This window comes from Enoplosus armatus, chromosome 17 (assembly GCF_043641665.1).
Source record: "Enoplosus armatus isolate fEnoArm2 chromosome 17, fEnoArm2.hap1, whole genome shotgun sequence".
NCBI classification, from domain to species: domain Eukaryota; kingdom Metazoa; phylum Chordata; class Actinopteri; order Centrarchiformes; family Enoplosidae; genus Enoplosus; species Enoplosus armatus.
Window position 1 is genome coordinate 1,095,768 of NC_092196.1, and position 143,209 is coordinate 1,238,976.

Consider the following 143,209-nt stretch of genomic DNA (forward strand, 5'->3'; position numbering starts at 1 on the left):
ACAGGCTCAGAGTTTTATTCTAAGTGTCTGGCAACATTATGGAAAGGACCCCAACAGACCCAATACACCTTTTTGTTAAAGACTTTAACCAGAAACCAAAGTCTCACTCTGAAATGTTGTTAAACTCTTACTTACTCTTAAGGCAATGTACGGGACCAATTCCAGACCTTTTGGTAACTATAACTCATTTAGACCTTGAAATTTGTAAAAATAGGGGGAGGCATACCTTATTTGATGGTTAAGAGCTGGGTAAAAAAAGTGTTTTCCCTAATAAAAATAAATGTTCAGAGCATGTAGAGGGGAAAATGAAGATGATATGGTACAAAAGGTTATGAGAGATGAGATTGTAAAGCATTTGTTTATGCCATGGCTTTTCTAGTTGCAGTGGTGAACACACTTCGGCTTGAGCTTGCTTGAGAATGCAGATTTTTTTTTTTTCTAAGGTGGAAATGTTTTTCCTTTCTTGCTGCAAATCATTTGTAATCTACTCCATGACTCTACTAATGAAAATGAAATCAGTTTACATTAGTAACCCTAACCCTTGCATTGTTTGAACTTGATTGCGTTACTGTAAATTTATTAAAAATGTTTCCATGTCTTTGTGATTGGGTTCTCACTGCACTGTTGACACCTTTTTGTTGACTTCCGCAGTGCCGAGTACTTTGCCATGAGACACAACTTGTTCTGAAGGTCCTTTCGCTCCATGCAACGTTATCCTCATCCCATTGCACCGATGGACCCTCAGGTGTGTCCGCCCCCTTTGAGCAGCAGCCAATCGATGGTCAGCGGCCTCGACAAATCCCCGGCCAGCACATTCAAACCCAGCCATTCGCGGAATAGCAGCACTGGCTCCTCCAAAAATTCCAAACAGGTAACAAGACCCATAGGTACATGATCTGACTGTCCTGTGTTGTTTTTAGTATGTGAAAAAAAAAATGCTGAACTTTACTTAATTGTTTTTTGTACCATTCTAGTTACTTACAGATGCACTGTTTTGACTCCAACAAAGTGGGGAGACTTTTATTTTGCAATTTGCCTTAGATGTAGCCTAAACAGAAAAACAAACAATATTTTATACGTTTGTTTTTATCAACGCCTATCTATATAAGTTGTTTATAGCCATTGACTCCTATGTTTTTGTAAGTAATTATCCGCCACAAAAAATGGGTTTGATACATAGAATGACAAAAATAAAATTACATCATCATGGTAAGTCAAAATTATTAGATAGTAAGTCGTAATTGTGACCTTGTAAATTTCACAGTTTTGGCTGTTTGTTTCTTTGCTTGGCAGAAATTGGCTTCCATATAGGCTTCCTTTCAGTCTGCCTGCAAAAGGTTAAATAATGTCCATTAAAGGCACACTATGCAGGGTCTGTCGGTTGCTGTTTTTAAACACACCATTCAAAGTTGGCCCCGGCTCAACGAGAGAGCAGCAGTGGTCGGGCAAGCTAGACAGTGGATGAAGAGAGGGAGCAGCGTTAGTGAGAACAAGGCAGTAAATCAGAGAAATTGAATGTTGTTTGGATGTCAAATTGTCATATTTTGGAAATAAAATCTACAACCACACCAAACGCTGTCTTTTTAGTAATCTGGTTTATTTTGTAATGAACAAAGTGCTCCTTCTGTCTCCATGTCAGTCTCGTCACTGGGAGGTGATGGACGACTTGCAGCATCTAGATATGTATTCAGTTCCTGGCTCCTCTCTGGACCTCAGTATCCCCGGTATCTGCGAGGGCTACCTGATGAAGAGGAGGAAGTACCCGCTCAAAGGCTGGCATAAGGTGGGCACAGATTAGACAGCATCGTATTGTCTTATGTTAATGTCTATTCAACTTGTAAATATTTTCTGGTTCATGTGATAGTTAACACTGAAGCAGAGCTGTTCTGACCTTCTAACCTGTCAGCATAATGCAGATCCAGTGTCCACTGGATCGTCTTTGTTTCTTTCTAAAACATGATTGGTCCTTTTGCAGAGATACTTCCTGTTGGAGAAAGGAATTCTCAAGTACTCAAAGACGCAGCAAGATGTAAGTCACGAACAAAAATGCAGCTGCCGACACCACACTGTCATGTAGAGCAGCGGTTTAAAAGAGTAAGTAGGTCATTTAAAAAAAACGTTTAAAACACGCTTTGTCGCTGTGTTTAGATTCAGAGAGGGAAGCTCCATGGCTCTCTGGACGTCAGCCTGGCCGTCATGTGCATCAACAAGAAGTCAAAACGCATAGACCTGGATGCTGGAGACAACCTCTACCACCTCCAGGTAACCTACACAACACAGGTCAGAGAGGTTTCAGGGCCCCTGAAGTGGTTGAAGAATGACGAACGACACAGACGACATGCTCCAGAGTAGCAGATCGCCATCTGCAAAGCTTAAATTCAGGAGAAGATAGTTTCTCATAGTTCCTTATCAGTAAAATCTAGAGTATCCAAATTAAGTTTACAAGCAAACCTCTGGATAGTGAACTTAACATTTATCGCCTTGTCCCTTTCTGTCTCTTTTTGTGTGTCCTCCTCTGTGTCCTTTTTTTTTTGTTGTTGTTGTTGTTGTTTCCTCCTCCGTTTCCCTCCCTGTTAGGCAAAGAGCCAAGATATCTTCTACATCTGGTTGACCAAGCTGTGTGCCCATCGCGTATTTAGGAAAAACGAGGCAATGAGTGTCCACCGTGGTGTCCTTCACGCTCTCTCCTTGGGCCCGAGCACCCTGCCAGCCATGGCCACTCTCGCCCAGAAAAACCGAGTGATGGTCAGTAGAGATTCCTGCTCAAGTTAATGTCACTTTTATCATAAAATTGTAAAAAAAATAGATAAATAATACACATTTGAATGCATTTGCTGACAACAGCTGTCACTGCCATGTATTGTTCTTTACCACCAATATATTGTATGCTTACTCATACCATATTTTTCCGAACTTGTCATCGTCCAGCCTTCGCACTATGCCAGCTCGGCATCAGTGTACCAACAAGAGATGGGAAGCCCCGCCCCCGCCGTTGCCTCTCACCCGGGGGTGACCAGCAAGGTGTCCGCCTGGCTGCAGCAGACCCACGACATCGACGCAACCTCCAACGGTGAGAATCATCTGTAATCTCCAGCCTTAAGAGTGAAGCCTGGTTTACAGCCACATTTCGTCATATTCAACAGTATATTGAGATGCAGAAAATAAACCTTTTTGTGTGTTCTGTGTCCTCTGGTTTGTCAGATTTGGCTCGCTGTCAGGCCGAGCTGACGGAACTAGCCCAGCTCATCCAGCGACTCCATTGGCTGGAAGGGGGCCTGCCAATCACAAACACAGACCTGGAGATGAGAATCAGCATGCAGGTGAGAACTCTGGCAACAACTGTGAATGTGTGTGATTCTTCAAATATATTCCAGTATTTCACTGGAAAAATAACCAGTAATAAATCTGATAATAATCCAAGCTAATTTGTTTTAAGAAAGCTTTTATGAATCAACTGACATACTTCAGTCTACAAATATTACACAGACATTTAGCGATGGAAAAATGTAATGTTATCTTTAGAGATGAGCTGTAAACCCTGTTGGTCTCTGTTTTAGAATCTCTCCCTGGAGAAACCCAAGAGGAAGGCGGGGAAAGGTTTTGGTCACTCCAGGACTTTGTCCCGTGTTGAAGCCATGGGGGGAATGGTAGAGCTGACTTTTTTTATATGTTGCCATTCACCTTAATTTTGTTATGGAAAAACCGTTCCATCCTCTGTTCAACAAATCGAATCTCTGTTTGACGTCACGCCATTCCTTTTCCTCTCCGTCTCGTCTTCCCCAGTTCACTTCCAGCCACCTGAGCACCAATGGCAGCTCAGGTTTGGGGGCGTCGGTTCAGTCCATCCCTGACTACGTCTACTCGCAGCTGTCCAACCCTCAGGTCACCTCCCCCGAGGCAAAGAAGCTCCACCAGGACATCTGCACCGTTTCTCAGAGGGGTACGGCCCTCCCACCTAACAGTTGTATATCTGTGAATAGATTTCATTTAGCGATACGTTTGCGATTAGTTTCAACGTATTTCATACGGGGGTAAATTCAAAGTAGTAAATTCACTGACAAAGCAGAGGGTTATGGTGTCACCTTGTGTAATGTTTACAAGGCAGATCATTGACATTAGGTCTGGCAATACGAGTAATTTAGTGCTGCTAAACCAAGTCCACACATGCAAAATGAAATTATGTTGGTGGGATGTCTAAGTTTGAATCTAATCCAAATCTTACCCTACCTGGACTGAATTGAGTTTGTGTGTTGTGTTGCAGTTCATACTTCTCTCAAGTCCATTCACGAGGTTTTGACCTTGGAGAGGGAGAGAGTGAGGCAGGCCTGGACCGGCCCGGACCTGAGGCAGAACACCTCGCAGCAGCTCGCTACACTCTGCAGCACGCTGTCTGAGGTAACGCATGCAGGAGCAGAACTACACACACACACACACACACACACACACACACACACACACACACACACACACACACACACAAAGCTCTTTGTTCACTTCTTTGCCACCGCTCCTGGACTCCCGGAATTAAACCACTGATTTTATTTGTACCGAATATTAGTAACGGCCTGCAATAAGACAATGGAGGCCAAGCCCTCACTGTTGTTAAGGTGCTGCGTGAAACTGTTGAGCAGGTTTGGGCTGTTTCTCAGCAGGACAGGCACAAGTTATCACAGGTGTGTTTTGAAGGAACACACCGCAAGTCTTTCTCACCCTGTATTCTGCTCACTCAAAGACACAAATAACAGGATCGTTGTCACACACCGAAACTGAGCAGTCCCGTCAGTCAAGGGGCTCGTTAATTCCTCTCAGTAACCCTTCTTGCCTGGTGTTGCATGAGGTTTCTTCTTAGCTTCCTGGTTGGTTTCTGTCCATGCTGCATGTGACTAGTCTGTTTTCAACCAATGGGACATCAGTTGCTGTGACTGCGGGCTTTATTTTTTTTATTTTTAAGAGCTGTTGACTACAACAAAGATGCGGTTTTGTCCTCTGGCTCCAGAGTCTGCACGACATTCTGATCATTTATTTTTGCTCCTCTTGTTTCCTCTTCATGTGTCTTGCATGGCTGGTCTGTTCATGTGCGTGTATGTGTGTGTGCATGTCCATGCATGTGTGTGTTTAGCTAGACATACAGTCACGTCTGACCAAAGTCCACTCGCTTTCCCTGTCCTCTGACTCTGATGAATCGTTCTGCACCGTCCGTCCTGACCAGGTGTGTACTGCGTTGTGCGTTGGTGTGTGAAAGACACCTTGTCTTTTTTGTGCATGTCCAATTTCATTATCTCCCTGTCACTCATTTGCATGCATTTCCATATTGTGTGTGAAATTAGTTAGAAATCTTGATATAATTCTACCAGCAGCAGAGCACATCTTGGACAAAAAAAATACAAATGAATGACAGGGTCGTGTGGTTGGTGTGGCTCAGTTTAGTCACTTCATGCTGCTCGGACAGTTGTAACCAAGAGCTGGACAGAACAATGTGTGGGTGGCTGTATGTGTTGTTAACTTGCCTGTGTGTCTGATCCTCCACATGCCTGTTGCCTAATGATTTGGCTACAACATTTGTACAAATCATTAGAAATGTTCATTAGAAAAAGAAAGTATAATAGAAAGTATAATTTGAACAACAAATCCTTTTCTGCGCTCCTGCCACAGAGGACACCATCTATGGGTCGTCAATGTCAACGTGCGCCCTCAGTGGCAGAATCCATGGCAGAGTATTTCGACGCCAGTGAGGTGATCGTGTGCGAGAGCTCATCAGAGGCGGAAGCTTCGGATGAGTCGGGCCTGAGTGACATCACCACCACCAGCAACTCAGAACCGGAAGAGGGACACGGTGAGTCCAGTAGCAGTCGGACTGCACTGCCCAATCACCACTCCAGCATTGTCTGACCGACAAAACTGATACCTTGAATGTCTTTGAATGTCTGACACTCTCTCTCCCCCTCAGCCACTGCTACCCTCAACTACCGGGCCAGTCTGAACAGTGCTCCCGACAAACCCAGCCCGGTGCCCGCTAATACTGGTAACACCACCTCATTTATGTTGTGAATGAGTGCAGTGACTACTGTGCACTGCTGAATTTTACAAGCAGTCAACTGTTGAGTTGTAGAAGCAAACTTATTTAGATCTTTAAGCTACCTTGTGTCGGGAAACTTTTTAAATACAAGGATGCACTTTTTTTCCCTTTTTTTTTTTTTTGACGTTCATGTTGCTTTCTTCACTGAATTCAAGATGAGTACTTCCGGTGTAGGTATCGCTGATACCAATACTTTTCATTTATAAGAGCTTCATAGGATTTTGAGTATCCCAACAGTATAATTTAGGAGTCCTCTAATATTTCAGGCTATGTATGGTTATAAACAATGTTATAGGCTAGGCACTTCATGTACAAAATCTGTTGCAAAAGTAAAAAAAATAATTTAAATGCTGAAACTGACAAAGGGGTGCCAAGAAGCTCTTTGAGATCTTTTAATTGTACTGATTTGTGTTGGCGTGATCCAGGTCGTCGCACTGCCCTCCCCGCCCCATCAACAGACAACAGCCACATCGGTATCATGAACATCTTGTACAACAACATAGGCAAGGACCTGTCCAGAATCTCCATGCCAGTCGCTCTCAACGAGCCGGTGTCTTTGCTGCAGAGGGTCAGTGAAGAGCTGGAGTACTCGGAGCTGCTGGACATCGCCAACCACATTGATGACCCATATGAGAGAATGGCGAGTTTTGGTTTACTTGGATTCCTAGCCAGCTGGAGCTGAGATGCAGTTGACTTCAGTGGCAAGTTCATTAATAACCCAAAAGAAAATGCATGTTCACAGGTTTACGTGGCAGTGTTCTCCATCTCTGGATATGCATGGGCGTCCTGGAGGAATCGCTACAAACCCTTCAACCCTGTTCTGGGAGAAACATATGAGAGTCACAGAGACGACAGAGGCTTCCACTACATCAGTGAGCAGGTAACCAGCAGAGAAGGATATAGACACGTGCTGATTAAACCGCAACATCTGGATTTACAACAAAACGCTGTAATGCTGTGTTCTATGTGTTGTCCTTTCAGGTCAGCCATCACCCGCCCGTCTCTGCCTGCTACGCAGAGTCTGAAAACTTCACTTTCTGGCAAGGTAAGGGCAGTGTGCTTAAAGATGAGTGTTGGATCCACCTGCACCGTATAAGTGGAGTCAAACCTAATGCTCTGTTTGTTTCTGTCTGCACTCAGATCAGAGATGGAAGAACAAGTTTTGGGGGAAGTCGATGGAGATCATCTCTTCTGGACTGGTCAATGTTAGCCTGCCCAAGTGAGCTTCATTTAACAACACCAGTCACACAGTGCAGCAGATAACAGCTAAACTACTAAGTTTAATTGGGTAGAGTCTGCGTAGTGGTGATCATGGACTGGAGCCTCGGTATCGAGGTCCCGCCCATACACACGCTCGACCCAATCGCGAGCACACCACAGTCAATCAGAGCTGTCAATGATGACGTTTCACCCCGTTTATATAGCATCAAATAACTAATTAAAACCAAACTTATAAGAAAAATGAACCTTTGAACAAACATCAGCGTGATAAGAACATGGAGGGGGGGGGGGGGGGTCAAGACGTTTTGGCGTCATGTCGTCCATCTTTTTAAATACAGTCTATGGTCCAAAGCAAAGTAACAATCACAGGAATAAGGTAGTTGAATTTGTAGTTTCCTTACTGCATGGTAAACCCAAGACGTCCATAACAAAGCTGGTGCAGACGGATTCAAGAAAACTGACAAATGATTTGGCCAATATTGTTGCGTTTTGCTGAAATCGGTCAACACTGAGGAGCAAAACAAGCCAATTTGCATCCTGCTGCAATCTAAAATGGGGCCACCATATTACTTTTGTGTACTTTTACTCTAGAGCCTTTTAATGAAATAGGTTGTAAAATCACACCCACGTGGGTTTTATTGACAGCTCGATGAATCCAGTGGTAAGTCTGCAGCATGAAAACACTCAGGGATTGCAGCCAATGAAACTGTGTGTGTGTATATATAAGCCTGTGTAGTACATGGGTCTTATAATTGATCCACCCTGTTTTAGTGGACAATGCAGACATTCCAAGTATTATGTACTAGGTTGGTATATTTTCATTGCTTTGGTTATGTATAGAGAGCTTTCAGAGACATTTTTGGGGAAAGGGGGTTTGGAATTCTAAATGCTTTAAAACCTAGAAAACAAGTCCGAAAATAGGCAAAAATGTCCAAAAGGATTAAGTGAGGTTAAATATTATGTCAATTGTGTGTGTGTGTGTGTGTGTGTGTGTGTGTGTGTGTAGGTACGGTGATCACTATGAATGGAACAAGGCAGTGACATGTATCCACAACGTGTTGAGTCAGCAGCGCTGGTTGGAGCACTATGGTGAGGTGGTCATCAGAAACACAAAGAGTGACGTCTGCACCTGCAAGATCACCTTTGTCAAGGTCAGGACACACACACACACACGGATACACACAGTCTCTTGTCCATCTGTTATGCACATAGACTGTTCTTGTCCTCTTCTCCTGTTTTAACCACCCTGACCCCTTTCCTCCTCCGTATTCCAGTCGCGCTACTGGAGTTCAGACAACAGTAAAAACGAGGTGCAGGGTGTGGTTCTGGACCGGGCTGGAGAGGTGGTTCATCGTTTCGGAGGCCTTTGGCACGAGGGCATGGTCTGTGACACCCTGCCTTCACCGAAGTGCATCTGGAAGCCCAGTGAGTAGCAAAGTCCTGAGTCTGAGACTGACTCTAAAAATCTTGTAGTGTTGTAGAAGATGAACAAATATAGGTGAATTTCAGTGACAAATACATGGTTCGCAAATGGGAAAAGTTGTTGACCACAAACCCTACCCTCAGATTTCTTACATTTTTCCACATTGTCTAATGTCCCCAGTCTTAATATGCATGATGTCATTTCCTGTTTAGACGTGCAGCCTGATGACCACTTCGAGTTCTACGGCTTCTCAGCTTACGCCAGAGAGCTCAATGAACTGACGCCTGAACTGAAGGCAGTCCTTCCGCCTACAGACACACGCTTCAGACCAGACCAGAGGTACAAACAGGAGTTCTGTTTATTTACAAACTGAAAAACGTTCTCCATTATTCACCATCTTCCATGCTGACGTGTTGTTTAACCCTCTTTTCTCCCCATCAGGCTCCTGGAGGAGGGGAAGGTAGCAGAGGCTGATAAAAAGAAGGACGAGGTAGAGGAGAAGCAGAGAGAGAGGAGGAAGGAGATGGCCAAGATAGGGGAGGAGCACATCCCCAGGTTCTTCAGGTGAGGAGCTCTGCTTTTTTTGCAAATTTAGCGTTACGCCGGTGATGGTGGGGGGGGACTCACAAGAGGCAGATAAAAAAAATAAATAAAAGCAGCAGAGGCTGAGATATCTTGACGTTTATTCCCTTGTATGATTTTATTTATTTATTTATTTTAGCTCCAAAAATGCTTGATACTACATTTCCCATAATGCAACCGATGGCATCTTTTCATTAGACCCTCCCTGCATCCTAAATGCCCATGTCTGTTAAACTCCATGCCTCAGTTTGTAACACGCGCTCTGTTGTAAATTTGTCATCTCCAAGCCCGGTCACCTCAGTGTTTGTCATTTACACAGTATACTATAGTAGCCACAAACAGGCTTACTGACTAATTTACAAACTGATAATAACAAACTTAATTCATATAGCACTTTTCTTAAAAAGATTACGAAGTGCTTTACAGGAAAAAAAAAACATTAGCTGAAAGCAAAAACAAATAAGCTGCACAGGGATCATAAAACACCAGTAATGTAAAAAAACAAACAAACTGTAAAATGGCAAGATGGAAGGTGATAAAACCCTACAACATAGTAGTGTTCATAAATGCTTTCCAAAAGACCGTTTTGAAGAGGACCTATTATGCTTTTCTATGTTACAATGTCTGATATTCATACTAAATGTTGCCAAAGTTTCCAAATACTGAGGTAAACGTATGTAAAAGTAATCCCTGTGAGCCAAAAGCTCCGGCTTCAGACTGCTCTGAACGCTCCGTTTCAGTTTTTTCAACCGCCGGGTCTATCTGATGTCAGACAGGCACGGATGTCCTTATATGGTATCTCTGCTCCAGGCATAGGCGAGCTGTTTATGTCAAAGTTGCTTAGTAACAGTAGGTTTACAGTTGGCCTTTGGAAATTCTTCCAAAGACTTCCAGAACTTGGCCAGCCAATCAGAAGACAGTGGGCTTTTAGGGAGGGGGGCCCTTAAAGAGACAGGAGCTCAAACGGCTTGTTTCAGACAGAGGGTGAACTAAGAGGCTGCATGAAGGGCCAGGAGGAGATAAATCAGGACTTTTTTGAAAAGCAAAGCTCCTCTAATGGAATCACAAAAATGAAAATGTAGAGCTTTTAAGAAAGGGATTTAAAAGATGCTAATGATGTAGCCTCTCTGAGTGTTCCACAGTCTGGTGGCTTTAACTGCAATGGCCCAGTCACCTTTGGTCACAAGTCGCATTTTACAATAGAGAAGGTTCTAATGGAGAGGAATGAATGTAGCAGATGTAGAGCAGTTCCCTTAAGATCAACCCAGGTTTCTAGAGAGGCTAGGACTGAGCACAAATGATAATTGTGACATTGGTCTGTAATTACTGAGTAATAGGGGATCCAGTTTAGGTTTTTCAGTAACTGTTATGTAAATTGGCAGAAGTCGGGGAAGGTTATTGTTGAAGGTGGGTAGGGTTCGTCGATCAGGTGACTTTTGAGCAGTGAATTTCTCTGTCCAATCATTACTAGGTTCAAGATCTGTACAGGGCGGTCCATTGAGAACAGATCTGATTACCTTTAAACACGTTTTTGTACAAGTTAAACAAATGAGATAAAACAAAATTAGAGGTGGCGGTAGGTGGATTTTGTTACCTCTGGACAGAGCCAGACTAGCTGTTTCTAATCTTTATGCTAAGCTAACTGGCGGTAGTGGTAGCTTCATATTGAACATACAGACATGAGTGTCATCAATCTCCTCAGCGAACTCCTGGCAAGAAAGCAAATAAGCATATTTTCCAAAATGCCGAACTGTTCTGTTAAATGTTTAATGATAAAATTATGTTAATAGAAACTTTAGACTTTAGAATTTTTCCAAGATGAGTGCTCGACAGCAACCTTTTTTTGCTGTTTGTTTCTCTCAGGAAAGCGCTGGACGAGGCCGGCAGAGAGGTGTGGCTGAGCAATGAAACCTACTGGAAGCTCCGCAAAGACCCAGGCTTCGCCAAGACTGAAAACCTGGACCTGTGGTAGAACACTGCGCACCCAGCTCCACGCTGGGTCTAAATGAAACTATCCAGGCGCTAAACACATGGTAATATGATGAAGAGGAATAATATGTGCGCCTCTATTAGTAAATATGATTGAATTGTACCGCCGTTGGTCCAGTAACCGATGCATGAATATACTCCAGTGACTCTTCAACAAAGATCCAGAGGTCTGCTGCTACCATTGCTGCAAGAATGTAGAGAGGGGGCGTTTGGAAGTACAAATGAACCTCTCATCGGGTGTTTTTTTTTTGTGCCACGTAGAGGTGAGGTGCCACTAATGGAACAAATGAAGACTGATTTAGACGAAGCCGGATGTCTTTCCAGCCTTTCGCCTACCCTCTAACCATAACGGAGACCTTTTTTTTTTTTTTTTTTAAATATAACCATTCATGATTCAAAAGTAAAATGTTAACCAAATCCAGTTTTTAAAGTCTTTATCGCTGCCCTTGAGAAAATTGTGGGTAAATATCTTCAAGTTTTACTGTAAGGATTGAAGGCTTTCTCTGTCTGCAAAGTGTCTTTTATCATATTTGTGGGTACCTTTTTTTTTTTTTTGTTAGCTTTTAGCATGTCAATATAAATATTATTAGTCTGTCTCCTTTTTTATGACATTTGTGATGAGGTTCAGAAACTAGCTTCCTACAGAGGGATCCAGAACACCTGGAGGGCTAATTCTGGTGCTTGTTGTGTGTGTGTGTGTGTGGGGGGGGGGGGCTTGTATTAGAGGTGAGCTGGTGCTGTCCTGCTTTCTTTCTCAGTGGGTCTTACTGTTTAAACTTGTGTGGATTTGTAAAGTCAGTGTTTAATCGTGACACATTGGTGATGCCGTGTTTTTTTTTTTTTTTTTTTTTTTTTCCCCCAAAAGTCGTCCTTCTGCTGGTTAAATCTAGCAGTCCTGTTAGCCTAGCCTTCTTCCTCTCACCTGTATGAATTGTTGTTGTCCAAAATGAGCCGACAGACGAGGATTGCGTCTCTTGGACCTTTTGATACTCCCCCGTTGATGCAATGAAGTACTTTTTATTGATGTTTCAACAATGCATTTTATTAAGGAAAAGAGACTATGTGACACTGTTTTGGTTTTTTTTTGTCTTTATGGCTTTGTTTCAAATAAAATGTTCCATAATCAACACTCTGCTTTGCTTTTGTTCGCTCAGTTTGACTTCTCTTATCTCAAGGCCTTCATCTGCGAAAGGGAGTTCATTAACTTGATGCGATAATTCGAGTGCAGCAACTCAATGGAGTCAAATGGAGCGAGGCCAAAAGAGAGCGCGCAACCCAAAAAGGTTGGAAAAGGGTTATAGCATTTTTTTTTCCTTGTCACTTTTCCCAACCAAATAACTTGCGTACAGTCCCTGGCTAGACCTGATGTCTCTTGTGGCATTCCCGTACACTGCTTACACTGCAAGACCACCTCAGTCATTGACCTCCAACACGTCGCACAAGTTAGTTTCGATTTAATCTCACCCTTTTTTTATTTATTCTTTCTCGTTACAGATCATTTACAACACAAGGCCCTGCCCACGGTTCTAACACATGATTTTTATTTTTCGAAGAAAAAAAAAAGAATTCACTCCGCTCTCTGACGGCTGATGTTGTAAACAGTGAGGTAACAGTGAGGTAATTCATGACTACAGTGAGTGGAACGGACAAAGAGCGTCCTCTGCTGGCTTGCGTTCAAAGCCTCCTTTCAAACAAAGCTAGGCTCCGATCACACTGCAGGCTTTCTTGATTGCCCCCAAGTTTCTCCTCAAACATGAGATCAGATTCCGAAAGAACTTTCACATCTGTGTTAGGCTGTAAGTGACAAATTCAAGGAGTTTTTATGCTATATAATACAGTTTCATTCATGTCATTCAGAGTCAGAGTGAGTGACTCCAACTCCTTTTTACCGAGGGCTGCTAAGAGAGCGGCGGCTACATAGCACCCAGAGTAACAGAGCCAACTACTACCTCTTAAACATTACCAAAAAAAACCCAACAATAAAATAAAGAAGATAAGCTTTCCACCCTCTTCACTCTCCAGGAGAGGTTAAAGTGATAGAGATTGAAACATTTCGGTGAAAAACGCATCAATAAAGAGTATCCTGAAATGATTCCTCATGTTATAGCCCTAACCTAGTATGTTTGCAATGTATGTACAATATAGCAGTTCAGTCGGCGTAATATTATGCGTACACGTTACTATGTACACCAGTGCGCGCAGTGAGTTAAATGGCAATTTTTACGATATCTGTCTCAGAGATTTCAAAACAATGGAGGTGAATGGAGAAAAAAAACGAAACAGAAACTTTTACACAGAAAAAAATACTGGCATTGATATCTGTACGCATTTTTGAAGTAAAGCTTTCACAGTATGTATCTGGCGTTCAGAATAATAGTGGCATTAACAGTACGGCAGGACTTGCACAGCATCCAATTCTCACACACAGCTCTGAGTCACGGTGAATTGCAATAACTTTGGGGGTCCTTTTTAGCATGCTAACGTGCTAAACTGAGACAACGGACATGGTAAACATGAAACCTGCTGAACTCCAGCATGTTAGCATTGTTGTAATAAGCATGCTAGCGTGCTGATGGTAGAATTTAAGCACTGTAGCCGCTGCTGCCCCCCCCCCCCGTCTGGTTTGAATGTCGTCTTTGGATGCTGTGAGAGCCACAAATGAAAGTCCATTCAACTCGATTTTATTATGAAGTGGAGGCGAAAATCCCAGAGACAGACATCTCAAAACAAATTCAATCAAACAAAAGAGCCGCTTGACAGCTTTTTCTGGAGCTTTTATCCGTATCGCGTGGTCTTCATCGGCATGTGATGTGGCCGAAAGCTCTGGCTTCTCTTATCAAGTGAAACCGATCTGCATGGCTCAATTTGTTTATAATTCGGAGAACCAACCCTTCGAGTCTCATGTGGGGCTTCTTGCAGGATCGGTCCCAGATTTTTTTAAATGTTTGGACCTTTTGTGGATGGGTAGCAGTTTGCGCTTCCGAAATGAAAGGGGGTTGAATTCCCACAGACGCTGATCTGGAGTCAACACCCTGATCTCCCACATGCCTTCTAATGGCTTCATGGAAGAAGAACTCTTGACTCTCCAACAGCCAGTGTGTGTGTGTGTGTGTGTGTGTGTGTGTGTGTGTGTGTGTGTCCTGCCACAGCCAAGTGTTCTGGGGGAAGTGTCCTTGAGCAAGGCAGTGAACCCTTGACCTGCCGCCCATCATACTGCCTGAACAAGAGCCAAACGCGTAACAAATCCCTGCTGTCCCAGGAACACTGTGTTAGTTTTAATGAAGATCTTTTTTTTTTTTTTGCTCAATAAGTTTGGCTTTCATCCTTGAAAGTATAACAGCAAAGAGTTAAAAAAAAAAAAAAAAGAATAAGAAAAATCAGTTTCAGTCGCTTCAAATATCAACATTTCTCTGGCATCACTGGCGTCTTTCCATTCCAGTACCATGGGAAACCTGTGGCGCTGCATTTCTCCCAAACGCAACAAAAAAAAAATGCATGAACTCATGAGAGTGGAATGTTTTATGTGTAAAATGTCACGCGCGTTAGCTTGTAATTTCTTGCAAATGTCTGTACGGAACCGTACAAGCTAGATGACCCATCTGGACGAAGTCATGAATATGAGAAACATTATGATCTCGTCTCATAACTACGAAAAACTAAGCCATCATTGTGAGATACTAAGTCATTATTATTATTACAGTCAAAAGTTCAAACGTTTCTGTCAAATAAATGATGGATTTGAAAATGATGAGCATCTCATAGTTATAAAAAAAAAAACACGTTCCCATAATAATCCTATCTAAGTCAACATTTCGTATAAGTAAAACTACTACCTCATAATTGTAAGTGAAACTGAGGTTTTTCATAATAATGTGATCATATATAACAATTAATAACTAAAGTAGTCCTGTTTTTTGTTTTTTTTGTTTTTTTTCATATATTCCGTTTGTTTTTTCATCGTCATAATTTACAACACAGTGTCTTTTATTTTAGCATTCTTTCATGTTAGATTGTCGGATAAGTAATACAATTTGAAATAGGAAAAAAAGAAGAATGAGCAGATGCGTCATTATGTGGTGCTCTGTTGAGAACTGCTATGACTCACAATGAAGTCACAATTATTAGGGAGAAAAAGCAACATAAAATACATACAAATCTGGACTAATAATAATAATAATAATAATTGTGAAATACTATAATTAGAGAAACTTGAGGATACATCTCCAAGATATCTCATTATGCGGCAATGCTCCCATGATTAAGAACAATTATAAGATAACAATCATGAAATGATCCGTGGATATCTGCCTTTTCAAAATAAAGGTCGCGGTGGAACCAAGGCACTCTCCCATCACCACACAAGCAGATGGCAGTAGGTGCTTTTTTTTTTTTTTTTTTGCATTCAATTACATTTTTTACCTTAGGAGCATTTCACGCTCTTGAGTTTGCTTCTGGTTTGTTGTTGGACCGCGGCGAGCCTGTAGACTGTCATCATTGTCTTTTGCCATTTATGCTATATCCTTCAACCATGAATCGCTCTACAGCCACGTCATATAATCGGAAAACCGGCTTGTTTGCCTTTTTAGACGAAAAACAGTGTTCATTTTGTCATCACAAGATTGTGTCGCTTCTAACTAAGTTACTTCTGCAGACAAGTTTTAAACCTCGGAATCATTTTACCTCACAATAGTTGATCCTCTTCAAACTTCAACATAGCATAAGCAGTGACATCCAGGTGGTTTGATGCGCGTTGGGACATTCGGGGCTTGTGTCCACCAGAGCTGAAAAACGCCCAGTTAGGAAGGTTTGAGAGCTGAGTCGCTTTGGTTGCTATGCTAGGGAATATCCGCGGAAGCATGTGTCGCAAGTAGTCTACCTATGACTTCGCAGATAGTTTGTGTTATCAACTAATACTGAATGTGAACGGTAGACATGGGAAGGCTGAAGCACGTAGGGAGTCTGTCTGGTTTCATGTGACTTTGTGGGCTGAGGAAACTTCTCAGTTGGTCTTTGTGGTATTTGCACCCCCCCCCCCCCCCCCAACTCCTCCACTGTGACTGGACGGCTGGGTAAAAAGTGACAGCGATAAAATTGGAACAGAAAACAAATCAAGATGGGCCTGGTGTCCATCTCAGATGAAAATGGAAAAGTCAGATCTTGCTGTTCTCCAAGTGGGAGTCGATGTGTTTGATGAGGGCGTCGTCGGGGTAACCAGTCGGGAAGGTCAGCTGGCACAGAGGGCAGCTGCGAACGGCGCTCTCTTCTGACTCCATCCATAACTACAGACAGAGGAAGACACAGGTGTCAAGTGACGGAACTCTGGAATCAACCACAAATCGAAACCCACCTACACTCCAAAAGAATGCTAATGTCGCTCTGTGTCTGGATATGTAAACAGGCTAACCGCTAACATGGTCGCTATAACAACATGATAAGATGATGTCAGCGCTGCGTGTGCGGATTGGTCTGGCCAAAAAGGTTCCATTAATGCAACGAATGATTTAGAGTCAGATATGGCAAGTGCCCCCCCCCCCCCCACAAGGACTACAGAGGTATCTATTAGTTTCTTATGTAAATCTCATCATTGTTTTCCTCATTCTCACATTAATGGAAGGCCATGACTGAGCGTGCTCAGTGTTCATGTAGGGAGGCAGACGGCAGGAGAGGGCGGCAGGGCCCTCGGGGGCCGAGACGGAGGGATGGTGGAGCTGTTTCCTAGGAGACGGGAACGAGGGGTGCAGGGGCTGCGTCCTAGGCGACGAGGTGCCAATCCCGATGGCGCCGAGCGTCCGAGGCGGGCTGGCAGCCGGCGACAGGTATGTACAAACATCCTGTAAATTCACACACACACACACACACGTCAAAAAAAAACAAAAAAAAACAATAACCCAAGCTTCAAAGCCACGAGAAGAGGCACACACTATCGTCGCCATCACCTCTTCATCATCAGAGGACTGCGGCGGTGTCACCAGTGGGGTGGGCTCAGGGGAGTTTTCAAGGCGACGGAAGTGATGTACCTGGGTGAGAGGAGGGGCGGGGATGAGCAGGGTGATTACGCCGAAAAAAGACGCTTTAAGTTTCAAGGGTGCCATGGTCTACTTTTTACCGCAGTTTGGTTTGGTAACCTGCTACATTGTGCTGTTATTGTTCAAAGTCCAAAGTCTGGGAGCAACAACCGATATCAACTATGAGAACATATCAGTTAAAGTCATTCTCTGCGAGCACTTAGAAACTATCGGGGCCTATACGATGAGGAAAGTCACTGACTCCATGAATGAAAGCTCTCAGTCTCACCTCAGCAGCCAGAGGGAAGCCCAGGTCCAGATCACAGCGATGAGGACTGCTGCTCAGGCTGCTGCCGCCGCCCCTCTCTCCTCCCCCTCCTCCTCCCCTCTCCCCTCCGGCCCCGTGAGCCGAGGCCGGTCGGACCAGGCCCACCAAGGAGGTGCGGAGCTGAGGTTTAGTTTGGCCGTAACCTTGCGTCTCCCCCAGGAGGGGCCTGGGCTTGGGGAGGGTGGAGACCGGATCCCTCATCAGACGAGCTGGGGGCCTGTGAATGGCTGAGGGGTCAGACACCTGGGGGGGGAAAGGTGAGGAGGTCAAAGGACTTCACTTCGCTTCACTGAAAAATGACCGGAACTTTTCCCGTCTCACCTCCGAGTAGCTGCGGCGACCCTGGAACTTTGCTCGTAGACAGCTGCTGGTTGGCTGATGGGAGTAGGAGGCGGGGCCGTCGCTTGGGGACAGAGGAGGAGAGGGGGAGGGGAGAAGCCTGTCAGGGGAGAGGGAGGGCCGCTGGGGGGAAGTGGGGGAGAGACGCTGAGGAGCTGGGGGTGAGCGAGAAACTGGAGGAGGAAGAGAGAAAGAAAGAGAACGGTGAAAGGACTTTGTCTCAACACTACAACCCCCCCCCCCCCCCCCCACTCACTAATGCATTAAAATATCTACTGATACCATGAAGTCCATAAAACCAAGAAGTCGGTCAGGTGACCTACCGGCGTCCTGGGAGACAAGTCGCAGAAGGTCACTCTGTTTCACCGCCAGATTGCAAACGCGGCCCAGTTCCTCTGTTAGCTCGGTGTAGGCTAATGCTAGGTTCACCCTGCAACACAAAGACAGCGGCTGAATAAATAAATAAATAAATGGCACTACAGGCTGGTTTAAAAAAAAATGTCCTCTTTGAAATATGACTCACTGTTCGTCCCCGGCTTTCTTTATCCATTCCACGTCACAGTGCTCACAGTGTGGGGACAACTCCTGTGACTGACAGATGGACAGATACGGAGCTGTGGTGAGGCATGTTGTGTTTATCTACTCAACAACAGGAGACGAAGACAAATTCATGTGGAACGGTTTGGCGCAGGGATACTCAACTTGCTTTGCTTTTGCAAGGTGACAGGAGACAAACATTAATAGGCCTCAGGCCTTTCTGCCAGAAAAGCCTATGTAACACGTGATTAATGTTGTGAAACGGTCACAGTTTGGTTATGTTTAGACTCAGGTTTAGGAAAAGATCATGGTTTGGGTTAAAACAAGTCAACGTTGACTTTAGGTTTCACACGGGACACGAACAGCAGTCTCCTGGTTGAAAGTCCTTCCTTCTTTCTGGCAGAAAGCCTTGAAGGCAAACCTCTCCCACGTGCCCAGAGCAGGTCAGTGTACATGACCTTTTTGAAACCAAGCTTCTGCACACTGCACAGATTGTTGAAAGGCTAATATGCAACTTCCCAAGTAACAGCCAAGGGACATTATTGAACATTTACTAATTTGTATAAACAAACAACAAAAATTCCCAGTGTGAATCAATTTATTTTCATTGTGAAATGGCCACCTGGCACCCTACCGCGGGCCAGATTTGGGCCACGGGCCACAAGTTGAGTATTACTGGTTTAGCATGTGAGTTAAATGTTCGCTACGTCACATTTTATTTGGCTAAGGCGTTTCCACGTTGCATTTAGCGCATCACCTCTTTTTTTTGCCAAGAAAAAAACACCTCAAGTGAGCGTAGGAGCTGTTTTGCGCAATTGAGGACGTTTAATCAAATTTTTGCTGTCTCCGTACGGCTTCTTCTAATGCGGTACTTCAAAATGCACATAAAAACATCTTTATGGCGACGCGGCTAATGTCTTGGTCCGTCTCTAAACTCTCACCACCAGTTTCCAGGTGCTAAAAAGAAAATAATCATACAAATACAAATGCTATTTTCAGAACTATTATAAAATAAACAGCAACAGAACAGCATCCCTCCTAGTAAACATGGTACAGCTATAGATATATTGTTGGGCTCTATTTTCAGCGGCGGATTAATCCACATTTGGTGCTCCAGTGAGTATTTGGGGCAGTAGGGCGGTGTGCGTGGGAAAATCAACTACAGTGGCGATGAAGGAACATGTCACCCGCTCAGTGACGTGTTGTTAATAGTTCTTGGACAGCAAGCACAGAAGAATACACACACACACACACACACACACACACGTTAGTAGGATACATTCATTGGTGGTTTGGCTCACAATTGCATTATCTAATCAAGGGATTGATTTGTTTTTTGTAATTCATTGGCCCAAATTCTACAATTTGCTATAGCTGTTGCCAAATTTCTAACCAATTCATGAATTAAAAATCATTTGTGTTTCAGTTTCATTGCATTTTGCTTTGTCATTTCATGTCCTACCCCATTACATGAATTACCAGTAAATAAAGAACCCATTTGCATATAGCCCTGGTGTGTTAAGTTAATGAATTCTAGTCCCGTCGTCTTTCTCATTTTAAGGATCAGGCCTACCCGTCTCTGCGCTTCCTGTAGCTGGGCTACCTCCTGCTGCAGCCTCTGAAGCTCAGCCCTCAGCTCCTTCTCCCTTTGGCAGGCTCCCTCGGCCTGGTGCCGCGCCTCCTCCAGCTCGGCCTCCAGTTGCTGCAGCTTCAGGTCGGACAGGGCGTCCAGGCTGCGGGAACTCTGCAATGTCAGCCCGCGGCCCTCTGACAAAAACCAGACACCCAACAGCTTTAGTGTGTGTTTCACGTTTTCATCCCTGGTTCTAGTTCTTCTTAGGTCTGAATCAAACAGCCAATCGGGGTCAGCTGGCACGTTACTGGCCAATCACGTCGACTCTGTGCGAAACACAGGGCTTCTACACAAGGTTCCACCTTCTGGATTCACAAGAACCCCCTGATTACCCTGATTGGTTGTTTGATTCAGACCTGGTCCAGTTTTTTAAAGGACTAAATACAAAGGGGGCGGGTGCCCACAGACACCCATTTTTTCAAAGGAGCCCTTCAATTAGATATTTAGTTAACAACAAATTATAATTATAATTCAATAATTTAGCCTACTGTGTACTGCACGTTCATGCACAGACCGACTTTCTCTTCGGCATGACAGCTAACCGTTAGCATACTGACAGCTTGCCTGTGATTCATAGCCTAGCAACATCTCCTTGACAACGACACATGGATTGACACACATACAGACAAATTTATGTATGTCGGGGTAGGTAATAACGAGTGGGACATGATGAATGTCCGTGTGAGCGCCGAAGCAGAGTATAATATTTTAATTATTATTTTAATTGTGGTGAAAACGGGGGCAATTTGGTATTGCGCGGGTATTTGTCGGGACTCGGGTCACCCAGCTGGAAACCGGGACGCCTGGTCACCGTATAACTGAGTCTGCTGCTGCTGCTGCTGATCCGGACAGAACCCACCTCTGGGTACGTCCAGGCTGGCGTGGAGTTGAGACTGGTGCGCGTCTTTGCTGCGGAGTTGAGCGCCGAGTTTCTGCAGGGAGGTTTCTCTCTGCCTGAGAGCCGACTCCAGACTGCAGATCCGCTCCACATGCTGCTCTGCTAGAGTCGTCTGAGACACACACACACACACACACACGCACACACACACACACACACACACGTGAAACTGAAACTCTGATTTCCGCTTAACTCCGGAAGCATAAAATATTAACACAAGGAAGCATTGGTGTGTGTGTGTACAGTTTCTGTGTTTACCATCTTGTCTAAGTCTCTCTGGGCATTGCTTTTCTCTAAGTGAACCTTCTCGTAAGCCTGGATGACTTCCTCCAGCCTCTGATCTCTCTCTTTGCTCTTCTGGAGCTGAGGCAGCGAGAGAGAGAGAGAGAAGACAACCGCACACTTGTCATTTCAAGTTGTCCCACGAATGAATAACAGAAGCCAGGTGAGATTTGGGACACTTTCATTTACCTCATAAATGTGTCTTTTGTTGAGGCGTCCGGGACAAACCTTTGTCAACACGTTTCCAAACTGAACCAACTGCACCAAATCACCATTGTCACTGACTGGGTCGGTAGCTTTTAGCAGCGGAGCTGTGAGTCACATTCACGCGTTACCTACTTCGTTGAAAGCTTATTAAAAGACGGCAAAAGCCGCCGAAACAGTCAGAATCTGCGTTCGGATGCAATTACACCTTCACAACATCTGGCCTCTCATACCACCGTATGCAGTCAGTTTTGCGATTCACCTCTGATGCTTCCTGGATCGCATTTACACTTCTGATACTATCTGATCCACAGAGGATACATGAAGTGTAAATGGGGCCATAAAGTATTACTAGTAGTGGTGGTAGCAGTGACTTGGGAGAGGAAATGAAGGTGAACAGTGTACAGTTTACAGACCCACTTCCTGATTCAACCGTGACCTGTCTCGTCTATCAGCGACCCTACGTTTTCACCTCGAGAAAAGTGCTTCCAGCAATCTGGCTACGACTGAGTACGACCGAGTGCAAGTGCAACACTGACGATATTGCGGTACCTCCTGAGTGAGAGAGTTGATCCTCTGTTGTAGGTTGGTGGTCTCTGATTGGATCACACTGGTATCCTTGATGATAGGCTCACAGGAACAGCACAGTATCCTCTCCTCTCCAAATTCACTGATCACAGGAAACTGGAGGACAGAAGAGGAGAGGAGATTGACTTGCCAGGAAATAATGCATTCAAGCCTGACTAAAGTATTCTGTTTTGTGTGTGTGTGTGTGTGTGTGTGCCTGCTGCTCTCCACCTTGACCTCGTAGTGTTTGAGCTTCCTCTTGATGCTGCTGTTCTCCCTCTCCAGGCTGGCCAGCCGGGTCTTGATGTCATGATAGGCAGCGGCAAGGGCCAATCCCGACGCCGGGTACATGTCCTCTGGCAGCCGGTTGGCCGACCAGCTGATCCCGGAAATGCCCACATCGTCTCTCAACCCCTCTCCTCCTCCGAGCAGCCCCAGCTCTCCTCGGCGGAACAGATCCATCAGCAGTTAGCTGCAGGAGGTGGAAAGAAAGAGTTGCGGTTGACCTCTGGGAAATGTAGTGCAGGAAAGACGGCCTTGGACTTTGGGCAGACAGATAGAAAGATAGATAACCCTAACCCTAACCAAGAAGAAGAAGAAGGAGATTTTATTGTTTATATTCTACTCTAATTAAAAAATGGGGGGCTGCAACTGCATTTCATTGTGTCTGATGACAATAATGAACCTAAACCTCATTAGATCTGCCTTACCCCACGTCCTGGCGGAGGTGACAGTCAGACAGAGTGTGTGTGTGTGTGTGTGTGTGTGTGTGTGTCCTCCAACTGCAGCCAGGAGCCCACTGAGCCCGCCAGCCAAAGGTACGGTGTTTCCCATATGCTGGCGTAAAGTGCATCCTCTCTTCCCTACCTCGCTGGCGGTTTCCATGGTTACGGTGGAAAACCGACCCCCCCCCCAACACACACAACAAAACAAACAAACTACACCTGCAAAACAATGGGATCAATAACGATCAAAGGTTCTACGTTTGGTGGGGCATCCCTGTATATCCCTGTATATGCCAACAGACATGGCCAGGCACGAGTGAGCTTTTCCCAGTCACCGCTTCGCAAAGACCTCTGGACCTCCAATATGGTCGGCAGGTACGGTGGATTTGTTTTAAGACATGCACAAAATATCTCGGCTCTTCCACTCCTTCTCCCTCATTGAAAAGAAAAAAAACCCTCCACAGAATCTATGATTGCTGGACGCAATTCTCAGCCCATTCAGGTTTCCACGTCTTACACATTTGTGTTAGATGCAAACCGGACCGTGATTTAGTGGAAACCTCGGTGACTGACATGGCTTGTCAAGCTTCCTAGGTTATGTGTTTAGTTCATTCAGTCATTTAAAAAAAAAAAGAATTCTGAAGAAACCGACAGTTTTTATGTAACATTTACAAAGACAATAGAGTTTTTGTTCACAAAGCAGTTAGTGTTTTAAACAAAACCTCTCTAAACGACCAACAATGTGGCAGTGATTCAAGGCTTCCAAGTGCCTATTCAGAAGCCCGAAGGCTGGTTGAGTCAGGATATAGTGTCAGCGTGGATGAGACAGAGGTCCGACTATGTATAGCCTCATTTCCACTGCAGTTGTGGATAGCACCAGGTACAATTTTTCGGCGTCACCATGGTCGAGATTCCAAGCGAGCTCAGACGATACCAAAAGGTGGAGTTAAAACACCGCGCACCACTGACTGACTGGTCAGAGAGAGGCAAAGCATAGACTGCATATAAAGATGGCCGACGCGTCTCCACTTCCTCCTCCCGCTGTACAGAAATGAAGCCAAACTCCCCCCGGGTACGACCCGCTGCCATCAATCATGACGTTTCACCCCGTTTTATAGCATCAAATGACTAACTAATGAGATGAACGCTTGAACAAACATCAGTGGGATAAGCACCACCTAAAATTGCAGAAAACAGTTTTTGGGAGCTAACATGGAAGGGGGGGGGGGGGGGCGGGGCTCACGACCTATACGGCGGCGATCTAGATGTTTTGGCCTCACAATTGACACGTGCAGATGTTCCTCTATTTGGTTCCATTTGGATCCAGCAAGTACGGCGGCATTGAAGATGACGTTTCATGGCGGTTTCATGCAGCGTCACTGCATTGGAGGGGGGGGGGGGGGGCCTCATGTAGAACAGATGCTGAGCCGGGGGGGAGATCCGAGCAGCAGCTTGATGAGAGCAGGACGTAGCGTGCAGCTCTGCGGTGCATTAACATTTCATACATGAACATCTTACACAAGATTCTCAACAGCCATACCTCTCACAAATATCCACACTGTAGCGCTCAGCGTCTAACAAGCATGCAATGAAGCAGGCAGTGTTGCTCTTAAGTCATATTTTAACAGAACAACTGGCCTTCAGCAGAAAGAATGACTTCAACGGACCTATATCTATGTTTCCCTGACAACACACCTCTTTTGGCCTGTGTGTAAAAAGTGAAAGTCGCGTGTGTTCAGACCAAACGCGGAGAGGAATCTGACCGAATCAATCGTGGCTGATGTGGAAAAAAAGGCCCTAAGAGCGGCGCTCGAGGGCCAACTCCCGTTCGGGCAAGAGCACGGTACTGTGGAACAGAACAGAGCAATAAAGTTGATACTACTAATACACTGTTACTCCCATGTGCAGCACTATGTGTGTGTGTGTGTGTGTGTGTGTGTGTGTGTGTAGAGCCCAGAGGAAGCTGCAGACGCAGAGAGGGAGAGCGGGTCAAAGCATCTCTCTGCTCAGATAACTCCCACTCTTACAGCCCACAGACTCCCGTCTCACACACACACTCACACACACATCCAGCCCACATACCGCTCGTGTCTATTGTCATCTATCCAGCTCTTCCTTTATATCTCCCTCGCAATTTTACACTCAGTTCACGCAGCTCTATTGACACACACACACACACACACACACACACACACGCACACACACTGCCAGCCAAGGGCAGATCAGAGCAGGGCCATATGTCTTCATCACATGGTTGTTTCATTTATTAATGAACAGTCTGCATTACCCGCAGCCCCCTGCAGTCAAACACAAAACAGTGGGACTGCCTCATCATCATAATGTGGTGCAGTGATGGCATCCATGTTGACCGCAGAGCAATAGCGATGCGGCATTTGCTGTGTCTGTTTGTTTTTTGTTGTTGTTTTTTTTTCATCTACTACATCTACTCGGCGAAAAGCTTGCCGTCGCACCGCTCTCTAAGAAGTCTTCGTAGTACGGACATGGATAATGGTGCTCACTTTTAAGACTGTTCCCACGGGCCCTTTGTTTCAAGCGCACTGAGACCTTTAGTCAACGTTTCACTGTTTATTTTGCGATGCTTGAGGCTAGCGTGTCATGTCTCGTCATTTATGTTAAGTTAAGTTACCGTTTTTGTCTCGTTCAGTCATGCTGCCTTGTCTTTTCCTGTTTTATTTTGTAGTAACCGTGTTCCCTCTCGTTTCAGACAACTTGACTTCCGGCACCTCGTGTTTCCCGCCTTTGTGACGGTCAGCCCCGCCCTGATTGTTTCCACCTGTGTTCAGCTCACCTCTTTGTTTAAATAGTCTGCGTCTCCCTTCGTCTTGTGCCAGTTCGTCTTGTCCTTTGTGCCATGATTACCAGCCGTAAGTCCCCATCTTGTTACCCTGTTAAGTCCCTGTGTGACTGGGTTCAGCGTTCTTGTTATTTTGTTCACTTTGCTCTCTAGGTTTTCCCAATTTCGTTCCTCTGCTCGGAGGAGTGATTTTCTGTTTACTTTGTAGAGATATCTTGCCCGGTCAAGCTTCTTATTTTGTCATCAATAAAGACTCTTTATTTGTACTTTTGTTTGAGTCGTGCGTGTGGGTTCATTTTTTTTTTTTTTTTGGCCTTGCCCAGTCGTGACATGGCATTTGTCGGCACCTTCAATACCGAAGCACAGCTAAGGAGAGTAGCCTCAATAAGATCACAGATGAACTCTGAGAGCACACAAGTCATCGATTCTCGTGGTTAAAAAAAAAACACATTTCATCAGTTTTCCACTGCTTTGAATTTTTTCAGAACTTTTTTTTTTTCCTCCAACATATTTTGTCCAAACGTCACTACAAAACATTTTTTTTTATTAAACACGCGCAGTTGCAGCCATAGTCTGAGTGATTCCTGCGAAACCTGAGGAAAGCGGTCCGGAATCATGATTCATGTTAAATGGTCATACTTCAGCGGCCGTGTGTGTATCGCTCACTTGACATTTTGTACAACTCGTCCTTATACAAGGCCCTAATAATACACGGTACACGGTGAGCATTCAGCAGCACAGACGAAGGGAGATGAAGACATGTAATGAGGCTGACAGAGATGCAGAGAGATGAAAGAGGGAATTGGAGTAACTGAGGAAGACAGAATATGACATGGGGAGAGGGGGAGAAGGGGGGGGGGGGTACTGTAACACACACACACACACGTGATCATGAAGACACTGACTGTATTAATTTCCCTTTAGAATTACAAATATCTCACAAACATGGGTCTTAGCATAACCTGACTGCACCTGGCTCCTCACAAAGTTAGCTTTTAAAGGTAATTACTGGGGAAAAAAAAAAAAGCCTACGCTGACCTACGCTCAGTGCTGTGCCTGAATGCATCCTGTGTGGACACAGAAGGGAACACTGAAGCTGCTGCTGCTCTGCTGACATGCTGCTTTCGCTACACAGGCCGTGTAGACACACTCACCAACACCCCCTGTGTGTACTCTTGAGGTCTAACAAAACGCGTTCAACGCATTTCCTCCCTCGTGGAACACCCGCAGAACAGATTCTTCTCAATATTCGAAATCTCGCGTCGTTTACATCCGTGCTTCTCGTGTCTTGTGTGTGCGCACATTGCGCCATGTACCTGTAGATCAGGCGGGAGTGTGTGTCACGTCACCCGTGTGTTCTGCTTTACAGAATGTATTTGTAGTCAGGTCTTAGGCACACACTTTGTAGTCACCCTCTGCCCCCTGCTTCCCACGCATGTACACACAAATATCAACTTAAAACAAGCTCTCCAAAGCCCTTCATTCTCCATCTACCTTTCTGCAACAAGCAGCACTGCTGTTACAGCCAACTACATGCAAAGCAAAGCTCTCTGCTCCTCTTGGCCCTGTTGGACTTTATCCAGCTGGTAGAGCAGACCACCCACCTCCCGCTAGTTTTAGTTTTTCCAGATGGAGAGGAAAGTGTGGTGAGGAGAAATAACGAGTTTCAGTCAGCCTCTTTAAAACCAAAGAATAACCAAGATAGATGGATTCGTTAAATACGAGAAAGCCAAAAAGGCCGTGTTCAAACGTGTTTGTATTCTTCAAATGCACAACGCTGATTAAGCCGGTCACCTCCAGGTGAACCTGTGTTTTACGTCAACCAGCAATGATTGGCTTTGCCAGAGCTGACAAACCTGTAGGAGAAGTTCCGCACTCCACCTTTAAAAATAGTGAGAAAAGACTTTTTTTGCATCTAAAAACATCTTGCGCACAAGTCCCTTGAATTGAGGTCCACTCAACAGGGACATCGCATTGTTCATCAACCAAATGATTGGCTCGTAGGCTAATTCCGGTACATTGATCAAAGCAACTGATGTCACTAGCTAGCAGGACTAGCTAGACTACTAGCCATTTATGGAGTCAGTTCAGACCATAGACTGTGTATAAAGATGGGGCGACACGACAGCTCCCCAAAAGTGAGGCCAAAACGCCTCGATTTGCCCCCTGGTGGCTGGCTGCAGTATGGGTCACAAGCCCTAAAGTAATAAACTAAAAAATTAAAGTACACGTCAAATGAATTTTTCCCAAAGATAGTTTCTGTCATTTTAGGTAGTTTCTTTATCACGCTGATGTTTGTTCAAGTGTTGGTTTTAATTCGTCATTTGATGCTATAAAAACATGATTGACAGCTGAGATTGTGACTGTGGTGGGTCGGGCGGCTGTATGGGGCGGGACCTCGGTACCGCGGCTCCGCTCGCCGACCACCACACTGCGCAGACTCCAAATGATGTCAAATTGATTAGACCTCCAACACGGCTGCCAGTGGGGACAACAGACAGCCCACTGATCGATCGACCTCTGTGCGAGTGTGTGTGTGTGTGTGTGTGTGTGTGTGTGTGTGTGTGTGTGTGCTAACGTGCCCTGTTAGGAGGTCACTGCAACAAAGTGATCGATCTGACTCCCAACTAACAACACAGGAAACACTGATGCGGGCCGAGAGGAGGCAGACCAGGTCACTGGTGGAGCGACAGGAGGCACGAAGCAGACGGGGATTAAAGAGAGCATTAGCTGTCCATGTGTCCGAGCTAATGCTCCTTTTTTCTAAAATTGAAATCGTGTCCGAGTCAGCGTGGTACTGTACAATTTGTTATTTAGTTGATAAATGCTGCACTGGTGGCCTGTGTCATTGGAAGATTGGAAGTGTAATATAACAGAGGTGTTTCCATACTGGGATGCATACATGCTCTTAGGACTAAGGGGTCTTTTACGTCTTTCAAATGAACGATTCTTGTTACAAAACGGTTCAGCTCACCAGTGTCTTTCTAACATACAGTTCACATATTTGTGTCTAAATGTATCATGCATAACACCCCCCCCCCCCCCCCCCCCCACCCCCCGCCCCAAGCACAGGGTAGTTGCCTGTGGGCACCACTCCCTGGGCTGGCTCCAGGAGTGAACTCTGGTTTCATAACTGATAACTTCATAATTGAGACATCTGATCACATCTTTTTCACACGAACACATACATGTAAAGACAAAACTGTGGTGCTGACTACCTATATATATATATATATATATATTTATATATATATATATATATATACTTTTTTTTTATCTGTCAGCGGACTGAATAATTTCTCATCCAGCTGGTCTGGTTAGAAAAGTCTTTGAGATTCTAAAATGCTCTTTTAGAGAAACTGAAACTGTCACCTCTGTGATCAGAATGTATGCTGATACATGGGGGGGGGGGGGCACTGAAACCCACGCTACCTCTAATCCTATGCGTGTGTATGAAATGGGGCTTCCATTTTTTTAGCTGCGTTTCCTCTCATCCCGAGTAACATGACGACAACCCCCCCCCCCACCAAAACAAAAAAAAATCATCATCACCATCATTTCCACATTGCCTACATGCGTTCCAAGAAAAAACCGACTACACCTGAACGCAACACGTGCGTCCGCGCTCTGCCACCAGGCTTCGTTGAAACCCTGCCACTCCGTAAACACAACACACACACACACACACACATATATATATATACATAGTCAGGACAGCACATAAATCAGGAAGACACTGAAGCCATGTCCCCGACTAACAACCTCCCCAGGACAGAATGCCCCCACAGCGTCGCGTAGCGCGTCCCTCCTCCCACCGCGCTTGGTGATATTATTCTTTTTCTTCCCTTTTTGACATTCTCTCAGGGATGTACACATGATGTGTTGTCTGGTATCCCTCTAATATCCATTGCAGCGTCACTGCTGAGCCCCCCCCCTACCCCCCCCCCCGACATCATCCACCGCTGCGCACCCAAAACATCCCAGCCTGACCCGCTTGGAAATACTGAAACCTTTTTGTTTCCGCCGGGAAACGAGTCCAATCGCACACCACAGACGCGGAATGGGAAGCGGGGGATGGAGAAGGACGCACGGGTTACTTACGTCTCCGCAGAACGGCCACATGAAGATGATGGGTGCTGAGGACGGTCGACATGACTGGAGTATATGACATCAGCAGTGGATGCTGCCGTGTGTGTGTACCACCACCACCACCACCACCCCTCCTCCTCCCCCCTTTTTGTCCATGCAACGAGAAGGGGAGGGTGAGAGACCGTGAAGACCTTCAACAGAGCAAAACCAGCTCACGTTACTTTTAGTTACCGAGACATTCATGGAGGAACACAGACATTTAGATATCAGGATATATATATATATATATATATATATATTGCAAAGAAAAATATTGAGGCCAACAGCATCCTTTGAACTGATTAGATCTGGATCCCTTTCTGGTTACAGAGTCACATTTGCAAAATCTCACGTTCTGTATCATAGTCTGAAGGAGATGACCTACCCACATGGTATAAAATATCACAATTCACCACATGGCTGCAGCTATTTGGGATTCAAATTCTCTCTAGCTAGCAGAGAATTCCAACCCAGCTTTTGATATCTAGTCAAGAAATCTCCTTAACTGGTCAAATTAATATTGTCAAGATGATTCATCCATTCATTCATTTTTCTTCTGCTAATCTGGGGCCCGGGTTGCGGTGGCAGCAGGGTAGTCCAGACATCCCTCTCCCCAGCAGCATTTTCCAGCTCCTCACGGGGGGGGGGGGGGGTCCGAGGCGTTCCCAGGAGAGAATTAGACACCCCTCTACCCCAGGGTCTCCTACCGGTTGGACTTGCCCAGAAAACCTGCCCTGCTGGAGGCATCCTGATCAGATGCCTGAACCACCTCAACTGGCTCCTCAGCAGTGGCCCTGCTCCTTACCCAGTATCTCTAACGCCGAGCCCAGCCACCACACTGAGGACTCTAATTTCGGTCGCTTGCACCCACAATCGCATTCTTTCAGTCACTGCCCGAAGCGTATGACCATAGGCGGGGGCTGGAACCTAGATCGGCTGGTGAATCGAAAGCTCCCTCTTCGTCGTAACGGTCTGATGCCGTCCCGATCCACCGATCCACCTCGCGCTTCAGAACAAGACTCCGTAATGCTTGAACCCCTTGGCTTGAGCTAGCAATTCTCTTCCAACCCAGGGGGAGCTATCCACCGTTTTTTAGGCAGAGAACCATGGCCTCAGACTTGGAAATGTTGACTCTCACCCCAGTCGTTTCAAACTCGTCTGCAAACGGGCTGAAGGTCAACAGAACCACATAAATTGCAAAGAGCGGAGACGCAATTCAGAGGTCCCCGAACCAGACACTCCCCTCCCCCCTCGGCTGCTGTCCATGGACGTCACAAACAGAATTGTTGACAAGGGACAACCTTGGCGGAATCCAACACCCACGTGTCTGACTTTGTGCAGAGAATACAGACACAGCTCTCACTTGGCTTTATACCACATAGAGTTCTGGGTAGCAACATGTTGGCGAGATGATGATTAGCCAGCCATGTACAAATGATATAAGGACATTAATAAATCTTATGAGTTGTTGCGAGATTTACTTCCAAACCATAACATTTGTTTGTTTGTTTTATAATGCTATGCTACAATCTCCTCCTCAGTTCCCCTCAGCCCCTGTCTCCAACCCATGCTCGCTTCTCCCAGGCCACGGCTGTGTTGGAAACCGCCCACTATACTAGCAGTATGTACTGATTTGGTCCAAATGTAGCATGTAGTTGAGCTGGACACTAGCTAATATCATAAAGCTAGTTAATGCTAGCCCTATGCTTTGGCAAAGTCCCCATCTAGTAACGTCTTTTCCCTTTTAGTGCTAACAAATCATAACAATTGGTGCATCACAAACTCGCACCCATTTTTCAAAATGGCCACCAGTGGACCCACATGCAGTAACGGACATAATCTAGATCCCAGTGACCCTGAGAACCAAATAGAATACTCACTCACAATTCTATGGACTTTTACAAAGTAACTGGTCATTTCATTGTATTACAATTTCATTATACATAGCCATGAATCAGTAAAAACTAGCATACCTATAATTATGTAGAATGTTGATGTCTCTTTGATAAATATAGTAGAACTTGTAGTTGTAGTAGTACTAGTGGTTGAGTACCTAAAAGAGTAGTGCTAATTGTTCGAGTTGAATTTATTAGTTCTAAAATATGAGACGTTCTCTCTGACTAATGTCGAACTGAATCTGGGGTGTTTGTGTTATTGCAGGTCACATAATAATCAAGATGGTGGTGGTGGTTGACCATGTCAAAAAAAAAATTTTTTCTAAATCACAGCCCGCAAACAAGATCAACTGGGCACTGCGTTTCATCCGCCAACAAGACCGCGATGAGACGCTGACCCAATGGTGACCAAGAGGAAGGTTTGCCGGGAGCGCATGCACGTCGTTATGCCTCCTGAAAAACAAATTAGCTGAATGAACTGCCCGGGAAACAGACAGACAGGAAGTAGATCAAGGTAAGTGATGTCGAGCTGTCCCCGCGACTTAGCTGTCAAACGGGAAACCTGGAAGACTTCCTTCAACGTGAGAATCAAGCGAGGCCACCAGCGAATCTTCGATGGCGGAGGATTACGACTTGGGACCAAGAGTGACCTTGGGACATACTTCAGGCCTCCCACCATGATTTTGTGATATTGGGCTATATACATGAAAATGACTTGACTTTACTGTGTTCCTATAATTGAAGTTTGTTTAATCAAATACTCAAAAATGAATTGACACGCAGCAAATCTGGGACAGGTCTTACTAGCCGTCTCTTGGCGAAATATGTTGTCCCGTGTAGTCCGAGTGTGTTGCATACAAGGGCCAATAGGAGCCCAACGAAACGGTGCACTTTGAAGATGAAGTGCCTTTAAAGACGATTCATTTTTGGAGAGCAAGGGCTTCATTCTCCCACCAACATTCCGTAACCTCTTTTCATGGTCTAGCATTTCATAAATGGACAAACATTTCACTTCGCCACATCATGTGTTGAACGGAAAGAGTGATCCAACACACTTATCAGCCATGAAGTTTATGCTGATGATAACCTTGTATTTATTTATTGTGTCAGTTTTATCATGTCCACACAGGGCAAAGAATAGAGTTTTTTTTTACCCTCTTTCTCTCTCCCTAGATGCCTACGAGAGTGCTAAGTTGCTGTGTGAGTAGTGTTACCCGCGAGCGCCGGAGTTGGAGCTGAGGCAGACGAACGGCTTTTATTGACGGTTAATGTGTGTGTGTGTGTGCGGTGACTGTTTTCGTTTCCATGCTATTTGAACTTTTCAAGGTTGTGAATTCTATTGCGTCTGCAAACAGAAGAAATTCAAAACATTGCGGGATATATGTTATACTATGTACAGTAGTACAGGAGCCTCCTCCATCACTTAAAGGGCCATTCCAGTGATTTAGTATTGCAGTGCCACAAAGTTGGGAGACTTGGGAGAGACGGAATTTGAATTGTTCGAATTGTTCAAATTGAACCAGCAGAGCTCAGATTCCAAAAACCACTGGATCCTACATTTCCCACGCGATGATATCCCTCTCAGCGTGGCAAATACCCGCATCTTTAAAACTTCAGGGCCCCGGGCTGTAACACAGGACATAATTGACATAATTAGGGGATATTTTATTATCTTTGACAAAGTTCCTCCAGAGACGCAGAAGACATGATACAATTGTCCTCGCAGGCTCAGTAGTACTTACCTTAATGAGTCATTTACAACAATATACCCACCCACCCAAATACTACAGTACCCATGAGCCTCAACAGCTGTGGAGAGTCCCAATTTCAGTGTTATAGCTTCATATTTGTCATCAAGATTTAAACGCCTCACCAAAGCTGCAAATGAATCCCAAACTAATTCATTCTCCAAAAGTGAATTTACTGACATGAGAAATCAGTTCAGTTTGGGTTTTCAGAATATACTGAACAGTCCTTTGATGTCATCTGATATCCGACTTTTAATGTGATGTAAATGTTAACCTGAATGTGTGATGTGTTTGTTCCCACCCTACTGGCTGCCCCCCAACAGCTGACAAACCTCCCTGTTTCCTCTGACAAACGAAGTTAGCAGCCCAAACGGATCTTCCACATTGACTAAAAATGTTCTTAACGTTAGAGAATTGTACTTGTTCGAATCACCTGGTTTGTGCTTCTGGTGCATTGCATGGACGTCGGCCCCCACTGCGGTGGAAACCAGAGTGAAAATCACTTGAGCAAACCGGGGAGGAAGGCCAAATCGGAAGGGCAGGATGTCCTCATGGCAGCGCTCCTATGTCCCATGGAGCGTTGAATGGCGCGTAAACGTGATTTGAAGTGATGATCACGCGTTTCAGACTTCCACAAGAGAAAATGAGGCATTACATTGCAAAACATGGATAAATACGCCTGGACTTTGTTTAGGAAGCACTACATCTCCCAAATTCCAAATAACTCTCAATTCTATTGTTGGAGTTTTATAACAGTTTGAAAGAAAAGAACTCTTAACGTCGAGTCATGAAGTAAAGAAGTAAGTGACGAAATGGTCATTTCTGTGTTTTGTCACCGTCATCAACGCTTATTTTGGTGGACTTCATTAAAATTGGATATTGGCACATCAGCGTCATCCACCTCAAATATGTTGGGAGATAGGAATATGTTTATGTCTTTGTCTTTCCCCCTGAAGAAATGAAAGCATGTAAAACAGGCTCTCTGTTCGCTGGTCTGCTTTCAGGCATGCGATTATTGGCTGAGCAGCGACCCCGTGTGGTGAGGTTTACAGATTACCATCATGACCTGCCTGTTCTCAGTGTACAAATTCGCTTTCCGTTCATACTGTGTCAGTGGACAGCGGCAGTGCAGCGAGAGAAGTTTCTGGGTTCAAACCTGCCGGCCAGCTGGGCCCTTTCTGCGTGGAGCCTGCATCGTTTCTCCAGGATGCTCCGGTTTCCTCCCATAGTCCAAAAACATGGAGGTTAGGTTCACTGGTGACTCTGAAGAGTCCGTCTTGGTGTGTCAGCCCGTGTGATTGACCGGCGGTGCCGTACCCCCACCTCTCGCCCGGTGTCAGCTGGGATCGGCCACAGCCCCCCTGCAACCCCTCTAAAGGATAAGCGGGTATAGCTAATGGACGGACAGTGACCGAACATCAGAAACCAACTTTGTACTTTGTAGCCATGAATAACTATTCCCCCTTTTAACACGACTGAATGCACTTCTTGAATATGTGTTTTTAGTTATCCGTTTTACTTGCCTTTTATTTCTGTCCATCACTTGTGGGCCTAGTATGATCCACCTTTATTCAAGGAGCTGGTCAGGAATGCCAACCCCTCTCGCCCACGTCCATGATGAACTGTGGCAAATGGGCAGCTCATACCCCAGATTACCTCTGTACTGTTTCGATGCGAGTACCGCACCTACAAACAGTGGACTGACTGATCTGTGCAGACATTTTGACTTGTCACAAGTAGGAAAAAGCTGGCAACAGGTGTCCCTGCTAACGTTAATGACAGCTCAGTTCTATTCAGGTGTCCCAGTAGGCCATCACAGCAGTATAAGGACCCAGACATTGGCCATCCTGGTGGGCCACTGCTGTAATCGTGTCAACCCGCCGGAGGAGAGACCTGGACCTCTCTTGGGCCAACGTGAAACGTGATGGCTTGTAAAATAGCTATGCTACCTTAACGGTATTGGTAAGTGTAATTAAGGCAAATCCTCAATGTCTGAGACATTAGTTAAGCCGGTGATCTTCATTTTCAGTGTTGTGCGGCTCAGTTGTTAAATGCTGCGGTAAAAACTGTAAAGCAGTTACAAAAAAAAAAGACACAGGACACAAATGGGAAATTTTGGCATAAGCTTTTAATGTTTTTATTCATTTTTCTTTTTTTAAGGTTTTCTCTTTAAACTGAATTCGTTTGCCTTTTTCCCAGTAGTTTTGTGATTTTTTATTCATTATTATTAATATGTTTTTTTTTTGTTTTGTTTTGTTTTGTTTTTTTTTATTTATCCTATCAGTAAAGGAGAAGAGTTGCTCAGGTAAATCAGCATTCACAGTCAAACCTTCATACGTTTTAACAACAGATAAGTCTCTTTTTCACAAATGCTGTTGAATTATTAGTTTCACCTTTTTTTTTTTGTTCTTTACATGTTTCAAAAATAGAAAAGGTAAATAATAAACATTCCTTTGAAATATATTTTATACAGTTCTTGATTCTTTTTATTTTATTTTTCTCTCCAGTGTAGTGACAATAAAATTATATCCAGCATCAGTCTTTATAAAGCATAAACCCCCGTTCATTGATGGAGGGAAGCCTCTCGTCTTTCAGTCTCTTGTCATCCTTCTATTTTCTTTCTCTGCCTCCTTTCCAGTGGACGCACACACCAACTTTTTAATCCATGTTGAGAGACCATCAACTTATCGATTAAATCAGTCAACACTGATACGAACCCCAGAGTGCCTATCAAAATCCAACACATGGGAAATGGCTGCATTTGCGGCGTTCTCTGTTGTTGGAAATCTGCAGCATTTTGGAAAACGAATAAGAGAAGGCACAGCAAAATTAGCACAAGATGAGACCCAAAAAATAAATAAAAAATGGACCTGAACAGACAGGTAGTTTGTCTCACAATGACAAAGGAAACACTGAAATGCCCATGCCTGTGTTGTAGTGTGAAAAGAAGCACAAGAAGGGAGAAAAAAAGAGAAATCTGTGTTCGTGTCCGACACTGTATCTTCTAACCAGACAGAGAAAGGAAGAGGGGGGAGACAAGAACCTTTGCTTTTTTTTGGGGGGTGGGGTGGAGGAGAGGCTTCCCTTCACGTGGCCATTCGCATTCACGTTGTCAAGTCGTCATTTTCAAAGTTTCCCCGCGCATGCATTTAGAATTCATCTCCCAAAGCAACAGGATCGAAAAAACACAAGAACAAGGGATGCAAAAAGAAGCTTCTTCCTCAAAGCAACTGAACGAGGAGGAGGGGGAGGGAGGGAGGGAGGGGGAGGGAAAGAAGGAGAGAAAGAGGAGAGATGAGGAGCATGGGATGGAGGAGGAGGAGGTTTACCGCAAGAAACGCAGACTGGAGTTTTAAAGCCCTACTCGCTGGCTGGAACGAACTGAAACAAAAAAAAACGTCACCTAGGTTCTTATTTGTTTTATTTGTGATGCTAGACCCTTGGCAAGATTAACTGAAAGTCCAATTATCAGCTACACAGAGGGCCGTCACGTGTCATTTATGATTTTAGGCTCGCTAACTGTAACATGCAGAGCGATTCATTTCGGGGAAAAAAGTAAATACTATATTTTGAGTCTTAACTTGAGTTTAGCTGTGTCCATTCGAGTTTAACTGGTAAATCCCCTGTATGGGTTCAAACCTTTGCATGTCTCACCTCTGACGTCAAATCAAACAGCTCTTAACCCACGGAGAGCTGTGCAGCAGTCGCTTCTGTCCCCCATTTCACCACCCACCCAATCAAATTCGGGCTTCTTGCAATACTAGCGTGCGAGCCTTTAAAACTCCAGTCAGCATTAACGAAAGGCGTGGGGGGGTGTGTGGGGGGGGTGACGGTGGGCAGAGCCGCTCCTCGGCGTCTTGTCCTGATATGTTTGATTCGTCGTCGTCGTCGTCGTCGTGGTGTGGGTTTCAAGTAAAGTTGCACTATTGGTTCGCTCAGCTGTCAGTCTTCTCACAGGGGTGTGGCTTAGCTCAGTCCGCGCAGCACGCTTCCTCTCTTACACACACACACACGCGCGCACGTCACTTTGTACAGGCAAACGCACACACACACACTCGTACGCACGCATAACCAAAACCAGAGTCCCTAAAAAAAATTAAAATAAGAGCTTATGCCATTATTGCTCTGTCCCCACTACACTGCAGTGGAATAATCAAGGTTTCTATTTGTCTCTCTTGAACTATGCAGCCATCACTACTTCTTCTTCTTCTTCTTCTCCTACAGCCCTACAAGTCTCTATTATGTCTTATTTCAGTTGGCTTTTGAGGCAATGTGCCTTAGGAATTGTATGGAGGGAGAGGGGTGGGGTGTGTGTGGGGGGGGGGGGGGGGTGTGATGCAAGGCTCTGCCCATATCCCATGAACCCTCGAAGGATTTCTTTTTTTATATAATCGGCTACCTGTGGTCTCGACAGCCAAGTCTTCTCAAACTGAGGTGATCTCTGCAGATTTGCAGCGATGTGATCTCCGCTCGTGTTACGCGAATTGTGCACTTGATGCAGGAGTTTTGAATGGCGAAGGCCGCCAGACGCAGACCCAGGAGAGCCTCTGGCTGGACCGTCGGGGTTTCCGTGACGTCACACTCCGACGCTACACTTGGCAACAAACCCCAAAATGTTTTCGCGATAACTGACGTCGACTGACCCTACGATGCAAACGGCTGGCGTGCAGTTTGAAAGACGCGGGTCTAATGACAAACACTATTGAGTTGCATTATGGGAGTTGTAGGATCCAGCCTTTTTTTTTGGAGCTTGACCCATTCTGGGGACTAGACGTCAGAATATCTTGGCCTCAGCTGCTTCAATTTTCACCCTTTCACCACGGTCAATAAACTGGCGGAGTATCCCTTAATGCTGCATTATATTTGAGTACCTTCACTTGCATGTGTTCTCGTAAAAACCCCTCACTTGCACTTTATGGGCTGTTCTGATTGGCGTCATCCGGTGACCCAGTTGGCTCAGTCGCGTACCGTTATTGGTAGACGTTTTACATCTAGAGTTAGGGTCTGTAACGTGAAGCTCGTCTCTCTCGGCTAGACCCCCTGGGACACCCGTGAGACGCCCCCCCCCCCCCCCCCTTCCTGACTAAACCCCTCCAAACACCTTCTAAGTCACACGACCAATTGCTCTCCAACAGCACAATGATATGAAAGCCTGTAGCCCAACTGGTGCATGCATAGGCTCTTTTATGCTCACTGCATGCTTGAATACAAAAGTATTTATCTATGCATTGTTATAATCTTCATGATCACAATTCATCGTAATTGCATGTGGTAAAAAATACAAAATATATGATATGTAAACCAAAAAACTACAGTTTTAGCAAAAAAGAAAAGAGAAAAAAAAAGAAATGCCGAAAGCAATATAAACCAACAAAGTGTATGACACTGAAATAAGTCGTGTTCACCGTGGTTTAGCTACAGTACACTACATGGTGGGCTATTATTATTATTTTTGACATTTCTGAAGCTGTACTTTATACCCTTAGGAAGACAAGTGATATCAAATATCAGAACCGATTCCTCATCTCATCACATACCACTTTAAAAAAACAAAAAACAAAAAAAAACAAAAAAACACCCTGGATGCAATGAGACCTTGTGCGATGTGGAAGGACAGCTGGACACAGTTTCGATCAAAAAGGACAGAAAAAAAAAAATCTAGTAGTACATTGTGGGGATCCAGGCTTGCTCATTGAAACTCAAATCATTTGAAACGTTCCTGAAAACACATGCTGCATCACAACATCACAACATCTCGACATTCCACCTTCTCAGATTCTTGATACAGCGTATTCCTGAGATGAGGCCCCTGTCCCCTAATAGATTTTGGCTCCCTGCAATTTGTTAAGACCCCCCCCCCCCCCCCGTTTACAGAATGACACAGAGAATTGTGTCTGAAAAATTCATAATGACAAAACAAACAAAAGAAAAAACAACAGAGAATTGGATACCAAACAGTAATCTTTTTGGTCCCCACAATGCAGAACGTAGTGCAAAGCAAACATCACGTGTGACCATCTCGGGGATTTTATGAGATGCTTTTCGTACATCGCATGACCTCAGACACAGCGAAATGACAAAACCCCGAATGGACTGCAGCTTGGCTCGGAAATATGAAGAAAACAACAACAACAACAACAACAAGTGAGCTGAAACCATTTTGTCTTGCTCTGTAGAAAAACAGGCGGCCCCCGATAGCCCTTTTTTGAAAAGCGCGAGCCACAGCTGACGAACCAATCTGGCTGGTGGGTTTGGCCTGGACAATTCTCGTCAAATGTTTGTTTTCCGTCATTTGTCAGCTTTTTATAAGTTTTTTTTTTTTTTGGGGGGGGGGGGGGGGGGCTATCAACAGGAATATTTTGGTTTGATGTTTGTCACAGCCCCACCCGTACGTCAGCCACAAAATGGAAAAACCTGCTGGCATGGATTGATTGTGAAACGATGGGCCCCCTGGGCACAGACGTCATTTTGTGTCTACTTGCGGTCGTATTACGTGCCTTTCTGGTCGTTTTGTGTCTCTTTGTAGTCATTTGATTGACCAGGGGGGTCCCCTAAACCCAATCCATTGGGTTTAAAGCAACCTTTCCCAGGTGGTGGGGCCCACATGGTCTTACAAATACCAATTCATACAGAGCAATGCAAATAAATAAAACAGCATCAAACAATAAAACATTGCGTAAATATAGACGTGAGGAGACAAATAATGAGAAGTACCAGCACAATCCAAAGATATTCTAACAATCTTCTGCTCTTTTTTTTTTTTCTCGTAATAACACATCTGTCCGAAGTATGTCCGCCACCTTTAAAGGCATTTCCACCTTTCACTGGTTTCTATCTAAATCTGTCCACAGATTGTGAGAAAACATCCCACAGCCCAGCAAAACGTCCCCGCTTCTGCTGCTCCTGGTGATAGGGGTACTTGGCCAACCCTGTTTGAACACAAAGAGCTAAGATGGCTGCCTCTCACCCTGGGGGAACCACCACCACCACCACCACCACCGCACAGTAGCTGCTGTTCATCCACTGATGCTGGTCTGACTAATGAGCTGTACACTGTACACCTGCGCCTCTTCTGTCGTCTCACCAAGGGAAAAAGGATGCTCTGCTCCTACGTTGTCTCACTAGGTTGTATTAGAAGGCAGCAGACCCAGCCTATTCCAGTGCTGAGTCCCCACCTCGCGGTTTGACCACAGTATTACCTCACCAGGAAACTTCTTTCAAATTGGGTCACTTAAGGATAATAAACAGGGAATCCTCCACTGTACAGGTTGAACCTTCGGCTCTCTTAGCTCAGTCCTCACTCCCTTTATTTATGGGCTCATGGCCTTGTTACTATATGTTTTTAGCTGGGCATATCATAAATGGTTTTCAGAGCATGTTAGACTACTTAAAAATGCCATCATCTGGCATGTCAGCAGGACTATACATGTTCTGGGAGGGTTTGTTGCGTAAAGTACGTAAAAGCTTGACAGAACTTGAAATAGTTTGGGAGTACCTTTAGCTGTGAGGATCGTTTGAGGACTTCAGAAGGGGGAAAGTGGTGATTCTCCTGAGCTATCGTGAAATAAACCGAGCGATATTGGGGCTACATTCCAGCGAACTCAAGTCAACGCCGGTGCATCATTGATCCCCTTTACAGCGGAAGTCGCAAGAGATCGTTCAAGGCGCAGAAGAAATTGTTCATTAGACGGAAATCTTACGGTGACGGCCGTTCATTATGGGATTGTGTGATTTGATGAGTCAAAGAGCAGGTTAGAGCTACTGGAGCAACCGACATCCTTTTAGTTTCTGTCTCCCGTTTTGAGGTGGGACGTTTCCACGAAGCCCTCACATCTCCTGAACAGCATACCGTCTTGCCTTGGGTTTGGCCAACTTGAGGCTGATTCTGATATGGTTTTGGCTAAATTGGAGGGTTTTCAGGCCGTAGTGACGGGTGCCGGTAGGATCGAAAACTCTTGACTTAACCAAAGAAAACCACAGAATCCTGCACACTGTCCGTCACTTGAACTCACCTCATCGACAGAACGTTTAGGTCCTCAGGTCGTCACCAGGAGAAATGCACACAGACAACGTTGGCGTCAATGAAGTGAGGTCAAATGATGCACAGCGTTGCGGGATTCTTTGGTTTCATTTCCCATAGCTTTTAGGCAAAAGGCTAAATGCGTCAAATGGAAATAAAACAGATTTCTAAATTCCATACCTAACACCAGACCATAATGTAGAGAGATAACGTTCAATTTTATATAACGTAAAAGTTAAATGAATAAATAAAAAGTCTTTTTGGTGGCCTCTGAATGTTCTCGGGTGGGTAAGGTTTCCAACTTGGGGAATTTGGATTTAGGTGTTTCTGTTTCCTTAACCCCATACAACATGAATTCTCCTTTGATCCAATACAGCAGGAATTCATTTTTAACCCCAACCCCATCTGGTAACACTGAAGGGAAATGACAATTCCCTGCTTAGGGAAAGAATCAGACATAAATCTAAGATAGTGGAATTATACAGCCCTGGATGAAGAGGCAGCCATCTTATATCTTTTCACCTGAGGAAGTAAACAGACCTTCCTGGATCTCCGTGCACCTCATCCTGACTTGTCCTTGACCCCAGACTTCGGATGACCTTTCTAGCGTTGAGGGTGTGGCGCTGCCCCCTCGGGTGTCCAGGTCCAAGAAAACGTTCCAGGGAGAGGGACAGCAGACAGCAGCGGGCACGTCTGTCCACAATTACAGTACATCGGTGACGTCTCTCTGGACGGCGCAGTTCAGTTCAGTTCAGTTCAGTTCAATATCACTTTGATAGTCCTGGGTCCAGATTGTGACAGACACACACACAGCTGCCATTGGAGAGAGTTACGTGTAAGGGTCATGGTAAAAGGCTACCAGAGGAAGAAGACAGGGAAGAAGAAGAAGAAGAAGAAGAAGAAGAAGAAGAAGCAGAGTAGCAGCCAGGTGAGAAGTAGTAGTAGACGAACTCGTAGTAGCAGAATAAATACTTGCAGAAGTTGGGAGGAGTCATCTCGGATTTTAGACGGGCGGGGTTGGGTGGGGGTGGGGGTTTTCTCCTAAGATTTCTTAAAGAAAACAAAACAGGGTAGATGTTGCAACCCTTTTTTTTTTTTTCTCTCTTCTTCTTAATTACGTGTTGTCATGAAAAATTGAGAAAATCTTCTTTTTTTTTCCTTTTCTTTTCTTTTTTTTTTTTTTTTTAAAACATAATCCTACTTTTGTTCATTGAATTTGTTGCATATAACATAATTCTTGTTAAATGTTTACGTTTTAAACTCTCTGGATTTCTAGCCCTGTTATTTCATGGGGGGAGATCAGAATGGCTTGCAGAAGTCATGCAGAATATTCATGCTGGTAAACAATGTCATAAAAATGCATTTCTAATTTGCAATCGTTGCCATTTTTTTTTTTTTTTTTTTTTTGTCCCTAGAATAGTTTCTCAAAGATGTTCTCCCGCTCCTGCTGAATACCTGCTTTCTTTAAAAAAAAAAAAAAAAAAAAAAAAAAAGCCTCTTTCTTCTTGCCCCACATCCCCAGAGGTATAGAGTGTATGGTCTGCAGAATCTCCTTCCCCCCTCCCCTCGTTCCCTCAGAGGGGGAGGGAGCTCTTCCTCATCATCATCATACGCCTTCTGAGCGAGCAGTTTGCTGCAGGAGATGCTGTTTTGCACATATTAGCAGCCAGTTTGGGAGGTTAAAAAGTAGCTCGAATGATGATGATGACCATGATGATGGTGATGACTTTGCATTGACATTGCTGGGTGAAAAAAAAATATAAAAAAAAAATAAAAATCTATGGTCTCTCTCCCCCTTTCTCATGGACTCCTTCCCTTCTCTCTCCCCACCCCCCCCCCCCCAATTGTTTTGAATCCATCCATTGTGTCTTTGACTGTCTTTCTTCGGGTTTTAATTGGTTTCATTCATGCCATGCAGTTTTGCTAAAGAGGAGGAGCAGCAGGGACGCTGAGATGCAGGGTAAGGGGGAGGTGAAGATACCGTAAAGACTCGAGAGGGAAAGAGAGAGTGAGAAAGAGAGAAAGAGGCTCAATCGCATCTTCGTTTCCAGTGACACCTCCTCTTTTTTTTTTTTTTTTTTTTTTAAATCTTTTTTTTTTTAGCAAATGTTAGGGCCAGTTTCATGTCTTTGGGTGGGTCTGGTCACCCCAACAGGTACGTCCATCCGTGTGTCTTTCTTTGGGATAATTCCATCACGAGGTGGATTAAAACTGGCTCTTTGACATTTGCTGAGACCTCAGTGTTTAAAAGGATCCGTTGAGCTAACCCCCCCCCCCCCACCGGAAGATTCAGATGATGTCCAACGGACCGGATCACGTCAAATACACATGTAATATGGCTGATGTTTTTCTGATATGTATGAGTAGATTTTCAGCCTGCTGTTAAGAGGTCCTGTGGCTCAGCAGAGATTAGCAGGGCAACCCGGCCTGTGCAGCCCCGGCCCCAGCGACACTGGCTCACGCTCTGCCGGTGCCAGTAGACATCACGATGGACCGCCCCCCCCCCCCCCCCCCCTCGCCTTGCATAGTGCTTTGAGTGCCAAAACAATGGAACAATGGAATCAACAGTTGTGAATGCAGCTTCTTGAAGAAAAAAAGTAAAGCAATGACACGACTAAAATTACAAACAGTTGTGGAAGTAGACGGCATCCTCGTCGCATTGGTTTTTTTCCGAATCCAAGTCCGTCACCGGCCCTCTGACTGCTACGCTGGGAGCATCCGTTGCTGTGGTTTTGCTCCGAAAATCCGCTCGAAAAAGAGGTGGAAATGTTTTCTTTTCCCCCCCGTCGTAAAAAAAATGGCTTACGTTTGATCATATGCATTCGTCTTCACCGTGGGACCGTCAGCGAGATTGCATATGAATGTGTCGCACAGATGATGACAATGAATCAGGTCAGGAGTGTCAGCGATGATTTCTACCTCTTATTTTTTTTCTTTTCTTTTTTCTTCTCCTCTTTCTCTCTATCTCCCTCCCGTTTTCTACGGCGAATCCCGCTGGGGGAGACGGAGGAGCGGTTTTAAAGTGTTTGTTGTTGTTGTTTTTTTTTTTCCTTCCTCTTCTTGTAGGGAAAGGGGGAATTTAGAAACTCAGCACTGAAAGGGAAAAAAAAAAAAGAAAAGAGAAATTAGTGAGTGAACAAGCAATGACTCTTGACCCTCAGACGCCAGACCGTGGCACAGTGTTTGATTGTGCCCTGATGAAGGGTTGGCTTCATCAAAACAACATTTGACTGAAAACACCATGTAACAGGTGATAAAGGCTTTAGATATTTCAGATGCAGCATTTAGCGATCATGTCATTTCAATTTCATAACCAATCAATTATTTTGTGTCAGGTTTGAAGTGGATTTGGCGGCGTCCAGGTCTGGCGCGGGTCGAGGTCGAAGCCCATTTTTTTGCACATAAGTCAGTGGAATGACGCTGGTGGGTGAAGTGCGGCCTTGAAGCCAGTCGCGCCTGCTGTTCCGTGTGAGTTCGAATTTAGCCTGGTTCTAACGTAAGTAAGTGTCACTGAATTCAAATGGGTTGCAACCTCGTGAATTGGTGTTGTGTAGCTGACTGAACCAACTGGCAAAGCTAACGTTAGCCAATGGATGACCCATTCAGGGTGAAGACTGAAAGAGGTGACGCGATGGCGTGTCTGAGCTGAAACGTGATAAAACTTGACACCTCAACAACATTGGACGAAATGACTAAATAATGTCAGTGAGGTTAGCATTATCTGATATGTCCCACCCATTCTCAACTGCGTGAATACTGCTAACTCTTTTTCTCCATGAATGCAGACAAATAAAACAAATACCTACATTTACAAAAGACATTATGTTTTGTAAAACTGTCATTTTTTGGAAGTTAAGCTACCTAGTGATGGCACAGTGACTTCCTGTTTACACGGTTGGTTGCTCATGATTGGACAGCGCTATAGATGTTTCCTAGCAACCAATTTACACATTACTAAAGTCTACACTAGTTAAGACATTTGTTAAGTTTCAATGGCGCTAACCTGATGTGTTTGTAAATCACTAGCCTGAAACTAGCTAGTAGCTAGTAAAGGTGCAACCCAGTCCGGATCTACTGTATCTGTATTGGCCAACGAGACGGTTCGATCTCAGATTCACATTTTACAGCTGACCAGGTGACCAATTTTAACCCTATAGGACTACAAAAATCCACCCATCAGGAGATTACAGGAGACAAAATGAGCAAAAAGGGGGCACCATGACAAGCACGACAATTACTTTACCCACCATCACAGAAAAACAACATTTCACCTTTCATCCAGGCGTTTTTGATTTACATTTCCTCTGCTGAAAATGATTTGATATCTTTCTGAGGTCCGGTGTAGAACCACATTAGATATGGGCCTGTTTCCCAAAAGCATCAAGCCGGGGCAAGGATCGCTTGTTTGTTGACGTACATCTTACACCTTGGCCATTTACGCAATAGAGGGTAATACCTTTTTGTGAAGTCTGACAGAAACGATCTCAACTCAAAGTCAGTTTAGCGTCTTTTTCGGCAGGTGGAGTTGCAATCACGTGACCATAGTGCTGTACTTGAGTACAATTTTGAGGTACTTGTACTTTACTTGAGGATGTCTCTGCTTCTACTCCACTGCATTTCTGCATTTTCTGCAAATCTGTGTTTAGTTGGGGCCCCTTGTCACATGCTTCAGATGTCTATGAGTTGTTACCAGTTCCACTTAAGAGAGATTTCCCCTTTAAACGGCTCAGATGGTTTATTTAAATAATTGTTCGAGGCTAAACTATATCACAAAAAAAACAGCAAAAAATTGTGTAGAGGAAGATTTATCTTGTCACCCTTTGACTTCTTCCACTGCTGACGGGTGACGACGACTGAGCGAACTCCATCCGCTGATGAAGACAGTGAGATGTGGTTGAAAGCTCCACAAAAAGCTAATAACTAGACGTTGAGTTGAGACCAGAAATGGTAGAGCCGGGAAAAAACAAAACTCTGGTGTGTCTATTGCTATGACATCAACAGATTTAATCCCAAAGATGCTGTTGGCAAAGAGACTGTGGGAGCTCATTTCATGTCACAACCGAGATCGACAGCGTTAGCCATTGTAGAAATCCTTGCTTCTTTTACCACTGCTGCACAGCTTTCCAAACAAAATCGTCTCAGATTGGAGCAAGAACGCGGAAATTCAAAGACGACTACAATGGCAGACTGAGAGTTCCTGATGGAATCTGCGGTTTCCAGCGGTGCTCAGTATGAAATCGTTATTTGCACTGATGGAAACTGCAGAAACACAATACTTGTACATTGAGGCAAGGGAATGACAGGCCAAACCAAACACACCACTGAAGCAAAGAAAAGACACATCACTACAAAGCTCGCCCAGCCCAGCCCAGACCAGCCGACATGCAAGTACAACCAAGAACACAGAGCTTGAGTGTGACACCTGCTGACTGTTCCTCTCTGTCTCTGTAGCTCTCACACACACACACACACACACAGATATCAATCTGCAGAGGTCCTTGGTAATTGAGAAGCTGATGAGACCACGAGACATCGAAGCCACAAACTTAATGAAATCAAAAGAGGTCAGAGGCCAAAGTCCAGCCTGACTGCACAGCCAACCCGGGATTGGGGGCCGAAATCCAGACAAAGAGGTGAGTCCTCTGCACATGTACAGACCAGACCTTGGCCAAATAACAACCATTTTTAGCTTTTTTTTGTTTGTTTGTTTAATCCCACATCAGGTCAGTTCATTTGTAATGTGAATTTGCACTCTGGTGCGATTTGCGTTCCCCTGAATGACAGACTACTACTGATTCTTCTGCACCTGCGTGGGATAAAACAAGCCGTAGGTAGTCTTTTGTGAAGGCTGCTGTGAAGGCCCAGGCGCGGTACCACACAAAAAGGCTACACGAGAGAGAACAACAACAACAACAACAACAACAAAAAAGGTAAGGAAATAGAAAGAGTGCGGCACACAACACGAAAACACACAGAAACATAAAACAAAATGTCACACCAACACTGGACCACACACGGGTGAGAAAACAACAACAACAACAACAACAACACAGGGAGCGACACGGTGCACAGGAGCAACAGTGAGATACACATTCTTACATGAAGAAGCGGTTTTCCTTCTTTCTTTTCCTCCTCCTCCTCATCATCACCACACTTTTCTGTCTTCCCCAAACTTTTCCTCCTCCATCTCCTCCCTCTGACGCTGCTCGGCTGACCATCCACTCAGAACACCTTATTTCAGAGCACATTTTTCTCCTCCTCCTCCTCCTCCTCCTCCTCCTCATCTACAGTGCATCACTCCAGTCTTTTCCATTCATTCAAATGTCCGTTCCTGTCTTCCTCCTTGGTGAAATCCAGTGTTGGCCAATCCTTTTTTGTATTTTTTTTTTTTCACTCAATTCTTTTTTTTTTGGTTTTTGCTGTGAGAGACTTCAGGTGGATAGTGTGTTGTGGGGGAGGGGGGGGGGGGGGGTAAACTCTTAAAGACAGAGGGACACAGTTATTGAGAAAGGGTAGGAAGACGAGGGGACGACACAGGGAGAAGGATAGGAAGTACAGTTGAACAAGGAAAGCAAAACAGCATTTTTAAAGGTGAAGGGGGGGGGGGCAAGAGCCACAAAACAGAGCACATGGCATTCACAGGCACAGAAAAGAGAGGAAAACTCCACTTGTTTTTCATTTCTCTCTCTTTTTCTTACATACAGTACATCTTTGAGGAAACATGGGTGGATAGGAACACAAGGGGGGGGGGGCAAAAGATTGAGAAAGAGATACCTGAGTTGTGAATGGATGGAAAGGACAGATGTGTCGGCAAAAGAAGCTAAAGAGCCCGCAGTCGTTTCGATTCAAGAACTTTTGACTCTTTATGAGGGGTGCCTCTGCGGGTGTAGCTTCTCGCTAGGGAGTCCATGCAACCTCTCCAAAGATCTTTTGGGGGCAATCTGTTTAGAGCAAAAACAGCCTGAGATCTGTCCAGATTCAATTGTAGAAGTGATATGCATTTGATGGAACTGGTCTGAGGCTCATTCAGGAGGCAAGATGTCTGAAATCCGAATCCTTTGCACATTACAACACATTTTACACAGCTTGCCCTAGACCAGTGTAGAGTCTCCACAATAGACACTCAGAACGGCCAAAATTAGGGAGGAATCAGTTTTCCTGTGCTCCCAGCGTCCTTGGATTGTGACTTAGACCCATCCCGGTCAATGCTACATTACCAACTGGGCAAAGCGAACTACTCCAGGCCCCAGACCCTCTGGGACCCCAAAAGGCCTCAGGTTCAACCGTGTGGTCGTTATTTTCTGATGATTTCGTAAATTGCAACTACCAGGCACGTGGATCGGCAAAAAGGACAAAAGAGCAGGAGAATATGAAGAGAGGGCACCCTCTACCCGCCCACAACGGTGCTGTAAACCCCACTTACCGGCAGTTTCCCCCTTTTTTAGAGTGAAATCCCAATGATTGTGTTATTTCTCCCAGCGACTTCTCCCCCTGTTGTACTACAGCCAAGGTGGCGCCAGTCACCTTCCTCCCGCTCACCGCTGTCCCTTTAAAAGGCCTTTACACACCGGGGGCATTTTTTTTTTCATGTCAATATAATTATTTTCTTTTAGAACTGTTGTTTTTGTCATGAGCGCCTTCACACAGAGCGGTGAAAAAGCGACATCATTTCCTTTCGCAATAAGTCGATATCTTGGGAAACAAAGGCGTCAACCAATCACGTCGCACAGAACTCCAAATAACAATGGCGGACCCGTCGATTGTTTGTAGACAATGAACTCAAGGACAACGAGTGGGCTATCAGGATAGTGGGCTGAGCTGATGTGGTTTACTTTTGGATGTAGTGGAGTTGGGAGGTAGCAAGGCAACAGCGTCGTGCAGGTTTTGGTTTAGCTAGCTAGCTAACATTGACGTCATATTAATCGAATACAGGAGGCACTGTAGCTTTTTAGCTGGGCACTGCACACGGACCACCCAAAGTGACAAAAACCATTTCCACTGTCACGTTTCAGGCGTTATTATTTGACTCTTAAAATCGCATTTAACGTACTGTTGTATATTTGTGGTGGAAGATGCTAAGAAGACGCCATGTACCTTCTTGAGACGTCAACAGCTTTCAGGAGGTAGCTATGGTCTTTTTTTTCTTTTTGTTTTGTCTTCAAGTTTATAAAGCTGTGGTCTACAGTCAAGGGAAAAGGAGGACAACTGAGTGGATAACCAGCAGTATTTCCATACTGTGGAAATACTCTGTTACAAGTCCTGCATTGAAAATGTTTCTAAAGTAAAAAGTATGTGAGTATAATCTGGAAAATGTGTTTAAATATTAAAAGTAAAAGCACTCAATGCAGATAAATGTCCCCTGTGACTGTTCTACTATTATATATATTCTAAAATTAGATTACTATTACTCGTGCATTAATGTAAAAGCAGGATTGTACTGTTGCGGTTGGTTGAGGCGGAGCTTATTTTGAACTATTTCGTATCGGACTGCAACTAAGGATTATTTTCATTCTGGATGAATCTGCTGATTGTTTTCTCCATTAATCGATTGATTGTTTGGTTTGTAAGCACTCTGCCATGACAATGGCCCACAGTGACACCTTCACAATGCTCACTGAGGTACAGGTGCCTTCAGGTTTTATCCTGCCTTGGACATTAAGCGCTGGATGTTACAAAACGTCCTTGCACTAAATGGCTCCAAGTCGGAAATCCTGCTGCTTGTCCCCGCCAATATCGTCCCTGCTATCCAATCAAATCTTGGTGGCCTAACGCCAAACGTGAAGCCTTCTGCTCGTAACCGAAGCGCGACTTTTATCACAAAAGTCTTTCTCCAGCCAAGCGGACCTTGAAAAGATCATTCAAAGCCAATTCTAAAAAAAAATAAATCTGCAGGTTTTTAGATTAGATTTTAAAGCTCTGCAGGGTTTGGGCTCCAGCTGTATTTCTAACTTACTTGTCCCCTATGAGCCTTTACATCACCTGATATCCTCAGTTGGGACCCTCCTGTTTAAGTTAGTTATTATCATTATATTGCGTTTGAGGATGCACATGATTTACCGGTCCAGTTTCACACAAGCAGTAAGTAAATGTTTACCTGTTTCTCTTTTTGTAAATTTTGCCTGCTGAGATTACTTTTCTGTGCCTAGATATTTGATCAATATTATGAACAAGAATTTAACAAGACATTGGGTATGTTTATTGTATTTATTTGAAGCGCTAAGAGTTTAATTTAATCTTGAATAACTAAACATGGAATTTATTACAAATTGTATACAACTTAGTGCAGTTACAGGAGACCACGGTGCACATGGTCACATTGCCCTGGCACTTGGCCAGCAGTTGAGGTGGAAATACTGGCGGAACATATCCCGCAACCTCAGCAACCGTCCGCCAGCCCATTTTACATTTCTGGTCCCCCAAAGACTCCTAATGGTGCCCAGCACGCTGCCGTCCACGTCATCAGCACCTTCATCCTCAACATCAGCGCTGTGGCTCCCATCTGCACCGTGGAGGTCGCTTGTCAGGATGCAGGTGGCTTTGATGATGCTGTCAGCTGTGTCAGAAGAGACTGGCAGGTGGCGTTGGTGCCCTCTCCAGCACTGTCTGAGAATGCCATAAACATGCCTCAATCGCCACATGGTGGTGGGCATGGCGCCGGTACATTCAAGGTACCAGCTTGAAGGGCCTGTCCCAGAGAGGAGTTGCCGAAGACGCCTCCGTCACTGTTGCTGCCGGAACCTCCCACATCGACAGCCAGAAACCGGTAGTTCCCACCCACCAACGCGAGGAGGACCACAATTTGGGAAATTCCAGTTTTCCTGGAACCCCTTAGCGGTGTTCCTCCAGAGCCCCTCAGTTGGGACTGGCATGCGGGCTTCCCTCATTCATGCCCAGGTGACACCACAGGTGCCCTTCACCAAATCGGCCAGGGTCGACACATCGAGACGGAAGCTGGAGGCGATGGTCGCGAACGAATCCCCAGTGCTGAGGAATCTGGGGAGGTGGGAGGAGAAGGGTTAATCTTGGCCTAATAAACAAAATCTAAGAAAGCTATTTGATCCAGTATGTTATGATGTTTTGAACTACGCTTTGACCGCACTATCTATCCATAAATAACAACAAGAATCTCATTGTCTCGCTAGGGAGTCCTCTGTATATAGAGGTAGACATAGAGGTTAGGATTGCAGTAGTAGCATGCATGCCACCATTCTTTTGGAATTGTGCTGGTGCAACCGATCAATACAGACAAAGCAATGGTGTGATATATAGATAGATAGGGCGGTGTTGTGAAAGACATCAGTGATTATGACTATGGCTATAATATAAATATTCCGACAACGTACCTCAGACAGACTGCCAGGTCAAAAGAATCGCGGTAGTTGGTCCTCTGCTTCCTCAGATGCGGCGCCAGCACCCCCAGAAGGAGCTCAAAATGTCCCACCAACATCCTAAAATGTGTCTGGAACCGGCCGTGGTAGAGCTTCAGCTCCTGCACGAGTGGAACTGCCCTTCTCTCTCTCTCTCTCTCTCTCTCTCTCTCTCTACCTTGTAAAATGGGATGTGCCCAAAACCTCCTCTTCGCTTGTCGAGTTAGGAGGTGGAGGACAAGGTCATCCATCATGTTTTCTGAAGATCTATCTATCTATCTATCTATCTATCTATCTCAAATTCGCATTGCTGCCGGACTGAATAGTTTTGATGCAAAATATTCGCAGGCAAGTATATTGGTGTGTAAAGGCCTTAAAAGTGGCTGGTTGAGCTCGAGCTGTAAACAAACATCCTCGGAGATACTTGGAAAGGAAAAAATCTCCTCGCTACGATGAAGTCATTTGAACGTTTTCCGTCAATAGCGCCTGTTTTGCCTCAAATCTGCCTTTGACTGCATAACGAACAGCCCATCGGTTCACACCTATTGATTTGATTACATCGCGTTAAGGAAGTAATGATACCACTTAAATGGGGCCTTTTTAGTTCAGTTTCTCCGGCACTTTGACCCAATTTTGCAGTTGGCATTGCACTGGCCCCGAGTCTAAGACAAAGCATTACGTTTAAAAGTGGGGATCACATCATATTCAAGGACTGGACATTTACGTATTCACAACATCAGGGTGGGTTTGCTACAAACCCCCCCCCCCCCCAGCTCAGAGGCTTCGCCCGAGGATCAGTTTGACCTTCATCCTTTGCGAGAGGTTGCATTGAATCGCTACATTCCCACATCGGCAGAGACATCCTTCCGCTGAACTCGCGGCGGTTTGAACGCAAGTGTCGAGAATAGGACAGGACAGAAGCGAATGAGACACGGACACGGACAGGGCGAGGACAGACGGACAGATAACGGCGAAGCGGATGAGTGAGAACGATGGACAGGGACATTTTGGTAAGGAGGTATCTTGGGAGGAGAAGGGTCTCTTCTCTCTCTCTTGCGGAAGAGGAGTCGAGACCGTGATGGAAGAAGCTGGATTTTTTGTTGTTTGTTTGTTTTGTTTTTTTTCCACGTCTTAGCATTAGTTCACAGTTACTGCTTCTTTTTGCATATATCTGATAAGCGCAGGGCTTTCAGAACAGTTCTCTGTGAAAAGAGAAGCAAAAGAAAGAAGAAGAAGAAAAAAAAACCATAAGCTACGATTGTTACTATGCTTTTCTTATTCATAAGTCTCTCAAGATCGATAAGAAAGCAGCTATACAAGACCTACTAACCTACGAAACGTAGCCCCTCCCCGTCCTGCAAAAATAAACTTTCCCACCCCCACCCAGCCCGTTACAGTACCTAACCTGGTCTCTTCCGACCAATAGCATCATATCATTTTGGCATGCATAATGTCAGCCCGTCCCACCTCTTGCATTCAAAGAGGTGAAGATTTTTTGTCCTGCATGCTTTGTTAGTGCATATGTATGCGTCTAAACACACACATCCATACACACCCTTAAGTAAGTCTAAATGTTATATACACATTCATTAAGCTGGAGACTAAAATCTTATCAAACCTTCTCACGTTATTAGTCATATCAGTATCCTTATTGCTTGCAATGGAAACCCATGCAGATTCGTCTACAACACAAACTTTACATATGTACATCGTCATGGTAAAAGTGGCCAATCAGCAGTGGCCTTTTCGAGAGAGAGAGTGACAGACACTCAAAACAAGCGAACACTGGGGAAGGGAGGGGAGGATGACGGAGAGGATGGGCTGTTGAGAAACGATAAGACAGGTTCAGTAGAGTGTGTGTGTGTGTGTGTGTGTGTGTGTGTGTGCGCGCCTGGTGTGCATTTCCTATAGGACACGGGAGTTCAGGATTGAGTAATTCCAAGTGGATTAAAACCACAAAACCATTCATTCGTACATGAATCCTGATTCAGTTTCAGACTTTTCAGTAAACACGGGACCCTGCACGACCCCAAATCGGGGTCACATAAGGTCAAAAGAATAACATCATGCACTCATTTTCTTGCCAAGAGATGAGGAAACCACGGCGCACGGAGCTAACAGCCAGGACTGGAAGCCATTAGCTTAGCTTAGACTGCTTCCAGTCTTCAGTCCAAGCTAAGCTAATCGCTCTCTGGCTATGTACAGTAGCTCCGAACGTAGCGCGTAGGCATGGTGCGGCCGTCGATTTCCTCACCCAGCTCTCGGCGAATGAGCGCGATGGCAATCATTTCCCCCGAAATATATAGTCATTCTCCTGATTTAGTGCTCTCGCCTCCCGACCCTCCCAGCTTGAATGTAAAACAAAGTAACAGGAAGGAGATATCTCAGAGCACAGGAACACGTCCTGCGGGGAAAAACAGTACTTGTTCACTGAGTGGTTAGCCATTGTTTCTCTCCTTTGGGGAGCTGACGCAAATCAAAAAGGAATGGTTTCCCGTTACTTTCCGGTGGGAGAGAAGGAAGGCGAGAGTGAGAGACAGACATGAAACTTAACCAACAGACACATGATTCCTGTCTACCACGGTGACCAAGTCTGACATTGTGGTTCCCAAATCAAATGCGCTCTGCGACATCAGAGAAAAAAAAAAAAAAAAAAAAATCCAGTTTTAAAACAAAAAGGAAGCAACATTTAAAAAAAACAAAAAACCTTGAAATTAGATAATAAAAACAAAGGTAACCTCACTGACAGACAGACAGACAGACGTCATGTGATCACACATAGATTGTTAATAATAAACATCAAACGAAACTGAAGTGATTAGTCCTTCCTTTCTTTCTTGCAGAAGGAAAAAAAAAAAAAAAAAAAAAAAGACAAGAAAATGTTGGGGGGGGGGGGTTTTCTCCGAGTTGACTTTTGTGCATCTTCGTACAGAGGTAGATGCAGGTCCAGGAACACACACACACACACACACACACACCCACGCGCGCACACTCGTCATGTGCGGAAACACACAGATCCAACAACCACCCCCACTGTCTCATTTATCTACATTGCATATGTCTATGTTTGTATGCTGTCTCTGCTGTCATGTTCTCGCTCGTCTCTCCCCATGTGATGTTTGTTGTCCTCCCTCTTCTTCTACCACGGGCTGTCACTCCAGTAGCCGTTCACGGTGCCTCCTACTGAGCAGCCGCAGCCGAAACAAAGAAGAGATGGACGGATAGAAGAGGAGGGGGAGGGGAGGGGGTTGGGGGGTTCAGGAGGGGCAAAAACAGGGAAAGAAAGAGAAGCCAAAAAGGGAGAAAACTAAAAATATTGCCACTGGCTGCTGAGTAACACTGGAGTCAGTGCAAGTAGTAACGCTGTTGGCGGCGGCGGTGGTGGTGGTGGTGGTGGTGACGTGGGAAGGTGTTTGTGGTGGTGGGGGGCGGGGGTGATTGGGTGAACTCATACTCGAGGAAAACCACGCTTCTCACGCTCTAATATATATATATATATATATATATATATATATATCTAATATCAACCTCATGTCTGTGCATTAAGTACAGAGGTGGAGTCACGGACACGGTTAGCCTGCTTTCCCATAGCAATACCGGAAGGGGGGGGGGGGGGCTACTAAAGAGAACTCACCAATTGACACATAGTAAAGTTGTTTGTTTAATCTGGACACGATCAGAAATGTAAAAAATGCCACAAGACCCCTGGAGAGTGCTCACGGTCACTGCACCTGGCTGTTACACCACAAACTGACCTTCGTCTTCGACAACTTGGGCCTGTGAGCCGGTTAAAGAGACAAGACGCCCACGTTGATTAAGTCGGCTTTACTTATCCATCTGGCTAACCGCGCCCCGACTCCAGCTGTGTACTTCAAGCACTCTCGGAAAGAGAACGCGACCTGTCTTTTGTGCTGTCCCTTGGGGTAATGCAAAAAAAAAAAAAAAGAGAAGTGGTCATCCCTTTCTTCCCGGCTTTTTTGCAGCTCTGCTTTTTTCCCTCCCCCCCCTTTTTAAATTTTTTTTTTTTTTTAACGAAATATCTTTCATGTGCCAGCGTTAAGTGTTAGTCGAGTGACAGCTCAGCAAATACCGACTCGGCTCTTTTCCCTCCCCTAGCGTCCCAATTATCCCCCTTGACAGTGATGTAAGATACTGAGATAAATTCTCAAATCAGGGCCGAAGCTGCCGCCGAGGTCATGCCCTCTGTGTGTGTATTCTGGGTGTTTTTGGCTTGGGGGTACATTTACATACTCTGGGGTACTCTGAACAATCAATGTATTGAAAATTCCATTGCGTTCAGGCCAATAAAGGTGAAATAACCCTTTAACACCGAGTGTGACGTCAGAGACACGTTTGCGCAAGCGCACTTTGGGTGGCCGCTATCGGAAAAAATCCAATGGTTTCTGAAAGCTGCGATGTTGCACTTTACAGCCAGGTTTAGGTTTTAAAGGGTTAAAACCTAAGCCTCAAAATGTCGGCCTGGACTTTTTTGCTCATTTTGACTGAGAGGCGCGAGTGAAATTACCATGAGGACACCATATTGGCTGTAAAGCGCAACGTCTCAGCTTTCAGAAACCGTTGGAATTTTTCCGATAGCGCAAACCGTGGCGTAATTACGGTAATCCAAAGTGCGCTTGCGTGAACGTGTCACCGATGACACACTCGGTATTAAAGGGTTAAAGGCCAATGACGGCTGGGTAGAAGTGACTGAAAGTACGTTTCCATCCACCTGCTTTTAGAGACATACGACAAAGCGCAACGGAAAGCAGGCTTGGCGAGTAAATGGTGACGTTCGCGACTTAAACGCGATGAGGAGACGGTAACCTTCCTCAAGTGAATACATGAAACAAGCGTTTTTTTGTCTGTTTTTGGGTTTGACTAGAGCTCTTTCAACGTCAGTCTTGCCATCATCTCCTTGAGCCCCAAACTCTTTATCCTTTATCTCGACGAACCCAACATTCACTGAACAGTAGTGTGGATGGAAACTGGTTCATTCACGTCTCCTCATGTGGATTTTCTGGGAATTTGGTCAAATGTTTTTGCTACATTTGGATGGGATCTCTGTTCGAGTGGGGTTGCAATTACCTGTACAACGTGGGCTCCCACGGTTATTACAGCATTTTGCACAATTGCACTATAAAACAAACGTACATTAAGTGTACATTACCCTATGGAGTTTCTTCAGGACCTGATCAAAAACCATTGAGGCTTCTAACTAAAAATCTGATGAAATGCAGGCTGGATTAATATTAGCTGGATTCACATAACGGGTCTGGTTCTATCTCATGTCAATAAAGGCCACTATCTGAGAATTTGCAGTGTGTCTCCCCTCCCCTAAAAGAGGGACGAAATTCACGAGCAAATACCAAAAATAAACAAAATATCCCGATTTTATGTTTCATTAATATATTTCACCTGTTCATTTAAAAAGGATAGGAAAGGAATTTCCTACCCTTTTCAATCATCTCAACTGCTTCAGGTTTATCTTGCAACTCCTCGGGGGGAGGGGGGGGGGTTCCAGGTTGGGAACCGCTGCCCTAACTTAACACCTGTTCCCCAGCTGTCCACAGTATAAAAGGTACATTTTAGTTAGTTTTTAGGTTTAGAGTCTGAAGCCTGAGGAGGACGCGGGGAGAAAGAGGAAGCTGCTCGCGAGGGGGGTGATGTAGAATGTGACGGAGCTCTCCTCTCCCCCTGTACCAAAGGGATACACTGAGAACAAACCATGCATCTGCGCGCGTTGACGCGAGGGAAAAGAACCGAACATCTTGAACAGCCTGCATGGCTTCTTTCAAAAGGTGCCGAGGTGCTACAGTTTTTGGGGGGGGGGGGCTTACTTTTCTTTTCAGAGAATACGCTCGTGAGTGTATAAAAAAAAATGTCTTCTTTTTTTTTTTTTTTCTCAATCTACTTGTAGGTATAGCGTCTGTTCTTATTGTGGAGATTCTCATGAGTAAAAACATGCATGCTGCAAATGTGTTAGTGTCTGTGTGTGTGTGTGTGTGTGTGTGTGTGTGTGTGAATGCATTCTGAGGCTTAATATTAGAAAAGTCTCTTATTCATAGCTACTCTTAAGTATCAGTCTTAAAGCGTTGAAGTGCAAGTGCAGTCGAGATACAGGCGAGGAGTAGCACAGGGAAAGCTAGAGGTAAACTAACTCAACTATCACATCAGTCTAAACTAACCTGGACTCTATCCCTGTTAGTAAGGCAGGTGTGTTTGTGTGTGTGTGTGTGTGTTTGTGTATTTCACAATACATTTGCTTAAGCGTCTATCTCAGCTTAATCACTAAGGTTTAGCTATTTTGTTTCAGAATAGCTAGTGCCTAGAAGAAGTCTAATCTGTCGTGTGAGTGACGGCGATGAAAGAGCAGCTACGATGAACCAAATGTCCGCGAGACACTCCTTCCATGTCGATGTTCCCCAGAAGAAGAAGAAAAAAAAAAAGACACTTTGTTTGTTTCCCACCGCCCCCCTGTCGGGCTATGCTACAAGATGGAGGGAATGGGGGAGTGGCATCGCCTGAGGCCAGGTGGTTCGAAGGGCTCGAAGGTGGAGTTGGTGATGGGGGTGAGGCGCAGCGGGGCGCCTGTCATCCCGGAGATATTATTGAGGCTGCGTGACTTCTCGTAACCCGTGGCTACATGAAGATGACAAGCACAGGTTAGAAGGAGGGAGGGAAGGAGGGGGGGGTGGGGTGGGAGGTGGGGGGGGGTTATGAAGGGTCATTCATATTAGCAAATGAAACAGTCAGGCGTTTTCATGACGTGGCGAAAAGTTGTAATGCAAGGAACGTGTGCCGTTGGATGGAAATGCAAATAGTTATGACAGAAGAAGTAGTGATATATATATCATTTATGTTATATGTTATGACAGCATTGCACATCGGAAATAGCAAATATAAACCATTTGTTACAGTTACAAGCATTTGTAAATGAAACAAAGTAAAAAAAACCAAAACAAAACAGAAAAAAAAGAGAGAAATAACTCAAATGAAAAAAAAAAAAACAGCCCAAACCAAGTAAAATATTTGAGACCAAAGGAGGTAAGTTAGAAAAAGACAGATGGACAGACAGATGGGCCGAGGGACAAACAGATGGACAGACAGACACAGACAGACAGACAGACAGACAGGACAAAACAGGAATATTGGTTACGTAAATCAGCTATCACTTTCCACAATATCCCTCAGACACCTAAAGGGGCGGCGCTCTGCAGCACCGGCATTAGCGGTGTAAGGGGGGGGGGGGATGCACTGGTCCAGTGGATGTACACAAACACCTTCGGTCGGAATCACATCCCGTGAGAATTTTCTTTACTTGCACATCCACTGGACTGCCCGCTCTGAGATTCCCAAAAGCACACCGGTGGCGGCTCACAGCCAGACTTTGCGGTTTAATGATTTTTTTGTTTGTTTGTTTGTTTGTTTGTTTGTTTGTTTTTAGTTTTTTTGGGAAACTCAGAGCAACTCGGGTGGGTAAAATCATCTGGAGCTGAGCACAGTTAGAAATACACATCCACAATCCTCCACGCTGACCCCTCACTTCCCCCGGAGACGTTTTAATCTCAGAGACCAGGCGTTTTTAAGCCAGTCCACCAGCGGGAACAGCAGGCTTGACGCTAACGGGGGGGGGGGAACAGCCAGTTAGGCAGAAAGACAGACAGACAGACAGACAGACCCCTCCCGAGGCCAGGATCAAGCACGTGTTTCTCTTCATTTAAGGCGTCGTGTTCCAACAGGGACCAGCGGCCATGCCAGCAGCTCAGGCTGAGGCTTCGAGCTAAACGCTAACACCGGCATGCTAACATCCTGACAATGACAAAGTGGTAACGTGCTAATGTTTAGCAATTTAGCAATGTCGCCATACAGGGTTCATCTTAGCGCGTTGGCGCACCAACGTTGGCGCGATTAGCACGAAACCCTTATGTCGTTTTGGCTTTTTGACGGGCAGGCTGAAAGAGCAGGAAGTGGCTAGTGTGTGTGTGTGTGTGTGTGTGTGGGGGGGGGGGGGGTTATAAATATTGCAATTTTTGTCAAACACCTGACATTTGACAAGCGACAACTGCGGAGCTGGCGCGTTGCGACTTCCGCTTTTAGCCCCCCACGCATAAAAACCCATGTTGTCCTTGAACAAGTCGTGGGAAGAGCTGACGCTGAAGCACTAAAGGGCATCTTTACCTTGCACCCGCATCACAATGTCTACAACAACAACAACAACAGCATGTTGTGTGTGTGTGTGTGTGTGTGTGTGTGTGTGTGGCACATGTGGGTTAAAATGCATGCATGTTGAGGTCTTTTTGAGGCGTTGTATCTGAGAACGGCAAACACTGAAACTGTCTCATTTTCACAAAGAGAGTGTATGCACTGTGTGTACGTAGTCAACAGTGTGTGTGTGTGTGTGTGTGTGTGTGTGTGTGTGTTTATGCATTTGCAGGTGCTTGCTCATGGTGGGAACTGTTGGGTCTCTTCTGTAAATAATATTATAAACAGTACGGTCGAGACCCAGACGTAGGATGTCATTCTGAAATGTCTTTGTGTACATTACAGCTTTCCATATATGCTGTGTGTGTGTGTGTGTGTGTGTGTGTGTGTGTATTTGTGCATGTTTACTGTGTAAAAGCACACATTCTGCTCTGGTTAAGTAGCTGTGTTGCAACGTCAAGTCCTGTAATGACAGGGATAAATCAGCAGCGCTGCGGCTTTTAGCTGATTGGGACACACACACACACACACACACACACACACACACACACAGAGCGGCGGCAGTGTTAGATTGATTGGTATCAATAGCCTGCAGTTTCTAATGTACAGCAGCAATTTATAGTGACCTGTAATCCCTGATCAGGACCGCCATCATCAGAGATCTTGCTGATACGATTCCGGTTATGAGCACAGACCTGGACCAACATTTACTGCCGATAAGATAAACAAAGGCAGAAAAACACATCATTGATCTGCACTTACACGTCTCGGTGCTTTAAAGACGAACTGAAGGGCCGCATGAAGGGGCCAGTATGAGATAAATAAGGAACTTTTTTTTGAACTGCGAGTCCTGCAAAGCTCCTCTAGCGGAGTCCCGGAGTAAAGATATAGCGCCTTCAACTGACACGGCAGGAGCACACGGCTGTTTTAAGCTAAGGCGGCTCACCCTGTTACTGTGTGCGTTTTAAGGCTGGTCAACGCCTCAATTTTAGTTTCAGTTACTTCAGTTCGACAATTGTCAGTGTGCAACTCGTGAGGGCTGACAGAGTTGCAGGCTTGTAGCTCTGGATGGAAAAACGCATCACGCTCATGAAAACAGGCGTTCAAAGTTCTCTTTTCACTACTATACTCATTCAATTCTGCATTGACATGGTTTCTTAGAGAACCCGTCATGGACACACATGCACGCCGGTAAAGAAAGCTCAGAAACGACTATTTATTTTTCAAAGTGACTGGTGGAGCCAAGTTCTTGTTAACTTTTACAGAGAGGCAACAGGAAGCCTCCTGACTGGAAACTATTACAAAGCGGCGTGGGATGTGCACAACCCAAGACCGGAAAAACATCATCGGTACCCATATACCGAGCACCAGTGACATCGGTGAGGTGAGGTGCCTCATTTATATAGAGTATACAGGGCCCTCCTTAGACACTGGAATAAATGCGCTGCGGATGCGGAGAAGGGCCTATGCGCAGGGTCCAGAATTTTGGTGCTTACACCCCTGGTGCGTATTAGTGTTATCACTGCCACTCCAGCTGCCATTTCTCACCGTTAGCTAGCCAGGGCTGATGGAGGTCTGTCAAAGGTGGCATGTGGTAAAAAAAAAGAAAACACATTCTTACGGACCTCCTCAGGAGGAGATTTACATTCTAATTGTTCGATCCAGTTTAGTGAATTACTTTAAAAGTAAAAATGAACTAGCAATACCAAAACTCTTATATATATATATATTGCCGGGTAGTTTATTCTATAACAATGTCAAATATATTTTAGCTGTCATATACTGTATATAGAGTTCAAATATGGACTTAATTGTAGTGAAGTAACAGTATAAAGTAGCATAAAATAGAAATACCCAAGTGAGGTACACATACCCAAAGGAAAAGTTTCTTTTCACCACTGGTTACTGATCATTTTATTAGATTTTTTTTTTGGTGGGGGCGGGGGGGGGGGGGGGGGGGGGGGTCAGTTTGTTTGCTCCCAGCTAGCCTCCGCCAAAAGGGGGTCGGCTAGTTCAGGAATGCCAGCGCTGAGGACGTGGTGTCGCCAGTTTATAGCCCTATACCTTCGCATCAGGTGAGAAACAAGCCAAGAAATATATATATTATATTATATAATAAACTTTATTCATATTAAGTACTTAATGTCTGATCGCTCATATTTCTTGCTCCACTGGACCCATTTTTTTTTTTTTTTCTCCCCATAATGTCCCCACGTTCTGGGTTCCACGTTCTGCAACAGTTCAACGCAACCATAGCTGATAGAACCGAAGGCCAGAGCTACACACATAAAACCCCCCAAGTTCTAATGAATGACGTATGTCCTTTGACTAATTATCGCATGGGGCTGTCGTCATGCAGCTGGAAGATTAAATCTCAACGGGTGCATACTTAGTGCAGTTGATACTGTCTAAAAAAAGTGCAATCAAGCCATAATCCCACTTAGCTACTTATGATTTTAACTAAGCATATGCAAGCCTGTAGCTACTATGCTAAGATAGCTTGATTCAGTCTACCAATGATGGCCACGTCCTGTGTTTTACAAAGTCAAACTCTGATTTTCTGATCGATTCTCTCCAAAGCCAAAGCAGGAAGCTAAGCGGGTGCTCACAAGTTCAGCAGCGCGTCTGTTAGCCTTGCCGGGGTGGCGACTCGTTGTTGTACATACCTCCACTCAGTCAGACTTTAGTAACACAACGCAGGGGGAGAGACTGAGGTGGATAGCCTGAGGATGGGATGGATACACCAGAGTTAGAATGGGATGGGGAGACGTGAGGGAGGAGGGAAAAAGGGGAAGGGCAAGGTGGGCGGGGCGGGGGGGGGTTATGAGGAGGAAGAGGAGGGAGAGAGGAGGTAGAAGAAGCACAGGGGAAAGTGAATGGGATGGAATGACCTAATTCTGTGTTCACACCACCAGCAGTTTTGCATGGCCAGACCTACAGTGTCTCCATTCTTTGGCTCTAAGGCTTCAAGGAGGGCGGCGCCCTAGCCCCCCCCCCTGTATCAGCCAGCCGCCCGTGGGTCTGCAGAAGGGATTGGCAGTCTTGTGTCAGACACCCTGCCACCGTTTTCTCAAATTGACGGCCACTCGGTTACTGGCAGCATGAACACAGCAGCGAACTACAGAATCGTCACACCTCCACTAAATTCTACCAAACGAGATTCCGAGTTTTATCTGTGATCATTGTAGTTGGATGAATGAGATTCCTGCAGGGAGAGGGAGGGGGGAATAGAGGAACATGGAGAGTGATGGTACGAGGGGTGCAGGGAGGCCAAGGAAGGAGGTGGAAAGGGGAGGGTGGGGAGGGAGAAAGGGGACTGGGAAGGGGTTTGGGGGTACACAGAAGTGAACAACCAGTGCAAACATTATCCCAACAACAATCTGCATGCAAAACATACATCAACATGTGTTTCAGTTCACAGCAAAATGCTACTTTTTTTTTTTCTCCAGTTATTTGGAAATTTGTTTCTTGTTCAAACTCATTATGGTCACCCTCACATGTCCCCCTCAAATTTCATTTTACACATTTGAAACCACATGTGGATTTGAGATTGTCAAGAAAATGATATTTGCATCAAACACAGACACGTAACAATGCAAAAAAAAAAAAAGATGACATTACCAACACGTTGAACCACAGGTTAAAAATGTACATACATACATACATACATACATACAGCCATACAACGTGTATGTATGTGACCTGTGACATAGCTCATTCACAACTGAGATAAGAAGAGGACAGAGAGAGAGAGAGAGAGAGAGAGAGACAAAGAGGAAAAACACACACAGGAGCAGAACATAGGGAAGAAAAAAAAAAAGAGAGTGTCTCATTTCTATGTCATGAACGCAGAGACACGCGTTAAAAGACAACATTAAATCACAGATGGGCACACAAACGTAATGTGGACACATGCAGAGCATTTAAAAGGGGCGAGGCAGGCGGTAGGACCTGAACAGATAACACCACGGCTGCGTGTGATCTAACAATGAAGGCGACGTGAACGAAAAGCATGGAAAGGTTGTGACACCGCTGAGATGGGAGGGGAAGAAGACAGAAGGTGACAGGTGTTATAAAGGTGTAATACAGGTGTGAAAACACACCAAGGCTGACCATTTGTTTACTTATTATTTCATTTAATTTGAACATACAGAAGTTGCATCCGGCGGCAGCAACAAGAGGGGGGGGGGGAACAAAAATGCAAGGAATGGATTAAACAGGGGGTGTTCATCCGCTCCAACGGGAGTTGAAATCGTTAGCCTTGTCCGGCTAACTAGCTTACCCACAGCAGTAACAAAGTGCTACATCTAAGGCCAAGAGTTAGCATATTATTAGCACTGTCGTCTCCACAGCAAGAGAACGCTATATATATATATATATATATATATATATATGTACAGTGCTTACCAAATGTATTAGACCCCCACCCAGTGTGAGGTGTTTGCCCCCGCTGCCCTAAATATAAATAACAGTATTTCTGATGACCAAAATATCTGATGTCTCTGTAATGGTTAATCCACCAGTATGTGCAAGCCAAGCTCTTTAATCAAAATGATCTCTTTAATGCTAAAATATAATTATTGTTGTTATCCATGAATTCTCAAATTTACTGTTTTACAAAAAAAGCAGAAAAAAATAGTAAAGCACATTATTATTTTTTGATCGAGATGCCAAATGACAGTTATTTACTTGCATTCCTGAACAGAAACATTTGCTTTAGTGGTTGCAAAGAATGCAAGCTGTCATCAGGGCCAAAGGAGGTCGTACAGAATATTAAGATGTTTGGTTAATATATGTGAATACGGACTATTTAGTTGCTCCAGTTTGTTATTTGCCTAATAAATAACAACACAATTTTTAGTTTGAAACAAGTTTTTGACAGATTTCTAAAATATTTGTGTTTTCTCGTTTTTATGAATATTATGACAATATTTCAGTGAAAAAAGTGAATATATATATATTCACTTTTTTCACTTAAATATTGTAAATGTGTAAATTTTTTATTTCTTATTTTTTTACATGTTATTTTTCTACATACTCTTATTTCTAAATTAATGCTGCTTTTCTACTCTTGAATGGGAGCACCCCCCCCCCCCCCCCCCCCCCCGGGGATCAATAAAGCATTTCTGATTCTGTTCGCCAAACACAAGGTGCCTCCTCCTGTGAGCCTTGTCTTTTGTAACATTAAAGCGAAAACACGTCATTTGTCCCAAGTAAGCTAAGCATTCAAACGGTGTTATGTCAGAATGATATACAAGTCTGATCTTACATTTTTCTCTTATCATGCTTATAACACTAGCTGACTCACTAAATCTATGTCTTGCATGCAGCCATCGAGTGCATACCTAAGACGCTCTTTACAATACTGTCCTTATAAAAGAGGTCCGCTGCTCTACAGAATCACACCGCAAATGGGAAAACCCAAAGCACAATCTAAAGAATTCGTTTCTGCGGTTATAGCCCATATCTCCAGCAACAGTCTATTTGTACGTGTCCTCTGACATCATATATTACTGCTGTAGGACATGTGGTATGATAGGATGAGAAGCGGAGGCAAGCCAGCGGACTAAACTAAAGAGCTAAGTCTTTTAGGCGGTCGTTACATGTGTTTTTGAGCACGAGCGAACCCTGAAGCTATCAGGTAGCCTTAGTCCCGCACAACCCGTTATCGTTCTGGGCTGACAATCGCAATTGTCTTGGGCAGCGCCGAGCCCAGGACGCAGCGACGGTGCCCTTACAAAAGTGACCGGCAGACTTATCCCAACAGCCTCCGTCCGGTGAGACCAGGTAGCCCTTACAGAGCAGCACGGGCAGTTTACTCTGTGATATAACATTTGCTCATTTAAATAAAGGATTACAGGCACGATATTCCTGAGGACGATTCTCTGATCGCCCCTGTCAAAGGTACAGCCTTACTTACATGGTTTTAAATCCCCAATTTCCGCTCTCTGACACTTTTGACACTTTCCATAGTCAACATGATTGTCCTCCTGACCCCACTGTTGCTCAACTGTTGCAGTAGCACTCAAATAAAAAAAATGTAAAAAAAAAAAAAGAATGTGAGCGCAATCCAATAGGCCTCAAGGGATTCTGACCACAAACACTGATTACTGGCCTGAATGCCATCGATCATCGCTTGGAGAAAAGGAAAGTGAAAGAATAACAGACTTGGTGAGAATGAGAGATGAAGAGGATGGAATCTGGCAAGAGAGAGAGAGAGAGAGTATATTTTAAGGTGCTACGGAATTGCATGTTGGTGGCAGAACTCAAGGGAGAGGGGGTGGAAAAGACAGCAGCATATCCCTTTACATCAATGAGCCTCTAAGTAAGACTCAAGAGTCAGTTCAGGCCAATGGTATATGTCTTTCAATGGAGAGAATCAATACTATTTCTACTGAAAACAAGGAGGAGGAGGACGGAGGAGGAAGACCGGGAGGGGGGGGGTGGAGAGAAAAAATAAACAAAGGGAGACAGGACGGCAGTCAGACAGAGCATGAAATACAAAGCAAGGGAGTGATTAATGCAACGTTTCATTCCGTTATTCGACCTCCACCCACTCACTGATTAGGTTTCCCAACAAAAAGGGGGGGATGCGCACAGTATCATAATGCCGAGCGCGTCGGCTGCCTTTGAAACTGATGCAGTCGGGAGGAGGGTGCAGTGCGCAGTCTCGGCCTTCGGAGGCACCAGCGGTACTGCACCAACGTTTTTTTGACTCCAGAGCTAACCTCTCTGCAGGCTTTTTTTTTTTTTTCTTTTCTGAAGGAGAGACGGCAGCGTTCTCCTCTTTGCATTCCAGCAGGCAGGCAGGCAGGCAGGGCACTCTCCCTGATCATGTGCCCTGCTCTGCACTGAGACAGCGAGAAAACCTTAACAAGTTGCAGAGTCACAAGAAGGACAAGAGCTGCGGCGGGATTCTTTCATGGGACAGCGGGACAGTGAACGTGACTGAAGGCTTCAGTCTGTTACTCCGCGTCCAGAGACCAAAGGGTTTACACCTGCTCTGAATGGCCACACTCAAAGCAAGGGGGCGAGCCCTTACTGCCAGACAGGAATGTGGACATTGGCCGATTCTGCAAACACCCGGATTACGTTCAAAGGGATGTTTTTGTCCGCATCCCAATGACAATGCTAACTGTGGTTAAGATATGGTTTTGGTTTAGGCAACTAAAACCTTGGCCACCATTGCGGCAATTATCAGTAAAAAGACTGGTTCGTTGCAGGTCTGTGATGGCTCGCAAAGTTACATGCCCCATCAAACCGTCCAGACCCTCACTTCCTGTCTTGCTACAAAAGCCCCCTTGCGCTGGACGTAAACCACGAGTTGCGAAATCCTCTAATATGGACGTGATTCCTTATCGCGAATGCTGATGAGGAATCTGTCTCACTGCAATCTCACTGTTTCCCCCAATCAATCAATAATGGCGCGCGCTTTCGGACGATCTGGCCTCAGAAGCCTGTGGCACCTGTGGATACGTTTACGCGCTCGCTAATGTCCCCGTCTTAACTTGAGAGAATAATCTCAACTGATATTTGGATCTGTGTGAGTTGTTGCTGACTATCATCAATAAAAAAAAAAGGATCATTCTTAACCATCAGTGAAACTACGTTCGGTGTCACTACGCCACTGCAGCAATGGCCATGTCTTTGCTTTGTCTATACTCATGGTGAATAGTGTTTCGATGGACAGAATTTGTGTTTCCTACCGCGACAACTGCAATCAACTCGTGGTTTGGTGTGTTGCTCACTGTGTTGCCTCAGTTATTCCCAATGTGCTTCTTTTTGACCGCTGAGACTAAAGACATCTTGGGTATTTTTTTTTTTCCTGATATCTAATCCAGTGTTTTGGTATCATATCAGTCTTGGCAATGCAAAAATAAAAAATAGCAATCCTGGCCTTTACTAGCAGAAGACTGTACATTTTCCCTGAGTGGACGCTAATCTCTGGGAATCTGTGCAAGAGACACTGGCCACGTTAGGAAAAATTACAGCACCGGTCATTTGTTCAAACCTATTTCTATTTCTTTTCCCGATAAACAACCTTGTGTGGCCGAGTAAATAATGATGTTGCTGTAACGCTGCAAAGCCTCGCAAGTGGGAGGTGGTGTCGGGTGGTTTGGGCGTACGGTGTCGACATGCCATCACCTACCAATGTTAACCTTCTCATCAAGACTTTCTCTAAACTTAGGCCCAAGGTTAGACTCGTATGCTGCACAGATTGTAATGCCCCATTTGCGATACTGGTATGTATAATTCAATTGACTGAATTTAACCAAGTAGCTTTAGTTGCCTAAACCATACCAAACCATTGGGGGCCATTTTGGAACGCAACGCGCTGTCAATTTTGTTGGAGGACTTGCTGGTGTAGGAATAACAACGAGATTCATTCATGACTGAATTTGAGTACCATTCGAGATTGCTGGTTTACTGTTTATGTGGGTACTTAAAGTTAAGTTTTCCTGTATTACCCGCAGTTAATATGCATAGGTTTGGCTTATTCCAAGTAAGTAAATCACAAAAGGTTTCATTTGTCTCCTTACGGCCATGCAGCGTTGTTTGGCGGCTTCCTTTCCTTTTTTGGGGGGCGAGATTACGAAGCGAGCTACCATGCAAGGTGCTGGCCTGACCATTGGGAGCAATTTGGGGCAATTTGCACAAGGACACTTGAACCGCCAACCCTGTGATCAGCCGATGAACCGCTCTACCAAAGACGCCCCCCCCCCCCCCCCCCCCCCCCCCCATGTCCTTGCACATTGTACATCATTTACTTCACAAAAGGTTTAATTTGTCTCACCATTTGTTTCCCTTGGCTTCACTGGGTGGGTTAGTGAAATGCAGCCCACTGTATTGATGAGTGCGCATCAATAATGCAATCAAACACCAAGCCTTGACCCAAAATGCTTTGCTGCGCCAAGTCCCAGAATTCCCCTGTCCACTGTTTCCATAGCAACAGCGGGGGAGAGATAAGGAGAAAGTGAGAGAGCGAGAAGATAAGAGAGAGAGGGAGGGGGGTGGGGGGGGGGTGATGATCAAAGGATGGGCAAATAAGACATAATGATAAAATAAACATGACATACAAACATAAAAGATCACAACAACATACTAAAGCTGGCTGCACACGACTGGAGTGCTACCACTCCACTGAATGAGCGTCATCAGCTTCATAGATATGGGTTAGAAGGGGGCCTGTAACACCTACTAGCCGGCGCAGAAGGGCATTATCATCTGCTCACATGGCTGATGGGCGTTATCAGTGGTTACTGGGGCCTGCTACGCCTGCTAGCAGGCCTCAGAAGGCTTAGGTTTAGGCGCCAAAATGAATTTGACGTTACGTTCACGCACTTATCTAAGTTGCATAACGTTGAAATGAGCCAACACTTTCACTTTTGGTTTCACGTGGGACGCGAACCGGCCTCTTGGGCGAAAGCCCTGCGTTCGACCCAACCGTCCGCCCCACCAGGCCACCTCCTTAAGCAGGCTCTTTACACTACGTCGCCTGAATACGCCGCATTGGCTCGCTGAAACAAATGGGTGATGACAGCCTCCTTACAGCAGTATGTTTAGTAGGCCCCTTCTAGCCCATATATTTGAGGCAGATGTGTGACGATAACGCCTATTCAGTCAAATGGACTGACCCCCCCCCCCCCCCCCCCCAAAAAAAAAGAACGATTTCAGTGAGGTGAAAAGAATGACTTAAAACACATCACCACATTTCTAACACTAACATTAGATGTTTGACCTCCTGAGCCAGGATCACCAAAAGGTCAAAGCTTTGCATTTCCCAACATAAACCATGACCAAGCCGCAAACCGCAGGAATCCGTCTGGCAGGGGCGAAGCAAAGGCGGTGGTGTTGAAAAGTCTTGCATTGTCAGGGACTTTTTGTTACAGTACTATCATTTTTATCTGTATTATTTAGTTGTTTTTGTTTTTTAACCAGAACTAGTAGCTTGCGCCCCTGCCCTGTATTGCTTGCTTACACAAAGGAACGAGAGGCAGGAAAAAGAGCAGGCGAAGACGAGGAGCAAAACAGTTGCACGGAAGGGAGAAGGAGCACTATGCAATGCTGGCCTTTTTTCAGTATGCCTCCGAAAATGCTCAAGTCTTTCGTTCTTCCCACCCAATCGCAGACCGCAGATCTGATAGTGTTGGATTCCAGTGACAGCGGTGACATTAAGATCTGTAATTAATCCCATCCGAGCACAGCGCCATCTGCGATAATGTCAGCGAGAGGGAGGGAGGGAGGAAGGAAAAGAGGAGGGTTGGAAGAGAGCCCTGGTGGCTTTTTAACGCAAAAGCCTGGTGACCGTTGTTGAATCTCGAGGGGGCGGGGGGGGGGGGGGGGGGGGGTGCTTGACTTATCTTGTCAAGAGACTTGCTCAGCCACAAATGTGAGAAGGTTGACTTAAAGAAAAGATAAATGGAGCAAAGATCTTTTCCCAGAGGTGGCCGGCTAAATAGCCGTTTTCCAGTGGATTTGAAGCACTGTGTCACCTAGTCACCACGGCCCTTCGAAGTCGTTCTAATACTTACCTGAATGTGTGTTCGTGTGTGTGTGTGTGTCTTTTTTGGGATGAGAGTTTTGTCTGTCTTTCTTTCCCCCCTCTGCCTGCTCATCTATCTGCTGGTCTGCCAAAAGAACCTGCAAGATCTTGTAGGGTTTTTTTTGTACTCCAAATAAAAACTATTAGCCGCCTTGTTAGCTGACGCAGACCTTTGAAGCACTACAAACAGTCAGCGTTCCAGCCCAGCCTGACAGCGACATGGCTCGGCTACAAAAAGGACATTGTTTCCATTTGAAAGTGCAAAATAAAGTTTTGTTTTTTGTTTTTTTTTTTGTAAATCAGACATACGAAAAAAAAAAACAATTGTTCCCTGAAGGATCCAATCAGCCCGAGCCCATAATAATAATGCAATGGTGGGAGCCGAGTCTGCTGTTACGACAAAAACAGCGCTCTCTGCGGGCTGCGCGGTGGAAAAACTGACCTGAGCTCAGTTCCAGAGGAAAGGACAGAGGAAACCAACCAAACCGACTAATCAGCAAACAGCTCTCACTGGCCTGGTCGGGGCAACGAGCCAACCAGTGCACAGCGGTCACTTTCACTCTGGCACCCACCCCAAAACAAACATGTTTGTAATGTAATTGAATCCCCATTTATTCCTTTATTTTTTATTCTGTTTTCCAAGCTTTTGATATGTTTTGGGAGGGGGGGGGGGGTTTGCGAAAAGGTCACCCAGTATTTTGGTCATTTCCAATAAGTAAAGTGTGGTAAGACCAGGCACCATCTACCCCAAAAGCAGTCTGGCAAATAGACTTCCCTGGCACCATTTGACTGGGCCAGGTTGACTTTGGTGCCAAAGTGCTTTCAGGGGGTGGGGCGGGGGGGGGACGTTCGCGGCGACCCCTATCTGTAAGTACCAGAGTGAGAAGAGACCGGGTGAGAGGAGGAGAAGGAGGAGGAAGAGGAGGAGCAGGAGGAGGGGAAGACAGCTACACACAAAATACAGACAGACACACACGCACACGCACACACACACACACACACAAAAAAAAGGACGGACGTACAGACAGAAACAAACAAAGGAAAATAGAGAAACAGACAGACAAACAGACAGACAGATGGATAGTGTAACACAGACCAACAAGAGCCAAAAGTACAAACGCATGACCTGACACAACCTGCGGAAGGAGACAGTAACACAACAACAACAACAACAACAACAACAAAATAACAACAACAACAACAACAACAACAACAGCAGCAGCAGCAACAGCACGCATCAGACGTGGACCCGCACTGTGAGCTGTAACCTTTCGACCCACTTTGACCCCCCCCCCCCCCCCCCCCCATGACCTGCTCTCCCTGGTGGTTACAACATACTGTAGGTGTAAAGAGGGAAGGCATATATCTCTCTCTCTCTATCACACACACACACACACACACACACACAGGCTAATAAACAGGCATACATTAAGCCTGCAGACTCGCACAGTGTGTTCATTTGGTTAAGTGGTGCTAGGATGTGTGTGTGTGTGTGTGTGTGTGTGTGTGTGTGTGTGTGTGCACTGATTCTCCTCGCAGGGATTAGATCAGCTAATACTGTTTTTGACTTCAAAATGTACAATTAAACTCATTTATCACACACACACACACAAAAAAAAAAAAAAAAAAAACTGTGAACACATTCGACGAGAAACGATCACGCCGTTCCATCCTCTCAGCTGTACTTATTTGCCCCTCTCTCAGTCACCGGTAGGAATATCGGGATATCTGGGTCACTGGGGACGTGAAGCCCGGCCAACTGTCAGCCAGCAAGCTCGTTAGCTCCGTTTCTCGCGGGGCAATAAAGTTAATTCGAAAGAACGTGATAATTGTCTGCAGAGAGTTTATACTCTGACAGAGGAGGGTTAAGCAAAAGTGGATGGTGCAACGCGGCTAACAAGCTCTCCGTTCCCCCCATGAGGGTCAGCAGTGTCGCGACAGCCGGCTGTTGGTTCACGGTGAAAAACTGACATGTAAAAATGCACGCGGATTTTTACTTAGTGAATCCGCTAATTGCTGCAGCTCCAATGGGAATAATTGATCATTTCGGCTGGGAGAGCGGTAGCCGGATGGCGCGGGCATGTGCGTTAAGTAGTTCATACAGTTTTGGTTTAGACGCGCAGTTTTATGAAACTTCACGGGTAATAATTATTTGATGATCATGACAATAATTCCTTATACAACCTTATACGTGCCCATCATTTAAATTGTGGTATGTAAATGTGATAATAAATATGTGACAATTTAATGCTTGGGTCACGTGTTTTTGCAGCGTATGGACAAAACACACACACACACACACACACACACACACCATGCATATGCCCCCCCCCCCACCCCACCCTACACACCATTATTATTCATTGTATGATGCTGAACCACACTTAAAGGTTTCACAGTAACAAGAAACCTGCATGCACCTCTATACATTCAACCTGTTTGTGTGTGTGTGTGTGTGCTTGTGTGTGTGTGTGTTGTGAGGCTTCATGTTGTCTGACCTGATCTTGTTTTGTTTTTGTTTTTTTTCTGGGGGGGGGGGGGCTCTTTTTCTCTCTCAGCTTCGTCACGTCATTGTGTTTTTCTGGTATCTCTCAAATTGATTCACCAAATTAAGCTTGAATGCAATAATCGAATGTAGTCTAGTTTAGACGAGTCCAGTCCGGTCCAGTCTCCAGTCTAATCGAGTCTAGTCAAATCTAATTTAATCTAGTCCAGTGATTTCAGTAATTTCTAAATCATTCTAATCTAATTAAATCTGATCTAATCTAATGGGATTTAGTTAAATCTAGTCAAGGGTTGGGGCTAGTAGTCTAATCTAATCTAGTCTAGTCTAGTCTAGTCTAATGTCATTGAATCTAATCTGGTCCGGTCTAATCTATTCAAATCTACTGTAGTCTTAATTTGACCTATTTTAGTCTAGTCTAAATTGAATCGAATCTAATTGAAGCCTGATCTAATTTAATCTAGTTTAGTGCAGTCTAGTCTAACTGAATCCAGTCCACTCTAGTCTAATCATTTTTTATCTGTTGTACTTTAGTCTAATGTAATCTTGTCTAGTCTAGCTTAATTGAGCCCATTTTAGTCTGATCTAACCGTTTCCAATCTATCTCATGTATACCTGAATATATATATATATATATATATATATATATATTCTAATCTAACCAAGTCTGATCTGGTCTAGCCTAATCAAGTTTAATCTGGTCTAATCTAATCGTTTGTTGAGTGAAGTCTCCCAGTGAGTTGAGGTTGTATTATTGATTATATTATTGAAGTGCTTTTGGAAGTGTTACCTCTGTGTTTCTACGGTTTGATCCAGGAGGAGGTGGCGTTAATACTGAGCCCCCCCTCCCGGTTTTGTGTGCGAGTCAGGAAAACAGCATGTTGAGAGTGTTCAAGAGGAGGTGTATAGGGTGTTAAATGTGAAAGGGGTCAGGGGGTTATATTTGAAAACAAAAGTCATTATTTTTAGTTTCAGCAGGCCAAGGTGGCAGGAGGCAGGATGAAAATGGAGACAAAATAATGAACAGAAGATGGGGGGGGGGGGTTAGAGAGGACAGACAGCGATCAGGGAAACGAGGATGGAAAAGGAAGAGATGACGAACTGGCAGAATATCTCTCTGCCGTCAGGGACAGAAGGCAGAGACAGATCCGCATCCAAGTACAGGTTCAGTGACCACAGACAGGGAGGACGCAATGAAACCATGGCAACCAAAAGAAGACGCAACATGTGGCGAGGTCTGAGGCAGAGATGCGCTCCCTCCGTGACATGAGGAACACTGACTTTAACAAGTTCAACTCTGTCGTTTCAGAGTTCAGTGAGCTCTCAAAGTTCTAAGACAAATATTCCTTTCTTGCCCAATATGCATCAACATGCCACAACCTGATGGACAGTTAGTGACCCAGACACACACACACACACACACATTTACATTCATTAAAAAAAACTGCAGTGTTTATAGACTTCTCACTTATTTGTATTCACATCTTCTTTTAACGACATTTTTTCTATATTTTTTCCCCCCCGATGCCAATAAAGCCCCTTTGAATTGAATTGAATTGAATCGAATCGAAAGAACTGAGGAATTACTGGATTGCAGTGTGAAAAAGTGAGAAAAATATAAAACCACGCAGAAAGAGAAAGAGGCGAGAGCGATGACAAAAGCCCGATGACTGAGGACAGAATGGCGCTCAATTTGATCCGTCTGTTTCTGCCAGATCGGATTCAAAACGCTGCGAATTCACGCTTTAAGTTCCATTTCAAAACAAGACACCCAGAGAGCTTCAGACTCAGACGTCTGCGACGTTTTGCATTTTTCTTGTTGTCAATCAAATCCCACGAAAAGACCAAGGGATTACAAATGCGTGAGAAACAAAAATGAGTACGTTGCGACACAAAACTTTGACCTTGAGCAAAAAAGTTGCGCCCGGGTGAAGTGTCTGCGGAGAGCAGCGCAAAATCAAAATGTGTGTAATATGATTGACTTATAGTCCAGAAGATTTGGGAACAAGGCAGCAAAGTGTGGATTTGGATTTGTTGATTAGACGAGACCAGAATCCCAATCAAAGGTGCGTGTGTTTTGAAATGAAACAGTCCAGCTGTATGTGCACAGTTACAGTGACGCATGCAGCTGTATCCGGCATACACGGACCGTTGACCCGACCCCGGCGAGGAGTCTGCAGCGCGGGTCGCAAGTGTTGCGTGCTTTGACGGCGAAAAAACTAAACTGCCGCGAGCACTTGTTGTTGCAGGGGAGCGCATCCAGTCCGCTTCAGCATCGGCTGCAGACGGCAGTGCTGCAGCAGCAGCAGCAGCGGCGGCAGCCTCTGCAGTACCCCTGCAGTACGGATGCGGGATAAATGCATGAAAGGGGCTTCCCCTCCTTCCGCGACAGCCGTGGCTTTGAAGGTGCGAGAGCGAGAGGAGCCGCCGTGTTAAATATCAATGCAAGGGGGAGACGCGCTGGGCGGTCTGAAGGGAGTGAGCCCTGCGGTGGCGCTGAGCTGTCACTCAAAATGATGGAGGGGAGTGAGGGGGGGGGTGTAGCATGTTGTGTGCGTTGCTGAGCAGAAAGGCCTCTTCAGTACTTTTTTTGTCACACAATTGTACGCTTTATACTATTTACGTTGTCTGTATGTGTGTCTACATTCTGTAGGACACAACACAGCGAACACCTGTGTGCATTATATGTTGTTATGTGTTCCTATTATTTTGTCCACTCCCTGTATGTAGGTGTGTCTGATGACATGTGTGTGTGTGTGTGTGTGTGTTTGTTGATGTTTTTTTTTTGCACACTGTCAGCACATATCAATCAGGACCATGCATCAAAGCGACAGCCCACTTGCTGTCACTCAAGAATCGCCCCCCCCAACCCCACCCCCACCCCCATCCCCGCTCCTGCTCCTCCTCCCACCATCCGCCCTCCTACCTTTCCGAACGTTCCCGTCCGTTGTGCGCTGGAACTCCCCGGCGCTCAGCAGGAAGCAAGCCCGGTCATGCGGGTAGCGCTCGCGGCTGGTGGTGGAGCCAAGGCCCCCGGTGGCCGGGCTACGCTCGTCCCCGAGGACCTGGTCGATGGTGGGGCAGTCCTCGTTGGCCAGGGCCGCCGCGTTGGTCGCCGCATCACCGTTCTGCTTGGAGTCTGGGAGAGATTGTGTGTGGGGGGGGGGGGGGGGGGTCGTAGGGTGAGAGGGTAAAAGTAAAGAGGAGAGGAGAGGAAGCATGGAGAGGACATAAAAGGAGAGGAAAGGAGACATGGCAGGTGGGAGGAAACATGGAGAGGAGAGAAGAGGAAGAGAGAGAGGAGAGGAGGCACGGAGGGAGGAGATGGGAGGGGGGGAAAGTTTAGAGAGAGTGAGGAGGAGAAGCGGGGGTTAAGGAAGAGGAAGATTAATGGTCAGGAGAGGGGAGATGGAGTGGAAGCCGGGAAGAAAAAAAAAACCCAATCAGAAGGTAAAAAGAAAAGGAAAGACAGTAAAGGGAGGATGGACGGATGAGAGGAGAGGTAAGGAAAGAGCAGGGGGGAGGGAGGAGGGTGTAAAGGAGCATTAGTGACTTGTGATAGCTATCCTGATCACATGACCAACACACTGCAGCAAAGCAGGCTGGACACACACACACACACACACACACACACACACACACTTCATGTACTCACACACAGCGTTTAACAGCGCTGAATGAGAGAGATTACACAAAGGAGTGGGAGAAGGAGAGAGAGAAAGAAAATATATATATATATAAATATATATATATATATATATACGCCACAGCCGGGCCGCACACACACACACACACACACACACGCACACTCAAAAGAGGAGATGGCTACAGGGGGAAGCAGTGTTTGTAGCTTTCAACACAGCTGTCAAATCTAATCTGATATGATTTACTGCTCAACAGTTACAGATACACGCCAGAGGGGTGGACACACACACACACACACGCACACACACACACACACACACACACACGCACACACACGGTGAGAGCTTGAGAACGTGGGACACAAATGGCTGCACACAATAAACTGGTAACTGGAGGTTCTGCTGGTCAACATGTTTGTCCATGTTTGAAATGTGGGGGACAACGGGGGGCACATTTCCAGTCTCTGCTGGAAGACGTTCATAACGCTGTGCACTTTGATGTTTGAATAAGGCTGAGATCTGGGCAGAATAAAGAGCTTCGGGCCGCGCGTGCTGTGGTTCACCCAGCCTGTTGCTGACCCCCCCCCCCCACCCATTCCGATGCACTGCCTCGACAAGTCGGGGGTGTTTTTTCGAAACATTTCTAAGGATGTGCAGGACCAGAGGGAAGGAGCGCATGACACGCGACAATGTGCGCGCAAATGCTTGGTTAAAAAGCAAGCGCTCTAACACACACACACACACACACACACACACACACTGATTACTGTCAGACACTGTGGTAGCAGACTATTCATAGTTACAAATATCAAATCCTGTAAAGGCACACATTGCAACTCCACCGCAAGCAGCGAGCCGACCAAAACACACACACACACACACACATTCATGTATAAGTGCAGATGATGGACATGCCCATTAAAACAGCAGAGACGAGATGAGATGGCCCGGATCAATGTTTCGACAGGCAGAAAACACTGTATATCTATATAGACCCCAATCCGGGATAATCTGAACATGTCAGCCGTGGCGGTACAGCATCTGGCTGTGAGAGGAAAGAGATGGATTTTTGCAGAGAAAGTAATAAGCTTTCTTTTTTTTTTTTTTCTTCTTTTTTTTCCCAGCTTTCTTGTCCCATCGTAAATGAAAAATCTATTTTAGTGTACTCCACTCCAGGAAGAACGAGGACATCAGCAAAGTTATTTACAGCTTCAAAACCTGTTAGATACACGCTTCTCACGTCAGTTCAGCGCTTGAAATCTGACCCCTTGGTCGTTAGTTTGACGAGAAAGTGAGAAACCTGGACAGTTCTTATATATAATCGTCTTTGTCGAGGTCGCTCGCGGTGATCCGCTTTAGAATTTGGAACTCTGTAAGTGGTAAAGGAGACGAGATGACGCATGTCTGGTGCGAAGGCGAATCCTTTCTCGACCATGTCCAAAAACCATGTCCGAAACGCATCCCATGACCTCTGCTGCTCCACCACATCCACATCCACATCCAAGTCGGGCCTTTTCAGACTTTCACAGTGAAATCCGAGGACTCTAAATGTTGCCGTTGCCTCTGTTTTATTGACAAATTTAAATGGAAACGATTAGCTGACTGGTTAATCGAAAGACGGCAACTATCTTGATAACCAATGATTATTTCTTTGCCCAAGTCAATGATCAAGCAAGAATATCACATCGTTTTGATTCGTCTTTGGAGTCTTGTTTGAGGAAACGCTACTAACGCTCAGCCCCATTTTGAACGGTGCTCGTTGTTACATAATTTGTTGCCAGTCTGTTTGAGCAACAGAAATACTTTTTATGAAATATACGGTATCCATTTGAAGGTAACGCTACTCATATAGAAGTGGCTTATTTTAATTTAGAGTGGAAAACGAATGCCTACGATAAATAAATGAATTGTATCAGATTGCATCGTATCGCATCGAACGGTTCTGTGTTCAAATGTGTCGGCCCTGAATACCTTTGGGGTTTTGAGCTGTTGGCGGGGCAAAGCAAGCTATTTGAAGCACGGGCTCTGATGACGGGCATCTTTCACTATTTCGCGACTACTTCAGACTAAACGAGTGATCAGTGAATCTAAAAAAAAATTAACAGATGATCAGACATCTCCATCACAAGGTTTCATCCTGCCATAAAAGAGCGACACCTGCTTTGCCCCCCCCCCCCCCACACTATGAGTAGATCTGCTGTTTGCAGAGATTCAATTGAAATGAACTGATTTAAAATGCTTGTGCGACAGGGGCCTTTACATTTGGATGCTGAACTAATGTTAAAAATATGGTGCTTTCAAGGTCTCTTTTTATTTTCAAAACCTTTGCTTCATTCCGTCACATTCGCCCATTTTATGGACTTTCAAGGCCCATTGGAACTCTAACATACAGGTACACATGATCCCAGTTAATCAATCACTCACCTGCCCTGTTGATCTCGATGATCTCCTCCTGCGCCAGTGGGCAGTCCCCGGTGCCCATCATGCTGCTAGATCCCACCATGCCCGGCCCGAGCACATTTCCCATCAGCCTGTGCGGTGAGGCAGTTGCCATGGCCAGGGCGTCTGGCTTGCAGTAGTTGGGGCTGCCCGGCTGTGGCGCTCGGGGGATGTGCTTGTTCCTCTTCTTGGGGAGCTTCTGCTTGGCCATGGCGAGGGAGTAGTACATGCCGAAGTTGTTGACGATGACGGGCACAGGCATGGCAATGGTCAGCACACCGGCCAAGGCGCAGAGGGCGCCCACCAGCATTCCCGACCATGTCTCGGGGTACATATCCCCGTAACCCAACGTGGTCATGGTCACCACGGCCCACCAGAAGCCGATGGGGATGTTCTTGAAGTTGGTGTGGGCCGCAGCTGTCGGATCGTCTGGGTCGGCACCGATGCGTTCGGCGTAGTAGATCATGGTAGCAAAGATGAGGACGCCCAGCGCCAGGAAGATGATGAGCAACAGGAACTCGTTGGTGCTCGCCCGCAGAGTGTGGCCCAGGACCCGTAGACCGACAAAGTGGCGGGTCAGCTTGAATATACGCAAGATACGGACAAAGCGCACCACGCGCAGGAAGCTCAGCACGTCTTTGGCTGTTTTGGAGGAGAGGCCGCTCAGCGCCACCTCCAGGTAAAAGGGCACGATGGCCACGAAGTCTATGATGTTCAGGGCGCTGCGGAAGAATTCCGCCTTGTCAGGGCAGAAGATGACGCGCAGCATCACCTCAATGGTGAACCAAATGACGCAGACACCCTCCACATATGTCAGCCAGCCATCTGTGACTACCTCGTACACTATCTGCAGGGTAGAAGAAAAGAAGAAATAAAGATTTCGTTGATTTTATCAAGCCTTTAATTCATGTATTCATTCATCACAATGTATATCCCCAGAGGCACAATGACATATTGTTCTTGTTGTACTATCTAATGTCATATGCATTTGTGCTTTACAGTCACACTCGTTTCTCACTCCCTGTCAAAGGTTTAACTCTCTTTAACTATACGCGTGAGTGCACAGACACTCCCTCCAATGGACATAACTCATTTGAGGGCGATCCTAACAAACTTCTAGCAAATCCCTTCCATCACAGATAACCTTCAACACCACCTCTGAATTGTTTCAATCTATCTCCCAACTTTACAGAAGAGCAAATACGCTGGAGTGTCCCTCCAACAGTTCAGCATCACCGTCTCTGATACCGAGCCGAAAACAATTCACCACAGCCCCACTGTACCTCCTCATGCGTCATGTTGCCAACGGTGACATTCTCCGTTTTGTTGTAGATGGTGTTGAAGGCTTCGTGGGTCTCCAGGCAGAAGGTGGAGATGGAGAGGAGGATGAAGAAGAGCGAGCCGAACGCCACATACTGCAGAGAGAGAGAGAGAGAGGGGGGGGGGGGGGGGGGACAGAGAGAGAGGAGAGAGAGAGAGAAGAAGTGTGACAATTTGCACATCAAGCATACATCATTTTTTACTCAAGCAACACTACAGGAAACTGTCAGACCTGCACACCAACATTTGGTGAGTTGAAGCCATTCTGGCCGGTGTAAGCATTTATGATTAGTATTTTGGTGTTCATGTGATTGCTGGTGGAGGCAGAGGAGGAGGAGGAGGAGGAGGAGGAGGAGGGGTTTGGGCCATTGCAGTATGTGGAATACAGTGGTCATGCCAACAGGCTGCAGATAGGGGGCACCAGCAACACACCGAGGAGAGTGGAGGAATGCCGTTAATTCAGTGCAAACGCTCTGACTGCTGCAATCCCATTGATAACAGCACTGTCAGAGAGATAAAGGGAGAAAGGGAAGGATGATGGATGTGAGAGTGTAAAAGTAATGAGGTACACGGGTGTGTGTGTGTGTGTGTGTGTGTGTGTTTGAAAGGGAGAGAAAAAAACAGACACACGGCGTACGTAAAGAGAAAATACAACAACAGAGGAATGAGGAGACGCATGCATCACTGCGAGCACCTTCATGAAACCACACGTGTCGCGACTTAAATGTACGCCTCTTGACGCGCGCGCACGCCGGTTTGAGCAGTCCCCTTTTTCTGCCCGCGCAGGATCAACGCTTGCGTTTCTGTCTTGGACCACCCATCAGACCACGGCTACACGCAAACTCCATATACTATAAAGTATTTCTGATTCTGATTCTGATATACCTCCATACACACACTGGAAAATCATTCACGTATTTTACGTAGCGTCATTTTTCTGTACAGTGCTCATGTGTGTATAATGAGATTTGGTTTCCTCTGCAGCATCCCCCCCTGCCCCCTACTATTCCTTGCCCTCCCATCTCTCTCTCTCTCTCTCACTGTCTCCTCCCACCCCCTTTCCTATTCCTCTCTCTCCCTGTGCTCTATGCAGTAAGCTGCCTGAATGTGTTGGGGTTCTTCCAGTGTGCAGGCTTTTTTTTCCCTCAACGCTGGGCCGGATTTCAACGTTTGCTCACGCGTACGCGCACCTCCAGGACTCCTCGCGTCGTTTCGGGCCCCTCTTAGCTAAAGCTTCCTTTCTTTCCTCTTCGACCCCGACGTTCGTTCTCAGCGCTCGCGTCGTACGATCGCCTCACAATCATGCAGATACTGGGCTGCCCAGACGCTGATTACATAACATTTCTTCACGAAGCACATTTGCATAATTTGGCATCTTCTGCCCGAAAGCAATCAACTGAGACTTCGGAGGGAAGGTTGTCAGTTGTCAATATTCACTCTCCTTTTAGCTCCGGTTTGGTCCCCATCAGCTCCTTGAGAAAAATATCTGCGTTTTGGCTGCACTATGTTCACCAGATGGTCTCGAACTGTGTCCTGTGTCTGCTTGGTGCTGAGCAGGTAGTTTACAATGGGCTTAGACAAAAGAGTAAAGTTGCAAGCCGGAAAACCAAAGCTAGATAAATTCGACGAAATTAGCTGGAAGATACTAAAATCCTCTACAGAGTTAAGGGGAAACTGCGGAGTCAGTTGATAGCATTTTGTGGGTTTGTCACCATGTGACCTCTTACACATTACACACACCATAACACAATGCAGATTTTACGGTCATTAAATGAAATTGCTTTGACGCATTTCAGTTCAGTTTCAGACCAGCTTTTTTGGGTTCAAGGGTCAGTTCCCCCCAAAGTTACTTAATTTCACACCCCCGATGGCATCCAGTCTTGCAAACACTTTGAGGAGCAACGTGTCCACGGTGTCCTAGCAAGACCTCACTGCGGACAGTTTTCTCTTTCCACTTGCAATTGCTATGAAAACTGCTGTGAGCACCGCAACTTCAATTGCGGAGGTGGAAAATTCAGAGACGGATATCTCAAAACATGGACAAATAAAACCAGAACAACTTGCATGGACAGATCCCACTAGAGGTAACTGAAGATATGTTTTTTGGTAAAAAAAAAATGGGTGAACTGACCCTTCAACTTAAGGTCAGATTATATAAAGGTTATAAAGGTTTGAAAATGTTTGTCATGGAGCATGAGATCGACCTGCGGATGGGTGCGGCGTCAGCGGTAATGCGGGCGTTGTATTGCATCATCGTGGCGAAGAGGGAGCTGAGCCGGAAGGCGATTCACCGCTCAGTCTACGCTCCAACCCATGAGCTTTGGGTAGTGGCAGAAAGAACGAGATCACCAATAGAGATCAGGCTCAGACATCCGGAGGGAGCTCGGAGTAGTGCCGCTGCTCCCTCGTGTCGAAAGGAGCCGGTTGAGGTGGTTCGAGCATCTGATCCGGATGCCTCCTGGGCGCCTTCCTTTGGAGGCTTTCCGAGCACGTCCAACTGACGTGAGACCCCGGGCTAAAACATAGAACACGCTGGAGGGATTCCATATCTCATCTGGCCTGGGAAACACCTCGAAATAATCCCCCAGGAGAAGCTTGAAAACGTTGCTGGGGAGAGGGACATCCGGGCTGCCTTGGTTAGCCTGCTGCCACTGCAACCCGGCCCCCGGATAAGCGGAATGAAATGGACGGATGGATTATTGTACAAAAACGCACATAGAGATCAGGATCAAAAGTCACATGATTTGGTTTTCTGTTCATACTTGCAGGAAGTTGAGGTGCAAAGGTTGACAGGTGCAGCACCCACAGCCTGGTTGCATCTGGGTGTCTGTGGTAAGTTATATTAGAACTGTTGCAAAAAAAATATATATATATACTTTTTTTTTTTTTTAATCATTGAATCTGTGTTTCTGATTCACGAGCGTCAAAGTTGAAAAAAGCTTAAGATGTAATAACACCAGCACTACTAAGCAGCTTCATTTAAAGAAAAAGTTCAACATTCTTGATGAGGGTAAGATGAGATTGTTAGCTTAGCTTAGCATAAAGAAAGACTGGAAACGGGCAAACAGTCGCCCAGTGGCAGACTTATCCCAACAGCCTACAACCGGTGAGCCAGACTAAATGACTAAACAGACCTGGTCAATTGGTCAATTCCGTCATGGCAGGAAAAGCACAGGTGTAACTAAAAAGATGGTGATGGCTCTGTTCCGTGATTAATATTATTAATTACACCTTTGTTACAATACAGTTCACAGCTGCAACCCAAACCCAGCGACCTAATTCATTTAAAACCAGCTAAACCATGTCAAAACCACTTCTTGTGTGCATGCGTGTGTGTGTGTGTGTGTGTGTGTACACATGTTTTCACACAGCAACTGTTAAGTCAATTATGAAGGTCGACTTCCTGTTGCGTGTGTGTGTCTGCTAACATGCAAAGTGACTTGTGCATGCATGTATGTACTCACAATTACGCGTGTATGCCTGTAATAAACCGCCGCATGTGTTTGCTCAAGTATACGCATGTGTAAGTGCAAGTGTAAGCATGTGTGTGCATGTTTGCGTGTGTGTGTGTGTGCGTGTCAGGTCGGGGATGAAGACAGACAGATGAAGTCTTCCCCTAATCCTCAGGGAACACATCAAGTCCCACAGCTTATTATCATGGTCTAATTTAATACTGCTATCTAGAGCTGCCCTGGATACACACACACACGCGCACACACACACACACACACACACACACACACACACACATTTTTGAACATTTAACTGGATGCTGCACCTTTTTTTTTTTTTAAATCTCAATCCATTTTTGGTCAGTATCAAAATGAGTATGCACTGAATACATGTGGTCTTGCTGCAGTATCACTCACCCTCTGAGTTGTTAGGGTTCAGTCCCCAAAGCTGTGGAACCCTATTGAGTGTGTGCTGGTTTATGATTATTATCATTATTATTATTATTGGGCTTCAACTCCATTTGACACGCACAAGTCCAGCTCAATGTGCTCTACAAAAACAAGCCTCTTGGACGAAAAACAGTCAGAGAAGTTGTGACCAAATTTGGTACACGGCATGGCGGGACTGAGATACACATTTCGATTAGAAATGAGCAAGAGTGGTCCAGAAACATGGCCGCCATCAGCCAAAAAAACAAACAAAAAAAAGTTCCAGAAGGCGGAGATTAACAGAAAAATTTGTCCAATGATCATACATTTTGGTAAATGTCTTCAGTCCATAATTGGGAATAGGTCTGCTAAAGCATTTTTGAGCCCGACCCATAGGGGGCACCACAAACATGCATTTGAAAAACCTGTTGGGGAGAATTTCATCAGATGTGAGCAAGTATACTTTGCTTAGTCTGCCGTTAGCCGAAATGAGCTAGAGACATGAAGCTTGGCCAAATGATGTGCAAACGTTCCACAAAAAAAATAAAAAAATAAATCAAAACGTATTAACACGTCATCAGAGAGGACAGTTCTTTTCTGGGTACCTTCCATCATTGAGTGTAGCGACCGAAAGCTATTATCATTCCATTACATTGAGACAATTCGCTGTGAATTAGCGACACCATTTTTTGAGTGAGTATTTTAAAAACACACAATTGCTGTTGTCTAAAGTATGTATTTCCGTATTGGTATTTCATTTTTTTTTTTTGTTGCTAGAATGGTGTTTTCCCATAATTTCTCTCCTTACAACTTTCTCTTTCAACTTGAATACAGAACTTTTTAAAAAGGTACTATGACCCAAGTTCCTCGCCCACCCTTAGGGTTGAGGAGCTAGATTTGAAAACAGGCTACTTTCGGATGTTATCAAGAAGAGCATTGGGAGTGTCGCCATGCGGCCTCAGTTGCATTTTGCCAATGCAAATGAAGGACCCAGAGCAGGTCTGCCAGGCCAAGAATATCTGGTACCAACAATAGTCCCAAATACAGGCCGGGGGGGGGGGGGGGGGGGGGGGGAAACAAGGGTGGATAACCTCCTGGTGCCTCCTGTTGTGTGCATGCCAACTAAGAATAATGTAAATGTCCATCTCAATCTCAATCAATTCAAGAAATTCAACGTAAAAATCATGCTGTTTTCAATCCTTTGTTGCTGTGGGTTGCTCGTTTAAAGTAGTACTTGTCCGATGGAACGTCAGAGGGCTTTTAATTTGAAACTTACACAGGAAGAGTTGAGCTTGCATTAACCAACGTACCGCAGTGAATTTAACAGGGCCAACGGGAGCAGATCAGACGACAAGCGGGCTTCATACTAAAATGTGACACATCAAACGGAGGGAATTAGAAATAAAGGCCTATCTCTGACATAAGCCCGCTGGATCCCTCTGCAGTTGAGGTGATCCACTATTCCGGCCTCTATTTCAGAATTTTACGGTAAATTAATGTTTTGAGCAAATCACTAAATAGCGGGTGGCTGCTTGAAGCCACACACAACCTTGCGCGCAGCATCGCTAAAGCTAAGCTATTTTCACCTAAACAAACATTTAGGCGTCAGCCGAATCTACCCGGGGATTACATCAAGCTTATTAGACTCAAGTATTTTGAAATGAGTACTGAATGTTGCTGCTAGATTGCTGTGTCACCATTTCTGAATTAAGTCTACTTGAGCGTGGCATGGCGCGGTGGTTCAGTTGTGACTAAAATGTTACTACTGCAGTTCTCTTGCGAGGTTACCTCTGACTGGTACGCATGTCCCGTGAATGGTGCAGGTTTCGTGCGTATCCTGTCAGCATTATGCCTTAAAAAACCCGTCCGCACAAACTTACAGGTAAGCATGAATGGGGAACACTGCGATTGTATGGTCTACTGAAATTGAGCAATTCTCAATGGTGGCATCGCTCGAATGTTACTTGTAGGCGAAGCGGGGTGAATTATTCAGATCCTTTACGTTAAGGTACACTGGGAAAGTACTCCTGCATTCAAAACCTTAAGTATGTTTTATTATCCGTACTTAAAGGGTGAAAAGTCTCCCAACTAATGTTCCCTGTCAGTGTTTTACTATTATATCTGTTGCGTTTCTGGATTCATATTCCCGCTGCATTAATGTGTACGTTTCATTTTAATGCCGCGGATATGTGCGAGGTCGCTTAAGGTTGCTCATTTTAACCACATTATACGCTGTTGGGTAGTTTAATCTACAGCAATGCATAATATTCTAGAAGATCACCATGTGTTTCTGGTGCCGCCGGCCCGCGAGAACCCACGATTTTTAGAAAGGTTCAGCCCTGTATTTTCGGCTTCATGATCTCCTTCTCAGCTGTGATTACCAATGGATGATTTCAAAAGAGAACAAGAAAGATGTAGAAACAAACAAAGGTTACGAAAATGGAAAAAGGTCCACACCCGAGCTCACCCTGCTCTCCCTCTCTTCTTCCCTCTCCCTACTTTCCTTCACCCCTCCCTGTTTCTTCTTCTCCGTCCCGTTCCCTCGCTCCTGCCAGTCATACAGAATGACCTAAATCTCTTTCCTTACCTTTTCCCCTGGACGATCTCTTCTCTTTCTTTAGCTTTCTCTCTTTATCGTCGTCATCACGGACTACCTTTTCTCTCCCTTCTGTCTCTATTTCTGTCACTCTTTTTATACCTTTCTCCTTCACTTTCACTTTTGTTCTTCCCTTTCTGTCATCTCTTGCCGTCGTCGGAGCTATCTTTATTTCGATCCTCGTTTTTTTTGCTCCCTTCTCAATTCTTCTTCTTTCTTGTCTTTCTGTCTTTTCTTACTTTTTGTATGTAAAAGGGGCCGCTGGTAGTGACAAATCCAGACAATTATTACCCAACCCTGCAGTTTGCCGTCAGCTATCTTTTTAGCCACCTTTAGCTTTTTGTTTGGTCGTGCATCTACTCCTCACAACCGTTTCCAGCCCCGAATGTTTTATAAATAGCCCCGGACCCATAGGTATAAAACACTACATGCAACGTGTCATAATGATTTGCTATTCCGGAATGGAACCATATGGCAGGCATCTTACCTGGGTCTACTCTTAAAGTCATGAGTGTAAGACAGACTGTGTCTGCCTAGAATTAATAAAAAAATAATAATAATAATAATTCTGGTAGAAATTTTGATTATTAAAGCTCCGGAGAACAAATCATGCTTTCAATCAAGAAGATAATCTCATAATTTTGTATCTATATTGCAGACAACTCTATAATTTTTTCAATTAATATGCAAGGACTGTCTTTGGCATTGTGAACGGCTAATATACTACATTAAGCAATGTCTTTTATGTAGAAATCCTAAATAGATTCAGTATTATGGCCTATATTGGCATTGGTAATTACGATGAGAAATGAATGTCATAAATTGTACATAAGGCAAGATATATTTCCTCTCCCTCTCACACACACACACACATTAAATTTTACGATGATAATGCGGAGAAATTGCAGGAATTTTGCAAAATTTGACCTACGAAATTTTGACCTAAACTGCTGAAGTACACATCTCCTTTCTCTGACACCAAAGCTAAAACAAGTGTTCATGTTGGACACTCGTCAGGAGAACAGGAACTCAGAAGTATTGCTGATGTTGCTCTGCGTCTGCTGGATGTGTAAACAGGCAACTGTTTGCTAGCACACTCGTCAAAAACCAGCAAACAGCAGACAAAGCAAAGTTAGCGTTGCAGAAAGTTGAACAGCTAAAGATCTGTATCTGTAAATATGTGCTTTTTCAGGGGTCGGGGGAGACCAAGCCAAAGCCACTCGCTAACATAAAAGCTATAACAATTGCACATGATGATAATATGTCAGGGCCGTGTATCCGTCAGCTTTTCCGCCCCCTAGTGGTCAAAAGTCAATGAATACAGCTTTAAGGCTAACACATTTCGCTGACATGCAACTAAAATCTACAAATAAGAGAAAACACTGACAACAACAACAACAAAAAAAAAACAAAAACAAAACACAAGCTTGTTAAAAGCATTTAAGTGGTCTCACACAGGTTTGCTTGTGTTAGCACATCGGAAGGAATAACACTAAAACATCATCCGGTGACTCAGAAAATGCTCATTACCTAAGTACTTAGCTAATAATGTCAATACTGGGAGGGAGACAGAGAGAACGGGGGGGGGTGGAGGCGAACAGCAAAAACGCAAGGGTGCAAGTCAGCAAGGGTGAGCGATGGAAAGAAAGGAGGGAGGACAGAGGGAATAAAAGACGGACAAAAAGAAAAACCGAGTGAAGATAAGACTATTGCAAGGGAAGGGGATGAAGCAAGGGGAAAAAAAAAAAACTCTCAACTTGGGACAGAAGATCAAAAGCTTCTAATTAGAGTGATTTAGCCTGGCCAGGCTTGAGATCTGTGCCCAAAGTCATCACACTGATCCCACACTGACCTATTTGTCAGTGGAGAGAGAGAGAGGGGGAGAGAGAACGGAGGAGGAAAGGATACTATCAAAACTACAGTTAAGAGAAAGCTGTGGTACACTTAATGTACGCCGCGACCTCCAGCTCGGTGGATATGCTGTGAGGCAAACTGCAACAGGTAGTAAGTCGAAATTAGACTTAAAAAAAGGACCACTGGCATCTCCTTCTAATCCACTTTTATAAACGACCAATTTGTTTTTCCAAAATACGTTTGGTAAGAAAAAATAAGAGAGCTGCTGCCTGCGTTATGTGCGCCCTTGATCCACCACGCGGAGTTCCTCGGGAGGTAGTCGGGATTGTGGTTTCAGTTAAATCTTCAACGGAGTGAACTCGTTGAGCCTCGGACCTTTCTGGAGATCTTCAGAGCGTGGGCGTGCTTGGAGCAGTTCAGAACATTTTGGGGAAATACACTCACTTGCGTTCTGCCAAGAGTTAGATGGGAAGATTGATACCGCTATATCAGGTCAAGCTACAGCCAGCCTGTAAGTGTAAAAGACACCGTGAGGTTGCCAGGCAACAGGAAGTTGCTACGCCCAGACCAATGACTTGCAGCAGAAGACAGGACATGTTGACTTTTCCAATATTTAACCAAAACCTCCATCATCCCTAACCGAACCCTGTGTTTTTGCACCCAGTCTCCAGTGTCAAAAGTCAAAGCAATTCTTTTTCCTGAAAGATTTAAAGATTTGTTGGATAGATATTTTCCAGGAGACATGGTTGCAATAGATATAAAAGTACCAAATCACCAAATCAGGAAATGAAATGTTTTTCAAGTGTTTCGACGAAGCCGACTGTCCTCCCAAGAAAAACGCAACAGCAGCAAATTCCTAAAAGATGACGTGCCAAATGACATTCAAGTCACAAAGCCTTCTGGCGGCTGTGCAGATTTTGACTCCGGTCAATGCAGAAAGAAGTGCTGAGTCCAAGAAAACCCAGAAATGAGTCGGCACTTTTACATTTCCGGGTTCCCACGTCTCGATGTCAATGGGTTTTTGGTTTTGGCGCTAACAAGCGGCTAAGTGAGACTACACACGTTGTGGCGGACATTAAACGTCTTCATGCTAGCCCGCCTTTACAGCCTCGTTGTGTTCATACTCTGTATCTATCTGTCTATCTACATTCTCTTAAAAGTGAAGCTCAGTGGCGGTATCGTTGAAGTAACGCGACCGTGGTGTAGTTTGTTTTACAGCCTAACATTAGCTTTTTGCTTGGAGCAATCCCGTTGGCTTTTCGTCGAGGGAACCGGGGCGACTGTCTGCAAAATACGTCACCCCTGCAACAACTCTACGGGGGAACAAAGGATTGATTTATTATAGAGCTACAAAGTCCGCACAGGGAGGAGATTGGGGCGGATGGATACCGACACTCAACTTTTTGGTTTCCTTTAACCACGACGGACGAAGGTCCCCCAACCTTTGCAAAGCCATCACTCAACCTGAACCAAGTCTTTATGTGCATAACATAAACCGTAGAGGCGTGACGTCAGAGAACATATTTTTTTATTCATGCGGCAGGGATCTGTAACAGTTTTGGAGGGTACAGACAAATGATGTCATCCCATCCTGCTGATAGAAGCGTCAGATCAGATGACACTTCCGCTCCGGTGGCGGTTACAGACGATGCATTGTGTCGCTGACTTTGAAGGACTTGTTGAAAGTAAGAAAAGGCATCAACGAAAGACAGCGGTACGAGTAAATATCATTTATTATTCCGACCCTGACTGTACGTCTGGATTCACACAAGTGCACCCACCCAGACCACAGTATTTGTTTTTCGAAACTTCATGAATTACATCACATTTTCTCTCCTGTAGCGGCGACGCAGCAAACGGGATGTCCTCTTATACTGCAGAAAAGACAGACAGACACACAGTGTCCCTTGTAAAGGTGACTTCACTACAAATAGTCCGGCTGAAGATTTGCATACTGTTTACTCCCCAGGAGGAGGATACAGCCGTATGTTGGCTGGGATCCCTCTGCGCGCACACACACACACACACACACACACACACACACACAGACATTTGTGAGTTGTGAGTGTGAGTTCTGCCTAGTCAGTGGGAATCGAACTGGACAGGCCGTGTGAATACGTGCACATGTGAGGGAGTGAGGGATGAAAGAAAGACACAGTAGTGGAGGTTCAGGAGAGAAGACAGCCTATGGCTGTGTGTCATTTCAGACAGCAGGAAGTGGTGCAGTGCATTGCTTCTCAGCGTGCTACAGTAGCTGGGATGTCTCAGCACACGTCCCTCTGTAAGGTTTCCCCACTCATTGTCTCACTCCATTCGCTCATTTATCCCTTGCTATTCATCTAATCGTCTGCCCGTCCCCGTGTGCATTCATCCCCCCACTGCACGTCATGGTTTCCTGCTTCCCCCAACCTGTTTTATCCCTGTGTCTCACCCTCTCTCTCCCTGTTGCTGACAGATGGCGACACGCAGGAGGTGTCAAAGATTGACTTCGACACAAACAAGCACAAAAGGTCTGGCAGTATTGTAATGGATATTATAAAGGGTCATATTAAAGGAGCTTTTTTTTTTTTTTAAGGTCCTTTACCTGGCAGAGCACAAACCTCTCTCTCACAAGCTGTTTTCATTCTTCACGCAGCCACTTCCGTCATTTCTCGTGCACGGCTGAGAGCGACGCCATGAACGGTTTCAAGAAAAAGGCTGCAGGACCGCAAGGATATGCAAAGACGGGGTTCTTGGAGAGCGAGGAGAGCCCGGAGGAGGCTACACGACTGCAGGCTTCTGCAGGACAGTGGCTAAACACTACCCCTAACTAATTGATTCTTTTCATTATTGATCAATCCTGCCTATTATTTTCCTCGATTGATCAATCAAACGTTGGTAAATGTCAGAAAGTATTGAAAAACGTGCGACACAATTTTCTTAAGCCCAAGTCGACACCTTTTAAATGGACCGACGGCCTAAAGATATACGCCCGAAGGAATCCAGTTGACCCTCTCGTACAGGCCTATGAGCAGCCCATTTGAAAAGATAATGTCTTAAAGCAATTAATCAATCATCAACGCTAGTGCTGTCTGTTTTTCAGCTGAGCGTCAAATCAGTGAATTTAGCTAATCTTTTTATCTCCAATACTGGGGCATTTACAAACAGAACAACAACAACTCTCCCAGGACCCTGGACCCTCAGGGGCCCAGAAGGCTCCAAAATTCATTGTGTGTCCGTTCTTTTGTGGTCATTTGATCTATTACAAACCTGTTTGGGAATATGCACAAATAATGCACAATATTGAGGAGTAGTAGTAGTAGTAGTAGTAGTAATAGAGGTTTATATTTTGTCATTTCTGTCTTACTTATCTATTTCATAACCGTTGAGGATAGCGAGTCACTTTTTTTTTAACGGTATATAGGCTCTAAATTAACAGATGTCATTTCTAAACATATAAATGCACCATGCATTTGCAATATATATTAGATACTGTGCATCAAAGAAATGGCCTCGGACAGGTTTTTGGCTAAAGCCCACTCTACCTCTGTCCCTCCTTCCCGTAATGCCTTCTCTTCCTTCCCTCCTTCCACCCTCTCTCCCTCCCTCCCTCCCTCCTCAGAGAGCCGGACAGAGCAACCTACTCTAGTCAAACAGCCCCAGCCTTGCTTAAACCTCCCAGAGCACTCTGATAGTAATTGCCGTCCAGCCTTTACCAGACGTATGCATAAGCAAAGCTGGACCGCACTGAATCAGCAAGGAGGAGGAGGAGGAGGAGGAGGGGGGTTAGTGGTGGTGGAAGGAAGAGGATCGATGGGACTCTTTTGGATGAAAAACAAAAGAGCCTTGATGTCTTTTCATTATGAATCGATAGATTAAATCCCATCAATCACGACGCATCTCCATAAGTCATAAATACAGCCAGTCAGGAGGAGTTTGGATCTTGTTTCCCCTGCACTGCAGTATGCCCATGTGGTGTACGCTAGGAGAATAACTAGCTAATGCAGGAGCTCATTTGGGGGGGGGGGGGGGACATTTTTCCTGGCTAATTTAATCTGCTACGCAAGGCAATTTGAAAAGATTGGGCAGAGGGAGCGGGAGCGGGACGGGTGGAGGGAGAGCACACATGATACAAGCTAATGTCATGCCTGGAGCTCCCTACTGCGCTATAATGACACGGACCAACGGATACCCAAGGTAGAACAATGAGACAGAGAGGCAGGAGGAGGAGAGGTTCTGTCGCAAAGCAACGGGGCTCTGGCACTGAGGGAGCCACCCATCCGTACACGGGCTACAGCACTGAGGCAGCCCAGAGCCACACTGCGAAACCTGCTGCGTCTAAATGCGTGCGTGCGTCTATATAGAGTCCACTTGGTTGGGTTAATGAGCCCAAAAAGGGGCTGTGTTAGATTTTAAGTGTATTTGTATGACGGGCGAAAAAAAGGACATTTTGAGAAACCTGGAAAAGGAGCCCAGTATGTGAACGGCTTTCTTCTTCCTTCCTCCCCTGCTCTGCTGTAGCGCTGCTGCGGGCCACAGATTGCTGCAGTGCTTTGCTCGGTGCAGAGCTAACTCCAATACACTTAAGTAGGAAGGACAGAGCTCTGCCAAATAGGGCTGCCAAGGCTCAGAGTGAGGCCCAAAGGTAGCCCGCTGCCAAAAAAAAGTGAGTATTGTACGTACCTGGGGGATAGAACACGCCAGTAGGCACGCTGTCTGGACGCTTCTTGCTATGGGGGTAGCCATCGATACAGACCCCCCATCCCTCCAGTTTGCGATTTTTAATTACTACTTTACCACCACGACAACCAGCCCAGTTTGTCATCACAAAGATATGGTGCCAAAATTCAGATTTTTCAAAAATGGCCGTATAGTGATGGGGCAGTGCAGCTCACAACAAGCCCACTTCCAAGCAGTTTGTGGACTGTCCAACCAGGAAAAATGAGACTCTGGACCTGCTAATGTTAGGGAGGCATACAGCTCCATGGGCCTTCCTGCGCTTGGAAGATCAGACCACAACCTGATCCACCCTCTGCCCCTGTATACGCCTCTGGTCCAACGGCAGCCTGTGACTACTAGGACTGTGAGGAGATGGTCACAGGAAACCAATCGACTGTTTCCCAAACAACAAACCACGAAACATCAGATACATCCAGGTCCTGGGAACAGGGAGGAGGTGAAACAGGTTCAGGTAGCCAGGTAACAGGGGGACCTGGATTGGGTCTGTTCTTCAACAGATTTGACGGTGGGTGCCCTGTTCACTCCTCCCCCATCTATTCTATCCATCAACACCATACCTGTTTCTCAACCCCGAGGGCCTGTCATATAGGAACACCGGCCGTCACAGCAGAGCAGGAGTGGAAAGAGTTGTGTAGACTTTGACCAGGAAAGGCCACGGGTCCCGATGGCGTCAGCCCCATGGTGCTCAAAGCTTGTGCCGTCCAGCAATGTAGAGTCCTCCAGCACATCTTCGACCCGAGCCTAGAGAGGGTCCCTGCCTGGTTCCTGGACCAAAAACGGCATGCCCTAGTGCCTCCAACGACTACAGACCAGTGGCACTGACTTCCCACCTGATGAGGTTTCTGGAGAGACTGGTCTTATTACACCAATGGCCCCTAGTTAAATCATCACTGGGCTCCCATCAGTTTGCCTACCAGCGAAAGGTGGGAGTGGAAGATGCCCTCATCTTTCTGCTTTAAAGTGACTGCGCTCACCTGGACAGGCTGGGTAGCACTGTAAGTGTCATGTTCTTTGACTTCACCAGTGTGTTCAACGCCATCCGGCCTGCCCTGCTGGGGATCAAGCTGACATCAACGCAGGTAGACGCTCCTGGTGTCCTTGTGGACTACCTGACTGGTCCAAGTATGTTAGACTGCAGGGCTGCGTGTCTGACACTGCGGTAAGCAACATGCTCCACAAGCGATGGTCCACCATTTCTGTTCTCTGCAATTGCAGGCTGCATCAGTGAGCGTTGTGGGCCGAACCATCTGCAGCTTAACACAAGGCGAACACCTACTTTTTCCTATTTCCATCCAGGTGGTGGACATGGAAACTGCGTAGGATTACAAGTACCTGGGAGTACACCTGGACAGCAAAACCGGACTAGGCGAAGAACACAGAAGCTGTGTACAAGAAGGGCCAGAGCTGACTCTACTTTCTGCATTCAATCTGCAGTCTGCAGTACCATGCTGACAGTGTTCTACCGGTCTGTGCTAGCCAGTGATATCTTCTTTCCTGTGTGCTGGAGCAGCAGAGTGAGGACAGTCGACACCAATAGAATCAACAAGCTCATCAAGAGGGCTGGTGGTTCTGTCCTGGGGGCGGAGCTCGATTCTTTGATGGTGGAGTCAGGGAGGAGGATGCTGCACAATGGTCATAACGTGCAATAATGAGACATCATGTGCAACACCATGAACGTGGTCATTTCGCTTTTTGAAAGAGCCATTTACACTTACCACTACTTCAGATTTGATGTTGTACATAGCTGTATGCCACTTCTTATCCTTTCCGTTAGCCTGCTATATCTTGACATGTGTATGATATTTATGATCACTACAGGTCACCCAACTTTATCCTTATATTTTGTTTATTTGCACTGTATATATTGCACTCTTTCCTACTTTGTACTGCAACTGCTGCGTACTGTTTCCCTCGGGATAAATAAAGTACTATCTTTTCGTATTTTATCTTATATTAACACATTGTCATAGTATGGCCTTATAATCTTGTCATGGTGAACGCATTACAAACAGTTGCTTATTTACACATCCAGCAGACGCAGGGCAACGATAGCATCCAGATGGAGTCATGTTCGTCTCCGAGTCCAACACTCACTCTGCTTTTAGCTCTGGTCTCCACCAACTCCAGAGAAAAAGATCTGGCTCTCAGCCACAGACAGGGAAGGGAACCGTCAGCGGTGCTTTGAGCTAAATGCTCAATGGGAGGCTGCGGCTTATTGTGGGTGGCTGCGGCTCAGGAGGTAGAGCGAGTGGTCCATTAATACCAGGGTTGGTGGTTTGACCCCTGGCTCCTCCCGTCCACGTGTCGAAGTGTCCTTGAGCAAGACACTGAACCTCAAGTTGCTCCTGATGGGCAGGCCAGCTCACGGCAGCTCCACCGCCATAGGTGTGCGGGTGAATGGTTGATGAAAGGCAAAATTGTGCTTTGTCTGTTATGGTTGGACATTTTCCAGTTAGCCCTAAACATAAAGTACAGCTGAGGCTGATGATGGAATGTCAACCACTTCCAGTTATTTAGTCCTAAACCAAAACAAAATTTGACCTGTTGATGGTGCTAGAAGAAAAGTTAATGGATCACAGTTATTAAAAACCATCCTGAGGGGAACATGTATGTCGGAACCAAATTTCATGGCAATCCGTCGAAGTTGTTGACATTTTTTCAGTCTACACCAAAGTGGTGGGCTTACTATCCCTAGAGCCACACTGCTAGCGTGGCTAAATAAGCTTATTAATTTTGGATTAATCCGCATTTTGTGCTCTAGTGAGTATTTGAGACGGAAGGACGGTGTACATTGGGAATTGAGTCAAAATAAACTACACTGTGTGTGTGTTCATGGTAATGAAGGGACATGTCACCCAGTGTGATGGGTGTGACTCATTGATGTGTTTTTAATAGTTTTTGGACAACAATGGAGCTCTACGGCACAGAGGAATAATCAGCAGGCTCTGGATACACACCACACTTGCTAGTGGAATCAGTTCATTTTTGGTTTGATATGGTTTATATCTATGTCTGTATGTGTATAACTTGAGGATAGCTGCACGAATGGATGATCGGATGAAGCCTCCCACTGTCCACTAGAATGATTGACAGCTTGGCCCCGCCCACCTGCCCCTTATTGATGTTTTAACTGGCCAGTTAGATGAGGTCATCAACTGAGGAAAGCATTCCGTTAAGGTCATATATTGATCTCCTATCTTTCCATGTGTGTGTGTGTGTTTGTGTGCCCTGTTCTTCGCTTGTGAAAAACAAAAGCAGTCGAATTACAGATAGAGCACAAGTGAGATCCCTGCAGGTTTGAGCACAAATATGCTGTAATTGTGTCTGTGAATGTGTTTGTATATGTTACCGATAGTCAAAAGAAGTCTCTCCATTTTCCTTTTATCTTGAAACTCCATAACAGCAAAGAGAGAGCTAGCGAAGGTACAAGACTAGGGATGTAGCTCAACCGCCAACCCACTGACCCCGCATCCACAAAATTCTGAAGAGCCCCAGAGAGCAAGCTGACGGTTGCGTTCCTAGGCTGAACGGACAAGCGATGAATCGAGAGCAGACTCAGCCGACCGTTAAATTGGGACTGTCCTTACCAGAAGAATTACAGCATTGGACATACAGTATGTTGACAAGGACCCAATAGCATAAGTAGCACCACAAAAACCGCTTGAAGGTCAGGGTGGATGGTTGGGCGTACAAAGTGAATGACTTTGATACCCAAGACTGCTGTTCACACGATGCCCCCCCCCCCCCCCCCCCCCAACGGTCAACATTGGTTTCTTTTAACCATGACCACAGCCTTTACCAAAAGTACTTCTTCCTTACCATGACCACAATCTTTACCTAAAGTACACAATACAACACATACCCCCAGTGATGCGAGAGGTCAGGAAATGGTCGGGCCAATCATAGGCCGCCCTTCAGCCTGCACGACATCGTCACAGGTGACATCAGTGGATTCACTGAGTCTGTGGTGGATTTCATTTGTAAAACAACAGAAGCAACTATACCCAAAACTACAGTTAAATCATTCCACAACCAGAAGTCATGGGTTACCAGAACCATCCAAGAGGACATGCACTGCAGCCTACAACTCAGGGCTATAGCAGATACAGCAGATTATGAAATACACAGCCTATATTTATAATTTTTGTAGATTTTGTTCCTTTATTGAATCCTTGTGCAAGAGAAATGAAATTTGAGAATGCCAACAATGAGCATAACAATGAGCTCAACATTTTGAAAGTTTGCTGTAGCACGTCAAACTTTTAAGGTCACAATCACAGCCTAGATGGGGCGGGCCATCTGGGCTGTGATTGGTCGGTTCACGAAAAAGTGACACTGACGAGCGCATTTCAACGAAAGGCACCCGATATAGCTAAATAGCCAGCTAGCCAAACCCAAATCTTGTCTTACGGCCGCAGCTACAAAACCTCGACCAACAGTTGATCTGGTATCACTGGGCTGCTCTCTCCACTCTCTGCTGCCAGTGCCTTTAGGTTCACAAGGCTGAAATGACTGATAATGGCACCAAATTAATATTCTTTTTATTTTAAAACATTTGGCTGCATCTGCCTCAAGGGACTTCAATCTCTCGGCTTTTCAGCACCACCTCTTTTCTCTTTTTGTTTGTCCATCTTGCTCCACTCCACTATTTATCCAAGTGTCACCACTTAACAGAGATGGGCGGGGGCCCTGGTAAAGTTAGAACGGACTGGACCAAAAGTAATTGGCTGGCAGACACAGTGCACTTGGTTATTTTTATTTGGCTGGGGTGATTCAAAAATATGTACATTTTGCTTTGCATCAGCCCCAATTGTCAGGCGGCTCCCGGTGCTCCACATGGCCAATTCGTCCTTGTCTTGTGGTGGGGTTCACGGCATCTGATATCTGGACTTTTTTTTAGCCACAATGGCAATGACAGTTGGTCAGTCAACCACTTTAGTTCAGACTGAAATTGCCTTCGAATTTGAATCAGATATTCAGAGTTCCCAGATGACGAATCTTGCTAATTTTGTTGATCCCCTGGGCCATAGAGTAAAACTCAAAAGGCTCAAAACACAGTACCTTTTTTACGACTTGTCATCCAACCACACATGGAGGCAAGCTGTTCCGAACAGCCACAGTCAAAGGCGGGGAAAAAAATCCTGCCCTCGTGGAGCGGAGCAAGACGCATTCATTGTTCAAATGGCGATAACGGTGCATACCTTCAAACAGTCTCTCCTCACATGCATTAATGGTGTTGCACTCATTTGTAGTTTTGTGAAGAGCAAAGAAAAAAAGAAGAGTACTTGAGAGGAGGGAAAGACACAACTAACCCTGCCCCTAACCCTTCACTTGAAGCATACTGACCCCTCCATAACCCTTTTCAACAAAGAGCTCCAGGAACTAAAGGACCACAGGAACTAAACTCAGGAACTAAACTTGGAACTTAAAGTCTGTTTTGCACGTTTCTGTTTGCGTTCTCACCACATGTGAAGAGCCATAATGAATCCGATGAGTCTAAAGACGGCCCTCACCAGAAAAACAGTATTAGTAATTTTCCAGACGAGTAACTGCGACTGTTATCGCTGGTAAACCAAGGAGGAAGTAACATGATGTCGTGCATACGCAGCATGATTAAGGTCTTTCTTTAACCCGAAACAATAAGTTTTAGTTGCTTAAGCAAACCTTAACAAAACGAGTACATAACTTTTTTGTCATCAGTAAACATTGCAAGAGTGTATACTAGGGCTCGCTTACTAAGTTGTAGCAGCTGCAGAGGTTTGGGTTGACCAGTGAGCATACGTCACCTCGACAGTTCCTTGGCCACTGGAAAGTCCTACACCCTTTTACTCTTTAGGTCCAAGAACTATGGCTCATTAACGACATGTAGTCCCTGGTTCCTATAGTGGAAATGAAGGTACAGTCCCTAAAAAGGGTTCCTGGGTTCCTAAAAAAGTTCCTGCAGTATAAACGGTCTATGCATCTTACCCAAAATTACACCAGTGGTGTCTGATTTGCATCAGCAAGAGAAGAGGAAATGAATTGCATGGCTTTTTTTTTTTTCCTCACAATTCTTCTGGTAGACTTTCTAATGCAGCACCTTACAACTGCATCGTACACCGATGTAAAGAAATGCCTCGAGGTAAATTAACTGGCTGGCTTCCTGTCTTTGACTTGGTCTAGCTGTTTGCTTCCTTTCCCCCCTTCCTTTCTTTCGTCTTTCTCCCCCCCAAGTCCATACATAGGCTACACGATGAAATTGTTAACACAGAAAGAAGGTGGTAGAATCAAAAATAGGATATAGTGTTAGCCGCAAATGTGTACACTCATGTATTTCTGAGTGTGTGTGTGTCTTCGCGCACAGCTATACGTCCCTTGAGTGATTTAAGAACAGCACAAGACCTCAGGGACGACAAGAATGAGAGCAGGATAATTGAATATGATATTATGCAGAGGGACAAGGGAAAGAAAGAAAGAAAGAAAGAATGTTATGTTCTGTTAGGTCTGACACTCGTGTGACTACATGCACCTGTCCTTTACATTTCTGTCACTCAAGCATGCTTCCCAGTACTGCTCCATCGCCCTGGCACACACCACCCACACAGCTCACTGAGGTGAGGCAGGCAAACAGAAGGTAGTGCACTTTTTCTGCTTAGTTCCCCTGTTCTCCTTGATTGCTGCAGTGCTGCTCCACAATGCCACAGTCGCATTTGACCTTGCAAAAAACGTTTCTCTCTTTCGCTGCGTCCTCTCTCCTCTCCTCTGAAATAAAAGTGCCTTACCTTGCCCCACCCCCCCAAAAAAAATCCATCGATACAGGTTAAAGCCATTCAGTCCATGGCATGGTTCGAGCTCATGCTTTTCTGTGTTTAATTACATAATTACACTTAAGGTTCAGTGTCTTAAGCTCAAGGACACTCTGACATGCCGGGGGGGGGGGGCTGGGGATAGAACCCCCAACCCGCTCTACCCTGCTCTACCTCCCCGTGCGACAGTGCTAAGTCATTGAATTGCTCAAACAATATTTGTCACCAGCTTGCTCCATATATCGTTAGCTATCCTGAGGTCTCTCTTTGGGTTACTTTGGTTACACTGGCGATCCTGGATAACCAGTATAATGAAGCTGGTTATCACCTGTCTGTTAACACTGGGGTTTCCAGCTACGAGCGGAAGAGGCGGGTTGAGATAAAAAAAAATTTTTAAAAAACGGCCAGGTTATAATACACAACTCGTAGCGAGGAGCTTTAGAAAAACTAGAAAGCACTCACAATCAGAAAACCGGAGTTCAGCCCAAAGATTAACCCGCTAATCTTGCTTCTCCTATCAGTGTTGCAAATGTTTACCTGTGTGTGTAACGTACCCTACGTATGTTTTAATTAGTAAGTTAAAGGGCCAAACAATTCGTATCCCTAACAGGCGGGCACGGTTACGTTAGTTTTATGTGTACGCTTCCTGTTTGTCTCAGTACACAAATGACTTGATTCTCTGCCATTGCTCGCCTTGCAGTGAGCGAGCGAGCGAGTGGCTAGGGACAAGGGAAGGGGCCGGATGTAAGGTATTTCTTTACCAAACAGCCTGAAAGACAACATTGTTCGGGCGGATTTCACGATCACGTAGCATTGGCAAAGAGGGAAAGGGTGCATTTGTAGTTGTAGGCCGTTAACTATGCTTCCAACAAAGGTATTCAGGATTCAGGCAATAATTTGCATCCGTACACAACCGGATGCATTATCCTCACCCACCAGCCCCTCCCTCACTCAGTCACTCACTCACTCAGTTTGCCCCCCAACAAAAAAAAGTCTGATCGGCACTTTAACCTCATAGTCAATGTTTTGTTTCGAGACTGTCGATTGCGTCGATCTCAATGCTAACACGTCCACAATAACAATGCTAGCACGCTGATGTTTGGAGGATCATCTTGACCACGTTCTTGGTCAACCTTAGCATACTTCGTTAGCATGCCAGAGTTGACCCCGTGTAGACGTCTCCAAGCCTCAAAGGTCAAATGATCCAATATTCCAAGATTAAAATATCTGGGAACCGCTGGACTACACGACCTGACTGTATTTACAGTTAACAGAGCTCCGCCATTGCACAATCTGCTCTTTCCTTTAAAGCCATCGCCGAATGGAGCAATCCCCCCCCATGAGGTTTGTCAGTGTTAATTTGGCATTTTGACGACCTGTTTTGATAAAGTTGGATCTGTGCAGGGCCCTCGTGTGGCTGTCGCCGTGGTGCTTAGTCATGGTGGGAACTGTTGGGTCTCTGCAATAATATTATAAAGCGTACGGTCTAGACCTGCTCTATTAGTATAAGTGTCGTGAGATGACTTTTGTTGTGTATAAAAATGAAGCCAAACTCTCCCGGATACGGCCCGCTGCCATCTTGTGCTGGTGACGTTGGAGCCAGAGTCTGTGCAGTGGTGATCGGGTCCCGCCTATACATCCACCCCAACCCAATCGCGAGTGCGCCAAAGTTAATCGCGGCTGTCTCACCCCCCTTTTTATAGCATCAAATAACTCATTAAAACCAAACTTCAATCAGCCACCAGGGGGCGAGACCGAGACGCTTTTGGCTTCCCTTTTTGGGGAGCCGTCATGTCGGCCATCTTTATATATATACAGTCTATGATTTCACCTCCATCATCAAATGAGGCACGCGTGCACACACTCCCCCTGCTCCAAACACACACACACACACACACACACACCTGCATAACACTGAAATGGAAAAATCAAAGCAGATGAAGGGCAAAATGGGTACAGGGAGAGAAAGAAAAATGAAAGAGAGGGGAAAAATTGTGAAAATGGAAGCGGAGAAGAGGAGGGAGAAAGAAAGAAAGAAAGAAAGAGGTGAGATTTCTTCATCTCTTCTCCCTTTCACAGAATTCCCAGTTGGTGCTTTCTCCCGCCTCCATTTCTCAAGAAATAATCCCTTCTTTGCCTCTCTCTCTCTCTCTCTCTCTCTCTCTCTCTCTCTCGCTCTCTCTCGTTGCCTACTCCTCTACATATTCATCTAATCATCCTCCAGCTTCCTCTCCTCTCTGTCTTTATGTCCCTCTCTAAACAGTGTGCTGCAGCATTAAACTGTTGTCATGCTGAAACTCCCCCCTTTCTCGCAATCTCGTCCCGCAGTATGCAGATATGCGCGCACACACACACACGCACGCACACACACACGCACGCACACACACACGCACACACACACGCACACACACACACAAACAATCAATAAAGAGCGTGGCGTGAGAGACTTGAACACAGCAAAACACACAGGAAGGCTTTACGGAAATCATAGTATTATCGATGCGGAGCATGAGGACTGACGGAGAGGTTTATGGCATTGCTGTGTGTGTGTGTGTGTGTGTGTGTGTCTGTGTGTGCGGGAGCACGAGAGAGAAACAGCAGACTCTGCAGTAATGTTAAAAGACAGGAGGTAAAATGGAGTAAAATGGACCTTCTTTCTTTCTCTCTTGCCCCCCCCCCCCCCCCCCCCCCCTAACCACCACCACCACCACCACCATATCGCTTTATGCCTTCTTTGGTTATGGGAGAAATACATCCTGTTGTGGTTTGAAGAGGGGGGAGGAAAGAAGATGTACTTCGTAAAACATCGCGTTCCTTTAATAATAATAATTCTCATCCATCTACACAGTTTTCATGAAGTACAAATACAGCTGTATCCATAAAGCTACAGCTACACACAGGCTACTATATGTTTAGCTTCCTGCACAGTAGCTTTTCTAACCCTTTCCCCCGGTTTTAAAGGGATAGTTCAACATTTTGGTAAATGCGCTTACTCGATAGTTAGGTGAAGAGGATCGATACCACCCTCATGTTCGTCCATTCAGCACGAAGCCACGGCCAGCGGCCAGTTAGCTTAGCATCACCAAAAGAAACAGGAGAACGCCGCTAGCCTGGCTCTGTCCAAAAGCATAGACTGCATTAAAAAGAAGTGGACGTGGCCACCGTGACGTCACCCATTGGCTCGTGGACTACCGTTTTGAAGCCTCGAGTGTGGCATTTTGGCCGTCAACCATCTTGAATGGTTGAATTTCTTGCAGCCATGTTTGGACGAGAGGGTGGAGCTGGGGAGCTGAGACCTGTCCTTACCCTGTCTTGTCTTATCTCTAGGTTGCTGCCATTACTTTCACATAAGAGGCAGTAACCAAGGCACACAATTCAAGGAAAATGACAGGGCTGCTGTCGGGATTAGGCCGAATCTATATCAGGTGGCTAGTTTCTATGCTCCTCAAAGGACACATCTCGCACAAAGTTCCTCCATGCAGTGAGATATGATCCCAAAGGCTGACAAAAGTTCGGCTTCATGTTCAGGACGAATGATTCTGAAAGCGAATATTTGTCTCCGCTAAGCTAGGTAGCTCGCCACAGCAAAGCGACACGGCAAGGACCTCCGAGGACAATGGAGAGACACCGGAAATTGGTTAGAACTGTGGTCACATCCTTGCAACGTGTAGGTTGACTTCTCGCAGGAATCCATTTTAGGGTTAACCAGCCAACAAGCTACTAGCTCAGCAACTTAGCCAGCTGTTGCTACGCTAGTGATTCGCTTGCCAACTTTGCTTGGTAGCATACCAATGTGTGCCCGCAGCGACGCGAACATGGCAGGTGGGGAGGATATCATGAGCTTGGTTTGGTCTTCTTCCTCCTCCTCCTCCTCCTCCTCCTCTTCTGTTTAGTTTAACAGCGGCTTGGCATGGCATCCATAAATGTTGCATTACCGCCATCTACTGCAAAGCTTTTGTGTAGCTTATATTGTCGTGATAAAAACGAAAAAAAAGAGAGAGACACACAAACCGGTTGAGAAAACCTACGATTGTATGTTTTCAAGTCAGTTTACGTTTGCTTACAAATGATGGGCTACGGATCCAAATTGTTGCGTTTATTAGCGCACTGAGTTACATAACTTGCAACGCAAGAACTGCGAAAACAATGAGACTGTTTTAATCCCATAACATTTCTCTGTGGATTCGTCACTACAGGCAGCCAGGCTCACAGCGCACGTAGACACTTTGATCCGTTGTTACTATAAAAATATCGGTCATCGCAGCTTTAAGCCGAATCGTGTTTTAGACTGCACTGGTGTCATTTTTTTTTTTTTTTTTTTTTACAGCTCCCGCACGCCTGCTGTTTGCTACAGCGCCCCCCGCAGAGCGCCACCGTTAACACTGCCGCAGGGTGTTCCTCCCTGTGCAAAGAGGCGAGCTGTGTGTGTGTGTGTGTGTGTGTGTGTGTGTGTGTGCGAGACTGCACCAGGGGCTCGTCTCCATGAGTGTGCATCAGAGGTGCCGTAACACCTCCACATCCACCGAGGGGGACGAGGGGTGTGTGTGTGTGTGTGTGTGTGTGTGTGTGTTGAAATGACAAAAGTGAAAAGAGGCTTCATTTAGAGGGGAAGAGAGGAGTAAAGAGCACGAGGGGGGTGGGAGAAAGGGATCCTCTAATGGGTTTCCTAGCTACTTGAGGAGAAAGACGCTGTGAGTACGTCTCCGTTTGGTGCATTCGAGGTTGTTACACTCACAGCCAGTGTAAAAGCCCCCCCCTATTTTTTTTTTTTTCTTATGTCTGTTCCCAGGCTTGTGGCACTACTGCTTGCTCCAATCCCCCTAAGGAGGAATTGTTTGGAAAATCCTAAGATTACACCAATTAAATTCAGCTTACACAGCTCCACATGGCACACAATGAGAATATCTGAACTTCCCTTTTTGTATCTGGATATTTAAAAAAAAAAAAATATATATATATATATATAATAATGCAGCTGTAACAGAAATGATTTCCTGTGTCTTTCCAGAAGTTAATGCCAACTGGCTCTGCATCAATCCCTCATTTAATATTAACAAAATGCCTTTATCGTGCGTTTACCCGCAGAACGGCTGTGGATTACAACGGCGCCTCAGTGGCTTGTAATTCTGCGGTGACGTGGTGCGCGTACGGCCCGGGGGGGGCTTTGTGTAGCGAGTGTGAAAGCGATCCTGCGGGTTTGGTCGAACGACTACGAAAGGTTTCCTCGGGTCAACACCTTCCCCAAGAAAGCTCTTCAAATGTCAGGTTTGTCATGAATAAATAAAGCCACGCTGACCGCAGTGTCTGTGTGTGTGTGTGTGTGTGTGTGTGTGTGTGTGTGAGTTGATACACAGCTTTTCCCGTGACGTGCACATTTATATTTAGGTGAAATTTCACTGGTTAGACTACACCTGCCTGCACGAGGCAAAAGGCGCCGAAGAACCTTCATGGTCAAGATTTGGAACTCATTCTAGATTCGAAACTGGCCGTATTAATCATGTTGACAACGCGTGTTGAGCTCCTCCTGGTGTGGGTGATTTTTTCCTGCACCGTAATCGTTCAAGTGGTACATTCAGCATAATGTCTATTTCCACAGGACACATTCTTATCAGCGCAACAATTAATTCCCGTCAACTTGGTCGCAAATCTGTCTGGGGGTGGCCGGGTTCGATCAGCGCTAACCGTCGACAAGGCGAAGTGAATGACCGAAGTGCTGTGCAGGGAGATTTTGCCAAGGTCATTTTACAGGAAGACCGAGACAGATCCGACTGGCTAGTAGACTAGCAGGGCATCAAACGAGTCCTCGGCTGGAGTGGGAGTGTAGTGTAGCTAAGGGGGGGGCAATTGACAGAAAGAAATTATGTAAGGGACAGAAAGTGAAGAATGAGAAAGAAATACAGATAATGACAGAAAGTAACAAAAAAGTCCCAAAGAGTACCAAAGGCTAAACCCGGGGAAGTGATGTAAGGATCTTACATAACGTGAACTGATTCTGTCTGAGCCTCCTAAGTCACAAGCCTTTAAAAGGTGTATATGATCTCCCGGGTGCAAGCGTTTTTCGTTTTAAACAAAAGTCACCAGTCCGCCGCCTTCCTGAGCACTGCAGGTGGCCCATTTTAAGAAAAAGAGAGGAATGCAGCACTCGATAATGTAGACAACGTCTCTCTCTGTAGAGGTCAGGGGGGGTTACTCATTACTTTGCAGAAATTAAGAATTTACATATTTACATTCAAAAAACGTGGGAGAATCTCCACCTTGACGAGCTGCAGCAAATGCCGCTTACACGGTAATTCATCAGTAATAATAATTGAATATATATATATATATGTACATAATAACATCACAGTTAGAAGGACTTTCATTTATTTCAAATTTCACTCGAAGGAATAGTTCAACATTTTGGGGAAATACGCCTGTTATTCATTTTGTCCAGAGCGATGGATGTACAAACGGTCAAGGAAGCAGCCTTTCGAGAGCGAGCGCCACAAGGTTGCAGGTGAAGTCACGTCTATACAGTAAATATGAAGCTGAAGCCAGCGGCCGCTTAGCTTAGCGTAACGCCTGGAAACAGGGAAGCGGCTCCGTCCGAACCTGGCCCAACCAGGCTAGCTTTTCGATCCCTTGTACCCAGTCTTTACGCTAAGCGAAGCTAAGCTAAGTTAAGCTAAGCTAAACTATGCTAAGCTAAGGGTTTGGAGCGCTTTCCTTAATTGCAAACGTTAATCCACAAGTGTCATATCAAATACAGTGGTGACCAAACCCACCACAGCCGTGGCAGCCGCACCACGACACGGTAAGGGATTCCTCCGGTATGGGCAGTGGTTACCAAACCTTTCTTGACCCATGACCCTTAATGCCTGCTCACAACCCCTCATCACAGGTTGCATACTGCCTACGTGCTGTGAGCATCGACGGAAACAATGACATTTTGCGGAATGTTGGAGGAATACTCCACATGTAGGGCGTCACCTGAGAAGAAGAAAAAGTCCGAGAGATTGACACGGGGCCCCCGGGGTTAACATCGAGACACCTCGTCACAGCGATGTGGCCTGAGTCCGTGAGGTAAGCTGATGACCGCGCCGAAACATTTCACCCCGCCACTCTCGACAAGCTGCTTTTCATTTCAAACCAAACCACACAGTAAAAACTGCTTTCTGTACAGTGTTTCCGCACTTGAGCGCTGGACAGCATCTGCTTCAGAAAGTGCCAGCAAACAATTACCAGCAACACAATCGCCCCCCCCCGGCCAAATTAAAATTGCTTTCGACGTCGATTGAGCACTTCTTCACCTCCAGCAAAGGTTCTTTTTTTTTTTTTTTCGCGCCGCTACTTGGCGCCAGTGACCCGCATTAGCCATTTCAGAGCTGGGTTGCACCACGGGGGGGGACCAAACGCCACATGTAAAGTTTTTTCATTTTTCACAGGACAGCTCTATTAGCTGAAACCTACACCTGCCGTCGGCTCTCTCAGCAGCCGAGAGCTCAGTGGCTCAGCACACCGGCAGAATTCGTGCACCGCGAGCACTCACTTAAATAATCAGGCAGCCATCCAAAAAAAGTGGGTGATTTCACTCACACTGTGACGGCTCGCACTGGACGACGGCGTCATGTTAGACTCTGCTGCTCTGCAACGACTGGATACTGATTCGAGTCACAATTATGAGATTGAAGTAAAAACTCTGATATGTAGAAAATGTTCAGGTTTAAATTATGAGACTCTAATAAGGTGTCAACATGCTTCGAACATCTCGATGAATCGGTGTCAGGAACCCCACTTTCCCAACTGACAATCTGACAGTCGAGGCCGACTCTAACCCCCACCCTGACCCTTTGGAACTGTGATCCCCCCCCCCCCCCCCCCGCATTCTGTTTAAGACACCAACTGATATCTGTGGACGTAGCTGTGCGAGCCGATAGCTTGTCGTCGTTGGCGCAAGGTCCGTTCTGCTGGAGAGCATTGCGCGCCACGCTCAACCCGCGACGAACGAAAGTGCGTGCGAGCCGCCATGTTTGTTCAATGGCGGCGTGTCGGACAGCCATAACAGCTGTCCAGCCCATGGCACATTTTCTTTAGATTTCCTTCCTTTCAGTCTGTTTTGGACGACGAAAGAGAGACAAGCTATTGGCGAAAGGACGCGAAACGAATTGAGGGTTTGAGACAAAGCTGAGCTCACCAGAAAAAACCCGCCAGCATCAGTAGCTTGTTCAGATGCCTGGAACAACCTCCGTTTTTTACCTTTACCTGGCGGTCGCGTGAGTTGACGACTGAACTGAAGTTTTGTGACTGCCACAAAATGTCTCAAAGTGTAGAGAGCTATTATCCTTCCTTGCTTTCTCACGGCAACAAGAAGAAGAGGAGGAAAAAAAAAAACAACAACAAAAAAAAACAAAAAAAACATCACAAGCGTGTAGGCGGCAACAAATCAAGGTGCCCCCCTGAGATTTGAAGGATGAGACAGATAATGCTTTATTTTATTTTTCTTATCGTCAATATATCTCATAAGTATTGTGTGTGTGTGTGTGTGTGTCCAAAGCTTGATATTTATTATTCCCCTGTGTAATAGAGATCCATTGTTATCCAGACACTATTAAAAACACATCAGTGAGCCACGCTGTTGCGCTGGGTGAAAATAGTCCCCACCGCAAGTGCACTACTTCCTCCAGATTGAGTAACACATTGAGTAACCAGCTTGTTTTAGATCATATCACAGAGTCCCTTTGGTCTTTTCATGGGATTTGTTAACAATCTCAACAACAACAAAAAAAAGAAAGAATAACGACGGTAACGATCCTTTCAAGAAAAGCAAACCTGCATTGGGGTATTGGGGAAACTGGTTTCGGAACTGGTTTTGGGTTTTTTGGTTTTTTTTGTTTGGTGCAATATGAGCAGCTCCTTATGGTTTTCTTAAAGCCCTGTCTGCTCTTTAAAGTTGAAACAGTGAGGTATTAAGGGTGCTCAAATCAAGCCAGTAAGGTAGAAGGGGATCAGCTGCATTTCTTACCTCCCTCGCACACACACACACACACACACACACACACACACACACACACACACACACACAGAGCACAGCACGTCACAGCAGATCATTCTGCAGTAATCTGCTGCATGTGTCAGTGTATTTGGCTGTGCGGAGCTAGAGGCTTACTGCACATGCTCAATTAGCTGCTTTTGCACAAGTGTATGTGTCTCTGCATTTAGGCTGTGTGTGTGTGTGTGTGTGTGTGTGTGTGCTCGTTGACTGTGTTATTGACCTCTGCGCGACGAGAGGACAGCGGAGATCACTCAGAGGTTAAACGCTTTATTTCTTGACATGTCATCAACTATAGACGGTATCCCTCTTTCTCTCTCTCTCTCTCTCTCTCTGCACCCTCTCTTCTTACATTCTCTCCCTCTCTCTCTCTCTCTCTCTCTCTCTCCAGCGATGGGCGACACGTAGAGAAAGAAAGCTCTGGCGCAGCATTATCCTGAAAAGCACAGAGGGGGGAAGGGGGACCCTGGTGGATATATTGCCTATGGCGCAACAAAACCACTAGAGAGTGAGGTGTGCAGTGCTGAAGGTTTACAAAAACAAAAAAAAAAGAAAAAAAAAAAGAGAAAAACACTGGAAAAAAACATCGAGAAAGGCGAGAAAAAGACGGGGAGATTTTGAAAAAGAAGGAAATCTAAAGTGTGTGTGACTAAATATCATCGTCTGGTCGTTGTTTTGTTTTGTTTTTTTGCTGCAGAGGTACTGAGATCTTGCAGCGTGCGTTCACCGATCCAGCACGAAGGACAGAAACAAACGTACCTGCTCCATAAATAACACCGGCGACAGTCATTGTTTTTGGGCGAATCAGTAATAAACGGGGCCAGTTTCCACCCACTGACCATCTGTGTCACCTTAGCTCTTAAAGGAGTAGTTCAGCATTTTTGGGTAGTGGACATCAATCTCATCTCTGTCTCTCATCTCCACACGGGCTGGAGTCACGCTGATGTACGATCACGTTACAAATGTGTTTCCATTTCAATGGAAGAGGGCGTTATTTAACTCTTATTAATTATATAAGTGGATGCTGTTGCAATATTTTGTATTTTTCATACCGAGTGTTTCAAATAACGCATTACCTTGTGCACGTTTACACGTGGGTCTAGTGTGGATCGGTGGCTCAGTATTAATATATAGGACCAGGTGTGGCGGCTCCGGGTGAGACTCATCATATCACAGCATAATAATAATAATAATAATAATAATAATAATAATAATAATGATGGACCCCAAATAACTCTGCATGTGCGACTGAGCCTCTGGAAATGAGGTCAAAATGACATCACCGGTGCCACAATTGCTGCGCGGTTAAGTATGTGGAAGTGTAGAAGCGTAGTGTGTGTGTGTGTGTGTGTGTGTGTGTGTGTGTGTGTGTGTGTGTGTTTGCCACTGTGTTGATATTTGTTTCCTCTCTCTCCTTGAGGGACTGGGAATTGCACATCACACCCCGCTGTGTGAAAGGATGGAGAGAGAGACACAGAGAGAGTTGTGTGTGTGTGTGTGTGTGTGTGTGTGCGCGCGTGTGTGTGTGTGTGTGTGTGTGTGTGTGGGAAGGTTTTGCTTACAAACGGAACACCATTCAGCTGAGACGTCCACCTGAATGGGGCGAGCTGAGACGTACTGCCCCGATCGATTTGAGCGTATTTGAGCGTCCCGGGCCTGCCGAGCTCAGCAGAAAAGGAAAAGAAAGAACAAAAAAAAAGAAAAGAAAAAAAAAAACGAGGGGGTGTAGAAAGTGACCCCCCCCCCCGCCTCACCGCCTCCCCCACCCGTCCTGTTCCTCTTCTTCTACTGCCTCTTACTCTGAATTCATTTCACCCCACTCACCAAAAAAAAAAAAAAAACTCTCATCCTGTCACCCCCTCCCCTCTCTCTCTCTCTCTCTCTCTCTCTCTCTCTCTGTGTCTCTCTCTCTCTCTCTCTCTCTCTCTCTCTGTGTCTCTCTCCCTCCTTCTCTGCAGCAGACTAGAGCGCAGTCAGCTACTACGGGGGACTGCAGTGTTACGCTATAGCACAAGCAAGAGAGCTGGAGAGAACTAGAGGAGGGGGGGGGGGGAGTAGAGGAGGGAGGGAGGGAGGGATGGAGAGGACGTGTAGGGGGTTGGGGGGGGGGGTGAATAGCGATAATAAGCAATCCAGCACTCAGCTCTGAAATCGTGGTAATAAAGCAGCACGGGCTGTCAGTGGTGATGACGGGGGGAGAAAAGGAACGGTGGTGGTGGTGGTGGTGGGGGGGGGGGGGCTATACAGATGTAGAGGAGAAGAAGAAGAAGAAGAAGACAGGAGGAAAAAGAAAGGCAGAAAGAAATGGGAGAACCCTGCTACCTTTGCAGAGGACGTCGCACACAGCTCACGGACAGATGCATGAATTGAAGCAGTTATCCGCTCATTCATTTTTCAGTGTTTTCCCTGTGCAGCACTGCAGCCGAGACCGCTTGGCAGGGACGAGCAGCTTCGCCCTCGTTGTTCTACGCCGAGCTAATCAGCTAAAACCAAGCCGGCCGCCTGACCTCGGCACACTTGAGCGCTGCTGCCTGCCCCCCCCCCCCCCCTCGCCACCCCTTCCAACCTATCTTTATGTCATCGCGCTGGCACCAAAACTCCTGACTGCAACATTGCAACACAAAGTCACCTCAGCTGTCACACCGATGCTCCCACCAACCCGCCACCACGGCAGCAAGCACAGTGCGGTGTTAAGGTTGGGGAAAGATCACGTTTACCCACAACACCCCCCTCTCCACATAGGCTCCCAGGGACGTTTGCATGCATCTTTTTGGAGAAGAACACTTCCACCTTCAGAGAGACGACGAAACGTAAACGTTCTAATTTATAGATATTTATTTCCCGATTTCCCCACAGGCCACTTCAGACATTGTGCGTGTCTGAGCAGCTGTGTGTGTGTGCATCTTTGTGAATACATTTGAAGGTGTGTATCCGTGCGCTTCCTACAGTGCTGATGTGTCAGTGTGTGTGTGTGTGTGTGTGTCCCCATCACAAGCCACAGAGAGAGCGACTGAGTCAATATGAAAATACACCTCAACTCACAGTGATCCGGGTCAGCACTGGCCTCTGGCTCTGTTTTTTGTTTTGTTTTGTTTTTGGAGACAATTAAGCAGAGGAAGGCAGAGGGGGGACACGGGTGAGAGGTGGAGGACTGAGCGCACATGGGGGAAGAGGAAAGTGGTGGAAAGTGAGGAAGGGGAAAAGGGAAAAAGGGGAGGGGAAAAATTGAGGTCACGGGTAGAGATGAGATGAGCTGACTCTCTCTCTCTTTTCCACGGAGATGGCAGCGGCAGCCGTCAAGGGTACCCAAATGCTTTTGGAAATGAACGCTTAAAATGGCCTCATGCTAAGGGGAACCAACACCGGCTAACATTAGCTTTGTACGATTCCCCTGACATCTGCTCGGCCCCGTCCCCTCTTGGACCTCCGTGTGCCCACAAGGACAGCCGCAGCTTTGGGCGCAGGAGGCACCGGTTCACACTGGGACCTCCACGATCTAGTGGTCAATGTGTCAATCTGTCTCTGCCCTCAAACCCCATACCACCCCTGACCCCCCCCACCTCGACACATTGCTTGCCAAGCCTCTGCGCAACTCCCCCCCCCCCCCCCCCCCCCCCCACCCTCAACATTGCATGTTTTCAATATTCTGGGAGAATCCAGGCAGAAGAAATCGAGAGTGTACATACACCTTTTAACTGTTGGACTGCCACGGGGCGCCAAACCTCAGTCTCTGGGGCAGTCTCTGCCCTGCCCTGCCTGGCCCTGCCCTCCTCACCTTTAACCCCCCCACCTTGCTACATGACGGACACACGCTCCTTGTGTATATACGTGAGCGGCAGAATCGTCTCATTTCGAAGTTAAAAAACAGACGAACTGCAACATGAAACCGGTGCAGACGGATGCAGGAGGAATCACAGTGTTTTATTTGCTCCATCATCTACCAAAACACACACACACACACACACACACACACACACACACACACACACACCTGCGCTCAAATGCAATTCACCACCACCTGCCAGCACATGCAAGTAAGGTACACACTCCAGAAGCCAGCAACTTCTTGGATGTGTGAGGTGGCTTCTGCTGACAGGGCTGTCGCTCTGTTTCATCAATAACATGTCTGAGAAGAGAGAGAGAGAGAGAGAGAGAGAGAGAGAGAGAGAGCGGATGAATGGAGGAAGGACTACCCGCCAACTTTCCTCCTCTCAGTTACTCGGTGACTTCAGTTGATCATTGGACTGTGGGTTTTTTTTTGTTTTTTTTTTATACCAAATGCGGACTGATAATGGGGAGAGCCGGGTCCCAAGTTAGGCCGACCCCTAATTAAATCACGTTAAACGGCCGGTGCAGGCGTAGACACTGGAGAGAGGGGGTGGTGTTTCAGCAGCGGCCGGGTCCTCACACAATGACATCAACGAGAGAGAGGAGCAAAGTGATGAGCAGAATGTGATGCATAGAAATGAGAGGGGGGGGGGGGGGGGTGGTGGAAGAAAGGGTATCTATCTATCTGTCATGTATTTATTTATTTATTTATTTTGGTGTACTTCCATACTTTACATCCTCCCACTCCAAAACAGTTTAGGGGGTAACTTTACGCGCGACATTGCGCAGTGGCCAAAGCAGTGCCAGACGTGGGTATGAGAGCGCGCACCGGAGAGGGGGGGGGGGGGGGGGCGAACTTCATTCAAATGAAAAAGCGCAAGAAAAGAAAAAAAAAAAGAGAGAGAGAGAGAGAATAGATTCGATTAGGATAGAATCGTCCGGACCACTCACCCGAGCGTATTTGGACGAGTAGGGGTCCTCGAACAGCGCCCACATATTGGGCTGCCACACCTCCCACCACGTCGCCCTGCGGCCGTCCTCCTGCATGCACAGCCGCTTCAGGTCGCCGTCCGCTCCGCCGGTGAGCGCCGGGTCATCCTCCGGCGCGTCCGGCTCGGGCTGCTCGAAGCTGTCCAGGGCTTCCTCGGCGTCGCGGTGCTGCCGGTAGTTCATCCAGCAGCACGCCTCCACGTCCGTCTCGTCGATGCCCCAAAAGGCGAGCTCCTCCTCGAAGAGCGGCCCGCACACATCGTTGGGGCAGTGGAGCTTGCCGGTGCGGTAGTAGTTGAGGATGAAGGCGAAGGTGGCCGGGTGGCGGTCGAAGAAGAACTCGTCGGACTTGGGGTCGTAGTCGAAGTTGCTGAATGCGTCGGGCTCGGTCAGCCAAGACAAGCGCGTCCCCGGCAGCGTCTTCAGGGTGCTCCGGTAAGTCTCGTGTCGGATCCCGCCGCAGTTGATCACGATCTTCTCGCTATCTGACGCCGAGCAAGTCATGGCTGCGCTGGAGCATGCTTCGGTCGGTGCGTCCGACTGCTGCTGCTGCTGCTGCTGCTGCTACTGCTGCTGCTGCTGCTGCCCTTCCCCATCCACCGCCTGTCCCCGTTCTGTAGGCTACTGTTATACCGTCCCGACCAGGAGTCAAAGGGCCAACTGAGAGGAGGAGGAGGAGGAGGAGGAGAGAGGAGGAGGAGATGAAGGAGGAGTCTGCGTATGTGTGTGTGTGTGTGTGTGTGTGAGAGGGAGAGAGAGGAGGAGAGAGAGAGTGCATCTGCAAGTGTATGCATGGCAGAGAGAGAGAGAGAGAGAGAGAGAGAGAGAGAGAGAGAATATGTGGGGTGTGGATTTTATGAATCAATAGATTCGCCCGCTGACTGACTGACTGACTGACTGACTGACTGATTGGATTCATATGATCGGGTCGTGTGACGTTATTAAGGTCAAAACTGCTGTTGCTGCTCATCAAATGTATTTGCATTCGATTTACATGTGCTGCACTCACGGACTGAGCTGTGAAGAAATAAGATTTATGGAAGAAAGACAGAAGTTCTGGGTTCTGGGGGGGGGGGGGGCAAGTCGTCGACCACAGGCGTTGCACCCAGCATCTGTGATGAGGCGTTCCACTTCATCCCAAAGGTGCTGGTCCCGAGGTTGTCGACACAAAACTGGAATAGTCTAAAACATCACTGCACGCGAGAGCTTTAAGATTTCCATTTATCGGAGCTAAGGGGGGCCCCAGATTAAAAGCACAATAGAGTATGCAGACAGAGATGTCCCAAGGCAGGATTGTCAGGTGACCTTTGTGGGGTATCTGAGGGTCTGAGGCCTCAAAGGACATAATTTGCTTTGCTGTGATATTTTATTTTGAAATATAGCTATTTTCCTGTGGACTCTTTTCTCTCCTTGTGTCTTCGGTTTGGCCCTCCCTTCGCACGTGTTTTCCTTTGTTGTCGTTGTTGTTGTTGTTTGTTTCTTCTACTTGTGGACATGGATACACGGACAATTAAAAGGCGCAAGCAGCGATGAGTTGACCCTGTTCGGAAATTTTTGAGCTAAATGTCACAGGACACACACACACACACACTAATCGTATGTCATGTTCCTGCATATCAAGAGCAGACTGCATCGCGTGAATTCCATATGAATCGGACGATGATCGTCACACAGGCTCTCAGTGACTATGACTCTTCTTCAGGCATCTTTCACTTTGCGCAGTGAAGTTCCAACAGCTTCCTGTTGCATGGCGAATAACGCGCCATCGCGGAAATGGCGTTCGAAAAGTTGAAAAGTTTAGCGCGTGGCAGACTTCCTGTTGGGTGCGAGGCTGGGATGTTACATGCGCTCGCCCCCAAATTTCGCACACCTGTAGGTGAAATGTACCGCAAGAGCCCTACCTCTTTCTGACCAAAATGCGCGGTAGATCTGGTCAGCCTGCTAGGAGGTGGGGTCGACGACTATAACTCAACATTGGCACGTAGATGTCTTAAGGCCAGGACTCTTGCTCAACACGTGACGTTTGGGTCCGACTGGACAATGTACTGCACATTCGAGTTACAGCAACTCACGGCAACGCGGAAATTCAACGCCGCGCCGCGCCACAGCAACATCGTACTTCCTGTTGCCAGCAGGTGGTGCTATGACTGTGATTCAGTATTGGCCACCACTCACCAAAGCCTAATAATAATAATGATAATCCTTAGAATAACGATAGGGCCTTTACACCATTCCGGTGCTCGCACCCTAATAATGCCTAGGAAGAAAAATAGCTAACGGTTGAGACGGTTGGCCCTGGCATTATCATGCTTGGGCTCTAATAATATTAATCTCAGCAATTAAAGCCTAAAGTGTGCAAACATATTAAGATTATCGTGTCTTTTTTGATGGATTTTTACAAGAGGCCACACAATAAGATAATGACTTGCGGTCAAGTGTGTAGCTAGCTACTGTACTGTCTTCTATTGATTGATTATCCTGTGGCGGCCCCTAGCGGAGCAAGTTTACAGGGATGGTGTTTGAGTTTAATCGTGCGAGACCTAATTCTGTGGAATTTTAAAGGAATGAATAAAAAAAAATCAAATCAATGATTTCCGTTTGCCTTAAAAAGAATTTGGATATATATATATATATATATATATATATATATGTGTGTGTGTTTCTATCATCTGAGCCCCCATCACTTTTCAACACAAAGTGACGCCCTTGATAAAAAAACATCCACCACATATATGTAGTCAAATAAGCATAAGAGCAAAAGATCTGAACATGATTGAAAAACTCTTAATGCCAGTACCTCAACATTATTTAAGATTTGGTTTAGTGTCCCGCATGTAAATGAGTCCCCTTTACCAAAGCTCTCATCTGCCCCCCCCCCCCCCCCCCCCGTCTCTCTCTCTCGCTCTGCTGCATCACTCCCTTCCTCCACACTGTCTTTCAATCTACTAAAACACTTGGCACAATTAGAGCGGAGAAGGAGGGATATGATAGAGTGTTTCACGCCCACCGCCCGTTCCCTCTCTCTCTTTGCCTCTCTCCAAGATAGTCCCTCCACCACCAGCGAGAGAGAGAGAGAGAGAGAGAGAGAGAGAGGGAGAGAGAGAGGGAGACCAGAAACAGAACGAGTATTTGCTGAGCCCCACAAAATGCGGAGAAAAGACTGCAGATCATCAGATCATTAGTGCTCTCCCATTTTCTCAATTTAAAGCGCCTTTATTGGCATGGGAAACAGACGTCTCATTGCCAGCAAGCAAGCAAGCAAATGTGAAATAAAAACATGGACATAAACAGAAGAATTTGCCATTTTGAATATATGCAGATAAGTAAAAAAAAAACTGTCGACTTGCAATACCAATACAAATAAGTGTGAACTATGTAAACACTGTGACTCATTCTGCTCTTCATGCATTTGTTGGTGTTTTCCTGTGTACATGTAAAATGCATCTTCAGAATCCAGCATGTTAAGATTCTGCTGGATGTCCGTCCCAACAGCTAGAGCTATGATGACTGAGTGGACCCCATATTTCACTACCATACAGCGCAATTGGCTCAGGGCGCAAGCGGAGGGCTGAACGAGCAGTCGACCAAGCTATCAGCCATCTGAAACGCCATGAGATGGTCTTGGGTCCCAAGATGTGAACCAAAGCCACAAAGAAGGAGAGGAAAGAGTCTGTGGTCTCGGAAGTGACCAGAATGAAAAACGAGATGTACAAGATCAAAGCCGTAAGCCAGCGGCAGCAAGGTTCACCAACAGGGCCATGATGTGGACGATCTGTGCTGTGCACAAGACTGTGCTTCCTCATTCGGTCCACATACGACACCCTCCCAAGTCCCAGGAACTTACATCTCTGGTATGGCTCGAAAGAGAACTGTCACCCCTGTGATGCCCAGAACCCCAGCACATTCTATCAGGCTGAAAGTCAGCTTTGACCCAGGGCCGGTATGGATGGCACCACGACCAACCCGCTCTAACCAGCTTTACTTCCCGTGCGACAGTACTAACCACTGAGCCACCATGCCGCCCAGTCAGTTGATGTGTAGCTACAACTTCCCTACGGCTAGACATTGTCTTGTAGTCCACTTCTGCCAGGACGGTGGTCATTGTCCTTCCTTGTCATTGAGGAAGGTATGGAGGCAGCCTTAGAGAGGAAGAAGGACTGGTACAGCTAGCTATCTGCAGTATGCACAGAAGCAGGGTGGAAGGCATTCACCCACCCGATGGAAGTCGGCTGCAGAGGCTTCATTGGAAAATCCACCCAACGATTCCTGAAGGCTCTCGGAATTACCGGGTCCAGACAGAAGAAGGCACTCAGGGAACTGCCTGAGGAGGCAGAACAAGGGACTTTCTGGCTTTGGCACAGAAGGACCACCTGCATCACCTCAAGATGTTCTGAGATTAAAGGGCTGAAACATCTGTGAAGGGTGGCTCCCAGCTGACGACCCTGCAGCTGGCCCGTTGGCACCGGCGGAGGTGCGACAGGCAGCAATGCCCGGCAAGTAGTGAATACCTGTGCTTCCATGTAAGAGCTCTTCAAGCTTTTTCTTTTAGTGCATTCACTGCTATGTTGAAACTCCCTAACGCTGTTATGGTTATACCAAGAGAGGTATAACTCATACTATGTTCAATAATATGATTATTTATGGTAAACTGGTATTTGCGTTCCTGACATCTGGGGCATTTTTGAAAAATCATGACATTAGTATTACTCATAGTACTTTTCTACTATGTCCAGTTGCTGTTCAGGAAACAGTAGAACAACATCATCAGCATAAAACAACACACCAATTAGATTTTTACTCAAGATGTTCAAGGAAATCTAGTATTCTTTTATCTAGAACTTTATTAGAACTAGGGTCTGACATTTTATTTTTTTGATGCTGTCCCGACGACAAGCTTTTGTGTGTGTGGTCATTTCTAATTGGGAAATCAAGGGGGTTTTAGTTGTCTTTCATTGTTCTCTTATAATACATTGATCTCAATTAATTCGATTTATTGGTAGGTTGTGCAGATATTCAAACTGCGCTCTCCAGATGTTGCCATTTTGGATGGGTTGCTTTGTGTTGAAGTTGCTCCACACATCCCAGGATTGACTTTGATCAGTGGCTTACTCAATATCTTCAAGTTTCACGCCGTATCATTTTTTGTTGTTGTTGTTGTTGTTGTTGTTCCTAATTGCATGTTTTATATTTGTTTAAAATTTCATCGTACCTAACGCACATGGGTGGGTTGTTTGGTTGGCAGTGTTTTTCATTTTCGTTTTTTTTTCTCTGGTCTTTTCTGATGGTCTTGCATTCTTGAGCATAAGGTTTTTGTGTATAAGGTCAGCTTTAATAGCTGCCTTATGAAATATCATGTAGATATCATCAATGGCCTTGTATACACCATCTCTGGTAGGGATATATTGATTTTGGTCATATGTCATTCATTATTTCTCTCTCTCTCTCTCTCTCTTTCTCTCTCTCTCTCTCTCTCTCTCTCACTAGTGCAGAACTAATGTGCTGTGTTGTTCTGTTGAGAACAGACTGCTGCACTGTGCTGCAGATTGTTCTGTTGAGAACGGTCTGCAGCACCGTGCTCTGCTGGATAGGGTCCACTACAACACCGCTGGAACACACACATATTCACAGACAATGTACTATATCAGTAGAATACCCTAAACCACCCTCACGCACCCAAAGTCATGCGTGGTCAGGGTGAAAGCTCTGCATGGAGTGAGGAACTCCACACAGCTCGGCAGCTATTAGGACATAGGAGAAAAAAAAACAGCAGAGGGTTAGAGAAATGCAGTAGATATCAAAAGGTTTGCAGCACAGGCGTCAACTGCTTTAACATGTTGGATTTGTCTTGTTTCATTGTGTGCTGTTGGACCTGTGAACCGTGCGACTGGCGGTGCCTTTTTGAGAGGCAACTTGGACTGCCTGGCTACTAGGTAGCACTTATTGAAACTGAAAGTATTGCACTGTGTCATCATTGTATGCATGTATTATTACAATCTATTGTAAGCACAATATGCACTCATTCAGGCCATGATTATTGAAGACTGAAATCAGCCTGCGTGGTCGGGGGGGCTTTTGTACTTTGAAAATGAATTCGCCTATTTTGTGCCAAATTTGCCTTTTGTTTTGCCGTGTTTTGAACACCCCTTGGTTACCTGCTTCAAATTTGCATATAATTCGATGCATTTCTTTATTTTCTGTGAAGTTTAAAACAAATGTCTTATGGTAGCGCTCTTTGTGTCCATGGTGCTAAAATATGCGCCAAAATAGACACAATGAAAGGCCTTTCCGCTGCTCTCTGAGTCGCGCATTACATGCAACCATTGGGCACTGTGAATGTGAGAGAGAGAGGGAGCTATATTGTCTGTTAAAACAGTTAAAATAGCATATGCCCTTGACGGCTTGTCACATTGGCTTTTGCTGGAAGTAAAGTGGTAACAGGTACGAGGCGAGTACGGAAGGATAAGTGCTAATTGAAAGTTAAGGCAAGACTGTCTGATGTCAGCAGAGAGGTTATTCCAGAAATTAGGGGCATAGGAAATCTCCATGCACTTCCCTTTCTTACGAATCATCAGAGGCACCTTAAAGTTCGATCTGACATGGACAGGGGGCCAATGAAGTGAAGCTAAAATTGGTGAAATATGGTAAAAAAAAAAAATGCCTGGTTTTAGTTAAGATCCTATAGCTGCATCGTTCTGAATCATTTAAAGACTACTAGTAGTAGTGCCCAGTAGGCCTGACAACAAAGCGTTACAGCAATCCAATCTAGAAGAAACAAAGGCATGAATTAGTCTTTAATGTGCTGATCAAAAGAGAGCGTAGGATCAAGCGTTACACCAAGATTCCAGGCTGTCAAACTTTTAGAGATCACACAGTCGTAACAAGTTACTTTTATAACTCGAGCAGGGCCTCTGACCGGCATCTCAGTTTTATTGGAATTTAGGGGCGGGAAATGACGCGACATCCGGGATTTCACAACAGATAAACAGGCCGTCTAGATTTCTAATTCGAGCATTATCAGCTGAGTATCATCGCCGTAGCCGTGGAAACGGAAATTCCAAAACAGCTATAATTCGGCGTAATAGGTGTAATATATAAAGAGAAGAGCAGAGGGCCAAGAACAGAGCCCTGGGGTGTGCCATATTTCACAAAATAGTGATGTAATGTTATCATAAGAAACACACTGAGTTCTTCCAGAAACCTTGCGAGAGCCGGACCAGAGATGCCAAAGTAGTTTTCAAGACGATCTAGTATGGTATCAAAAAGTAATAGATTATTATTATTATTATTATTACTATCATTTACCACCAATCTTTGCTTTACTCCCACCCCTCCCTCTTAAGGATGTGAGGGCAGCATTTGCCAAAGAATCTGACGAGCAAGATTCTGGGGGGAGGCAGCGGGGCTACCGGTCTGTGATAATAGATTGAATCCATCCTGCAGGGATAGGGGGCGGGGTGGGTTGTATTGGAGGGGGTGGGGGTTTTATTGTGGAGGGGGAGGAAGCTGTTGAATGAGTGTGTGAGAGGGAGAGAGTGTATCTGGCAGATGTGCGTGCCTGTAGTGTTTATAAATATTATTGTCGCCATCGCCTTGGTAATCAATAGTAATCAAACAGTCATCAATAATAATAATGATAATATTCAAAGAAATATCAACAGCAGGGTGAAAGGGGTAATAATAAAAAAAAAGCCACTGTTATCATAACCGCCATGACATCACAATAATAATGACAAAACAGTGATGACGATAACAGTAATAATAACAGAAATAAGAATAATAATGCTGATAACAACAATACTATCAAAAGAATATCAAACAACAGTAAAATAAATAAATAAAATGACTTAAAAAACAAAAGAAAAACTTAAATGATACCACCACCATCGTCACCAAACCTTTAGTAACTAATAAAAAAATCAGAATAATGATGATGATGATGATGATAAATAGCAATGGCAACAATAATAACCACAATAACAATGTATTTAATTTGAAATGAAAATAATATAACAGCATTATAGTTGCCATGTTGCCATGTGGTCATGTACGCGCTTTCACGCTCTTTTATAAACTGAAAAAAAACAAATTATAACCTCCATGAAGGGAGTATTTATTTGCCTGGGTCCAGACCTTTGAATCCGCCCACTCCACTGAGTCGACTAACCAATTAACCAATCAGCGCCACAGGCGGGACCAACCGCCGCTGTCAAGATTCAGGACATGCTGGTCTCTAGCAAAATCTGGTCTGGCTCCACCAGATGTCGGCTGCTGGCATATTTAGCGTTTTCAAAGTGGTTTTAACGGGTCTAGTGGGCTCCTCCCAGAGCTGAAGTGTACAGTAGGTGGGCTTCACCTCGAGGACACCCTCAAGCTACGTTTGTCTCTTTTAACAGTAAAGGTTCTTCGTCGCTTTAACCATTTTAATGCCAGGACTTGCCTCCCCACGTGCAAATGTTCCACCAAAAGGCATTTTACATTCTGCGTGGGAGTTCCCAGCACCCACTGCATGGTGGGGACGTTGTCATATCTTCGACGTGGGTCGATAGAACTCTCTTTGACCGAACCTCTGTGACAGGTATAGGACGCTGGAATCGCCGCAGATGCATTTTTGTTCACACACATCAAATAAACACACACACACACACACACACACACACACACTCACTTCCACAGACAGACCTATGCACAAATCCTCACCGAAATGGAGACAATGCATTAGCACATGTAAACACACACACACACGCACACACACACACACACACACACACACACTCAGTTAATTAAGTTAACATGCTGACTAAGGAGCTCCGGAGCTCTTGGCAGCATGAGACTGATAGAGGAGGGGACGCATGCACGCAAAATACACACATACAAAGTCAACCTGAAGAGATCTGTGTTTGTTTTGACATTGCACCAATGCAGAGGTAGTGTGTGAGTGTGTGTGTGTGTGTGTGTGTCAGACGGAAGGGAAAGGGAAGTGTATGGAGATGAACGGAGAGAAGAGGAACATGGAGGTGGTGAAAGACAAACATGAATGAGAGAAAAGTGACATTTTATGGATAAGGTGTTACACAGGACACACAACAAGACCTCCATAACGTAACGGGCTCGGTTAGGGGTTCGAGAAAGACCGCGGTTTGGGTTATAATATCTACTTTGTTAGAAGAGTGCTCCACAGATTACAGTTTTTAGGGTATCCCAGTAATGCAGATGCAGTTATTATAAATGAATGTGACAAGGCATCCAAAAGCCATCACGGATTACAAACCCACCGACACTCACCTTGAACACAGTCCGGTATTTATATATATCACTCTATACATATGTATAGACTCTACGCCTTTACTGCTCTTTGCACTCCTGGTTGGATGCTAAACCGCATTTCACTTGCCTGAACTCCACCAGATCAGCTGGGACTGCACTTGAACACAACTGTGCCGTTAGCGGTTAATGCGTAACAAATATTAGATTGCCTTTCAAAGGGAATTACAGTACATACTTACTTTGAAAATGCTCCACCGTAAATGACCGTGAATGAATCTCTAAGCATCCCGAGGGTCCAGAAGGAGGGCTGCAGCAAGAACACGCGGGGTCGTCCTGCGAAAGAGTTGGAACCCGGCGTAACTTTTGCTGAAACACAGTGCAGCATCACCTGGCAGGGAACTGCACTGGCCAATACGGCTGCAAAGCGGGAGGAGCTATTTCCAGTTCCGGAAGTTAAAGCCTGTGAGAGCTACAAGCCTGTGGACATAAGAACTAAGCGGTAGAGGTTCCGACTCTCAAGCTGCATTTCGGTTTTGGATGTCGTTTTCAACATCTAGGGCTGGTTTTTGGTCTGAAGGCCAGACTGAGGAGGGTCTACTGAACCAGATTACAAATCCAAAAAGCCAATTTCAATGCTATGTTAGCGCTGAACTGTATGAACAGTTTACTAGGGGTGTAGTCCCCTCTGGGGGTGTAGGCCCCCATCTTGTTAATGTTATCAGTTCCAACTTCCTGCTATGACAATTCGTTTGGGAACAATAAAGAAACAAGAGAGCCATGATGGTTTTAAGCTTCTGACGCTGTAAACCTGCTTTAGCAATACTGTACTTAAAGATTATCGTGGGAAGAAAGAGCTATTCTTAATATGATGGGGGGGGGGGGGGAGAGATAGATGGATGGGAGAAAGAGACAGTGATAAATTGGTTGGTGTGCTGACGTAGTGAAATAAAAGACAGGAAAATAGTGAGTGTGTGTGTGTGTGTGTGTGTGTTCTGGGTAGAAGATGAGAAGGGTTGCAGCAAGCAAAAAGCAGAAGAACTCTGTCGGTACAGCATTCACAAGGAGGGAGAAAGAGTGCTGTTTTTATAATTACAGAGAGTGGTCGAGCGAGATGCTTCAACAGAGAGAAAGACTCGGGGCGGATACTCATCTTGTGACGTGGTTAGCCTAGCTTAGCGTAATTACCAGAAGCAGAATCTCTGGCTATAGCGAGGGGTTACCAGATTCTGGGTTTTTTTGGGGGTTTTAGTGTCTGTACGGGCACGGCGGTAAACGTGCCGTCGGTCCTCGAAACGACAGACTGCTGCTTGCTCGACACGATCGCCCCCCATGAGCGTGAAATGTAGCACTCTGGGCGTCAGCGCCGCACTCCTTCGAACTGGACGTCGGACTTGCTCACAAGTGGTCACACCTCCTCGAGTGCTGAACATCCACAAACACTGTTTACAGTTGGGAAGAAACGACAGATACTAGCTTTAGCAGGGTGGTGCCTGTGTACAATGTTAAACGGAAACTCCTTGATTCTATTTGGAGTCATGCATTTATGAGGTAGCTGTAAAGCATCTAACCTATACTGCAGAAGCAGCTGACCGAAACTTAATTGTACATGGACAACCCTTCCGTCCCATTCCGCTCAAGAGTCTGCTTACATTTGCCGCATCTGCAATGCTGATGTAGACTTCCACATCACGAAGGCTGCTGACCTGGACGAATGTTTCCAACAAAGACAGTACAAACATGAACACGGCCGCTTCGAATATGCGCTGTATCACGAGCAGAAAGTCTTAACCAGATCCGGTCCGGAGTGCCTGAGTTCAGACTCAGTTGTGTAATCCAGTATTCATCCCTTGGCAGGGAACCACACAACAACCTTGTATTATGCACAAGAGACCAGCCAAGACCCAGAGACCTGTCCTCTGACCCAGCCCCATTTTTTACTGACCATTCTTCACACAAAAAGCCACCGCCTTCAATCACCCGCAAACAGGGTGCCGCGCAACATGCAACACCAACAATGTGGTCCAACGCCCGTGTTCCCCGGCCTACATCGGGAAAAACTACCAGACCAATATCTGAGCACAGATCCAACATCCCCACTGTGGAGGTGATACTAACTCATCATTACTAAAAAAAAAAAAAAAGACAAGCGTTTGGATTTACACCAAAATGAGGACTTTTTGACTGGCGACCATTTCTGTAGTGACTCTCTTGTGCGGGTTCTCCCTGGTCGCTACCTTCCTTGCGTATGGATTCATGACATGCCCTGTTTTTATGATTTGCTCTCTTGTTGACGTTGATATTTTATCCTTAGCATGTGGGTTATACACTTTCCTTGCTCTCTCTCCCCATTGCTGGCATATTCTTTTCATTGCCAAAAAAAGGTGGTAATATGCACCGTTCAGTTCTTGTGTCTTGAGTCTACATTATGATGCTCTAGTCATGTGATATTCAAGTTGTCCAGGTCAAGTTCTAGGTTCTGTGCAAGGTCTTTGACCTGACAGGTAAGTGTATGTTTTTGAAGTGTACTATGGAACTTTGTACAGTTTTTGCACGTGGTGTATTTTCGAGACTTTATTCATTATATGGTTTGAGCATTGGTGGTTCAGTGTTCAGAGCTCTCGCCTGCCGTGTGGGAGGCCTGGATTTGATTCCCAGCCAATGCTATATATATCAATAATTTGTTGGGATCAATAAAGTATTTCTGATTACCTGATGATACATTTAGGTGGTTTAAAATACTAACAGGGTTGATTATTTTACATAATTTCTTTTTCTTTTTGGTTCGCCATGCTGTTATCGCATGACCTCGTGGCACTGGTGTGTCTCTGCAATTGCATTCTATAGCCTGTACGAATAAATGGTCATTATTTTATTTTCATTCTTTATTTTTACACGTAACAAAAATGACTTTTGTCCTTTTAACATTTTCGTTTTTTCTACGGATTCAATAAACGAGACACATGGCAATCCGTTCAGCCCTTTTGGACAGAGCCAGGCGAGCTACCCCCCCCCCCCCCCCCCCCCCCCCGCGCATCCAGTCTATACGCTAAGCTAGGCTAACCGCATCCTGACTTCAGCTCTGTGCTTAAAACACCTAGACGTGAGATTGATATCTATATGGTCTCACTCAAAGAAAGTGTATTTCCAAAAAATGTTGTGAACCCATTCCTTTGCCAGTGAAAAGAGGGAAGATCAAGGACATGAAGGGCATTGTTTCTACAGTCTATACCTGGACGTCTGTCTTGCCCTCTCCTATGCACAGACACCCTGTGTGCAGTGCAGTTTCTGCATCAGTTCTTGGGTCTGTTGTACTGCAGTGTGGTGCACAGGGACATCTAAGGGCCAAAAGAGAGAACTGCAGGAGCCCAAAACACTGCAGTCCCCGCTCTGTCTCCACCTCTCTCTCTCTCTCTCTCTCTCCACCTCTAGCTGTCCGTGTGCCCCCTCTCACCTCCTCGATTCCTCCCTTGCTCCCCTCATCCTCTGCCTCCTCTCCTCTTGTCCTTCTTCTGGTTTCCCAAGACTGCAACAGCAGTGTCATAGTTCAGGATGTGCCCCCGGTTCATCCTTGAAGGACGAAAGCAGAGAAAACAATGTAAAGGAGAGGTCGTCACAGGCTAAAATGCCTCCTGTTTAGGCATTTACTGGTTCTAACAAGTATTCCTTGTGAGATAAACTTGATATGTTGTGATAATAAGAAATATTTCTTGGAGAATAAAAACATGTTAGTCACACTGTAAGACATTTTAAGATGGTTTAACGTAAAAAAAAACAAAAAAAAAAAAACGTCAGTTATTGTAATGTAAAATTTACTGAACCTTCTGGGGGGAAAAAAAACAGTTTGATAACTTTAAGATATTAAGTTCAATCATCAAAATGACCGTTGTCTTGTTTTATAGACGCATTCTTGATGCGCCATAGCGGTCAGCAAACATTTCTGCCCTGCAATCAACAACTGTGTGGTCACACGTTACAGTCAGATGTTCACAGTTCGCAGAGTCAGTTCTTCATCGCACGCAAATACCGTACAGCTCTCTGGTTGCTCCTATTGGATGTCAGTTTATCTCCCTTCTGGCGACAGACTGGTCCAGGAAGTGTTAGCTGGGCACAGGAATCCTTGAGGCGGCTAGCCCGTAATTCCACCTGTCGTCTTATTTAAATGTTGTGACTCCTTAGCTGCCATGCTAACGTTAGCCACTGGTTAAACGTTAAAGCCACGTTCAGGTATACATTTTGTTCAGGCAGGTCCGGTTCTATGAGGGGGCAAAAGCATGCATTGCACCCTCAGTTTAACATTTTGGACCCTGAGTTGAAATTAAAAATAACAGGAGCCGCCATCCTGCGGGCCCACCACCCGCAGGGATAGGCATTGGGGTCGGGTGCAGGCAAAGGCTGGGGACGGTCTGGGGAAGCGGACCTTGCTGGCGGGAAAGGAACCAGAGCTGGTGCGGGGGTGGGGGGGGTGGTAAATAACTTGGGCTCCCTCTTGTGTTCACTGCCACATATTGTGATAGTGACGACAATTAAAACTACACATTCACAGTTATTTCTTATCGAGGTGTCCTATGGATTATTTCCCCTTCTGTTCCTGAAACACGTTGATGCCGAGACAAGTCAAGCGAGAAACCAGCTGTTCACAGCTGAGGTCATCATTTCCAAGATGGCTGTGAGAGGGCAGAGACCCGCACATAGCACAGGATGCCCCTTCCAGTATTATTTTTTTTACTGCATAGCCATAATAAATGAGCAGGGAGGCAGGGCAGGACACTCTGCTGAGGGATTAATAATGAATGAACACAGACAGACGGAAAGAGGGAAAAAGAGAAGGACGGCTGGAATCACACACACACACACACACAACCTCCCATACACAAGCCCACTTTCCACGTATGCTTGTAGTTAAAGCCCGTCAGACACTCTGTCACGCAAACATTATGGATGGGAACTCATACTTTCACACACGTGTATTGAAGGGATTTGCTGCTAATCAGAGTTGCCTTAGCGTTTAGACGGAATATTGAAAGGGTCTGCATTGGTGTGCAAGTACATAGACCGTATGTGTCTGCCCCCGCACACCTGCCCGTCCCAATCCGCTAACATGGAGGGGGGCGGGGCTTATATGACCTATGCTGCAGCCAGCCACCAGGGGGGCTTCACTTTTTCCACTTCCGTCTGGACAATCAGCCCATTCACATTAAAAAAGGTATTCTACCAGGAATGTGCGTATTTGATTGGCCTACGCAATCGCGCCGGACGACACCGCCGGACTTGAACTTCCTTGCTGGAGACCTTTGTCTCAGCCCCGTCAAATCCCGTCTTTTGCCCAAACTTTGTTACTGGCTAATTAATAAAACTACCCTTCTCTGCTAATTGTCTACCGTTTATAGGAGCACAAGAGACACCAGGGAGCAAGAGAGAGAGAGAGAGAGAGAGAGAGAGAGGGAGACACAGGGAGAGAGAGAGAGAGAGAGAGAGAGGTAGCGGTGTCGGGGTATAATTATGTTAAGCCAAATCACACATGGACTTGATAGAGCTTATTCTTAGCGCAGAGAGTGTAGGGAAATGACAGGGAGGAGGAGGAGGAGGGTTTATTTCAGTTCAAAGAGCGTTCAACAACACTGATCAATGCACTTTGTAAGGAAGAGGATTTTTAAAAAAGCAAACAGCTGTTTGATCGGATCGCCATGAGATGTGTTGCAGATATCCATGTTCTCCAAGAGATGAATGACTAATGACTTTGGTGACCCCTGTGACTTTCCTTGAGCGCCACTACGAGGTTGGGGTTGAATATCTCGAGAACTGCTGGCCATGAAATTGATCCTCAGTCTTTTCATCTAGCACCATCGTCAGGTCAAAATGTAGTCCAGTATAACCAAACACCTGCCAAACTAATGACAAGAAAAAGTGCTGTCTTAATGACGTTACTCATATCAGCTCCACCGGTATCTCCGTCAGTATATGGCCCAAGGTATAGGCTGAACTGCGGTGGAGTTGTTAACGCTCCTTTCACTGGGAACTTTGTGTGTGAGGCCACGTGGACAGAAATGTTGAAGCCATTGCCTCATAAATAATAGTTCTCCCTCCAACCCTGCAGGCGGATTTGCCCCGCTTTCATTGCAGTGTGCTCTTTAGCAGCCAGCTCCCCCCTGCTGTCCACAAGGTGCCTCTGCCCCCCCCCCCCCCCCCCCCCCCAGCCTTTGGGCCACACCTCCTCATTTACATGAAAAGCCACATGGAAAATGGAAAAGATGAAATTAAAAGAGGCCAAATGGAAAATTGAAAATGTTCAAATTTAAAATGCCAAATGGTAAAGTGGAAATGCGAAAAAAACAATTCCATTCACGCTTTTCCATTTCCCTTTTCTTATTTCCATTGCCATTTTCCATTTCATCTTTACAGTTCAAGCATTTCCGTGTTAGCTTTTGCATTTTAAATGTCACTTTTTTTTCATTTTCAAATCAATCATTTAACATTTTAAATTTGCTTTTTCACTTTCATTTTTTTTTTGGTTAATTATGGCCTGATTATTCCTAGCAGTATAATAAAACAATAATATTTTAAATTCTATTTCATTTAATTTTCTATTTGGACTTTTAATTTGAAATATGACCAGCTATATCCTCCATAGATATTTACTGTACAGCTCTGATATGATGACATTTGTCGCAGTCAAAGCTGCATGGTGTGTATTTTGGGGGTAATATTAGTGGTAATATTACTGGCGAACGTTGTCTGAAGGTTAAACGAACGTCCCCTTACTCTCCAGGCCAGGCAACGTTCCGTGAACGTTGTTTGATCGTTCGCGAACCGTTCCGCACGTTCCCGGAACGTAAAAAAAAAGCGTACGGGGAACATTCGCTGCGGGGGCTCTAGCGAACGTTCGAACCGGAAATTGTCTTCCGGGCATTTCACAAAGCGCGTCTACTCAGCACACATTGGCGGCACATCGCGATAGTTTCCGTCAAGCTACAGCGAACGTTCCCGGGGAGGGAAGTGTAGCGGGAACTTGTTTCAACACGGATGTATTTAAGTCCAGGACAGTTCCTTTTACGCCGCCCATTAGCCTTCGGCTTTTTTATTCGTCGACTGAGCATGACTTTCGGCTTGTGTTGCGAGCTTTATGAATTCATGGACAATAGTTCGTTTCGAGAAAAGAAAAAGCGCCGGGGTTGACTTTTATATGAAAAGTATTTCATTAGGTGTTTTGTTTTGTTTTTCCCGGAAGTTTTGAAAGGAGGTTTTGTCTGACAGTGAAAGGAGGAGGAGGTAGCGCTTCTGAGGGAAGTCCGCCAAGAAGTTTCCGCGAAGTTGCTTTTCTTCTTTCAAACCATGGCGTGTGAAGGAAACGGCATGTCGGGTAAGCTTGACAAGGCATTCTTTTAAAAAAAAAATACACGTTTAAAGTAGAATTCAAGTAGCGCGGGTCAACGTTGGTATTTTAACACCGCTGCTGTTTTCTGTCGCAATATGGCGACATAGTGACAACTCCAGAGTTGTTATAACGCTGTCTTGTACCATTTGTAACGAGTGTTGCCAGTGCGCACTGATGTTGCTTTCATTTGCTCCACAGATGAGAGGATAGGGAAGGCCCTCATCAAAGAGTAAGTTTCCTCTTATTTCCGTCATTTGTTTTCTTTTTAATTTTTTAATTGTGTGAATGAATGAAAAAGCAAACGGTCCAGCCCAAAACATAATATGTGATTAATGTCTTTAAAAGACTTTAATATTAGGGCTGCAGCCGACACATATTTCCATTATCTATTAATTTCTTGAATTTTTTTTTTCTCCAGTTGATTTTAATGTTAATTTAGTCAAAAAACATGTAAAACAAACAAACAAACAAACAAACAAAGCCTTTATAGCTTTTGATGATCAACACTCAAAAACCCAAATACATTCCGGTTACAGTGATATAAAACCAAGACAATGATCAATCCAGGTCAGTTCCATGGATTAGTTTAATTTAGTAAATGCTGTTATATTACATTACAATAAATGTGTAGAATGTCTGTTGTTTGTCTTACTTCCACTTACTATTCTATTCTATACTATTCTACTATTAAAAATCAGTGTTGCAGGTTTTGTAATTGGAAAAACGTAACATTTTCAAAACCCAACTCCTTGTCATCCTTGTTAGATGACGTACTTAAAGCTAGTTTTTGTTTCATTTCACAGGAACAGCGGTTACCATCTTACAGGAAATTGCACGGCTCGTAAACTCTGTGCTGTAACTTTGTTTGTGTTGTGACTCATATAGGGAGGGCAATAAGTGGGGGGAAAAAGGTCCCAGACGATACTTTTCTCAGAAATGGGTGTGTCAGCGTCCGGAATGTTGTTGCTTTCTCTCATCTTAAACATGGTACTGAAAATAAACATCATCATCTTTTTAGTGTTTAGCTTGTGTTGCATTAACAGAGCTTTTTTTTTTTTTTGGTCCACTCTTTCTTAAACTGGACGTACTCTAAGCCAGTGGTTCCCAACCTTTTTCTTAAGGGATCCCTTTTTTCCCTCATTGTATATACACTGACGATCACTGCCGCCCCCCCCACCCACATACAATTACAATAAAGGGGGAAAGGTAGTCTACTTCGTTTGAAATACATATATCAATATATTTCATTATAATCATTGTATAAAAAACAATAAAAGCAGAACAATTAACTGTACAATTAACCTAAATAGTGAACGTAATACCTGCAGGAAGTTTGTATTAAACTAGCTATTTTTTCCTGTGGAAAATTGTAATGTATCAGATGCTTTTTCCAAATATTTTTAGGAACACAATTATATATCCGTGTTATAATTTTCTTCTATAATTTCACTATCATACATACGTTTTAATAGTCCAAGCAGCCTGTCTTTATAATAAAGCTATAAACTTCTAAACCCTTACATTTAGTTGTCTTCTTTACATAAATTAATTAAATGCATGTATATAATATTTTATATATATATATATGTATGTACATATATATAAATAAAAGTTCTTGCACCTTTTTAAAATCAAGAGGGCTTCACGATGTCCCGTGGAGCTTTGGCGACCCATGATGGGGATTGGGACCCCCATGTTGGGAACCACTGTTCTAAGTGGTAGGTTGGGGAAAAACAACACACAAACCGGAGAGCGTATACGCCGATATATCTGTGACGTAATCATGACGTCTGCACTAAAAGGGTCTATACACACACACACACAAGTTAAAAAAGCTGTGGTCTCCCACAGCTGTGAGCATGACTTTATAGAGTTAGTGAGTAGGGGAGGGGTCAGTTTGGAAAGTGTGTTTTTAATGTCCAGTCTTCTGCCAGGGTCATAGTGGAGGAGCTGAAGGACATGCCCTCAGAGGATGTCCCAACCTTCACTGCGCTGCCCGTGGAAGTAAAGTCCGTGCAGGAGCAGAAGATGGTGACTCAGCTGGGCAAAATGATCCGCATCATCGGCGACAGGGTCCGAGACGACAAAGAGTTCCAGGAGTGAGTGCCTCAGCCGCTTCATCTCAGAGCTCACGGTTAGAATGCGGAAACAAAAAAAAGTCTCGTAAAGCTTACACTGCCCCCGTCCTCTCTTTCTGTTTCTGTTGCAGTGCGATAGACGGGGTGGCTTACTGCTCCAGCTCCAAGTGGGACAGATTTAAGGACGTGGCAGACAAAGTGTTTCAGCCTGGCATCACCTGGGAGAGGATCGCCGTGCTCTTCTACGTCGCCGGCAAGCTGGCTGTCAGGGTGGGTTGGAAAGTGGTCCTTGTCCTTGTTGTGACTTGCTTCTCTGTGAGGATGGTTTTGTGTCTGTAGAACCGTCAGTTCGTCTGTTCAGCTGCAGAGGCTGTCAGTACTTCTTGCCAACTACCAAATGTTTTGCATCACTTCCTGTGCACCAGTGTCTAGATAGGCAAAGGTATGAGCAACTGGCTCCAACAGAAGTACGCGTCGCGTTGAGTAGATCGACACGTGCTGCTTGTGGTCGCCCCGCGGCTGCATTCCAGCAGCATGTCTGACTAAAGCTTCCATCTGTTTATGTGTGTGAAGACTCATGCATTGTTATCCAAAAAGACTCTATGGAGATATTTGTGCGCGGCCAATGCGCTTGGGGCTGAATGAGAGCAAATCCGGGCACCCAACATCTGGTGGAAAGACTGAAACCACGAGAGTTACATTCACTCGCAACTTCGTATTGAAACCACGGCCTTTTCTTTGGTAAGACAGGCCATTAAAAGGTCCTCATAACTAACTAGTGGCTATTGGTAATACTAGTGGAAATGGATAAACAGAGGTGGTTGGTTGGACTACTGAGCGGGCCATGGCGCTCAGACGAAGTTGCCATTGGAGCCAGTCGGGCCGGCCTAAGCAGATACAAGGCTGGGTCCTGCTAAGCATCTGCTCTTTGCTTGGGTGAGAGTAGGTTTTAAAGGCAGTTTAAAGGTGCGTTACCCGTCAGAGGGCTCAGTAGATTTATTGCAGCAATCTCCAATATCCACTGCAAGGGCCCAATGATCATATGACTTGCCCAACCTTTAGCACATTAAAGGTATTGTTAACTAACTTGATGACGTGTTCAGTAATCCCACATGGGTGTAACGTGCTTTTGGCCATATACAGCACTGTTGTGTTTGGTTTGTTTGCATTTTTTTCTTCTTCTTTCTCAATGATCCAGCAATGTAATTGAAAGGAACTCAGCTATCGCTTTGTGTACAAACCTTGTGTTTTTGTATATATATATGTGTGTGTGTGTGTGTGTGTTTGTGTCCATCAGATGGCGGAGGCTCATCTCCCTCAGTCAGTGACAGAGATCCTGAGGTGGACCGTGGATTTTTTCCGAAACAATCTACTGGGCTGGATTCGCGAACATGGCGGATGGGTATGTTAGGCCTTCATGTCTGCCATCTTCTTTTCTTTCAGGGCACCTTTACCCCTTTCCATGTTAGTTCCGTGGTCACAGAAATATTGGAAGAACACGGAGCAGACTTGAATACGAAATTGACACTGGCTGTATGTACCGCCGGAACTGTAAAATAGTTCCACGTGTGGGGGAAAGAAAAAAAAAAAAAAAAAAGAGTCCTGCTGGTGGAGTGCTTTCTGATAGTTCAGGAACTTCTATAAGAATATTACCTGTATAATCAAACACACTTCCTTCCTGTGCTTATCTACACCCCCCCCCCCCCCGAGAGTAGACAAATAGACCCAAGGATAACCCAATCCACAATGTGGTTGTCCTGGACAGACCCTAATAGAGAAAAGACACCAACAGCACGCTTATCTATCTATTAACAAGCAGCTGCAGTTGAAAAGAGCAGCAATGTAATAAAAAATACCCTACGAATGAATGTATAAGTCACAGAAACTTCATTTCCGAAACTCATTTGTGTACATGCTTCAAAGACTCATAGCCGTCTCTCTCACAGATCAACAGTTTCTCTGACCTGGCAGTGGCGTCCGTGCAGAGCGTGTCGTCTTTGAGCTCTCACAGCTACGGCCTCGTCCTCATCTTCGTCACCGGCCTGGCTCTCGGAAGCCTCATCACCTGGAGACTGACCAGACAGCTCTGAGGCGTATATACACATATATATATATATATATATATATATATATATATATATATATACATATATATATATATATATACAGTTAGGCCCAGAAATATTTGGACAGTGACACAATCTTCATGATTTGGGCTCTGCAAGCCACCACATTGGATTTGAAATGAAACAACTAAGATGCAATTGAAGTGCAGACTTTCAGGTTTAATTCAAGGGGTTGAACAAAAATATCCTATGAAACATTTAGGAATTGTAACCATTTTTATACAAAGTCTCCTCATTTCAGGGGCTCAAAAGTAATTGGACAAATTAACATTACCATAAGTAAAATGTCCATTTTTAATACTTTGTTGAGAATCCTTTGCAGGCAATGACTGCCTGAAGTCTGGAACCCATGGACATCACCAAACGCTGGGTTTCCTCCTTTGTGATGCTTTGCCAGGCCTTTACTGCAGCGGTCTTCAGTCGTTGCTTGTTTGTGGGTCTTTCTGCCTTAAGTTTTGTCTTGAGCAAGTGAAATGCATCGATGCTCGATTGGGTTGAGATCTGGTGATTGACTCGGCCATTGCAGAATATTCCACTTCTTTGCCTTAAAAAACTCCTGGGTTGCTTTCGCAGTATGTTTTGGGTCATTGTCCATCTGTACTGTGAAGCGCCGTCCAATCAACTTTGCTGCATTTGGCTGAATCTGAGCAGGAAGTATATCCCTATACACTTCAGAATTCATCCGGCTGCTTCTGTCTTCTGTCGCATCATCAATAAACACTAGTGACCCAGTGCCATTGGAAGCCATGCATGCCCACGCCATCACACTGCCTCCACCATGTTTTACAGAAGATGTGGTGTGCTTTGGATCATGAGCTGTTCCAATTCTTCTCCATACTTTCTTCTTCCCATCATTCTGGTACAGGTTGATCTTAGTCTCATCTGTCCAAAGAATGCTGTTCCAGAACTGGGCCGGCTTCTTCAGATATTTTTTGGCAAAGTCTAATCTGGCCTTTCTATTTTTGAGGCTGATTAATGGTTTGCACCTTGTGGTGAACCCTCTGTATTTACTCTCATTAAGTCTTCTCTTTATGGTAGACTTAGATACTGATACACTACTTCCTGGAGAGTGTTCTTCACTTGGGTGGATGTTGTGAAGGGGTTTTTCTTCACCACGGAAAGGATCCTGCGATCATCCACCACCGTTGTCTTCTGTGGACGTCCAGGCCTTTTTGAGTTCTCAAGCTCACCAGTGCGCTATTTTTTTCTCAGAATGTACCAAACTGTTGATTTGGCCACTCCGAACATTTCTGCCATCTCTCTGATGGATTTCTTCTTTTTTTTTCAGCCTAAAGGATGGTCTGTTTCACTTCCATTGAGAGCTCCTTTGACCGCATGTCGTGGGTTCACAGCAACAGCTTCCAAATGCAAATGCCTCACCTGGAATCAACTCCAGACCTTTTAACTGCTTAACTGATGACAGGTTAACGAGGGACGAGCCCATGCAGCCTTCTGAGTCAATTGTCCAATTACTTTTGGTCCCTTGAAAAAGAGGCGGCTACATATTAAAGAGCTGTAATTCCCAAACCCTTCCTCCAATTTGGATGTGAATACTCTCAAATTACAGCTGAGAGTCTGCACTTTAAGCCCATATTGATTATATAACTGTATCCTGAATATGTTTTCGCAAACAGCTAAAATAACAACTTGTGTCACTGTCCAAATATTTCTGGGCCTAACTGTATGTGTACACGCTCCAGACCTGGGTCACCATAGAGTTGTTGCAGGGGCGAGGGGTGGAGGCCAACGCGGAAGTCGGCGTCTCCCCCGGCCCCCTCGACTAAAAGCCAAATGGGATCGTTCCACAGGGGTTTTGGATTATTGCAGAAAATAAGCTCTGTGGCGAAACAAAAGTTTATGGACACGTTTTGTTCCGCAAGATGATCTTCACTGATGAACACCGCTTTAATGATTATGATGAATTGAATCGGCAGAAGTAAAAAAAAAAGAGAATATAGATAGATAAAGACATATAGATACAGAGTATAAACACAGCGAGGTATCTGCTGACGTATTTTATGCCGTAGAACAAACCGTTGAAGTCTCTTGTTAACCACAGACCTTATTTCCGGCGTCTAATTTCCGGGCTTTAGGACTCATTCCTGCAGCACTTTAAACATTTTATATTTTTCTATTTGGTAAACGAACAGAGGGTTAATGATATAGTTGTCATATGATGATCGCACGTTGCCATAAAATTGCACGCACTCCCGCTCCCTACTTCTCTACCCTCTCTAATGTTCTATCTATGCAAACTTGAAAACTCGAAAGGGAATCGCATATTTTCGTAGAAGATGTACTGTATCATGCAAAACAAATATTCTGCGTGTAGGTCGCCCTCAGATAATATAATATAAGACTATATGTAAAGTGTCGTGAGATGACCTTTGTGGTGTTTTGGTGCTATAGCAATAAACATTGCATTAAATAGAGTAATAATGAGACAGAAAATCCCCCAAAATGTCTGCGCTGCCTCTGTGCTGAAACTTCCTGGGCACACCGCTGCCCTAGGCAAACAACACGGAGTCCAGCTGGGCTCAATCCTCCCCTGGTTGGCCTTCAGCTGACCCACGTGTACCTCTCCAAGAGGATGAAGACGGCTCTCCTCTCCGTGCTTCAGAAAGCAGCCGCGGGTCTTCGGCTTTAGCTGTCGCAATCGGCCTGATGCACAGAGATTTGACCGCACAGTTCATCAGGAGATATCTTCATTTCTCAGGGAGGACCCTTACTGTTGTCATGAACGTTCATCTTTTTTTTGTTTTTCTCCCCCAACCCAGTTTTTCTTTTTTTTCCTTTTTTTTCTTGTGCTTGTTGTACCTTTGCTTGACACTTGGAGATGCTATTGCATCACAAGGCCTGCCCGCCAGTCACAGAGAGGTATAGTACGTGACGTGAGGTGGCGTCTGCAGGCAGAAACCCATGCCCCCTGCGAAGGTTTCAAGCTACTGTTGGCACCTCTCTCACAAGTGCAGCCCCCCCCCCCCGCCAAAAGGCCAACCTCTACTGTGCCCCCTGATGTGAGAAAGGATGGCATTGAAACTCAAAGTTGAATGGGTTCAAAATGTTGTGTTTTATATGTTTTTGATACAAAAAAAAAATGATACAAATTAAAACTCATGTATGCAAATTGATATTAATTTCTTCTTTTTTTTCTTTTTTTAATTTGTCAGAATTCAGGTTCAATAAACAGTTTCCAAAAAAAATTTAATTTTCTGGCAATTATTTCGCGGTTCAGGCTTTACAGGGTTAAGAAGGTGACAGTTGAGGGTCCAGGGACATTGGAAGAAAACAAAACAAGAAAACCTGCCGGATGTGTGTTCTTTTACAGAAATAATAACGCACACTCACTGTAATAATGTGTTTCCGTCTCTATTGATCAAGCAGGCTTGAACTGGAACTCAAAATAAAAAGGCCAAATGTGATATCAATGTGAATAAATGTTTTTTATTTTTATCACAGACGCTTCAAACCAACTGTTATTTTTAATCTGGGCGACCTCCCATTGCAACCTCCAGTTCTGCTAACATTTCTTTCATTTCCACCTTGACCATTAACAGTTTATGGAAGCCTGCAGGGGACTACATTAAAACCATCGCGTAAACTTGTGTCAGTATATTAAAGCTGGGTTTTATTAGTTGCGCAGAACTTGTGTTTCGTTGAAGAATGCGGTCGATATGACGCCTTGGGAATGTTTTTTTGAATTTTTGAAGTTGAATGATTTCAAATAAACATGGTGAGATTAAACAGAAGTGAGTACATTTTCTATACACCGACTACTCAGTTCATACTTTTGCAGACTTGCCGCATACCTTAAATGTTAAATGTAACGGGAGACTTCAGTGAATTGTTCCGTGGGTCGGCATATTACACAACTTAGAAAACCAAAACTTTACAAACCTCTTCTGACGCAATTTGCCTCCAACTTAGAAATCCCAATCATGAGCCTCATCATCGTATTCGAGCTTTTTCTTTAGCGTCCAATAGCTAGTGAAGCGTGACTTTTTCATGGGGAAAAATTCGCCACAATTTGCACAAATAGATGCTAGTTGTCAACTTTAACTTGTAATATTCACGTCTGTGTGGAAGGTAAGTACGCAAGAAGTATAAGACGACACTGAATATGGTCTTTTAATGATCATTCATTAATCTGCATTCTGACAAACAAATGCCATTTTTGTCTTCCTGTGTGTTGATTATTGTACATATATATGAAATATATATCATATATATTAAGATGTTAAACTTAGTTCCCGTAAATGTACCAGAAGAGAAATCAAACTTACTTAGAGCAACAATTTGATAAATTACTTCACTGCACAATAAGAAATAGCCAAACAAACAAATGTATACACTTGAAATGAGTGTACAAATAGTAACACGCGTCAATAAATGAAAATAATTCGCATGATGACTGTGAGATAGTTTGGCTCAAATGTCAAGGAAGCGAATATTTATTTACAGCGCTCTCCATTGTACATGTACCGAAAAGAAAAATACAAAGAAAACTAAGAAAATGAGATCATAGCAAATCAAACTGGCAGCATGGCAGCACCTCCCTCCCCCCCCCATAGCAACCCTACTGACTATTTATAGGGTGTTCAATTAACACCAAGACAGTACCAAAAGCAAAGCGGGTGAACTGCACGGTAAACTCACCAAAATCAAATGACATTACACCTCAGCTCATTGCCCTTACTAAGTGGCTCTTCAACAGTAAGTAATCCTCAGACATTACTTAGAGAAAACCCCTCCACTTGGTTTGGCCCAATGACCATGACATCAACAACAGCATAAAAATAAAAATAATAATCAGGAAATGCGGGGCGGCCCCCTACCCAAACAATAGTCCTGCGTGATAAATCTGAACAAAGGAACAAACAAGTGGTTTAAAACCGCTGCAGGAAGGAACACTGATGTGGCTGCAAGTGTTGTTTTCAATATAAAAAATAAAAACGTATAACATTAAAATCATCACATAACATTCAACAGTGGAGAAAACGTCAGGCCTGGACGCGTCACCTGTTGTTGGAGTTAGGCTTTCAGGCACTTACTGGCAATACTGTGTAGAATAGAATGGGCACTAACATTGTATATATATATTTATATATATATATATATACACAATGTTAGTGCCCAGTAATATTCTGTATATGGTTAGTAAAGCCTAGTATACACTGTACATTGTCTTTGTACAGGTGCTTCAATGGAATTGTATGGGTGAGTCTTGAAAATAGCGGTGGATCCATATGTACAGGTATGTATGTAAGTAAGTAACATACAGGTATATATATATATATATATATATATATATATATATATATATATAGAGAGAGAGATACCTTGCACAGAGTTCACCAGTTATATTGTTATTATTATTATGTCTGGCTGTATTATTTGTATCTATATGTGCTCTTTGTTATTCTCCCTCCACATGCAGTGCATATATTTTTACTCACACACACACATTAACTCTCACATTTATACACGTTTCCATTCTCACATGTTTAAGCACGGACCATATTTCCACATACATACATTATACATCTTGCATCTAAAAATCAATCTACTCACATGCATGTATTGTCACTTTCACATGATCATATACTTGACTCTCATCAATACAGAATGACCGCTGTCTACGTTACAAATACCATTCATACTTTATGGAGTTTATGCATGAGGGGCCATAAAAGCCAATCATTCATTCTGGCCCTCTCACATACATACATTCTCCTTTCACACACACACACACATATTCTCCTTTCGTATACAGCACTGTGCAAACGTTTTAGGCAGGTGTGAGGCAGGTGCTTTCAAAAATGTGAAGTGTTAACAGTTTAATTTTCATCAATTAACAAAATGCTGCGAATGAACAGAAGAGAAATCGAAATCTGCAGAAACGCAGCTTGGCCTTGTGCCCATGTCGGAGGAACTCTTCCATGAAGACCGCTTTTGGGGGTACCTGGGTCCCGCTGGTTTCTGCCAGTTCTGAGCTGACGGCACTGCTGGACACCTTCCGATTTCGAAGGGAAATAAGCTTGGCGTGTTTTTCCATCAGTTTCCTTGGCTGACCGCTGCGTCTGCGATTCCTCGGCGTTGCCCGTTTTCTTTGTGCTTCTTCAAAAAGAGCTTGAACGGCACGTCTTGAAACCCCAGTCTGCTTTGACGCCTTTGTCCGGAAGAGAGACCTTGCTGGTGCAGTAGAAGTACCTTGTGTCTCTTGTTGCTGTGCTCAGTCTTGCCGCGGTGCTGTCTTCCACGGCCTCACCTCGGCGGCAGAGTTTGGCTGCTCCTCGCCCAGTTTTAAGCCTCCTACACAGCTGTTTCTGTTTGAGTTAATGACTGTGTTTCAACCTACATGTGAAATTGATGATCATTAGTCTGGTATAATTGGTGGATCATACACCTGACCATAATCCTACAAAATCCCTGACTTTGTGTACCTGTAAGAATTGATGCTGGTTTATATACATGTATGTGGTGAATAATAAAGTCTATATATATATATAGGTGAAAGGAGAATTTATGTGTGTGTGTGAGTAATATATGTAATATGTAATATATATATATGTGTGAGTAGATTGAATTTAAATGTCAGATGTATAATATATGTATGTGGAAATATGGTGCACGTTCAATCAGGGCTTAAATCTTTTCTTTTAAGTTAAATTTGGGACTATTTATTCATATCCTGTAGCTGCACTGTAATTTTTATTCTACTTAATCTGTCTTATTATTATTATTATTATTATTATTATTATGTTTTAGCTTATTTCTATCTTCTATTTTATTTTGTTTGACTCTTTTAGAATCCTATTTATGTCTTTTTTTTTTTTGTATCGCCTTGTGTTTCATTTCTATCTTGTCTTAACGCCTTAATTTCTTAAGTAAATCACTTTGAATTGCCTTGAATTACCAGACTAAATAAAGCTTACATATTCAAATAACTAACACCCCATTGATCATCTCATGACAGCTCATTGATGCATTAGTATTAGAGTATAAGAGGCCTACTTCTTCCTCCACTAGTCTATGGGGATGGCGTTGTAAGGGCCTTTCTTGGGAGCTCTGCCCTCCTTTGTTTTCCACACCCTGTCACTTCCTTCCACAAACAAGTGGAAGTTGTGTAAACTTTTTTTTTTTTTTTTTTTTTTTTTGTCCGCGTAACAATACTTTAAGTAGCCTGAAATGTCCTCAAAGCCAATACTCAACATTTGTCAATCAAATGTATTCAATTACACAAAATCACGGGGTTGTGTCTGTTTGCAAAGACCAAATGCAGCAGACCTCTGGGCCCCCTCCACAACATATGGTCTCTTCTTTAATTTGGAGAGGAAACAACAACAATAACAACAACAACAACAGCAGCAACAACGACATTCCTCAGAATGTTGCACTGTGGAGGAAAAAAAAAAATAGACAAAGTGAATCCGACATCAAGCAGTCCCCGGCCTCGAGCCACATCAGAGGGTGACCCAGCTTCGGATTGAATGGTCGTATTTGTCAGTGCGCGCCTTTGCACACAGCTGTACTGTACAGTGTCAGTTTACAATGTTTACATCGCTTAGGTTATATCACAGTGGTTCATTAGTGAGAAACGAAGACCATTTGGATACCATTTTTACCATCATCCTAAAACAAAGTGATTGCTGGCAAAGTCTCAAACCATAGATCACATTTTTTGAGGACGTCAGTTATTGCAGTGAATAGCCTTGTAAGTAAAAGTAAGTACAGTAATACATTTCCCACTCGTAAAATGCTACTAGTCTTGGCATAGCCCTCCCTTCTGTTCTATCTAATAATAACGACAACTTTGATTTTTGCTTTAATAACGACAAATTCACATTTTCAGTTGTGTGAGTACAATTAGTAAATCCGTCACTATGCTGGCTAACTTTGGCGATACCACCGGAAATGTGCGCACTAGATCTACAGCCATGCTTAGCAGCTCTGTGAGGCTGTCCTCGGGCACAGCAGGTGCTTTGAATTAAATGCTAACACGCTCACTATGTCAATGCTAAAATGCTGATGCAAAGCGGGTATAATGTTTGCTATGTTAGGATGCTAACTTTTTCTAATTAGCCCTAAACACAAAGCACAGCTGAGGAAATGATGGAGATGTCATTTGTTTTGCAGGTATTGACATTTGACATTTAGACCTGATGATGGCGCTAGATGAATAGTTAGAGGATCGCCATTATTTATTAGGGTACATCCTCTGGGAACCCTGAATGTCTGTACAAAGCATCAATCCA

The 143,209-nt window shown here is 45.1% G+C and overlaps 5 protein-coding genes across 7 annotated transcripts in view; 2 read left to right on the top strand and 3 right to left on the bottom strand.

Moving 5' to 3' along the window:
* The window catches only part of LOC139299771 (oxysterol-binding protein-related protein 7-like), a 13,378-nt gene extending 960 nt beyond the window's left edge, over nt 1–12,418 (top strand). Inside the window, exons 2-23 of the mRNA XM_070922672.1 lie at nt 652–871; nt 1,640–1,783; nt 1,976–2,029; nt 2,149–2,262; nt 2,578–2,745; nt 2,929–3,070; nt 3,202–3,320; nt 3,558–3,647; nt 3,784–3,940; nt 4,262–4,395; nt 5,120–5,209; nt 5,653–5,833; nt 5,948–6,022; nt 6,502–6,716; nt 6,819–6,956; nt 7,058–7,121; nt 7,217–7,295; nt 8,304–8,448; nt 8,572–8,722; nt 8,933–9,059; nt 9,162–9,284; nt 11,166–12,418. Coding sequence (XP_070778773.1) covers nt 704–871; nt 1,640–1,783; nt 1,976–2,029; nt 2,149–2,262; nt 2,578–2,745; nt 2,929–3,070; nt 3,202–3,320; nt 3,558–3,647; nt 3,784–3,940; nt 4,262–4,395; nt 5,120–5,209; nt 5,653–5,833; nt 5,948–6,022; nt 6,502–6,716; nt 6,819–6,956; nt 7,058–7,121; nt 7,217–7,295; nt 8,304–8,448; nt 8,572–8,722; nt 8,933–9,059; nt 9,162–9,284; nt 11,166–11,274 — 2,787 coding nt within the window. The 5' untranslated portion in view covers nt 652–703 and the 3' untranslated portion in view covers nt 11,275–12,418. The remainder of the gene's footprint in view (nt 1–651; nt 872–1,639; nt 1,784–1,975; nt 2,030–2,148; nt 2,263–2,577; nt 2,746–2,928; nt 3,071–3,201; nt 3,321–3,557; nt 3,648–3,783; nt 3,941–4,261; nt 4,396–5,119; nt 5,210–5,652; nt 5,834–5,947; nt 6,023–6,501; nt 6,717–6,818; nt 6,957–7,057; nt 7,122–7,216; nt 7,296–8,303; nt 8,449–8,571; nt 8,723–8,932; nt 9,060–9,161; nt 9,285–11,165) is intronic.
* A 4,023-nt stretch (nt 12,419–16,441) lies between these two features.
* Nucleotides 16,442–22,969, bottom strand: LOC139299864 (TANK-binding kinase 1-binding protein 1-like). The gene is made up of 13 exons (XM_070922801.1): nt 22,952–22,969; nt 22,316–22,552; nt 22,070–22,201; nt 21,290–21,394; nt 20,993–21,143; nt 20,074–20,267; nt 18,487–18,554; nt 18,287–18,393; nt 17,946–18,136; nt 17,586–17,867; nt 17,228–17,308; nt 16,895–17,122; nt 16,442–16,570 (listed from the first exon to the last, which is right to left on the bottom strand). The coding sequence occupies exons 1-13, from the start codon at nt 22,967–22,969 to the stop codon at nt 16,442–16,444; spliced, it is 1,923 nt and encodes a 640-aa protein (XP_070778902.1).
* Nucleotides 22,970–58,269: 35,300 nt separating this feature from the next.
* LOC139299852 (voltage-gated potassium channel KCNC1-like) lies at nt 58,270–121,471 on the bottom strand. Of its 3 annotated transcripts, XM_070922786.1 has the most exons (7): nt 121,417–121,471; nt 114,076–114,635; nt 80,397–80,528; nt 79,099–79,960; nt 75,957–76,169; nt 71,643–71,663; nt 58,270–58,421 (listed from the first exon to the last, which is right to left on the bottom strand). In XM_070922786.1, the coding sequence occupies exons 2-7, from the start codon at nt 114,616–114,618 to the stop codon at nt 58,270–58,272; spliced, it is 1,923 nt and encodes a 640-aa protein (XP_070778887.1). In that variant the 5' UTR covers nt 114,619–114,635; nt 121,417–121,471. The 3 variants fall into 3 exon arrangements, with proteins under 3 accessions (XP_070778887.1, XP_070778888.1, XP_070778886.1); XM_070922787.1 differs by lacking the exon at nt 71,643–71,663; XM_070922785.1 differs by lacking the exons at nt 71,643–71,663; nt 121,417–121,471 and having other exon boundaries at nt 114,076–114,618.
* A 9,172-nt stretch (nt 121,472–130,643) lies between these two features.
* LOC139300786 (apoptosis regulator BAX-like) lies at nt 130,644–134,918 on the top strand. The gene is made up of 6 exons (XM_070923973.1): nt 130,644–130,735; nt 130,949–130,979; nt 132,685–132,849; nt 132,960–133,098; nt 134,126–134,230; nt 134,775–134,918. Exons 1-6 carry the CDS (start codon nt 130,708–130,710, stop codon nt 134,916–134,918), a joined length of 612 nt encoding a protein of 203 aa, XP_070780074.1. The 5' UTR covers nt 130,644–130,707.
* A 7,289-nt stretch (nt 134,919–142,207) lies between these two features.
* The window catches only part of LOC139300366 (primary amine oxidase, liver isozyme-like), a 6,891-nt gene continuing 5,889 nt past the window's right edge, over nt 142,208–143,209 (bottom strand). The window contains exon 5 of the mRNA XM_070923434.1: nt 142,208–143,209. This exon is cut by the window's right edge and continues 1,412 nt beyond it. The gene's annotated coding sequence lies outside the window, so the exon portion shown is untranslated.

Bases quoted from the DNA above. Each gene is read 5' to 3' on its own strand.
- LOC139299864 (XM_070922801.1), bottom strand. The intron at 21,395-22,069 runs GTACCGCAATAT...TCGCTGCCTCAG, and splicing joins TCAACTCTCTCACTCAGGAG to CTCCAGAAGAGCAAAGAGAG. The intron at 18,394-18,486 runs GTGAGTCATATT...TTTGTGTTGCAG, and splicing joins AAGAAAGCCGGGGACGAACA to GGTGAACCTAGCATTAGCCT.
- LOC139299852 (XM_070922786.1), bottom strand. From the start codon at position 114,618: ATGACTTGCTCGGCGTCAGATAGCGAGAAGATCGTGATCAACTGCGGC. The intron at 76,170-79,098 runs GTGAGTGATTGA...AATCTCTCCCAG, and splicing joins CATCGAGATCAACAGGGCAG to ACTCCAAGCAGAACGGTGAT. The intron at 58,422-71,642 runs GTACTTTTGGCT...ATCTTCATGTAG, and splicing joins TTGTGTCAGGTCATGCGTTT to CCACGGGTTACGAGAAGTCA.
- LOC139300786 (XM_070923973.1), top strand. From the start codon at position 130,708: ATGGCGTGTGAAGGAAACGGCATGTCGG. The intron at 130,736-130,948 runs GTAAGCTTGACA...TTTGCTCCACAG, and splicing joins TGAAGGAAACGGCATGTCGG to ATGAGAGGATAGGGAAGGCC. The intron at 130,980-132,684 runs GTAAGTTTCCTC...GTCTTCTGCCAG, and splicing joins GGGAAGGCCCTCATCAAAGA to GGTCATAGTGGAGGAGCTGA.